The sequence below is a fragment of the Myotis yumanensis genome, unplaced genomic scaffold (genome assembly GCF_028538775.1).
Source record: "Myotis yumanensis isolate MYYU_CA2020_CCGP unplaced genomic scaffold, mMyoYum1.0.hap1 SCAF_11, whole genome shotgun sequence".
NCBI lineage: Eukaryota > Metazoa > Chordata > Mammalia > Chiroptera > Vespertilionidae > Myotis > Myotis yumanensis.
In genome coordinates this window covers 71934663-72075060 of record NW_027223762.1, presented here as the reverse complement: position 1 = coordinate 72075060, position 140398 = coordinate 71934663, and the positions used below count along the sequence as shown (strand labels likewise).

General features: G+C 53.0%; 4 protein-coding genes across 8 annotated transcripts in view; all 4 read right to left on the bottom strand.

The window, feature by feature from the left end:
* ANKRD23 (ankyrin repeat domain 23) overlaps nt 1-4798 on the bottom strand; it is a 6203-nt gene extending 1405 nt beyond the window's left edge. Inside the window, exons 1-9 of one of the 4 annotated variants that reach the window (XM_070429909.1) lie at nt 4752-4798; nt 3531-3686; nt 3232-3360; nt 2446-2565; nt 2076-2174; nt 1893-1991; nt 1680-1778; nt 1266-1364; nt 1-1199 (exon numbers count right to left, since the gene is read on the bottom strand). The exon at nt 1-1199 is cut by the window's left edge and continues 1405 nt beyond it. In XM_070429909.1, the coding sequence (XP_070286010.1) occupies nt 1089-1199; nt 1266-1364; nt 1680-1778; nt 1893-1991; nt 2076-2174; nt 2446-2565; nt 3232-3360; nt 3531-3686; nt 4752-4778 (939 nt within the window). In that variant the 5' untranslated portion in view covers nt 4779-4798 and the 3' untranslated portion in view covers nt 1-1088. The remainder of the gene's footprint in view (nt 1200-1265; nt 1365-1679; nt 1779-1892; nt 1992-2075; nt 2175-2445; nt 2566-3231; nt 3361-3530; nt 3687-4751) is intronic. The other 3 variants (XM_070429911.1, XM_070429910.1, XM_070429912.1) reach the window with 3 other exon arrangements.
* A 1997-nt stretch (nt 4799-6795) lies between these two features.
* ANKRD39 (ankyrin repeat domain 39) lies at nt 6796-21994 on the bottom strand. The gene is made up of 4 exons (XM_070429908.1): nt 21863-21994; nt 18440-18543; nt 17885-18088; nt 6796-9391 (listed from the first exon to the last, which is right to left on the bottom strand). Exons 1-4 carry the CDS (start codon nt 21948-21950, stop codon nt 9248-9250), a joined length of 540 nt encoding a protein of 179 aa, XP_070286009.1. The 5' UTR covers nt 21951-21994; the 3' UTR covers nt 6796-9247.
* Nucleotides 21995-23390: 1396 nt separating this feature from the next.
* SEMA4C (semaphorin 4C) lies at nt 23391-34241 on the bottom strand. 2 transcript variants are annotated; one of them, XM_070428552.1, is made up of 15 exons: nt 34145-34241; nt 32261-32404; nt 30225-30373; nt 29846-29908; nt 27847-27945; nt 27661-27757; nt 27435-27551; nt 27188-27339; nt 26932-27107; nt 26598-26742; nt 26289-26511; nt 26042-26154; nt 25138-25295; nt 24983-25053; nt 23391-24856 (listed from the first exon to the last, which is right to left on the bottom strand). In XM_070428552.1, the coding sequence occupies exons 2-15, from the start codon at nt 32367-32369 to the stop codon at nt 24024-24026; spliced, it is 2505 nt and encodes an 834-aa protein (XP_070284653.1). In that variant the 5' UTR covers nt 32370-32404; nt 34145-34241; the 3' UTR covers nt 23391-24023. The 2 variants fall into 2 exon arrangements, with proteins under 2 accessions (XP_070284653.1, XP_070284654.1); XM_070428553.1 differs by having other exon boundaries at nt 32261-32407; nt 34145-34169.
* A 4226-nt stretch (nt 34242-38467) lies between these two features.
* FAM178B (family with sequence similarity 178 member B) lies at nt 38468-136155 on the bottom strand. The gene is made up of 17 exons (XM_070428551.1): nt 136110-136155; nt 135181-135448; nt 134784-135006; nt 133837-133898; nt 130043-130150; nt 125289-125441; nt 119265-119370; nt 114929-115013; nt 81489-81603; nt 75601-75694; nt 75136-75312; nt 74830-74927; nt 64741-64828; nt 57175-57300; nt 40370-40447; nt 39974-40126; nt 38468-38768 (listed from the first exon to the last, which is right to left on the bottom strand). The coding sequence occupies exons 1-17, from the start codon at nt 136153-136155 to the stop codon at nt 38601-38603; spliced, it is 2148 nt and encodes a 715-aa protein (XP_070284652.1). The 3' UTR covers nt 38468-38600.
* Nucleotides 136156-140398: the final 4243 nt, after the last annotated feature.

Sequence of the window (140398 nt, the reverse complement as noted above, 5' to 3'; positions counted from 1 at the left end):
CTTGGCCTGAGAAGGCCACCAGCTTAGAAGTAACTGCTTGGCACAGTGTCTGCCCAGGTGCCGCACATGTGGGAGGGAGGCCGGCTCTTCACCTTGGAGCTGCCCCTCGGCCTACGGCTCTCGGGTCAGGGCTGAGCTCCTCAAGGCTCACTTCCTGGCACTGAAGACCCAGCCCTGCCAGGAGCACGTCCACACCAGCACAACTGGAAGTGCCAGGGACAGCGGAAGGGGAGGGTCCATTGGGAGAGTGTGTGTGGAGTTGAGCCCTAAACATGCGCTAGCCAGCCTCGGGGGCAGGTGTGCGCCTCTGCTTCCCTTCACGGAGATGCTCAGAACCTTGGTGCCCTGCGGAGGTGGCAGAGGCGACAGCTGCAGGGTACATATAAGAGCTCCAGTGCCAGGGCGGCATTAGCACCTGAGGCAAAGGAGGGTTACGGGCCACCGCCCCAAAAGCTGAGTGGGCCACAAGCAACCCCAGCACCCAGGCGCTTCACCGTCACCAGGAGAGCTACCAGCTGACTCCTGCAGAGCAGCGGGCAGGCCTGACCGCAGCCTTCAGACAGTGGGCGCAGGTTCTCTCAGTACTGGCTCCAGCTCCTCAGTCTTAGGGCTCCTGTGGCAGCCAGGCTGGCACTGGACTTCTGCGGTGGGGCCTCAGACCTGCTGAGCAGCCCCGTCCAGACCCGACACCAGAGCCACTGCAGACACCTGCTGACAGGAGCGGAGTCGCTGAGACCCACCCACAGGCACTGGCCACCCGGCAGGAAACGCCCGTGGGAGGGAGGGGCACGAGCAGTCTCCTCGGAGGCTCCCTGGCACCAGGAAGCCTAGCGCAGCCCTGGGAGCTGGAGGCCTTCCTCGGCTCGTGGCCGTCCCAAGCTCCCAGCTCCACTGTCCCTTGTCTGGGCCCTTGGGGTTCTGCTTCAGCCCTTCCTGGCTCAGGCCCGCAGCGAGCAGCTGCTCATCTACCTGCAGGCCGGGCTCTGAGCTGACACGACTGCCTGCCCTGGAGGCCTGAAGTCAGCACCACAGACACGTGAGGGGCAGGAGAACGGGTGGAATGGTGGCGGAGCGGCGGGCGGCTGTCGTCAGCACCGGCTGCGGGGATGCCCCTGATAGGCCTGCAGGGCCTCCCGGATGGCCCGCTGCCAGTCTCGGGCCAGCTGCACGGGGGTCGCTGAAGCCTGGGAACAAGGTGGCTGGGTCAGTCCTTTCCCCTCAGCGCCCCCACCTGCCTTCCTGGTGCGGGGCCTGCTGGGACTCACCTGGTTCCGCACGCCCAGCTGGGCTCCGTAGAGTAGCAGCATCTTCATGGCTCTGTGGTGGCCGTGCCGCACAGCCTCGTGTAGAGCTGTGTCTCCTTCCTGTCGAGAAGGGGGACATGGGTGCTCTCCCCCACAGGAACGCATCTCCTAGACTCTCAGGGACCCCGCTAGATTGCAACCAGGGGAGCAGTGGGCAGCAGCAGCTCTTACTTGACTCACCCCCCAAATCTGTCCCCAAGGTCCTCTGCTCTCTGACTTCCCAGAGCGCTAGAGCAGCCCCACCTCGGCGCTCCCCTGTTGCTGCTTCTACCCTAAGCCCTCGTTCCACTGTCCCCAGCTTTAATAAACGTATCCTCAAAAAAAAGGGACATCCTCCTCCTGCCCGAGCCGGAGCTGCCCCAAACAAGCGCCTACCTTGTCCTGCGCGTCAATGTGGGCCCCGCACTCGATGAGGTGCTCCAGGCACTCACAGTGCCCTGTGCGCACGGCCACGTGCAGGGGGGTGCTCCAGATCTAAGGGCACGAGGGACAGTGTCACTCCTGAGGGGCAGGCTTCGCCCCCACCCCAGGGCTGTGCTTCCTCCAGGAAGTCAGCTCCCAACAGGCTGCCCTCTGGCGTGCCCTCACCTTGTCCCGTGCGTTGACCTGGGCTCCGTGGTTAAGCAGCTGCTTCAGGATGTCCAGGTGTCCTCCACGGCAGGCCCAGAACACAGGTGTCCTGTCCAGCTGCAAAACAAAAGCGCTGAAGTCTGAGGCACCGCACGCCGGGCCCAGCCTCTGCCGGGAGGGGGAGCCTTCCCCGAGTCTCACCAAGTCACGCGTGTCCACAGCGGCCCCGGCCTCCAACAGCTTGTTCACAAGCTGGCTGTGGCCCTTCAGGCAGGCCCAGTGCAAGGCCCTGCGGTGGAGCTGGCGGTGGAGACGGGAGGGGAAGCTGGGGGAACAGGGCCACCTCTAGAGGTCCCCCCCCACCCCCACCCCCACCCCCATTCCCAGAGTTGGTGCCCTGCAGAGAGAGCTACTTGCTCCTTAATCATGCAAAGAGCCCCTCCCTCCCGGCTCAGGGGGCCCTGGGATTTGTGTCCCATACAGAAAAGCCTGTGGTTCCCCGGGCTGGACTGGAGCAGCCCGACGGCACTCCTGCCGCTGCTGAGCTGCTCCGATTCGCCTCCCTCGCTACCTTGTCGTGGGCATTGGGGTCCCCTCCGTCCGCCAGGTACTTGTCAATCAGGGCCTCCTGGTTCTCAGCCGCTGCCTTCAGGAACGCCTCGAGGTCCACGGGCCCTGGCTGGGCCTGGGGCTGGTAAGTTAGGGCCGAGAGCAAGTCAATCGCACACTGCAGGCTGCAGGGATGCCACCGCTTCACTGGTCACACCAAGTGGTCCCCACAGAGGCACTTGGCTTGTACAAATGACAGGTTTTCAAAAACTTATCTCAGTAGATTCTGGCCAGATAGCTGGTGGGGTGGGGGTTATGGGTTGACTTGTGCCCCCCACCCCCAGTTCATATGTTGGAAGTCCTGTCCCCCAGAACCTCAGATGTGACTTTATCTATAACCGTCACTGCAGCTGTGGTGCAGGCGAAGGCACAGGGCGCAGGTGGGCCCTAAGCCAGTGTAACTGGTGTCCTTACAGAAAGGGGACATTGGGACAGAGCCATGCACAGGGAGAAGGCCATGTGGATCTGAGGCGGACGTCGGGTGATGTGGCCACAAGCAAGGGAACAGCACGATGGCCGCAGCCCCCAGGGGCTCGGGGGGCAGACCCGGCCTCCCCCTGACCTCAGACTCCAGCAGCCCCGGGGCCAGAGCACAGGCAGGGCTCCCACTCAGGCTGTGCAGCTGGGCAGTCGCTGCCACTCAGGCATGGCTGGCAGTGCCCCCTCTTCCCCAAGCCCTCCCGCAGGTGCGGAAGCTCTTCCTCAGAACTCAAGCCTTACCCCCCTCCCCCTCCGACTTCTCACCCACCTTAACCACGGGCTCAGGTGCCCTGGGGGGGACTCTGCGTTTCAATCGCTTTTCTCTTCGTCTCTGAACTAAGTTTTCCAAGTCAGCCAGATTCTCCAGATTAATTCTGGAACTCTTAAATCTCTCAAGCTGGGGCAGAAGACAGAAGACCATGCCAGCCATCAGCCAGGGGGCGGGCTTCTTGTTCTCATCAGGCCTCTCCCGCCGCCCACCGCAGAAACACCAGAGCCCCCGCTGCCAGCACGCTCGCTCTCCAGGCCCTCCCGGCTCTGGGCCTGTCCCCCGCCAGGGCCACCTGCCTCACTCACTCTCCTCCTCTTCTCCTCTTCCAGCCTCTGCCTCTCCTGGGCCACGGCCTCATGGGGTCCCAGCCTCCAGTCTCCTGGCCAGCCTCCAGGATCAGGAATTCCATGTCCACATCCCAACACTTTCCTTCCTTCTCTTTCTCCACTTACCTGTAGGGACAGGGAACGGATGAAGAAGACAATTAGGAGCCGTCCTTAGAGAGCCCAGCTGTGCAGTGGGGGGTCCGACAAGAGCTCACCCTTTTCAAAACTCTCGATGCAGGGTTGCTGCTGGCTCTTACCAACTCCGCCCGCCCTGCCCTGCCCTGCCCTGCCAGCAAGGGCAGGGGACGGGGTGTGACCCCATCTATTTATACTGCTGGGCTTGTGTCCAGGGGAGCTGGAGCACATGACACCTCAGCTTCCCTTGCATTCCTATTAGATCACGCCATACTGCCAGCCGACCCCGAGCTCAGGGCACAGGAGATGCCTTTGGGGGTGGGGGTGGGGGCTTGAATTCCTGGGTTCCAGTCTTTGCTCCTCACAAAGCTGCTTCTTCATCAGTAAAAGGGTGTAGAACTAGCACTCAGCTCAGCTCCGCCCTGCCCGCCTGGCCCACCCCAGGGATCAGGAGCTGGGCGCACCGAGGACCGAGCGTGTAGAGGGGAGAGGCTGGAATGGCAGGACGGCCGGGCCTGGGGCTTCTGGGGCTTCCAGCCACAGGGAACTGTATTCCCTTTCAAAGCAAACACTGGCCACCTAAGACGTCTGGGGCCCGCTGGGCACTGTGGTACCAAAATGTGTCCTAAAGTGCCACTGGCGCTGCCGTTTCTCTCACAGCAAGGGAACCAGAGAGCACCCTCCTCCCTCCGCACTGAGGCAGCCGGCCTCCGGCCGTTTCCAGAGCAGTGGATGTCCACCAGCTGAGCTCAACCAAGACCCGGCTACCGTGGTGTTTTCCAAGACAACCTGCCATTTCCTGTTCCTCTTTAGCCATCACCATCCCTGTCCAGGGCAAAACTCACTCCCCTCTAGGATTTTCACGTCACTGCTTCCCTCTCTTGCTCCCTCACCACCCACAGGAGAACCAGCACACAGACCAGGGAACTGCCCGTTTCGGCTCTGAAAGCCCCATCCTCAGACACAGCAGCAGCTGCTGCCTCCTCATTTTGCTGAGAAGGTCTGGGGGTACCCAGATGACTGGCTGCCCTCCTGCCCCTCTTCCCACGTCCTTACCAACTGCTGCACGCTGAAGACATCCATGGTCCCCCCGCTCTCCAAACCCCCAGTGAGAAGAGCTGAGCTGCCAGCCCTTTTATAGGCGAGCTGTCCCCTGGGGGCAGGCAGGGCGGGGCAGTGGCCTGCACCTGAGCCAGATGACTCTGTGGCTCTGTAATGCCCACCAAAATACCAGGGTAGGCCTGTAGCTGTGCAGGCAGGCAGGGGGAGCTGCTCTGAGCTGAGTCAGGTGCATCCTCAGATACTCACTGCCCTGCACCTGTGCCCCCCCTACACCCACCCCAGAGCAATTCCACATAGACACGTGTCCTAGGGTGCCTGGGCCACTGGCCCGGATTCAGGGGGAAAGAGCTCCCACTTTCCTAAGTCCAGACGCCACTTACAAAAAAGGGTCAAGTGTGAGCCCCACACTGCTGTAGGTCCAGCCGCCTGAGACCCTGAAAGGCCCAGCCCTACTGCCCTTGCGAAAGGCCAGAGTCCTAGAGGACCTGGGAACCTCCATGGCACCAACAGGAAGAAATCAGGCGGCAAGGGGTCTCCCAGTGCCAAGGCTGCCGCCACTCTTGGTGGCTCCCCCCAAGGTGCCCTTACTTCTCCCTCTCCATCAGGGGCCAAGTCCAGCCTGTTGCCAGCACCTCAGCCCTGGGAGACCCAGGCCCCACATGCAGGTCCCTACCAGACGCTCTCCTGGAGTGGGACATGGCTTTCCATGGGGAAGGCGAGACTGACATCGCTTCAGGTCCAAGTACATAACGTTAACCGCTAATCCAGTCGCAAAGCAACCTGTCACCAGCCACAAAATCAAAGTTCCTAATAGTCCCTAAATGCCAGCGTGCCCTTCAACCATCCGGGCAAAAAACTCTGCCTTGACCTTTGAGAGGAAACCTGATAGCCAGTAAATAAGACTCCAGAATGGGAGTAACATGAGCAGAGATGACCAAATGAGAGGGAGGGGGATTTCGGGTCAAGGACAGCCCAGGCACCTCAGGGCTGCCAAGGTCCTACCCATGGCTGGCTGGCTAATTTGTAAGTTCTTGCCAGTTCTGAGACCAAATTTTTAAAAAAATAGTTACATCTTTTTTTAAAAAGTATGTTTTTATTGATTTTACAGAAAGCAAGGGGGAGGGATAGAGAGATAGAAACATCTATGAGAGAGGAATATCATTAATTAGCTGCCTCCTGCACGCCCCCACAGGGGATCGAGCCCGCAACCAGGAATCGAACCCTGACCTCCTGGTTCACGAGTGGATGCTCAACCACTGAGCCACACTGGCTGGGCTGAGACCAGATTTTTAAGAAAATCTGTATGCTTCAGGGTGTTCTGTCAAAGGTGCTTTCTTGTCTTTCCTTATGAGGAGGGAAAGGGTTACCTAGACCTGAGTGAGGGTGGACAGACAAGAAAAAGTTAGACTTGAGCTCGGGGCTGCACTGCCAGCCACCTACTCACACTCCTCTCCCTCGATATTTCCGACGGGTTTCACCTGAAACTCAGCGGAAAACTAGTTTCTTCCACATGAAACTAACTGGCTTATTAAAAAAAAAATTACTCCTTGCCCTAACTGGTTTGGCTCAGTGGATAGAGCATCAGCCTGTGGACTCCAGGGTCCCAGGTTCGATTCCAGTCAAGGGCATGTACCTTGGTTGCAGGCACATACCCCCTGAGTGTGCAGGAGGCAGCTGATCAATGTTTCTCTCTCATCGATTTTTCTAACTCTCTACCCCTCTCCCTTCCTCTCTGTAAAAAACCAATAAAATATATTTTTAAAAAAATTACTCCTTGTAAAAAAATCCACACATAACAAATAAAGCTCAAAAAGCGCCCTTTACTAACCACGTGGCCCTAGGGAACCATGGTCACCTGTTGCTATACTTGCTCTGACTTCATTCCTGCAATTTTGTGTATGTACATACATGTTTCTACAGACATGTTTTCAGAGGCACATACTGTGATTACAACTCAGCATGCTTCCCACATTAGCATACTCCATTCCACTGCACCCAAACGGCATGTGGACCAGAAGGTAACCATTTCCCTATCGGATTGTCTTTTTTTTTTTTTTTAATATTACACCTCAGGCTCAAATGTGTGAATACCTCCGTAAATAGGCGTCTTTGTAGATTGAATATTCTTCTACGTAGCTACAGGGAAACCAAATTATTGGCCCATTTAACAAAATTTTTAAAAACGTTTTTCTTGATTTCAGAGGACAGGAGAGGGAGAGAGCAAAACATAATTGAGAGAATCATTGATCAGTTGCCTCCTGCATGCCCCCTATTGACCCGGAAGTGAACTCTGATCTCCTGCTTCATGGGTCAATGCTCAACCACTGAACCACACTGGCCAGGCTGTTCATTTAAATCAGTGGTTCTCAACCTTCCTAATGCCGCAACCCTTTAATACAGTTCCTCATGTTGTGGTGACCCCCAACCATAAAATTATTTTCGTTGCTACTTCATAACTGTAATTTTGCTACTGTTATGAATCGTAATGCAAATATCTGATATGCAGGATGTATTTTCATTGTTACAAATTGAACATAATGAAAGTATAGTGATTAATCACAAAAACAATATGTAATTATATATGTGTTTTCCCATGGTCTTAGGCGACCCCTGTGAAAGGGTCGTTCGACCCCCAAAGGGGTGGCGACCCACAGGTTGAGAACCGCTGATTTAAAAATTTTTTTAAAAATATATTTTATTGATTTTTTTACAGAGAGGAAGGGAGAGAGACAGAGAGTTAGAAACATTGATGAGAGAGAAACATGGATCAGCCGCCTCCTGCATATCATCCATTGGGGATGTGCCCGCAACCCAGGTACATGCCCTTGACCGGAATCGAACCCGGGACCCTTCAGTCCGCAGGCCAACACTCTATCAACTGAGCCAAACTGGTTTCAGCTGCTGATTTAAATTTTAATAGATATTGCCAAATTGCCATCTATAGTGGCTGTTATCAATCCATGAACAGATGCCAACAAAGTTAAGACAAATGACAGTATGAAAGGAAAAAATATATACAGCCAAAACAGAGTCAATATCCAGAAGCCATAAACAACGCCTATCCTTTATAATAAAAGGCTAATATGCAAATCAACCCAATGGCAGAATGACCGGTCACTATGATGCACACTGACCACCAGGGGGCAGATGCTCAACACAGGAGCTGGGCTCACAGCTGGTGAGCGCAGTGGCAGTGGCAGGAGCCTCTCCCGCCTCTGCAGCAGTCAGACATCCCCCAAGGGCTCCTGGACTGTGAGAGGGTGCAGGCCGGGCTGAGGGACCCCCCACCCCCAAGTGCACTAATTTTGTGCACCAGGCCTCTAGTCCATATATATATATATATATATACACACATATATCTATATCTATGCCCAGCAACTGGAACAGCGGAACAAATGGTGGCTATGACGTGCACTACGGCAGCCAACCGGCCTGATCTGGGCCCCGATCAGGCCTCCCCCCAAGCTGGCCTGGCCCGCAATCGGACAACACTCTGATTGGGGCCGGGGTCAGCCAGCCAACTGCCCATGGCACCTCCCCTCTGCTGGCCTGATGGGCTCATCTGGGCGGGCTGGCCAGACCCCACCTGTGCATGAATTTGTGCACCAGGCCTCTAGTGAGTCAATAAAAACAAATTTTTTAATGAGCAAAGGATGTGGACAGGAAGTTCATAGAAGACAGGTGTCAACCTCACTAGTAATCAACAATTCAAAATAATAGCAACAGCACTTTTAAATCTATCATATTATTGAAATGCATGAAATTATGGTATAAAAACGTGCTGATCAGGTTTTGAGGAAGGGTGTGCTCTAATACACTGCTTGCAACATGTCAGGCACTCTCTCCAGTGCTCCCCATACATTCAAATACCAAATCCCCAGTGCCTGTGAGGCAGGTCCTAAAATCTTCCTCATCTCACAGATGAAGTGACATTTACCAAGATACCTCAGATAGCAAGAAGCTTTTGTTACATATTCTGTAATTTCTTCTAATACTTACTTGCAAAGTTTTGTGTTTTTCAATTTAGGTCTTTTTATTTAAGTTTTTTGTTATTTATTGATTTTAGGAAGAGAGAAACGTTTATTTGTTGTTCTGCTTATTTATGCATTCATTGATTGATTCTTATATGTGCCCTGATGGAGAATTGAACCCACAACCTTGGAGTATCAAACCAACTGAGCTACCTCGCCACGTACAATTTAGGTACTTGAAATTTAATCTGGGCATGGGTGAGGTAAGGATATAACTTTATTTTTTCCAAATGGATAGATGTTTCCACATGAACTAATTTAGAATAGGGTCATCTGTCCAGGCTTAAGCACTTGCAGCCCCCCAAATCTACTCCGTCACTCCAGGGGCCAAAATCAGGCTCTTCCTGGGTCTTCAGGCCTCACTTTCCCACCCTGCAGCATGGATGCTGACCAAAGCTGGGGCTTGGAGACCTAGTCTATGTACCCTTGCACGGCAGCCTGAGACAGAAGGGTGGTGATTCAACTGGCCAGCAGGTCCCGCAGTTCACTGTTGTGGGGCAGCAGGTCACATGCTAGTCGTGCCTTCCGATCTCGGACGGCCTTCAGGGCTGGGCTGTGTTGCAACAGAAGGGAGCAGATATCCACGTGACCATTCTCAGCAGCCTGTGGAGAGAACAGCCTGAATCAAAAGTCACACCTCACTGGGCCCTACTCTTGCACTACTTCTGGGGGTCTCTTGGTCCTCGTGGAAATGGAGACACTGGATGTTTGGGTTGGCTTCGCCTAACTCCTACCCACTCCCACGACAGGCACTCAGATGAGCGGAGTACTCTAGGGCCAGCCTGGCAGTTAGCTTGAGTTTTTGGTTCTCATGGTCTTTGGCTCAGTGGCCATTCTTCCTTGTCCAGGCTGCACAATGAAGACAAGTACAGAACCCTGGGTCTCTAAGTGTCTTTTACAAACATTCTGATCATCCAGAGCAGCTGTGGGCAAACTACAGCCCTCGGGCTGGATCCGGCCCGTTTGAAATGAATAAAACTAAAAAAAAAAAAAGACCGAAAGACCGTACCCTTTTATGTAATGATGTTTACTTTGAATTTATATTAGTTCACACAAACACTCCATCCATGCTTTTGTTCCGGCCCTCCGGTCCAGTTTAAGAACCCATTGTGGCCCTCGAGTCAAAAAGTTTGCCCACCCCTGTTCTAGAGGGTGCTGGGCACCATGAGCACAAGAGACATCGACATGGTCTCTGCCTCCTGGGACTTTCAGATGAGCAGAGGAAAACAGGCCCAGGTCCCCAGCTTTCTCTACTCCTCCTCTGAAACAGATGATCCCAATCTGGATGTTAATTTCTAATTTATTTCCAAAAAATAGCAGTTAAGTGATTTACATAAATTATCTTATTTCACTTCCACAGTACCTATCAGAAGTAGGAACTATCATTATTCCCATTTTATAAACGAAGAAACTGAGGCTTATAAAAGTTAAGTGACTTCCCTAAGGTCACAGAGCTAATGTGGCAGCCTGGGGATTCTAAGCAGGTCTGTCTGACCTCAAAGTTTGAACTCTTAACAACTGTCATACTACTATACTCCCTACTCCTCCCAACAGACCAACTGATGGAATACAGGGACTTTTGAGAGGTATCAAAATTAGTATTAGTAGCAACCATCATCTCAAATTTGAACCCAACTCTTTTTTAGCAGGTCCTTTTGATGAGTATAGTTCCAGGTTCTTAATTCTGTTGCCTCATTTCAGGCAGTGGTATGTTGTGAACAATTGTGAGATGCATTTCAAGTAATTTTTTTTAACAACAACAAAAAGTACCAATGTTCGCAAGTAGTTTATTTTTTTTAAAAAGAAAGTGAGGTCCAAGATGGCGGTGGTTTCAGGGGACACTGAACTCACCCCTCCATGAGCCACTGAAATATATGCCCACATATAGAGAGAGCCATTCCTCCAAGAGACCACTGGGAGCGACTGAGCGCTTCTGCACAATAAATGCCCGAGCGGAACTGCACAGAGAAGGCTGGGGAACCGTGGGAGCCTCCAAGACGGGTGGGAATTCCCTGGGTGCCAGTGAACGCCCCTGCTTATGTTTCCCTCCACCTCCATGGGGCAGGTAGCAGCTCTATCCAGGGGCTCTGACCTCCACGCAAGGTTCCTGCAGTGCTTTTCCAGCCGTACCACCCAGGGCCCATTCCAGCTCTGAACGAAGGGAGAAAACAGGATCAATAGGGCATTACCACACGCAGCTGGCTCCAATGGCCTGCCAAACGACCCAGCACACAGCCACAAGGCCACTTTTTCTTTTTTAATTTATTTTTATTTTTATTGATTTTAGAGAGGAAGGGAGAGGGAGAGAGAGATAGAAACATCAATGATGAGAGAGAATCATTGATCAGCTGCCTCCTGCACGGCCCCCCACTGGGGATCGAACCTGCAACCTTGGGCATGTGTTCTTGACCAGAATAGAACCTGGGACCCTTCAGTCCACAGCCCAACACTCTATCCACTGAGCCAAACCAGCTAAGGTAACACAAGGCCACTTTTTCAAGACTGGAAAAGATAGCTATTTGTCTAGTTATATAAACTAGAATGTCAAACAAAATGAGAAAATGAAGGAATATCTCTCAAGGGAAGGAACAAGAAATATCCCCAGAAAATAATCTTATTGAAACAAAGATAAGTAATTTATCCAATAAAGAATTCAAAGAGCCCTGACCAGTTTGGCTCAGTGGATAGAGCGTTGGCCTGCGGACTGAAGGGTCTCGGGGTACTATTCCAGTCAAGGGCATGTACCTTGGTTGCGGGCACATCCCCAGGAGGGGGTGTGCAGGAGGCAGCTGATCGATGTTTCTCTCTCATTATCAATGTTTCTAACTCTCTATCCCTCTCCTTTCCTCTCTGAAATCAATAAAGATATATTTAAAAAGTTCAAATAAATGGTCATAAGGATGCTCACCAAACTTCAGAGTAAAAAAGGGACTTAGAGAGAACTTCACCAAAGAGTTAGAAAGTATAATAAAGAACCAAGCAGACCTGAAAAATATGACGAGTGAAGTGAAAAAATATAATAGAAGGAATCAGCATCAGATTAGCTTAAACAGAAGAATGGATCAGCAACCTGGAAGCCAGACTAGTGGAAACCAATCAATCAGAACAGCAAAAATAAAAAAAATAAAAAATGAGGATAGTTTAAGGGGCCTCTGGGAAAACACCAAGCACAAAAACATCACATTATAGGGATCCCAGAAGGAGAAAGAAAGGAACACATTTTCCTAACCTGGGAGAGGAAACATATCCAGGTTCAGGAAGCACAAAGAGTTTCAAACAAGATGAATCCAAAGAGACCCACACCAAGACATATTGTAATTAAAAAGGCAGAAGTTCAAGAGTTCAGTGGTGCAGCGGACACTGAACTCACCCCTCCATGAGCACACTGAAATATATGCCCACACTAAAGTTAAGAGGCAATCTTAAGTGCAGCAAGAGGCAAATAAGTTGCATACAAGGGAAAACCTATAAGGATATCCATTGATTTCTCAGCAGAAACTGTACAGGCCAGAAGGGAGCAGTAGGATATATTTAAAGTGCTAAAAGAAAAGAACCTACAACCTAGAATACTTTATTGGGCAAGATTATTATTCAGAATTGAAGGAAAGATAAAGAATTTTCTGGACAAGCAAAAACTTAAGGAGTTCATCATCACTAAAACAGCTTTACAAGAAATGGTAAAGGGTATTCTTTAAGCAGAAAAGAAGAGGCCATAACCAGAAACAAGGAAATATGAGAAAGGAAAATAGCCTACAGGTAAAGGCAAATATTTAATAAACATAGCAAATCAGCCATTTAAAAAGCTACTATTATAGACAAAAGATAAAAGTACCAAACTCAATAAAAACTACAACAAGTAGTTAGGAGACACACAAAACAAAGATTTATTAACAACAACAAAAGAAAACAAACAAACAAAAAATATCTAAAGTATGACCTCAAAAGCCCTAGTTGGTTTGGCTCAGTGAACAGAGTGTCAGCCTGTGGACTGGTTCGATTCTGGTCAAGGGCACGTGCCCGGGTTGCGGGCTCGATCACCAGAAAGGGGTGTGCAGGAGGCAGCCGATCAATGTTTCTCTCTCATCATTGATGTTTCTATCTCTCTCTCCTCTCCCTTTCTCTCTAAAATCAGTTAAAAATTTTTTTTAAATTAAAAATAGATAAATGAAGTGTGACCTCAAAACATAAAGACTGGAGGGAGGCCCTAGCTGGTTTGGCTCACTGGATAGAGCGTCGGACTACGGACTGAAGGGTCCCAGGTTCAATTCCAGTCAAGGGCATGTACGTTGGCTGTGGGCACATCCCCAATAGGGGGTGTGCAGGAGGCAGCTGATAGATGCTTCTCTCTCATTGATGTTTCTAACTCTATCCCTCTCCCTTCCTCTCTGTAAAAAATCAATAAAATATATTTAAAAAAAAAGACTGGAGGGAGGGGGAGCAAAAGTGTAGTCCTTTTAGAATATGAGAACTTACATGCCTAGCAGCTTAAAATAAACAGCTATAAATATAGAATGATATACATAAACCTCATGGTAACCACAAACCAAAAACCTACAAACGATACAGAAAAAAATAGAGAAAGGAACCCAAACAGAAGAATAAAGAAAACCATCAAACCATATGGAAAGAGATAAAGAGAAGAAGAAAGGAATAGAGAGGAACTACAAAAACAACCAAAATAACAACAAACAGCAATAAGTACATACTTATCAATATGACTTTAAGGGCATTAAATGTTCAGTAAATATACAAAGGATGGCTGAATGGATTAAAATCATGCCCTATCTATATGCTGCTTGCAAGAGACTCACTTGAAATTGACAAACACATACAGACTAAAAGTGAAGGGATGGAAGAAGATATTTCATACAAATAGAAATGAAAAGAAAACTGGGGTAGCAATGCTCATATCAGACTAAATAGACTTTAAAACAAAGAATGTAAAAAAAGACAAAGAAGGACATTATATAATTATAAAGGGGCCAATCCAAGAAGAGGATATAACAATCATAAGTATATATACACCCAACATAGGAGCACCTAACTATATAAAGTAATTATTAATGGACATAAAGGGAGAAATCTACAGTAATCCTCCTGTATAATGAAAGGCTACTATGCAAATCGATTGAACGGCAGAACGACCAGTTGCTATGACACGAAGGAGCTGCCCCCTTGTGGTCAATGCACTCCCACAAGGGGAGCACCACTCAGCCAGAAGCAGGGCTCAGTAGGACATCCCCGAGGGCTCCAGGACTGCAAGAGGGCACAGGTTGGGCTGAGGAACGCCCCCCTGAGTGCATGAATTTTGTGCACCAGGCCTCTAGTACAATAGTAGGGGATTTTTAAATATCTATCTATCTATCTATCTATTTTAATCCTCACCCAAGGACATGCTTAGAGAAAGGAACAGAGAGAGACAGAGAGAGAAACATTGATAGGTTGCCTTTCGTATGTGCCCCAACTGAAGACTGAACCTGAAAGCCCAGGTATGTGCCCTGACCGGAAATTGAACTGGCAACCTTTTGGTGCACAGGATGATGCTCAACCAACTGAACCACTCTGGCTAGGCAAAAACTGACAAATTTTTAGCTAAACTCACAGGAAAGAGCCCAAATAAATAACATTAAAAATGAAAGAAGAGACATTACAACTGAATTTGTAATGATTACAAACAAATTTGTAATGATACAAAGCATCATTAAAGGATACTATGAACAATTATATGCCAACAAACTGAACAACCTAGAAGAAATGGATAATTTTCTAGAAGCATATAACCTTCCAAGACTGAACTAGAAAGAAATAGAAAATCTAAACACACTGATCACTAACAATAAAAATGAAAAAACTCCCAACAAACAAAAGTCCAAGATCAGGTGGTTTTACAGAAGAATACTTATCCTTCTTAAATTATTCCAAAGAATAGAAGGAGGAATGCTTCCAAACTCATTCTACAAAGCCAGTATAAACCTAAAACCAAAATGAGACAAAAACATTACACACACAAAAAAAGTTACAGGCCAATATCCTTAATAACATAGATGCAAAAATCCTCAACAAAATATCAGCAAAAAATTTTCAGTAATACATTAAAAAGAGCATACATTATGATCAAGTGGTACTTATTTCTAGGATGCAAGGTTGGTTCAATATCCACAAACCAATGAACTTGATATACAACATAAAAATAAGAATAAAAATCATATGATCATATTAGTAAATGCAGACAAGGCATGTGACAAAAGACAACATCCATTTATGATAAACTCTCAGCAAACTGGGGACAGAGGAAAAATACCTCAATCTAATAAAGGCCAGACATAACAAACCCACAGCTAACATCACACTCAATGATGAAAAGCTGAAAGCTTTTTCTTTAAGATCTGGAACAAGAATGTCCACTTACACCACTTATATTCAACACAGTATTGGAAGTTCTAGTCAAAGCACTCAGACAAGAAAAAGAAATGAAAAGCATCCAAATTGTAGAGGAAAAAGTAAAACTGTCATTATTTGCAGATGACATGACATTATATATGGAGAGCCCTAAGGATTCCACCAAAAACTATTAGAACTAAAGTCAGTAAAGTAGCAGGATACAAAATTAATATTCAAAAATTAGTTGCATTTTTATACACCAATAATAATCAGAAAAAAAGAAAGAAAACAATTGCTTCAAAAAGAATAACATATATAGGAATAAATTTAACCAAGAAGGTAAAAGACTTATACTTGGAAAACTGTAAGACATTGAAGAAAGACATTAAAGAAGATACAAATAAATGGAAGCATACACCATGTTCATGGATAGGAAGTATTAATATTAAAATGTGCATACTAAATAAATAAATAAATATGTATACTACCCAAAGCAATCTAGTTTCAATGCAATTCCTATCAAAATACCAATAGCTTTTTTCTTAGACCTAGAATACATAATCCTAAAATTTAAATGGAATCACAAAAGACCCGAATAGCCACAGCAATCTTGAGAAAGAACTTTATCTCTGTAGACATAACATGTGAAGGCTGCTGCGCCTATGCAAGCACCTGTCAGGTCCCTCTCCAGCAGCTTGCTGTGAATTTATCAACCCTGAGGTCTCTGTTACCAGCGGGGGCAACAGAGTTGGAACACTGATTCCCAGAGGCTTTCTCCTAGAAACAATGATCAATGTGTCTTGTCTTCTATGCATGAGGGGGTGGAATATAGTCTGCGATTAGAGATCCCCTTTGGAGGGACATGTCTCTAGTATGAAACAGTTCAATCATTATGTTGTACACTTGAAACTAATATAACATTGTATATCAACTATAATTAAAACTAATATTTTTCTATACCCGGTTTGGCTCAGTGGATAGAATGTCGGTCCGAGGACTAAAGGGTCCTGGGTTTGATTCCAATCAAGGGCACGTACCTCAGTTGCAGGCTCGATCCCCGGCCCTGGTCGGGAGCATGTACAAGAGGCAACCAATCGATATGTCTCTCTCATATCAATATTTCTCTCTCTGCGTCTCTCCCTAGGAATTAATGGGAAATTATCCTTGGGCGAGGATTAACAAAAAACAACAACAAAAACACCCTAATTTTTTTAAAAAAAGTGAGCACAGCCCAGCTGGAGTGGCTCAGTTGGTTGACTACTGTCCTATGCAGTTTGATTCCTGGTCAGGACACATACCTGGGTTGTGGGTTCAAACCCCGGTTGGGGCACATAGGGAAAGCAACTGATCAATGTTTCTCTCCCTCTACCTCTCTCTCTTTCTCCATTCCTTTCTTTCGGGTAGGAATTAAAAAAAGAAAAAATTGAGCACAGATTTTTAGTGGATAGCAAAAAGTGTTAGTCACAGGTTCTATTGTTAACATAATGCAGACAACTACTTACATTTTTCTTTTTAAAAAAATATTTTTATTGATTTTTTTAGAAAGAGAGGGATTGAGAGAAACACCGATGAGAGAGGAACATCATCAATCGACTGCCTCCTGAACATCCCCTACTGGGGATTGAGCCCGAAACTCAGGCAGGTGTCCTGACCGGGGATTGAACTGGTGACTTCTTGGTTCCTTGGGTCGATGCTCAACCACTGAGCCATACTGACCGGGCTTAAATTTTTCTATCTTAATATTCACAGCCAGAAATGTGTTTCACAAGCTACAATTCAAAAATATTATTGTGCTCCTGGTTGTATAAATAAATAAGTAAAAAAAAAAAAAAAGATAAACTGGAGAGGTAGGCAGGGGCTAACCTCAAGCCTGGTAAACCATATTCAGGACTTTATTTTTTTAAATATATTTTATTGATTTTTTACAGAGAGGAAGGGAGAGGGATAGAGAGTTAGAAACATCGATGAGAGAGAAACATCAATCAGCTGCCTCCTGCACACCCCCTACTGGGGATGTGCCCGCAACCAAGGTACATGCCCTTGACCGGAATCGAACCTGGGACCCTTCAGTCTGCAGGCCGACGCTCTATCCACTGAGCCAAACCGGTCAGGGCCATATTCAGGACTTTAAAAAGCTTGGAAAGAGTCTAAGTTTGGTATGATCCAAACTGCTTTTTAAAACCATCACTCTGGAGGAAAATCAAGTGGGGACAAGACAGAAATAAATGTACACATATCCAATAAACCACTTCTCAAAGACGCATAAGAAGTGGGTAAAAATGTATGCCTTAAGGGAGGGACCTAGAAGAGGGACTAGGGGCCAGGGGTTGAAGGGAAACTCATTTTCACAGTATACCATCTTGTACTCCTCAAACTGTCTACCACATGTAGGTATTTCTAGTCTGAATTGTACAGGGACAGGTGAGTATAGGTGCAAGTTACAGGAAAAAATTATGTAGAAAAGCATTCATGACATATCACTAAAGGAAAGAAAAATTAAATGATACTACATTTAATTCTAATTTACATGCACCGGAAAAATGCTGGAAAATTACACAATAATCCTAAAGTGATGAGAAGTGAGCACTGCAATTACAAATGCTTTTATTTTCTACTTTATGCTTTCCTGTTTTCCCCATGTTTCCTACAGTGAACATGTTCTACACCTTTTATAATGACAAACAACAAGGTTTTGAAGGGTGTGAGGGGGCATACCTTATGTAGACTGGTCATGCCATCATCATCTACCAGCCTGGGGTTGGATCCATGGGAGAGCAGAAGCCGTGCAATCTCCGTGTGCCCACAGTAGCTGGCCCGGTGCAGAGCGGTGGCACCGCCACGTGTCTGGGCGTCACACTTGGCCCCACTTTCCAGCAGGAACTGGCATACTGCGTAGTGTCCATTGCGGCTGGCATAGTGCTGCAGGGCACAGAGACCGAGGTTGGGCAGCAGAACCAGGCAGGCGACGGGGGAAGGGGAGGGGTAAGCCTCGGTCCTAGAGCAGAGGCCTGGCTCCATCAGCTGTGTGACGGGCAACTGCCTTCATGTCTGGCATCAGTTTCCTCAATCATTTCTACCTCACGGGACTGTTATGAAAATGAAATCAAATAACTGATGTAAAGCACACTTATTTAAAAAATCCAGGTCACATGACACGTAAAAGAGAAACCCTGCTGGGAGAGAAGAATGGGAGGGAGGAGACAAGGTAAACCTCAATCCCCCTCAGAGAGCAGGGGTCCCCCAGCTGACCCCAAGCTCCTCCCAGCTCACCAGAGCGGTGTAGCCGGCCAAGTCGGGCTGACTAGGGTCCACTGCCTTCTGGATTAAATACTTCACTCGGCCCAGGTCTCCGTTCAGGGCTGCTGACCAGATTCCTAAGGAAAGACAACCAAAGTACCAAAGTACTGAACGATGCTGACCGAGGACATTTAATATTTCCTTTACCCCTTGACCTCCATTTTTTTCCCATCCATAAAATTGGTAAGAAATGGGTGTTGGGTTAATATTCATTCAACAAATATTAACCAAGCACCTCCTAGGTGCTGGTGCCATAGTAGTGAACCAGACAATGAGCTTGCCTGACCAGAGCAGGGGGTGGGACAGACACAGAAATCCCTTCTCCCCACTTCAAATGTTGAGTAATGTTTAAAATGCTTGATGCCGAACCGGTTTGGCTCAGTGGATAGAGCGTCGGCCTGCGGACTCAAGGGTCCCAGGTTCGATTCCGGTCAAGGGCATGTACCTTGGTTGTGGGCACATCCCCAGTAGGGGGTGAGCAGGAGGCAGCTGATCGATGTTTCTCTCTCATCGATGTTTCTAGCTCTCTATCCCTCTCTCTTCCTCTCTGTAAAAAATCAATAAAATATATTTTTAAAAAAAATAAATAAAATGGTTGAATGCACAAATTCAAAAGCAAGAAAAGAACCTTGCCAGGTGCCAGAACAAGGAGAAAACCGCAGCCAAAGTGGTGAGCAAGCACTGGGTCTGCAGGATTCAGAGTCCGCACAACTAGACACACACCTCAGGGGCTTGGGCTCCAACGCCTGAGCAGGGTCTGGAGCAGAGGGAACTGGAGAAGCTCTGTGCACACAGCCGGGAGGTGGCACATCATGGATGAACTGGGACTGAAAAACCTCTCTTGCCCTGGGTAGCGGCAGGAAGCAAGCCACCATGCCCAGGCCCTTCACTCATTCAACAAATATTCACTGAATACTTACTATGCATCTGGCACTGTTCTGGGTACTAAGGGTCAGCTGAGAATAAAAGACCTCCCCCCAAATGTTGGTCTTATGGAGCTTATATTCTAATTAAAGGAGATATACAAGGAGAAAAAACATACATGAAATAAGTCAGGTGGTGCTAAATGCTATGAGGAAAAGTAAAGCAGAGAAGGGGTATAGGCAGTGGTCAGGGATGACATCTCTGATAAGGTAACATTTGAACAGAAACCTAAAGGAAATGTGAAACAGCATCATCTGAATAGGTGTGCTGAGAAGATAGCAATGCAGAAGAAACTTAAAAAATCAGAGGTCCTGACCTACGCCACTTAGAGGTGTGGGACCTATATCTACCTACATTACCTTAAAGAGCAAACCCCCAAGCTAAGAGTCTCGCATAAAAACAGATCCAGACAAGTGAACCCTATAAGGGCCAGTCAGAGGCAACTTTTTAAAATGACCCTTAAGGTCCAGCTGGCATGGCTCAGTGGTTGAGCATCAAACTATGAGCCAGGTCACGGTTTGATTCCTGGTCAGGGCACATGCCCCCGTTGCAGGCTCCATCCCCAGGAGGGGGCATGTAGAGGGCAGCTGATCAAGGATGTTTTCATCACTGATGTTTCTCTCTCTCTCCTTCTCCCTTCCTCTGAAATCAATAAAAATATATTTAAAAATAATAAAATGACCCATAAGGATGCTTCTATTAGCCTCAAAGCTATGTGTGACAATCTCTTACAAAAGAGGACCCCCTGGCCAGTGTAGCTCAGTGGTTGAGCATGGACCCATGAACCAGGCGGTCTTGGTTAGATTTCCACAGGGAACATGCTAGATCCCCAGGGCATGCAGGAGGCAGCCAATCAAGGATTCTCTCTCATCATTGATGTTTCTCTCTCTCCCTCCCTCTCTCTACAACAGAAAAATAGTGTGAAAATAAAAGAATAATATTTCCAAAGGATTGGGTGGGAGGGGGAAATAACTGTTACCTAGAATTTTATACCAGCTAAGCTACTGTGTGTGTGTGTGTGTGTGTGTGTGTGTGTGTGTGTGAAGCATGCTCATTGAAGAAACTATTAAAGGATATACTTCAGGCCTGGCCTCATGGCTCAGTGACTGAGCATCAACTTATGAACCAGGAGGTCACAGCTCGATTCCTGGTCGGGGCACATGCTCTGGTTGTGAGCTCAATCCCCAGTAAGGGACTTGCAGGAGGCAGCCAATCAATGATTCTCTTTCAACAATGATGTTTCTCTCTTTCTCTCCCTCTCCCTTCCTCTCTGAAATCAATACAAATATTTTTTTTTTAAAAAGAGATATACTTCAGGAAAAATAAAAATGAACCAGAAAGAAAATATGAAAAAAAATCCACACAACAAAGAAGATAAGGATCTTTTCCATGTGTGCAACGTAGATAATGAACAAGCAAACAAAACACAGGCACACCTCGCTTTATTGCACGTCACCTTACTGTGCCCCATGGATGTTGTGTATTTCACAAACTGAAGGCAAGATGTTCCACCCGCAAAAGCATTAGAACTCGCTTTACTGCGGTGCTTACTCCCTTTTGACAGCGGTCTGAGTCCAACCTGCAATACCTCCAAGGTGTGTCTGTGGCGACAGATTGTAAAAACTGCTCTGATGAAAGCAAGGTCATCTCTCAGAACCTGGAGGGCAGCAGCCCACCCGACAGGTGTGGGGAGAGCCGATGGGTCCGCACCTACAGCGCCCGGAGCCCCTCGGCTGTAACGACTCTGTGTCCCAGTGGTTCTCAACCTTCCTAACGCTGCGACCCTTTAATACAGTTCCTCATGTTGTGGTGACCCCAACCATAAAGTTATTTTCGTTGCTACTTCATAACTGTAATTTTGACTGTTATGAATCGTCATGTGAATATCTGATACGCAGGATGTATTTTCATTGTTACAAATTGAACATAATGAAAGCATAGTGATTAATCACAAAAACAATATGCAATTATATATGTGTTTTCCCATGGTCTTAGGCGACCCCTGTGAAAGGGTCGTTGTGACCCACAGGTTGAGAACCGCTGGTAGACGGTGCCAAAGCCCTAAGGCGCGGAGCAGTGGCAGCTGCGACCGGCTGGTTCTCACCACTCGGGACCCGCGGCGGGAGCGGGAGGAAGTGTTCTCCTCGCCCCGCGGAGGGAGTCCGCGGCCCCGGGGACCACCTGGGCCGGCTGGGCGCACAGTGCGGGCGCCGCGGCTCAGAAACGTCAGCTCCGCACAGCGCGGCCGCCTGCCCCGCCGCTGCAGCCCCCGGTGAGCGCCGGTCCCCAGCCGCCCCGCTCCGACACCCGAGCGGCCGGAGTCCCCACGGAGCACGGGCCCCGCTTCCCTCTCGTCCCGGTCGGCGTTTCCAGTGGCCGAGCTCGCGCCAGGCCCCGGAGGGATCTCGACGACCTAGGACGGAGCCCCGGCCCGCCCCCTCGGGCCGCCCCCGGCCCCCGCGGCCGCCTCACCCCTCTCAAAATCCATCTCGTCCAGCGTCTGCCGCGCGCCGGAGCGGGTGCAGCAGGCGCCGTCAGCGCAGGGCCCGGGCGCCGCCATGCCGGCCTCGGCGCCGCCGGCCACCTGGCCAGTCGGCGTCTGCCGCCGCGCGGACCAATCGACCAATCGACCAATCAGGCGCCCGGGCTCTCACACAAGAGCCAATCGGACGGCGGGGCGGGACCCGGGCTGCGCGCCTCGCCCGAGGTAGCCGCAAGGGGGCGCCCCAGGCCCGGTGGAGGCTGGGCGCGGGGCCGGGAGCCGCCCCAGGTCCTTCCCCGCCTCCCGCACCACCCAGGGGCCAGGAAGGAGGCTCGCCGCCGCCGCTGGAAAGGCCTCACGACACTCGCTCCTCACTCCCTCCTGGCCCATTTCTGGAAAACCCGTGGGAGTCAGGAGCCGCTGTAACCCCGCGGGCAGGGACAGGGCCTCGGGTTGGGCGGAACCCCGTCCCAGTGGCGCCCAGTTTGCGGACTCAGCCTTCAGACATCAGAACGTCGTCGCAGGTCCCAGCGGGTCTCCCGCAGCCAGGACCCCGCGCTGCAGCCCGTTCTGGCCACAGCAGCCCCCGCGCGTGCAGGACGCGGCACCCCAGGCCTGTCGGCGGCAGCCTCCGCAGTGCACGCTGGCCGGCCCGGTCCCGCCTCGGGTGCACGAAGCTGCTGCAGCCTGGAGAGCGGAGGCGGAACCGCCTCCTCCCGGGCGGCCCAGCCTCAGCCAGCGCCCGCCCGCGGCCTCCAGTGCGTCCAGGGAGCGGCCCCCCTGCCCTTCCCCGCTTCTGGGAAGTCAGTTCCTCTCCGCTATGACTCCCAGTTCCCTGCTTCTCCCTTGGGCCAGAAGCCAAGGCTGGCTCCGGAGGCCTGGGCCCTGGCCTGGCTCCCAGCCTCACGGCCACGGGGGGGGTGGGGGGGGGGACGGGGACCCTGGAGTCCGGTCGCCCCTCTGGAGGGGCTCAGGCAGGCGGGCCAGGACGATAGGGAGTGGGATGGTCCGGCCTGAGCCCCACAGGGAGCCTTCCCTCTTGGCACTCAGGGTTTAGCCCCAAAATGTGTCATTCCAGCCCTAACCGGTTTGGCTCAGTGGATGGATCATCGGCCTGCGGACTGAAGGGTCCCAGGTTCGATTCCGGTCAGGGGCATGTGCCTTGGTTGCGGGCACATCCCCAGTAGGGGGTTTGCAGGAGGCAGCTGATCCATGTTTCTCTCTCATTGATGTTTCTAACTCTCTATCCCTCTCCCTTCCTCTCTGTAAAATCAATAAAATATATTTTTTAAAAAAATTCTCATTCCAGTCAGCTTCATTTTCTCCATTTTATTTGTCAATATAAAAATACTCAAATATTTACAACAAATAAATACGCGGGGACACAATAAGTTACACTGTTAGGAGCCCTCCTCCAGGTCTGGGAGAGGATATGCCATAGCCACAGCATGCCCACCCTCTCCCCCGCCCCCACACCTCTCCCAGCCCTGTAAGGGGGACAAGTATAAAATACCAGGAACCCCAGGGCCACTGGGAGGCCCGCCCTCCCTTCCCCCAAACACACAGGAGGTTCCACTCCCTCCCCTGAACCCTGAAAACATTCACCACCCTGGAAGCAGGACGAGGCCCACCCCAGAGCCCTGCACTCCCCCAGGGGCACAGCACCCTGCCCAGCCCACCCCCATATGTACATCCCTGCCCCTCCTGGGGACAGTGGGGGTAAGAGAAGCAAAGTGATCGACCCCTTCCCCTTCATAGCTCCAATGACTCACCAGGAGGACCCCAGGCCAAGGGAAGACTCCACAGAAACAGAAGACGGTCACACAAACACACCCACGTGCACACACACACATACACAAACACACCCATATCTCCAACTTCTGTCCTGAAGGTTTGGCTGCTGGGGTCCCGTGTCTGTGATTCACAGCCCCTCACAGAGAGGAGGAAGACGCCGTGTGGCGGCTGGTGCCTTGGTGAGCCACACCAAGTGGCAGTGCCCGTGCTGAGCAGAGCAGGTCCTCATGGGTGAGCAGGTGCTGGGCAGGATCCGTCCCAGTAGAGCAGGTGCCCACGCCATGTCCCTGAGGTAGCTGGTGCCTGTGCAAAAGTAGGAGCCACGGCCCCCAGGCTGCCCCACCGACGTGGGGTCCCTCATACCGAGGACTCCTCGGGATTGGAGTCCGGGAGGGGCTGGCGCTGGTGCAGTTTGCGCCTCATCTCGTCCGCCAGCTCGGGCAAGGGGTGCCCAAGCCCCTCGCTGTGGTCCTCCCCACCTAGCTGTAAGCGCACATAACCGTTGGCATTTGAGTTCCGCCCACCCCCCAGGTGAAGCCGGGTTGGGGATGGCAGGGGGTGGCCAGGGATGCCAGGAGGCGGGGAAGGGGGCCCAGTCCCCGGCTGGCACCGGGCGTGTCCAGGCACAATCTTGAGGGAGCCATCTGAATAGTAGTAGCCAACGGGGTCCCAGAGCTTCTCATCAGTCTCAGGGCCAGGGCGGAAGGGGGGGCTGGTGGGCTCCTTGGGAAGCTCCAGAGGGTACACCAGGGTCCTCTCTGCCGCCTTGGCACCTTTCTCCAGCTCCTCACGCAACCGGCGGCGCAGTGACAAGACGAGCAGCAGCAGCACCAGGCACACGGCCCCCAGGGCCACCACAGCCAGCCACACCAGCCCCAGGTTTTCCAGGGGGGCCCGGGCCTCCAGGGTCAGTGAGGAGCCGGCCACCACAGCAACCAGGTAGCCTTCGGCAGCCAGCCGTGCCCCCTGCTCCTCCGAAAAGCAGTGGTAGGCCCCGGCGTGGCGGGGCTGGGCGGCCATCACGACCAGGGCCTGGAGCCTAGTATCATAGAGGAAGGAGCCAGGCTGTTCCACAGGTAGGTCCCGGCCCCCAAAGGTCCATCGGGCATGGGCCAGGTTGGAAGACAGGCGGCAGGGCAGCACCAGGTCTGTGCCTGCCACCACCGTGATGTTCTTGGGCGTGAGCCTGACTGCAGCGGCCGGGAGAGGAGAGGGAGCAGAGTCAGTGCAGGAAACCCAGGGCCAAAGGGAAGTGCAGACACTCCAGCTCTGGCCCCGGGCCCATCCCGCTGGGAGGGGGACAGAAGGCGGCTCACCTTTCTTACTGCCACGGAAGTTGCAGATGCCCGAGGTGTCGGAGATCGTCACTTGCTGGATCAGCAGGGATCTGGTTGGGAAGAGGGTCCATCAGCATCCCTGCTCCCACCACCTGCCTCTCCTCCTGGTCCCAATAGGAGGAGAGCCCGCTCACCCAGAGCGGCCGCCCACGGCCACACAGCGGCTGGCGTTGACGCTCCAGGCGCAGTAGGGGTCCCGAGCGAGGATGCAGTCGGCACAGGAGCGGTACTTCACGCAGTCAGCCAGTGGTAGCTGAACCAGCTGTGAGCGGGAACCTGCAAACAGCAGCTTCTGCAAGAGAAGCAGTGGGCATAGGAGCGGCACAGCATGGGCACAGCTGGGACTTCTGGGGGCAGCACAGGGCAAAAAGGGGCCAAGAGAAGGGAGAACCAAGGATGGAAATCTAAGGACCAAAGAACGCAGGGAGGGCTTATTACAAACCAGACCCCATCCTAAGCACCTTATAAAGGTGACCTTACTGGAGAGGAACAGTAGCCCCGTGGTGCTGTGTATAATCTCACACACACACACACACACACACACACACACACACACACACGGCTCCAGTGCGGTATAAATAGTGCAGGAAGTATGTTTTCCGCAAGGCCCGGCAGCCCTCACAATAGTACCAGCCGAGCATAAGGAGTTTTCCTGTTTGCATGGTGACTGCTAATCTGTGTTTCTTCAACCAGACTTTCTTTCTACCATCATTCCATGTTCCGGGGAACAATTTGAGCCACAACAGTTGGTAAAAGGGGAGCATGTGAAACCTTAGGTGCGGCAACAGGCCAGAAAAGGGAAAGGTGCCGAGTGCACCTCAGGGAAGGGGGAAGGTATGGGGGTCAGGATTGGGGGGCAACGCAGCCTCACAGGGACCTGGCCATGTACACGGCCTCCGGGGAGCAGGATCCACTAGGACCGACCTGGAGCTCGCCCCCAGCTGAGCGAGGGTGCTGGAGCACCTCCCCTGCCCCGAAAGGGCCAAGCACAGACTAGGGAAGGTGGAGGAAGAGCTGCGGGCGGGGCCTGATGATTACCTTGCTCCGGGACAGGACAAGGCTTTTCACAGGCTCCTGGTCAAACACCTGCAGCTCCTCGATCAGGTGGACCCAGGGCCCCAGGTTGACAGCCTTAAGTAGCCAGCCGTCTCCTGTGAGGGGGTTGGGGAAGGACAGGTGTCAACGAGAGAGCCCAAGGGCCCCGGGGCATCCCCAGATCACCCTATCCAGGCACACAGGCCTTCAGCCAGCCTCTAGCAGCTAGGCCCGCATGCCACGTGCCTACCTGTGGCAATGAACAGCACTGTATAGGAGGCTCCATCAAGCCCCGTGACGCGGTCAGCCACCAGGTGGGTGAAGTTGGTGTCCTTCTTTACGAGCAGGGGCCGGCCCCAGAGGGGCCTCACCTGCTCCTCCAATAGGGGGTGTTTCTTGATGAAGTTGAGGGTGTTGTCGGGCAGCTCCAGAGAACTGGTGTAGCCGTGGTGACGGTGCCAGTTGTTGATGCACTGGAGATTGGGGTCGGGGAGGGCGGTCAGTCAGTGGGAATAGCACGGGGGCTGAGGGCAGTAGCGCACCCTCCAGGGCAACTCACCGAGCCCGGCCGTGGGCTGGGTACTGGGTCGGTGTAGCGGCCCCACCTCTGGGATTGCTCATGGTACTCCTTGTAGGGACCCTCGAACACCCTCTGAATCTCTTCCAACTGGTACTCACAGACTGCTGACAGGTCCACATCACCCCTGTCACAGCAAGGGAGGGACCCCAAGGCTCAGGCTTGGTACCCACGTCCCACTGGGAGCAGATACCCAACATCCTCCTTGGCTTCCAGAAAACTGGCCAGCCGGCCCCGCCCAAAGGCCTGCACCACAAACCACCCCCAACCTGAAGACCTGCTTCTCCCCACCCCCAGTGACTCCCGGCCAGCTCACCATCGTGCCCGGAAAACCGCGAAGAAGGTGGTGTTGTGCCAGGAGGAGCCCTGCAGGGTGTGCAGTGCCTGCAGGTGGCTGAGGTAGAGGTGGCGATTGGGGGCCGAGCACACCAGGTGCGCCTTCAGGAAGGTGGTCCACTTCTTCTGCAGGGTCCGTGCGCCCCCCACGTCTCCCTGGCAGACGACAAGGAGACACTGGCAGTCAGCCCTGCCCGGCTGGCAGGGCTCCCAGCGCTCACCGCCACAGACTGTACCTTGCAGACTCGGGCCACACGGGCCACCACCTGCTCCATGTAGCAGTTGTACTCCAAGGCCCGCTCGCTGAAGAAGAAGTAGACCTTGTCATCGTCCCCAGTCAGGCTCCCCACGCTCTCCGGGACATAGGCAGAGCCGACAAAATGAGGTTCTACGGGAAGGGGAGGAGACTTAGCCAGGCCCTAGTGATGCCTCCCCCCAGAGCTCCCCCAGTGCCCACGCCAGCTCCAGCTCCTAGGGGCTCACCGTTGAGCCAGAAGGCCAGGTACTCTGTCTTCATGGGATGGTGGGGCCCCATGTTACGCAGGATGATGGGCTCTGTGCCCAGGAAGTTGTTGAGTGTGGCCGAGTACAGCTCGCCATCTATGGAGACAGAGGATCAGCCAGACCAGGTGAACATACACGTAGGCCACACAGCCCCGGATGGGAATGAGCCCCGGGGACACCCAGCCTACCGCAGGGGGCCACTCACCCACAAGGAGGCCAGTGTGGCCCTTGGCCGGGTCGTAGGGGCACTTCCCCTTCCCATCCTCAAAGGCTCCACGCTCCAAGGTGAAGGTGACCATGTCCTGAGGCAGGGAAGAGACAGAGAGTGAGGTGCAGAAGGCCCGGCGTTCAGAGCAGCACACGCAGGGCAGAGGGAGGGGGCAGCACTCACGATGTAGGCACACTTGGGCTGGAAGGCGTAGGTGCCACACACATACAGGTGGGACGCGTTGTACGGCTGCAGGAAGCGGATGAAGTTGAAACACTCCGTCTGGGGAGAAAAGTGGATCCAGTTAAAAGAGAAGTGCCTGAGAATGGGGATTCAGTTAAAAGAGGGCCCAAGAATAGGGGGATCCAGTTAAAAGAGGAGGGCCCGAGAATGGGGGGTCCAGTTAAAGGAGGGCCCGAGAATGGGGGTTCCAGTTAAAAGAGGAGGGCCCGAGAATGGGGGATCCAGTTAAAAGTGGAGGGCTGAGAATGGGGGTACAGTTAAAAGAGGGCCCGAGAGAGAATGGGGGTTCCAGTTAAAAGAGGAGGGCCCGAGAATGGGGGATCCAGTTAAAAGAGGGCCCAAGAATGGGGGATCCAGTTAAAAGAGGGCCCGAGAATGGGGGGATCCAGTTAAAAGAGGGCCCAAGAATAGGGGGTTCCAGTTTAAAGAGGGCCCAAGAATAGGGGGATCCAGTTAAAAGAGGGCCCAAGAATAGGGGGTTCCAGTTAAAAGAGGGCCCGAGAATGGGGGATCCAGTTAAAAGAGGGCCCAAGAATAGGGGGATCCAGTTAAAAGAGGAGGGCCCGAGAATGGGGGATCCAGTTAAAAGTGGAGGGCCGAGAATGGGGGTACAGTTAAAAGAGGGCCCGAGAGAGAATGGGGGTTCCAGTTAAAAGAGGAGGGCCCGAGACTGGGGGATCCAGTTAAAAGAGGGCCCGAGAATGGGGGATCCAGTTAAAAGAGGAGGGCCGAGAATGGGGGTACAGTTAAAAGAGGAGGGCCCGAGAATGGGGGGTCCAGTTAAAAGAGGAAGGCCCGAGAATGGGGGGTCCAGTTAAAAGAGGAGGGCCTGAGACTGGGGGATCCAGTTAAAAGTGGAGGGCCGAGAATGGGGGTACAGTTAAAAGAGGGCCCGAGAGAGAATGGGGGTTCCAGTTAAAAGAGGAGGGCCCGAGAATGGGGGTTCCAGTTAAAAGAGGAGGGCCTGAGACTGGGGAATCCAGTTAAAAGTGGAGGGCCGAGAATAGGGGTACAGTTAAAAGAGGGCCCGAGAGAGAATGGGGGTTCCAGTTAAAAGAGGAGGGCCCGAGAATGGGGGATCCAGTTAAAAGAGGGCCCGAGAATGGGGGATCCAGTTAAAAGAGGAGGGCCGAGAATGGGGGTACAGTTAAAAGAGGGCCCAAGAATGGGGGTTCCAGTTAAAAGAGGAGGGCCCGAGACTGGGGGATCCAGTTAAAAGTGGAGGGCCCGAGACTGGGGGATCCAGTTAGAAGTGGAGGGCCGAGAATGGGGGTACAGTTAAAAGAGGGCCCGAGAGAGAATGGGGGTTCCAGTTAAAAGAGGAGGGCCCGAGAATGGGCGATCCAGTTAAAAGAGGGCCCGAGAGAGAATGGGGGTTCCAGTTAAAAGTGGAGGGCCCGAGACTGGGGGATCCAGTTAAAAGTGGAGGGCCGAGAATGGGGGTACAGTTAAAAGAGGGCCCGAGAGAGAATGGGGGTTCCAGTTAAAAGAGGAGGGCCCGAGAATGGGGGATCCAGTTAAAAGAGGAGGGCCCGAGACTGGGGGATCCAGTTAAAAGAAGGCCCGAGAATGGGGGATCCAGTTAAAAGAGGAGGGCCCGAGAATGGGGGATCCAGTTAAAAGAGGAGGGCCGAGAATGGGGGTACAGTTAAAAGAGGAGGGCCCGAGAATGGGGGTTCCAGTTAAAAGAGGAGGGCCCGAGAATGGGGGTTCCAGTTAAAAGTGGAGGGCCCGAGAATGGGGGTTCCAGTTAAAAGTGGAGGGCCGAGAATGGGGGATCCAGTTAAAAGAGGGCCGAGAATGGGGGACACTGGACGGAGTTCAGGACCCAGACCAGGAATGAAAAGGGAGCCCTGGGCAGAGCGTGAGCTGTGAGGCCCAGCCAGGGGGAGGCAGAGGCCCCTGCCCCCAGCTCCCTTGGTCTGTCCCAAGCACCCACCTGGTTGTTCTTCCCTTTCTGGACACACTCGGTCTTCTTCTCCACAGGAGCTGCCCACGAGATCTGGGGACAGGACAGGCACCTCAGCAACGTCACAGATACACTGAGCATGTGCCCAAGCATGGCCTGTGGCAGCCACAGGAACACCAAGTGACAGTACATGGTCCCCAACCCTGGGATCTGACTTCATAGAGGACATAGGCCCCGCATGGCCCCATGGGAGCAGAACCTAATGAGTGCGGCAGACGGCAAGACAACTCGAGCACCCTGCCCACGGTGGCCTTGCAGACCCAGCAAATTCCAAGGGGCAGCCTGACCATGAGCCTCTGGGGTCCTGCCTGTCACGGGCCTGTGTGCCTCCCGCTCCCCCACCTCTCACCACTCCTTGCAGCTCCAGAGCCTCCACGCTGAAGGCAAACAGGGTCTCCCGGGCCCCAACGTACAGGAGCCCGGTCTGCTCGGTCAGGGTCAGCGTCAGAAAGTCCTGGATGCCCGTTTGGGAGAACCGCCGCACCACTGGGGCAAGCTCTGCAGGGACAAGATGGGAGTGAGCAAGGCTGTGGATAGGTGGGCCTTCTTAGGGCTCCAGGCACCCCACCCCCAAAATCAGCCTTCCTCTACACTAGAAATTTTCAACCAGTGTGCCATAAGATTTTTAAAATATGCAATACCTGCCCTAGCCAGTTTGGCTCAGTAGATAGAGCTTGAGCCTGCAGACTAAAGGGTCCCGGGTTCGATTCCGGTGAAGGACACATACCTTCCCCAGTGGGGCTCTGGTTAGGGCTCGTGCAGGAGGCAACCAATCGATGTGTTTCTCTCACATCAATGTTTCTCTCTGTCTTTCCCTCTCTCTTTCACTCTCCCTAAAAATCAATGGAAAAATATCCTCGGGTGAGGATTAACAACAAAAACCATGCCCAACTATTTTAGTCAGGGGCACTGACCACTTTTCCCTTAGATTGTCCAATACAAAAAAATGACAACAGGCAATATAACAGTAGCCATCCCGTATGAATGAATCAAAAATTATATATATATATATATATATATATATATATATATATATATATTTGGTCAGACTGGCCAAAAATACAATACTATCTTTTTGGTGTGCCACAGAATTTTAGTAATTAATTTATGTGTGTCATGAGATGAAAAAGGTTGAAAAATCACTGCTCTATGCAATGGTCTCCTGGGCCTACTTGTCCTTGTTCCCCACATTAGGGCTAGCAACCCCACAAGCAATGCAGCCCAGTGCCCTGAGGGCAATAAAGCGCATTTCCTGAGTTGCTGCCTGGCTGACAGCTCCTGTGGGCCTCCTTGCTTTCCCTGGGAAAAGCCTGGGAGGAGGCACATCTGAGCTGTGAGGAGGAAGGAAGGACATCTCAGCCACAGCTTCCGGCCAGAGGAAGCCATCAGAATTATGGCTCCCACTCTCAGGCCAGCAGCGCCTCTGGCTGCAGAGCTGGGCATTCTCCTTCCCAGCTTCCACAGCTGCCTCTTCCTTCTTTGCTCTGCTGCCCACTGCCCACATCAGAGTCCAGCCAGACCCCGCCCCTGACCCCGCAGGGCAGGGCACACAGAAGTTGTCAGCGCTCCTTGTCTTAGAAACCGCCCCCCCACTCCACTCAGACAAATCCAGGCTGCCCGACATACCAGCACAGCTGGCCCCCGGAACAGGCGGGGATGGCAGGGGAGACCGGAGGCTGGGACCAGAGAGGGTGCTGACGCCTGGGGGGTGGGAGGCCTTGCTGCCACTCACCAGGCAGGGCACCACGGCATCCACATAGTCACAGGACCCCTGTGTCGGCTCCCCAAATAGCTGCTGACCCGTCCTCAGGGTCCCCCTATACCAGCTTAGTCTTTGGAACCAAAGATGGGCCCAGACAGTCAGGTAAGGAAGGGCTTCATTAGCACCTGAGTGCCGCCTGTGGGAGGTGAGCTCACCCCAGGTCCCCAGAGCGCGGGGATGACACAAACACCTGACATCACCCCTTGGTGCAGGTGCGCGCACAGTAAGGGCTGTCAGGGCCGTGGTTCGCCCACACGAGCACGTGCACACACGCCCACCCAGGGCCACCAGGTCGCAGGCCTTGGCTGCACGCTTACGCTGGTTCAGGGTTCTCTGGCTGGACTCTCAGTGAGAGTGGCAACCTCAGAAGGCAGGCACGGGGAGAGGGGTGCAGAATGGGGCCTGCCGTCCTGAGCGTCAGAGGCGGGGGGGCAGCCCAGGTCCTGGGCAGGACCATCAGTTCTAAGTCCCTGGAGTCAAAACTGGGTCACACGCCTTGGCGGGCCTTGACAGCAGAGTGAAGCGGGCACAGTCAAGGGGCAGCCCCTCAGCGTCTTCCCTCAGCAGCCCCTCCTGGCCCCTCTCCCCCAGCCTGTCTGTCTCCTCTGGTTTCAGACACTCACCCCCGGAAGAGACCGTCTTGCGGGGCACCAGGTTCCACCACATCTCAGCCCCAAAGCCCAGGCCCCACAGCCCCACAGCCAGCAGCCAGCCAGCCCAGTGTGGGGCCATGGCACGCGCCGGGCTCTAGCTCCAGGCCAGCTGCCCTGCTGGGGAAAGAAAAGGGTCAGGATCACAGCCGCGCGCACAGACCGGAAGGCACTGCCAGGACGCCGCGCTCAGGCCCCCAGGAGCCCCTCGCCCCTGCCCCAGTCCTAGGAGCAGAGACCCAGTGCCCTCTCATACCTGAGCCCCCCACCTCCGCCTCCAAAGGACCAGGGAGTCTCCCTGAAGGGGTGCGGCCGAGGGGGGGAGGAGGCCCTCCCCCATTCCCTCTCCTCAACAGGAAGTTGTTTAAGAAAATAAAAAGGGCCCCCTCCCCCATACCAGGCCTGACAGATTCGATGATTTTTGAAAGTAACCTCTGGAAGCAAGACTTGACCCTGCAGGGGCTTCAGCCAGCCCAAGCCCTAGTTCTGGGACGTGAACCGAGGCGCGGTGAGGGGGCACGTGGCGGGGGCTGGAGACCCGGGCGGGGGTCCTGCCCAGCCTCTCCCCGCCCCCAGCGCAGACAATGGCGGGCAGAGCCCGAGACCCCGCTCTCCACCGGCAGGGCCGGAGCGGCCGGGGCTGCGGGGCGCCCTTCCCGGGGCCCCTTTGTTGCCCAGGAGGGGAGGCAGGAAGTGGATAGGATGGGCGTGGAGTGACCAGCGCCTCCTCCGTCCCTCGAACAGCCTCCGAGGACACCGGCCCTCGGGCTGGGGGCGGTGGGACAGCAGCCGCGCCCGGGACACGGCGGCGCCCTCCGGCGGGGCGGGGAGGGGCAGGCCCGGGCTGGGGGCGCCCGGGGCTCCCGGGGATCCACGGGTGCCGCGCGGGGCCTGACGAGCGTTCCCACCCGGATCGCGCCCCCAGCCCGGCCGGGCCAACTGCGCTCATTGCCGCCGCTGCAGGCCTGCAAGGCCGGGCACGGAGACACAGAAGCCGGGACGTGTTAACCCCAAAACAAAGGGTCCCCGCCAAGACCCCGTCCCTGTCCCCTCCCCCCCCTGCCCCCCCCCCCCCTCCCCAGCTCGGGGATTTGAATGCAAACAAAGCAGCCGCGCAAGGAGCGTGCCGGAGACCGGCCTGCGGACGCCCCCTGTCGGCCCAGGACCCCGCGCGGGAAGGGCGGGGGACTGGGGACACGCTCACCCTGCGGGGTCCCCAGCACCCCCAGCCTCCCTCTGTCCCTTACCCCAGGCTGGGCCGGACTCCGCGGCGCGCGCGGGTGTGCCCCCACCAGGGAAACGGGGACGGCCTCGAGGTGGGTGCAGGGGCGCGGGGTCCCGGCGGTGGCCCCTCACCCTTGCCCACCACGAACGGCGGCCGATGGGCGAGCGGTCCAGCGGGGACAGGGCCGGCTGAGCTCGGGAGCTGGCTTTCCAGGACACCCCGCCTCCCGGGCGGAACGGGCGGGGGGCCACGGCGGGGAAATCCGATCCCACAACATTGGCCTCGGTCCAAGCCCGCCCCAAACTTTCCATCGGGGGTGGGGGAGCGGGGGCAGCTCGGGGGCCCGGAGAGGATCCCGGCCGCGGACCCGACTGCACGAGGGACCCTCCTCCCAGCCCCGCTCCCGGGCCAGTCCGCGCCCAGGACCCCTGGCTGCAGGCGCTGCTGGCCCCGCTCTAAGCCCCCGCCGGGGGCGCAGGAAGGATCTCGAGAGGACAACGGCCCCCCCACTGCCCTTTCCTGCGCCCCGAGATCCCGGCCTCGCGCGTGAGGCGGCCCCTGCCCGAGAAGGGGGACAAAGCGGCGCCCGGAGCCCCGCGGCTTCGGCCCCGCGCCGCCCTGGCCTCGCTCACCGTCTCCTCGCGGCTGGAGTCCCTGGCGCCGCCCGCACGCTCGGCTCCGACCCCGCCGCCCCGCCCGCGCGCCCCCTCCGCGGCCCCTGCGCCGCCGCCCTCGGTCCCGCTCGGCTCGGCGCCCTGAGCTCGGGCTCCGCGCGCCACCGCGGCGGCCGCCGGCTCTTTCTCTTACGGCCGCCACCCCGCCCCTCCCCTGACGTCAGGCGGGGGCTCGGGGGCGGGCCCCGGAGGCCGGCCCGGGAGGGGCTGCGGCCGCGGACCAGCTTCGCTCCCCGAGGTCCGTCCCCGCGTCCAGCCCCTGCCCTGCCGGCCGCGCGCGGGAGTCGCGGGCGCTCCGTGGCTCCGGACGGGGGGGGGGGGGGGGGGGGGGCGCGGGACGGGCGCCGGGCGCCGGCATTGTCCGGGGAAGCGGACTCACCGGCCTCTCGAAGTGTCTCCCAGGCCCACCGGGGCTACGCGGCCGGGCTCGGGAGGGGCCTCGGGGCGAGTGTGCGAGAGCGGCGCCGGGGAGCGCGGCCCCTCCTCTGGGCCGACCGCCGGCCCTGCAGCCGGACTGCACGGGCCTCCCTGGCCAGGAAGACCCCTGTCTGCGGAGACACTGCCCTGGCTTTTCCTCCACAGGCACGGGGACCCCTCAGCGCCCCTCGCCCAGCTCCCTCTAGCCGGGGGCACAGAGCCACTCCAGGAAGGATTCCTTCTGTGCCTCCGGGGGGCTAACAATTGACAGGAGCCCCGATGTTCAGATGAAAGGGGCTGAAGGTAGCCACGCTGCAGATCTGCCACCTTCAGAACCACCAGTCTCCGCCCACAGCCGCTCCTAGAAGTAACTGGGTGATGATGCCAGCTGGTCCTCCGAACTGGGAGGTGGACAGAGGCCAGCACCCAGAGAGATGCCACCTCCTGGCCAGGAGCAGAGGGCAGAGGCGAAGAGAGGCCCCGAGGCTAGGGTGGTTGCTTTAAGCTGCTACAGCCCTGCAGGGGAGGAATGCTTTCGGGCCCCATCAGCAGATCTGGATTATAAATCAGTCCAGACAGAAGCTTTTGTTCTGGGTTTAAACTTGGCGTCTGAAGAGCAGAGACCAGAAGAGTAGAGGAGATAAGTGGGGAGGCAGCCCAGTTTGGACTCAGTAACTGGGTCTTTGCTGGTGCACATAAAGGCGCCTTCTGCTCTGGCCGAGGCCACATTTCCCATCTCCTTTCCGCCAGAGGAAAGCTGTGTAGCTGTGGAGATGCTGGAGACCGGGAGCAAGCCAGCCGCTAGGACGGGTGGGCAGCAGGCTCTGCCTCAGCGGTCGGAGTGAGAGGCCGTGTGTGACCTCAGTAGGGGGACACTCCTTATCCATTTAAGTGGCGACCTGTATGCAGATCCCCTCACTGTTCTGTGCTGTAGACTCTGCAACCTGCCTCTACATTTTCTTACGCTCCACCCTCAGGGCCACTTCGTAAAAGTGGGCATTGTTTGTCCCACTTTGTAGATACAGTGAGTCTGAGAGAGACCTGCTTGAAGTCACATAGATATAAACAAAGTCAGAATGTTAAATTGGGCCCTGGGACGCCAAATCCATCTTTCCACTAAGTCACATCGGATCCGGGCAACTTTTAGCCCCCAAATGCTCCATTTCCTGCTGTTCTGCCTCCCCTTCCAGCCCCTCCCCCACTGCCACCCACTAGGTGTGAGGGTTACCAGACAGAGACTTGAGCTCCTCCTGCAAGATAGCCCCAGTGGAAAGTTTCAGAAGGTGGTTTGGTTTCATTGGCAGGGACAGTCTTCCGCGTACCCCAAGGCAGGCTTCTGTGTTCCAATAACAGACTCCAGGGAGCCCTTCCCTTCCAAAGGCTCCTCCCCAAAGATAGGGCTGCAGCCCCCACACCCCTTTGCCACCTGCGCCCATTTCCTCTGCGCTCTGTTCACTCCCAGTACTGGCCTTTTCCGGGGCTGAGTGAGCAGGGGATAGTTTCCTGCATGACCATTTGCTCATGATTCATACTTCAAAAAAATGTTTTCATTGATTTTTGAGAAAGAGAGGAAGGGAGAGGGATAGGAAGATAGAAACACCGATGAGAAACCTCATGGATCTGCTGCCTCCTGGGTGCCCTTCAAAAGGGATGGAGCCCATAACCCGGGGCATGTGCCCTGACCAGGTGACCTCTTGGTTCCTAGGTCGCCGATGCTCAACTGCTGAGCTATACCAGCGGGCATGAGTCATACTTTTTAATATAAGCACAATTGGTCTAAAATGAGAATTCCTGGGTCTTAAATTAAGATAAAAATTTTACGACAAAAAACAAACAAAACTACTGTGTATCTATCGACCTCCCTGGGGCCTGTCTGGCATATTCAGTGGAAGTGCCCACCTCAGCCTCAGGCCCTGACACTCCTACTTGCCCCACTAACTCAACTGCTGAGGCCAAGTCAAGGAAAGGCTGGCACTAAATGCCTTCTGAGGTTTGCTCAGATGCACTGGCAGCTGAGGCTGGCCCCACAGGTGGGCCCAGGAGTCACACCTGAAAAGCAAGGCTCCACTCTCCCCCACACGCATCGGTCCTGCGCCAGAGCGGCCTTCACCCCCGCTGTTCTGAGGCAGCTGACTGGAGGAGCCCTGCTTCCCACTGGGGTTCTCTGGTCAACATGCCTGGCTACTTCCCAGGAGCCTGGAGCTGCTGTGAACCCAAGGGGAAATGAGAAAGCCTGGGTCAGCCACCCTTCAGGGATCTTCCCGAGGCCTGGGGACTGAGGTCAGTGGGGACAGCGGAAAAGGACTTCCTCTCTACTTCCTCCTGGAGGAGAGTTATCAAAGCCACCCACCTGGGAAGCCTTTCCCTTCCCAGCCCCTCCCTGCCACCATCACCCAAAGGAAGCAGGAAAACATCCGTCACCACAGCCCCGGATGCTGCTCTCAGGGGCCTCAGGATGCCCCTCCCTTCCCCAGGGCGCCATCTGGAAAGGGCAGGGGTGCCAGGACCAGCACCTGTGAATTCCTGGCCGAGAGCAGGCTGAGTCTCCAACCGGCCCCAGACTAGTTTGAGATCAGGTCTGCTCCAGGACAGTTCCAGAGAGGGCCCATTACAGGTCCCAGGGGATGGCGTCTGCCCTTGGGTGACCTCAAACTGCACACCTCCGCTCAGGTTACAGCTAGGCCCCCGGAGCGACTGAGTCGCCACCAACACCTCCTTTCCTTGGTGTCCATTTCTCTCCGGGGGATGAGTGTTTGGGGCAGTGCGAGAACCAGAGCCGGCGGCGGCGAAGGACAGCGCCATCCCTTTCTAAGAGCCACAGAGAGAGATCTGGAAACTCCCCAGGTCTCCCTGCTCTCTCTCTGCCCTTGGCAGTGAAACAAAGAAGGGAAATTACAAAGGTGACTTCCAGGTTTCCAGAGTGAACTGAATGGCTGCAGATGAACTGCCAGGATGTACAGTGCTAGAAGTGGGCAGCCCTGAGGGAGGGTGCAGGCGGCCTGCCCTTTTTTTGCAGTATCGCAGGCCTACCTGGGGCCTCAGTAGTGCCCTGGCCAAGGGGGCCTGCGATGCAGCCAGGAACAGAAACCAGAACTCTCGGTCCAGCCACCTGGGCAGCCAAGTCCCCTGGCAGAGGATTTCTTCCACCTCTCACTTGGCAGAGGCGTCGAGGCAGGGAGGCGTCCGGCACGGTACCCAGCCTCTGAATTATAGATGCCCCCGGCTCCCAGCACTCTGGCGCCCAGGGAGGGAGGCCCAGGAAGTGATGGGGTGCTGCGGCTTTGCCAATCGAGCTACTTGCCCTGAAAGTCCTTTATTTTGGGGGAGCCTCTCTCCTAGTTAGCCCACCTTCCCCTGACCTCTGTGCCTTGAAAGGACAAAGGAGAGGGACCAAGTCTAGGCACCCGCCATGGTGATGCTCCACTGGCAGACACTAGGGCTGAACTGAGGAGTGTGCACAGGCAAGTTGGCAGGGGTGTCCTTTGTTACTCCCCTTCTACTTCTGTGGCCCCTGCAAATCTCCATCCCAACCCCCAGAGAGTCAGGAGAGGCCAGAGACTAGAAATGGATGCTCAGGGTTGGAGGAGTGGGCGGAGGGAGGAAATGGACACCCGGGGTCTCCTGGGAAGGCCCCATGAGATGCTGGGGGTACGGAAAACCCACTCATTTCTCAAGGGGAGTAGGTCTAAGACATTCAGCATCCTGTTAGGGATCAGCACCCACAAAACTCACCTCCGGCAGCAAGGCCGGAGCCCAGTCACATGGCTGTCCGAGGTGAGTATTCAGCAAACCGGACGCTGGCCCAGACCTCAGGACAGGGGCTGCAGGAAACCATCTGAACCACTGATGTGAAACTCGGCTTTAGTGTGCACAAAGCAACCTCACATTCGTGAGAGAGAAAGGGGGTGGGAGGACAAGGAGGACATGCTGGGCAGGGAAGGAGAGCGGGAGGGGGGTGCGGCAGGCAGCGAGAGGCAGGGTCCCTTGCCACTGGGAGTCAGGGCATGGAGGAGGCAGGCTCTTGCTTCATCAGATGGTCCTCCTCTGGCCCCCATTCTTTGCTTCCTTTAGTTCCATGGGTCCTGTTCACTCCCTGGCAGAGCGCAGCCCTGGGCCACCCCGGCCCTGCTCCTTTAGATGTCTTCCCGGGGCTGAAGCACTGGGCCTGCGGCAAGGTGAGAAAGGGTGTGGTTGCCCAGGGCCCTGATGCTCCCTGATTCTCCAGTGTCCATGCACCATCCAGCACAGCCTCCCTGTGCCAGTTGCTGAGTGACGGGACTCCTGGGGCTCAGCCCAGGCAGGGCGCAGGGCGCAGGGCAGCAGGCCATGGGCCACACCTCTGCCTGGTCCCCTCCACCCCCTCACTGCTGGCTGCTCGCAGCCCCAGGGCAGTGTGAGAGGTGGGCCTGCCTCCTGGCGTGGCCAGGCCACAAATCACTTTTCCTTCTTTTCATGACAAACAGATTCCCACCGAAAGACTAGTGTGATCCAGTTCCTTGGGGACTGAGGGTGAGGTTAACTTGCCAGCTTTCCCAGGGACTTGCGAAATCTGAGACCTAAGCCACAGCCTATGGCGACATGTCAGTCCCATGTCAGAGGTTACAGGGGAAGGACACGCGGAGAGAAGGCAGAGGAAAGGCTGCTCATCTCCACCAAGGGCTGGGGGCCCCGAAGGGAAGTGCCCCTAAGCCAGCCGGCGCTGCTCCTCGAGGGATGGAGGCCAGAGGGAGGATGCCAGGGCAGGGCCGCAGGCGTGGGTGCCAGGCTGGCCCGGCGCCTCGGTTCTGACATTTACACGCTGCCTGCCTGTGGGACGGGGCAAGCTAGTTAACCTCTCAGTGACCGGGTTGCCTTCTCTGTGAAATGGGGGCATAGTAACACCCGCCTCCCTCTGGGGCTGTGCGGACTCGTGTAGAAATAAGTATTAGCTGTGAACAGCATCACCTCAGTGTGAGAAAGGGAGGTGTGGAGGTTGATGCTCCAGAGGTGGAGGGAGGGCCTGGCAGCTGTGTGGTCCTGGCAGAGCAGGCCAGCTTCAGCCTGCAGGGCGGGCAGGCAGAGGGGGGACAGCTGGCGCCTTTGGTGCCCGGGTTTCCCCTCTCTGGGCAAAGTTCCTCTGCATTTGCTCAGTAGAGGCTTCTCTGTACCCCACGCCACACACCCACACTGGGATCTCACTCTTGATAAGAATGCTGAAGGCCTCCAGGCCCTCCCTTCCCCCACAATGCCCGCTCCAGCCTTTTCCAGCCCGAAGCTTAGCAGCTGCAGTGGGGGTGGACACGGTGGGGGGGGGGGGGGCGTGCTCTGGCTCTGGTCAGCTGCCTGACCACTTCCCTCCCCTCCCAGGTCCGGAGGCTAGAGGGGCACCACCTGGGGCCGGCAGTGGGTCAGCAGCTCCTGCCAGCGGATGTGGGTCTGGGTAGCCAGGTCCTTGAGCGTGGTCCGGTGCATGGCCTGGGGGCTCTCCCGGATATGGGTGCTGATGTGACGGTCCAACTGCATACACAATAGCCGCAGCTCTTCCTGCAGAGGCACCGTGGAGGGGCAGCCGGAGAAGGAAAGAGGAGAGGGACAGGGCAAGTGCTGGGGCACATGTCAGTAACTCTTGAGAAGGCCCCATGGGATGCTGGGAGAAGGCAGAGGCCTGCTCCACGCCCCCCCCCCCACCCCCCAACTGCTGCTGCTTCTTAGCCCCTCTTTGCAGTTCCTGAGAGCAGGGTGGGCTCCGCCCCAGCTGTCTGTAGCCCAGCCTCTTGGGAGACTCACCCGCTGGTCTGGAGTAATGTCTTGGCAGCTGACCACCACCCCAGCGAGTGTCAGGAGGCTGTGGCACAGGTAGCAGACCTGGAGAGAGCACAGGAGACGGGCCTCCCTGAGTCCCTCACCCCAGTCCTCCTTCCAGGCCCTGCAGGGTGAGGGCTGGGCTTCCAGCCAGTTTCCTGGGAGGCGTCTTTAAGGAGCCCAGGGCCCCACTCACAGGGCTCTCTCTTCCTTCAGAAAAGGAAGAAACCCTTCCCTCCAGAGCCCATGCTGCCCCAGCCCTGTCCGGGGCTCCAGTGGAGAGAGCGCCGCTAGGGAGGGGCTGTCCACTCTGACCTCTGCCCTGCTCCTCAAGGTGCCACTTACATCTATGGGCGCTGTCACTGGGGGCCACTCTCCTCAATTGGTGGGGCGTGGCCCATGGGTGCCCAGCTCACCCCTGGGTGGAACACCACTTGCACAGACAGATGTGCAGCCCAGCCAGACATTCAGACCTGCAGACATGAGGAGGCAGGCGAAGAGGCGGAGGCAGAGTGGTGGCTGTGGGTGCGCATCTGCACGCCTTACCCACCAACGCATACGCTTGCTCTTGCCCTAGAGACTGAGGGGTGCCATTTGGTCAGAACGGTGTGATCCCAGGGCCCTGGACTCTGTGGGTGCTCACTCATCTGCTGTGCAGAGAAAAGGAGGTACTGGGAGCATCCTAAAGATCGGCGAGGCCCTGCTGTGGAGACGGTCTGCTCCTGGCACTCTGAGGTTCTGTCTGTGGACACCCCCACCTCGGACTCCTATGTCTGAGACAGGGAGGGTGGCAGGAAATGACCCTGACCTGCCCGTACCTGAGGCTGAGCTGGAGGGAGAGGCAGCTCCAGAAGGGGCTGGAGCTCAGAACCAGCCCAAGGCTCCCCCTGCCGTCACTTCCCCCTAGAGCACCAAGTGGTACCCAGAAATGGGGCAGCCTTTTTGCACAGACCAGAAGCCTCCTTAGGGCAGAAGCTAGAACCACTTTCGAGGGCACCAGACTTGGCCCTGTGGAATAGTCTTCTTGAATTCAAATGCCACAGTGCAAAGGCCTGACGGAGACCACCTGCCCCTCCCCCAGCAGCACCTGCCCTGCGCAGACCCAGCCTGTTCTTCAACAGGCAGCGAGGCCCCCAGGGGGCCTGACCGGAAGGCAGGCTGGCAGGCACAGAGATGCAGCTAGGGGGACGAGGGGGACGCAGTGTGGCTGGGGGTCACGCCTGGCCTCTCTGAGCCAGCTCCGACTGCAGGGTCCTGCAGCTGCCAGTCCCCCAGCAGGCCAGCTCACCAGGGAGCTAACTTGCCAGCAACCCCCTGCTCCCCGGGGGCTCCCTGTCCCCAGACTGACCGTGCCCTTTGGAGGGAGGGCCACAGCATTGGAGCCCCTCTGACCTCTGCAGTCCGCCAAGCGGCTCACCACCACCCCTCCCCCACCCCGGACATAAAACAGGCGCAGGCCTGTGTGCCCACTGCACTCGGACTGAGACACAGCCACCAACCTTAGACATCAGAGAAGAACGATACTGCAGGAAGGCAATCATTTGGCCACAGACCCTGAATTTCAGCCTCCCCAGCGCACAAAAGGAGAAGGGTCCTTCTAAAAGCCTGGGGGTGGTGTGCAGCTCAGAGGTTCAAGGAGGAAGTGACTCAGCTACAACAGGCTTCTAAGGAACAGTAGGATCGCGGTGAGGTTACTATGTGGGGCCGGGTGGGCTGATTACAGTACCTGGGGCTGATTCAGGGAAACAGAGGCTGGAAGCTGGCTGGGGTGGAGCGGGGCTGGTGGCAGGGTCTGGGCAGTGGGCAATGGAGAGGAGGGAGGCTGGCTGAGTCACTCCAGGACTCTCTGGTATGCACATTGTTTTGAGCTAAAGGCAACTTTAGCCTCAGGCTCAAGAGAAACTTCGGCCCCTCCTTTTAACTACCTGGAAAATTTGAATTAGGCCAGTGATCGGCAAACTCATTAGTCAACAGAGCCAAATATCAACAGTACAACGATTGAAATTTCCTTTGAGAGCCAAATTTTTTAAACTTAAACTATATAGGTAGGTACATAGTTAATAACTTAATTAGGGTACTCCTAAGGCTTAGGAAGAGCCACACTCAAGGGGCCAAAGAGCCGCATGTGCCTCGAGAGCCGCAGTTTGCCGACCATGGAATTAAGGGCCTTGCCGAATTTGACCTATAGAAAGGTCAAAAGAGCCCTTACCGGTTTGTTCTCAGTGGATAGAACATCATCCTGCGGACTCAAGGGTGTGCAGGAGGCAGCTGATCGATGTTTCTCTCTCAACGATGTTTCTAACTCTCTCTCTATCCCTCTCCCTTCCTCTCTGTAAAAAAATCAATAAAATATATTAAAAAAAATTTTTTTTAAAAAAGAAAGGTCAAAAGAGATGGGGCAAATACCTATTTGCTGAATGCCTGTGCTTCTTACCATCCACCCTGCCATGACCCTTGGAAGGCCCCAAGGACATGACCTTCTCCCAGCTCAGAAGGTCCTACATACCTCAGCCCCCTTCTGTCCCAGAACCTGGCCCATATGTGGGACTCGGATTCTCTCATGTGCCGGCGGGGTTCCTGTACATATGTATGTGTTACATGTTATTTTCTCTTGTTAATCTGGCTCGGGTCTCTGATAATCAGGCCAGCCAGATGAGACTTGAGGGTGGAGGGAAGTCTGCTCCTCCCTGACGTGGGGGTGGGGGACAGATGGACACCCGGAGAAGCGGGCACAGAACCGCGGAGGTGGGAACATCAGTGGCAATGCGGCTCTGAGAGAAAGGGTTAATAGGACATCCTCCTCATTTTTTTTTCCTTTTTAAGATTATTTCTCTACAATGTGTATACTTTACTCATATGATCAAAGTACAATGAAAGTTTTAAAAAATTAATTATAAACAAGACAGTGCTGATTAGAACTAAGCCTGGCTGGGTTTGGGATGAGTGTGACCTTGGAAAGGAGCGGAGCCCACTGCATTGGCTCAGTGGTTGAGCATCGACCTAGGAACTAGGAGGTCCTGGTCAGGGCACATGCCTGGGTTATGTACAGGAGGCAGCCAGTCAATGATTCTCATCATGGATGTTTCTCTCTCTCTCTCCTCCCTTCCTCTTTGAAATCAATAAAAAAAAAAATTTTTTTTTAAAGCAGCAGCAGCTGAGCCCTGGGGAGCTAGGGCCAGGGTGAGACGCTAAAGACAACATTCAGAGGCTGAGGGCTGACGAAGGGCCCTAGCTGCAGGGTGGGTGTGAGAGCCAGGGAGGGGCCGGGCAAAGAGGGAGAGAAAGGGGTTAGTTCTCATCCCTTTCACTTAGTTGTCCCTTAGCCCTGAGCTGGGGAAGGGGCCCTAGCTGCAGGGTGGGTGTGAGAGCCAGGGAGGGGCCGGGCAAAGAGGGAGAGAAAGGGGTTAGTTCTCATCCCTTTCACTTAGTTGTCCCTTAGCCCTGAGCTGGGGACAGGGGCTCTTCCCTCTGCCCGCATGCTCAGTGGAGGCCTGTGCTGTGCACAGCAAGCCTGGGGCTAGAAGGGACCTTCCGCCAGCCTGAATGGGTCCCTGGGGCCAGGCACCCTGCAGAACTCATCTTCCTAGGAGACAGTGTGGTGGGCTGGGCCCAGGATCTGAGGAATGCCCTGGGGGAAATCTATGAGGAGGAATTTATTGAGGAAAAAAGGACTACTTGTATGCAAATTAGACAACTTTGTTCTTTTGCTCTTTCCCATGATTCAGCTGGAGGAAAATCCCCTGAAAGAGTTTTGGGGGGTGGGAGTGTAACAGCAAGAAGGAAATGGTAGCTCTGAAGAAAAGCCCCACTAACCACATTTTATTTTATAAGCCCATTTTCCAAAGCTGGGGTGGGGGGTGGGGAATGGCTCCTACCCAGAAGAGGGGTTGGTGCATTTCTCCTTGCATTCGAGGGTGATGCCTGGAATCGGGGTTCAGTGACGGGGGCCCTTTAAGGAAGACCTTGACCCCACTTAAGGGGATAAGGTGCTGAACCGAGGGTCCTTACAAGTTTGATTAAATTTAATTTTGAGTCCTAGCGCTAGAAATCATTTTTCTCTCTCTCTCTCTATATATATATACCCCTCAGAGACCTAGCCTTTTCTCCAATAATCCGCAGCCCCCGAGGCAGCAGAAGACAGTGCCTGGGCCCTGACAAGGCTCAGACCTCTACAGGTTAAAGATAACATCTTCGCCCTAACCGGTTTGGCTCAGTGGACAGAGCATCAGCCTGCTGACTGAAGGATCCCAGGTTCGATTCCGGTCAAGGGCATGAACCTTGGTTGCGGGCACATCCCCAGTAGGGGGTGTGCAGGAGGCAGCTGATTGATGTTTCTCTCTCATCGATATTTCTACTCTCTATCCCTCTCCCTTCCTCTCTGTAAAAAATCAATAAAACATAATTTTTTTTAAAAAAGATAACATCTTCACCCAAATTATGTTTTAGCTCCTTAACCCTAAAATAAAGACCCCCTTGGCTACTTTCCATAAAATAAGATAGTGGGATGCTGTAGCAGATGTCAGCGGTCCTCGGACCTGAAGCAATGATTTACCTGACCCATCAGCAATCAGCTCCCAGCACAACCCACATCCCTAAGCCAGGGTCCTGTGATTTTGCCCTACAACCCACACACCATTGGGCTGTTAGAGCTCCCTCTTTCCTGATTGGGCAATTCACTATGAAACTATTTTTCCTTTTGTGGGGGTCCAGAACGAGTTACCCCAAGATGTGCTCTCGTGGTATGCAGACTATTTGGAGCTAAAGGCAACTTTAGCCGCAGGCTGAGGAGCAACTTCTGCCTCCCACCTGTAACTGCCTAGAAGAATTTGAGCTAGAGGCCTTGCCCACTTCAGCAATAATCCTTTCAACCCACCTAGACAGCAGGGCAAACTTTTAGTAAACATCTGCTCTTTTTTTTTTTTTTTGTTAATCGTCACCTGAGAATATTTTTTCCCGTGATTTTTACAGAGAGTAGAAGGGAGGCGGGGGCGGGGGATCCAACCTGCAACCCAGGTACGTGCCCTTGACCAGGCATCAAACTTGTGACCCTTCAGTACTTGGGCCAACGCTCTAGCCGCTGACCACACCAGTCAGGGCACATCTGCTCTTATCATCCTGCAATGAGCCTGTGAAGCTTCCACAGTAGATTATATACCTCTGTTCCCTTCTGTCTCGGAACCTCGCCGACATGTGGGGTTCCCATACACATGTGTTAAATTTGGTTAATTTCTCTTGCTAACCTGTCTCAAGTCTATTTGATTATTAGACCAGCCAGAAGTTGTGCACCTTGAGGGTAGAGGAAAGTTCGCCCACGCCCACTTCCTGCTCCTGCATTTCTTTGGCCAGTGCACCCAGGCAGGACTCAAACACTGGGATCCCCGAAACAGTTCCCCCTGTGGTCAGCATCTTGATGGCTAGTCTGTACAGCAGTGCTTTTGGGAAAAAGGCTTCGTTATGTACACAGGACACGCCCAGACCACGTACCCCCGACCTGCAGTCTCAGCACTGAGAGGTAAGAGCACCGGTGACGTTTCCCAGAAAAGCAGACGTCAGTGGACACTGGGCTCTGGCTCAGAGGAGGCCGGACAGGAGTCTCCATCCTCCGACAGTCCCCCTGTGGCGGGGGGACCAGAGGCGGCCCGAGCGCCAGCCAGCCGTGGTGAGAGCCAGCACGCCCAGGAGGACACAAAGCAGACAGCCAGGTGTGAGCGCTGTTTCCTGCTCCAGTCGCTGTGACCAGTTCCTGAACTTAGCAAGCCCATTCCTGTCCCAGCTGGCACCAGGCTCGGGACTCTGATTTCTTTCAAGACACAGGAAAGGGGGAGGCTGGGCAGAGGCACCCGCTGCTGTTCGCCACCAAAGCCCCCCCCGCCGCTCCCATTTCCTGCACAGCTGGGAGTGCGTGGTGGCCCAGGCCCCTCCAGGTCCCTAAGGTGTGGGGCGGGGTTAAAGCGAGGCAGGAGGTGGTGAGGGGCTATACTTGTCCAGTCTTCAGGAACTTGTCTGAAATATGGGCCCTCACCTTTCAGGCTGCCCAGCCCCCCCCTCCCTGCCTCCCCAACCCCGGCCTCCCCCCACACACACTGGGTGTGAGTGAGTTGGAGGCTGGGAAGCCCCCATGGGAAACGGGCCCGGGAAACCTCAGACAACAACTGGGGAGAGGCAGAGTCTGAGGGCGCGGAACGGGACGTGCCTGAACCCCATGCGGACAAGACGGGACCGTCCCCTGCTGACGCCGCTGCCGCTGCCGCTGCCGCTGGCAAGGCCTGCAGCTTTCGCTTCCTGGGTCTTTCCCAGAGCCAGGCGGACTTTTCTGAGAAGTGCCTTGCAGGATGCCTCCTTCCTGGCTCTGGAGCCTTAAAGGGCCCACCCGGCCCCTGGGGAAGGATGACAAGGGTAAGAGATAGAAGACAGTGTGCTGGGCCTGTCACCCACCAAGGGGGAGTTCTGACCCCAGGAACCAGGGCCAAGACTCCCTCTGCAGCCTTGCATCACAGAGGAGAGGGGAAAGGGTGGCCGTTTCCCAGGAACTCCCTCCTTCACAAAATTCCCCTCCAGCCGTGCCAAGGAAGCGGGCTGTGGCCAGGAGCATTTGTGCTAAAAAGGGGCAGAGAGGAGGAGGGAGAGGATCTCCCAGGAAGCCACTGGCTCTGCCCAGAACACTATGGTTTCTCCCACCTCAGGTCATGACAGGAATCCAGACTTAACAAACAAGGCAAGTCTTCACCCCAGCCCTTCTCAAGGCAGCCAGGCTGGAGGGGATGGCAGACCTGCCCCTGGCAGGAGGATCCTGTGGGAGCTGCTCCCGCCAGGCCCCAGGCAGCTGCTGTGGGGCGGGGTGGGGGGAGCTAAGGCTGACCCAGGAACAACTGCTGGGGAGGACCAAGATGGACCCACGGGACGTGCCCCCTGGGGCCCACGGGTCCAGGCTCTTGCTCAAAAAGCCCCGAATGCCTATGGGTGTCAGGGCTTCTGCCTGGGACCCCGGGACCCGAGAGCAGCCTCCTCCGGCTTCGCCCTCCGGCTCACTGGCTCTGGGTGGTAGCTGCGCTGGGGGACCTGCATCAGCCACCACCTGGCTGGGCTGCTCTCAGCCTGACCAGAGGGCCTGCGGTGCAGCCCAGCCACAGCGAGGACTCCAGGAGAGGACTCTGCCCCAGGCCCGGCACTGTCCTGTGTGGTCCTCTCGGGGTTTGTTCCATGGGAGACGGTCAGACTCACCCACAGGTGCTGGAGGTCAACGCTAGAGCTAATCTGGCCTGGGCAAGACTGACGCTGCCCTGGTCTATTCCCGTGGCACATTTCAGACCCAAGGCCAGAGCTGGGTCCTAGAGAATTTTTATTTTCCTTCTTTCTGTTCTTCAAAATGAAATTTAAACCTATAGCTCCACTTCCCAGTGCCCTGAGAGGGGGGCGGGGCCTCAGATGTGGACACTGAGCTTGGAGAGGTCCCCTGACTGTGTCACCACCTCCAGTGAAGGTTAGATCTGAGCAGATGTCTGTGCTTCTGCCTTAAGCTGGACAAGCTCTGAGTGTGTGTGTGTGTGTGTGTGTGTGTGTGCGCGTGCGTGTGCACGCAAATGCGACGTGCACCCTTATGGTCCCCCTTCAGAGAGAACAAGGCCCTACTGCTGGCACAGCAAGGGCCCAAGGGCCTGCTGGAGGCTGGATAGGGAGAGGCCCAGAGCCCGAGCCCCCAGGGCATGGTCTAGGTCCTCCACCACAGGCGGGATATGACAACAATAATTAGTGATGAGTAATCCTGACGCAGGGCTACTTGTGGGCCCCAGGCCAAGGGCCTCAGCCCACGAGAAAGCCTCGCGGCTCGTCCGGCTGGTGTGTCCACAAAAACAAGACGAGAGGGGATGCATTTTCCAGGGGGACCTCGTCTGGACCTGTCATCTCGCTAGCATCTCGAGGACACTATCTCTTCCTGACCCCCACAGCCACCACAGCCATGTGCCTGCTCAAGGTCACACCCTGACCTTGGCTTGGACCGTCATGACAGCAGCAAGCAGAGGAAAGCAGAGTTTGGAAATGACTCCGACCAGGACAAGTCCTCGGCCATAAGTCCTAGAGAGAAGGAAATGACGAGGACATTGGACTGATCACCAGGAAATGAGAAGAGATGGTGACACACCTCTTCCCAGGCCAGGGTCCCTGCAGGCACAGGGCAGAGAGGCCAGAGACGTCATAGCAGGGCCTGCCACACTCACCTCTTAATGAAAGTGCCTGTTCGGAGGTGGGGGTGGGTTTGAGCCCAGAGATGAGGCACTTGAGGGTGATGGGAGACAAGCTGTAGCATCTGGACAGGAGTAGGACTGGGCTCAGCTGTAGGACGGCGCCTACAGAGTGCTCCGAGGCCCTGGAACCTGGAGGCTGCTGGAGGCCGGCTTGTGTCCGTCCACCACCTCAGACCTGAGGACTGAGCTCACTTAGGAGAGACAGGATTTTCTTAGCTCTATCTTGCCTCAGGTCTAGGCCCTGGGCGGCCCTGGCCTCGGCTCTTGGTACTGGAGGCCAGGGCGGAACTGGAGGCCAGGGCACAGTATGGTGCAGGGTGGGGGAGAGATGGAGTTGGGACGAAAGCAGGAAGGCTGAGGGCTTCTTCCTGGGGACCAGCTGTAGGGAGGTTATCTGAGCGTCTGACCCACTGCTCATATGCCCGCGGGAGGAAGGGCTGTAGGCAAAGCCTTGCTAGAGCCCTTCCACCCAGCCCACCCTTCCCTTCCAGCTTCCTGCTGGCCCTGAGGGCTGGGGAGATGACAGACAGGGGTTGGCTGGCTCTTCCTGCTTCTCCAGCCAGAACTAGGGACCCTGACCCCAGAGGGATGTGGACCGGAAACCCAGCTCTGCATCTGCCCAAGAGGGACTAGGTTCTCCATGCACAATTCAAGAGTCCACGCATCAGTACTTGGGCGCCATGCTGAGGAGCCCGAGAGCAGCGGGCATGGCCCGAGCAATCTCAGGGGCTTGGAGAGGCCACCCAGTGCAGTGCCTCTTCCGGAGCAATGGCTCCCTCCCTTCTCTTTCCCACTCGCTGATCTGGCTCCTGGCAGGCACAGCCCTCCTCCTGCCTCCCAAGGATAATAACGTAGGACCACTGCCCATGGCTGAAGACCAGGAGGAAGCCATGGATGTCTAAGGTTTCCAGGTGCCCAGATTCTGTCCCTTCCTTTGTCACTGTCCCAGCCTCCTGTTCCCTACACCCAGGCCATGTTGCTCCAAGATAGTGACTTTAGCCCTGACTCTAGGGGAGACATGGCCCAGGCTGGCCGATTCCTGTGCACCTGGCTCTGTGATTGGTTTAGAGATGAGCACATGACCTTTTTGCCAAGCCACTGAGACTAAACTCTGGGACTCTGGTTAGGAGGCTGGGACAAGCCTTTCTTTCTCCCTGGCTGGGGCTCATGAGGGCAGGGTGAGAGTGTGGAGGGTCCAGCCCCAGGGGGAGAGCCTGCTGGGAGGCAGAGCCTCGAGATTCGGGGAGCAGCGCTGAGGCCTCACGACACTGCTCAGCCCTGTCCCAGCTGGAGGGGCTCTCCAGACCTGCCAGGGTGTGTTTGAGTTTCTGTCACTACAAAGTCCTGGCAAAGACAGGGAGAAGGGACAGGAAAGGCAGTGAGCAGAGAGCTGGTGAGAAGCACAGTCTGCCTGGCAACTGCTCCTGCAGACAGAGCAGTGGGTGGGGCCTCACCCCCTGCCAGGCCCCTCAGCTGTGTGGTGCTGCTGAGCCTACGCTGCTTAGACGTAGCACTTAGAAGGCACTGCTCTTGCCCTGGCCGGTGTGGCCCAGTTGCTTGGAGCATCGTCCTGGCACCAAAAGGTGGTGGGTTTGACTCCTGATCAGGGCACGTGCCTGGGTTTCTGCTTTGATCCCTGGTTGGAGTGTGTGGGGGAGGCAACCAATTAACGCTTCTCTCACATCGATGTTTCTTTCTCCCTCTCTCCCTTTCCATTCTTCTCTCTCTAAAATCAGTAGAGACATGTTTATTTGTTTGTTTTTACTATACTGATTTCAGAGGAAGGGAGAGGGAGAGAGAGGAGAGAATCACTGATTGGCTGCCTCCTGCATGCCCCCTAATGGGGATCAAGCCCGAAACCTGGGCATGTGCCCTTGACTGGCATCCAAACCAGGACCCTTCAGTCCGGGACCCTTCTATCCACTGAGCCACACCAGCCAGGGTGAGACATTTATTTTTTAAAAAGGCACTGCTCCTCCACCTCCTGGCTCAGGCCCCGGCAGGTGGGCTGGGCACAGGGGATGGGAAGGGTCCCTTGGGCCCTTGCTGTGCCCAGCAGAAGGGGCTTGTTCCCTCTGAAGAGGGATCCACTGGGGATGCAGTTGAGACAGACTCAACAGTGACGCCGTTTAGGTGAGCGAATAGCCTGTGGGACCACAGAATCCAGGACAGGGGACAGGCCGGCACAGCCAGGAGGAGCAAGAGCAGGAGCAAAGCCTCAGGCCTGAGAAGGGGGTTCTGGGAAGGACAGCACTGCCTGGAATCAAGTGGTGTGATGTGACCCTGGAGGGAAGCGCATGGATGAAGGGCCAGCTGAGGAGCAGGGATGGCAGGGCTGGGGTTGACGGACGGGCACTGAGGGTCGTATTTTCCTGAGCAGCAACAGGAGGAAGATGATCACAGAGTCGCCCAGGAGGACTTGCAGGATAAAGAGGCTGGGAAGGTGTTAGGTCAGAACAGAGAAGTCACAAGCACGGGGCAAGGACTGTGCCAGGGCCCCTGGGCCTGGGGTGGGTGGGCAGAGAGCAGGCTTGAATGCCAGCTGCCTAGAGAAGCCCGCCTGCCGCCCGCCGAGCTCTGCCCCTTCAAGCTCTGCTCACACACCTGACAGAGCGGGCCTGGGCCCGAGCCGTGTGGCTTCGGATGCTCAGGAGGCCACTCTGTAGAGGCTCGGCGGCCACTGAGGCGCGTGAAGTGCGCGAGTGCCCTTTAGGGTCAGCTTTCCAAAGGCCAGCTCTGACGCTGACTTTCAAAGATGTCTGAGGCTCCTCACTGCGGAGGAAGTAAGAACGCACCAACGACCAGCCAGGGAAGGGACTCCCAACTCCCCAACATCTGCTTCCTGTTCCTCGTGCCCAGTCAGTTCTCTTCCCTGCTAACCATGGCTCTCCCTAAGGCAGGGGGAGGGGCAGCAAGACAGGGAGTCCCGTGCAAGGAGAAGGCAGAGGGTATAGGAAGAGGGAGAGGCTCCAGTGCACCCGTCCTTCTGGGTGACAGGCACCAGGCCTGTGCTCAGCAGCCCCAGGGAACACGGTCCCATGCTGCAGGGAGCGGCAGGAGAGTGTGGGCAGGCACACAGTCGCCAGGGGCCTGCCCCCTCCCTGGCCTTCCCAGAACCGCCCAAGCCGACCCCAGTCACTTCAGGTGCTCTTGGCAGCAGGCCAGACACAGGGACAGGCCTGCAGCCATCACAGCAGCAGAAGCAAAAGCAGTAAAACTTGTTTGTCGGCTCTATTACCACAAAGATATATGCACCACAAAGATATACAGGAGAGGTGCACAACACACAGACGCAGGCGCACAGACGCGGGCACATCCAGGCCAACGCCCTCTGCGGTGGGCATGTGGGAATCCCAGGGGTAAGAGCACTCAAAGGATGTGAGGCCCGAAGCGTGGTCCAGCCTGGAGCACACCCGCCTCCAACAATCAATTCTTCACCAGCACTTCTCCCATGTAGGCACGCCCAGCACAGGGCTGACCGCAGGCCGTAGGCATGGCGAGGAAGCTGGCAGGAGCCACCTGTGGCCGGCCAGGCTCATCCGGTGTGTGGTCTCTTGCAGCTAGTCCACCAGGGATAGGGCCCATCACGTGTGCAGAACCTCAGTGTCTGTCCCACAAGGACATCATCTGGCTGTGAGGAGGATGAGGCCAGAGGCTGATGAGGAGATAGGACGGGCTCCTGGCGCCTTGGCGCAGCCCCCCCTCCCCGGACTTCCCCTTTGTGGACCTTCCTTTTCTTTCACAGTGAGAGGCAGTCTACTTCCTCAAAGCTCCCAAATGTAACCAAACTGGGGAGAACTCCCTGCACCATAGAGACCCTGCAGGGAAGGGCGGGAGACAGGGCACAGCAGACGCGGAGGTTCAGCAAGGCCAGTATCAACAACCTCAGTAAAAGGGAGGCTGAGACCCTGAGATCGGCCAGGATACAACCAGACAAAAGCTGCCCAAACACGCTGCGGACAAGAAAGGGGCCACGTGCTAAACCTGCTGGCTCAGGGGAGGCCAACGTAGCGGCCTTACACACTCACGGGACCTAAAGTCATCACGTAGATGGTTTGATCATCAAAATTCCTAACTGAAAGCAGGTCACGTCCGAGGCCCGCAGCTTGCGTGACAAAGTCAGTCTTTACCTAAGTGAGCCTGCCTACTATCTTTTTGCATCAATAAGATAACATGCCTTTGAAATGTCAGAGTAATCTTCTTTCAGAGCCCTCACAACCCAGAGTGAACTGTCATTGTTATCTTAACCCCCGCATACCATCTTTGTGCAGTAAATGTTCACCGTCCTGTACCCACAATGTAAAAGAAGTACCTGTCAGTGGCTGAGCGTCGACCTAGGAACCAGGAGGTCATGGTTCGGTTCCTGATCAGGGCACTTGCCGGGTTGTGGGCTTGATCCCCACTAGGGGAAGTGCAGGAGGCAGCCAATCAATGAGTCTCTCTCATCATTGCTGTTTCTACCTCTCTCTCCCTCTCCCTTTCTCTCCGAAATCAATAAAAATATCTAAAAAAAGAAGTGTGTCTGTTTTCCTTTATCCAATGTCAGAGATCCCCCCCCCCCCCACATTGCTCTCTCCTGCCTCCCTAATCTACCAATGGGTTTCATGTAACCCCTTTACATCTCCTCCTTCGACTCTAATGTATAAAAGAAGCTGCAAAAATGCCATTTCAGGAGCATTTTTCAACCAAATTCATTAAAAATTGCCCTAACCGGTTTGGCTCAGTGGATAGAGCGTCGGCCTGGGGACTGAAGGGTCCCAGGTTTGATTCCGGTCAAGGGCATGTACCTTGGTTGCAGGCACATCCCCAGTAGGCGGTGTGCAGGAGACAGCTGATCGACGTTTCTCTCTTATCGATGTTTCTGGCTCTCTATCCCTCTCCCTTCCTCTCTGTAAAAAAATCAATAAAAATATATATTTTTAAAAATTATCTACAGGTTTGGACATTTCTTACATCGACAATGGTTTACATGAGTCAACAATAGAACAAAAAAGCTCTGGATCCCTGGCTCTGGTTGGAAGGCTGAGCGGATAGCTTCCTGGAGACAGTGGCTGCGTGAGTGCAGTTACCTGCGTCTGTCTGCCAGGGGCTGGAGCAGCCTCCCACGGAGCCCAGGGGCCTGTCTCTCACAGAACTGGTGTCCTTGGATCAGAGAGGGGCACCTGGAGGCCAACTTTTGGAGTCCACTCCTGCATGAAGACATCCTCTCCCCCTCTCAGACCCCAAACCTCACTCTGACCTCTGTCTGTCCTCCTCTGGCAGAGCCCCTCTCAGGGCCTACACCAGCCACGCAAGGGAAGGGAAACGTCCCTCTTCTGGCTGGTGGAAGGATTTGAAAGACATACAGAAGGTAAGAGGAGAAAACCAAATCTTTTTAAAATTGGTTTTAGAGAGAGGAAGGGCTAGGGAGAGAGAGAGAAACATCGATTAGCTACCTCCTACATGCACCCGACCAGGGATCAAGCCAGCAGCCTGGGCATGTGCTCTGACAGGGAACTGAACCAGCAACCTTTCACCAACCGAGCCACACCAGCCAGGGCGAAAATCAAACCTTAATATTTGTGCAAGGGAATTCACATAAACATAAAAATTACACACACTACAAATGACATATATCCCTCAGTAAGGCAAACTGAGGTGTGTATGTCCTTTTGGACTAAGGAGGGGGAGGTAGGCAATTCACAGGTGGTTGAGAACGATCAAACGTTCGGTAAATACATTCTTGCCTGCCCCCCACAACAGTCTGTGCAGGGGGGGACCTCGGAATCGGATGTTCTTGGACCCCGCCTAGCTGCCACACTTCATTCCTAAGTGAGAAGGTTCCCTGTTCTGAAGCAGGTTTTTCTCTCTGAATCTCTAGCAGGAAAGGGGGAGCTAACAAACTCTTCCTGAATTTTTGGACTTTAATTGTTTTCTGTTCAAAATAGTCTGACCCACACACCACAAGGGGCTGGGCAACCGTTTCTGTTGCTCAGGGGATGACGCCCAGCCAGCTGAGCCACAGCAGCCAGGGCTGGGCAACCATTTCTTTATCCAAAAGCACTTGAAAATGCTGCAAGTATTCTAATCGCCCGTCAGGAAGCAGGGCTCCTCTACTCCACAAGCTCTGTGTGAGCTGCCAGGACACAGCAGCGCTCCACCCTCCCACGGAGGGCTGCTAGCAGCAGTCTGTCTCCTTGATGGCACTCAGTGGTTAGCGTTCCCAGGCAGGAACCTCACTGGCTTAGAATTACCCACCATGTTCTCCGATTGGCTCTCTCACAAGCAGGTGACCCTTGTGAAGCCCAGTATCTGACAGGCTACAGGCCCCTGCAGCTCTAAGACACCAGGACTTTAGAGGCCAGGGGGCCACATGCAGAGACTGGTCAGAGGTCAAGAGGGCGTACAGAGTGAGCAGGTCTCAGGCCCTCCAGAATGAGGGGTGGGGGAGGGGGAGTTCAGAGAGGAAGAGGAATTGAAGTTGCTTCATTCATTCACTCATCTGGCGCTAAGCATACCACATGATGCTGGGAGACACAGGCCGTGCCCAGCTAAGGACAAGTAAAGGGACAACTGCAAAGCCACCAGATCAGGGAGGACAGAAAAGTCATGCCCTGGGCAGCAGAGAGCGCCTCTCCCAGTCGGGGAGCCTCACCGGGAGAGGAGGCTGTGCCAAGGCCCCAGGCAGAGAGAGGAGGTGGGAAAGCGGGTGTGGAGCCTGGCGGAGTGTCTATCTGAAGGCTGGGGAGGGCTGTGACCACGCAGTTTCTCCAGGGCAGGAAATCACCCAGACAGGAGTGAGCAGGTCTGAGGGAGGGGGCCCAAGGGCTGGGAAAGGGCCTGTCGCCTTTCAACCTCACTCTGGCCTTGGTTTCCCTGCGCACCTCAAGGAGAAAGAAGGCCAGGCCTTTGAGCTCTGGGATAAAAGCGCAGCCGGCCCAGACCACCACTCCTGTAAAACAGGGCGGGTGACGCCTCCACTCTTTTCGGCTGGTGAGTAGCCTGTTCATCTTTGAAGATGAAACGTGCTGGGGCCTAACGAGGAGTCAGCCGGCCTGGGAGTGGGGCTGGGCTGCTGGAGCCGTCAGCGGCCCCACCGGCCCCACCATGGCCTCCAGGTCAGAGCAGAGCCCGCCCAGGGGTCGGGACACTTCGCCTTTCTGTCTCCGCTTGCCTCCTGCCAGCCTGGCTGCTTTCTCCCCTCCCCTGCCCTGGGCCACCTCCCTCTCAGGCAGGACCAAGGCCAGGGGGCTCATGCCTCCCTCTGCAAAGGCATCAAGAGCCCCCTGTGCCCCTCTGCTGCCCTGGCCAGCACACGCTGCACTTCTGCCCTGGGCTCGGGCCACTCCATGTTTCCAGGCCAAACTGGTCATGTCCTATATGGCCACTGGCCAGGGGGACGCTCCACAACTCCTGCATATGTGGGAGAACCGTCCTCAAAATAAAGGGTACCCCGCCCACTGGGTGAGGTCACGGGAGTAGCCCCAAGGCGCCTGAAGGTCGCACTCTCCACATGGTGGACAGACAGCCCCTCCCTTACCTCTCCCCACTCCCCTCCTCCGCCCTGTTTCTTCCTTCTCCAGCCCAGGCCTGAGGCCTCTCACCACTGCCCTGCTCAGACAGACAGCCCTGGGCTGACCCCACAACAGTCCACTTGCCTCCGAGCCAGCGCCCAGGTGTCAGGAAGTAGCTGGCACCGGAGAAGGGACACGTGGGCGCTCCCACGCTCCGCGAGGCCGCGCCTGGCAGGGCACCAACGTCAGGTGGAGCTGGAAGACAACCTTCCTCCACTCCCCAGAGGAGAGCGTGCGGGCTCCTGCTCTTCCTAATGATCGGTTTGTGTTCACCAAGTAATTAATTCGTTTATCTGATTCGCAGGATAATGCCCAAAGGTTAGACTTCTGACTGCCAGCCCCCAGGAGCCGTTGGGATCACCCTTCCTAAACTAGGAGGGCGCCTGTCTGCACTCCGCACCCGGAGGCCCCGGGCGAGCTCGCTGAGATCACGGCTCCCAGGACCCAGGTCTGGGATGCAGTCTGAAGCCCCACACCACCCTGCTGGCGCTCACCCAGGGGCCACGGCCTCACTTCTCTGAACCCACACCTGCCGCTCCCGCCAGAGTGTGGCTTCAGGGAACCGGGGCAGCATCTGGAGGGGCAACGGGACGACTCGGGCTCAACGACAACCACGCAGAGTGGGGACAGGCAGGTTAACCGGGTGCTGCCCTCGGAGAACAGGGGGCCGGATTGTCTGGACACCCCCTGGCTTCTCCTTCGTGTCCCTTCCCACTCCTCCCTCAGCAGCAGGCTGCCTGCGTCCTCTCTGACTGGCGCTGTGGGACTAACGGGCCCGTGGCCTCCACCAGGCCGGGCGCCCCGTAGCAGAAGCAGAGTGGTCTGTGCCTGTGCCCGCAGCGCCCAGCGTGGGGCCTGGCAGGGCCCAGACTGAGTCTCCACTCAACAGGGAGGCAGCTGCAGGTCTCCTTCCCCTCAGGGCCCCCAGGTGAAGGCGAGGGCCTGCCCCCCCACCCCGCTGGTTGGCCGTGGGGGCGGACAGCGTGGGGCTCACCTTGTAGTCTCGCTTAGCACTGGCTGTGGGCTGCTGCTCCTGGCGGGGTGGCGAGGCCTCGGAGTCCAGGTGCTGCCCGAGGGCTGCCGGCCTCATGAGGCGCAGGAGCCGGCTGAGCGCTACCAGCTGCGGGGGAGAGAGGCCGTCGTCACGGGCGGCTCCTGCCCTGGCTGCCTCGCTGGCATTGGTGGCTGAGAGTGTGGATTCTGGAGCCAGACTGCCAACTTCCAGAACCTGGGTCCACCTCTCGCTCTCGCTCTGTACAGTGGAGGTGCGTACACACCTTCCTGAGAAGGAGGACACACAGTCACCCAGGCCTGGCACAGGGCGAGCCCCTCGGCGGAGTGACCAGGGAAGAAGAGTTCCGGGGGTTGGAGGCCGCCCACTCGCCTGCAGTCAGCAGACACTCATGGGTTAGAACAGTGGTTCTCAACCTTCTGGCCCTTTAAAAACAGTTCCTCATGTTGTGACCCAACCATAAAATTATTTTTGTTACTACTTCATAACTGTAATGTTGCTACTGTTATGAATCGTAATGTAAATATCTGATATGCAGGATGGTCTTAGGCGACCCCTGTGAAAGGGTCGTTCAACCCCAGGTTGAGAACCGCTGGTTTAGAAGCATGGCCAGCAGAGAGGGTCTCCTCTGCCTCCAGGGAGGCCCCCTGGCTGAGCTACTCTGGCCCACTCGCCCGCGTCCCTCTCTTTCCATTTAACGTGTCCCTGTGGGGCCTGAGCAAGGGCTCGGGGAAGGGGAGAAGCTGCATGCCCCCCCCCTCACTGGGAACAATGGTCCACGCCATCACCATGCTGCCTGCTGTTCCATCCTCTCCCCCCATTTTCCTCCCAGAGAATTTTAAAGCAAATCTAAACACTGTATTATTTTACCCACAAAGAGCTTCTAACAGAAAAGGATAAGGATCCCTCCCAATATAATCATAATACCATTTTCTTGCCCAATAAAATCACCAAGAATGAATTCCTTTTATGATCTAACACCTGTGCTCAGTTTTCTACGAGTCCCAAATATGTTCTCCTGTAGTTGTTTTGTTGGAATGGGGATTCCCCACACAGTCCACAACTTGCATTGGGTTGAAACGTCACTTAATCTGCTAGCTACCCCCCGCCCCAACTGACCACCCTCTCTGAACAAATGGGCCAGTGTTCCCCACCCTCTGGACCGTGGTCCACATGAGTCCAGGTGTCTGTGGCAAGCGATCCTTCCCGCCAGCCCCTGCACCTGGTGCGGGCAGCCTCAGCTGGGCCCCAGCCAGGACCGCCCAGCTGCCCCAGAGCTAACGGTGGCAGGGCAGGCGGGCAGGCAGGCTCCGACCGTCCCTCTGAGGCCACGTGCTGCCTGGAAACGTGGTGGTGCAGAACTAGGGAGCAGCGTGGGGGTGGGGGAGGTTCACGGAGGCACCATCTCTTCAGATGTAGCAGGTGCAGGGCGGCCGAAAGGGGAAGGGCTTGAGCCCTGAGCCCGACCCTTGCTTGAGCCCAGCCTGCCCAGCACACCTGGCTTCCTCCCTCTGACACCCTCAGCCACCTGCTCAGCACCCCAGCAGCTGTGGGCTTAGCCCAAAAGAGCAGCTGGGGTGAGGGCGAGGAGTCAGGCCCGAGGAAGCCAGAGCTCTGGGCTTAGTGTCAGATCCATCAGGAGGGCAGAGAGGAGGCAGGGAGAGAGGGAGGGAGGGAAGGTGCTGGGTGAAGAGAGACACCACACCCAGTGTGCCTCTTGCTCGGTCCCTGCAAGTCTGGGGAGAGGTGCCAAAACAGCGCTGCCTGCTCAGGACTCAAGCTGTGTGAGCACAGGGGCGCACAGGGGCCCTCTGCAGCCCTCCCCCCAGTGGACCCTCCCAGCCAGCGAGCCTCGGGCAGGGCAGAGGAACACATGCAGGGCTCCCCAGTTTCCCCTCACTCTACCCCGCCACCCCACTCAGCACAGCGAGCCTCCACCTTCTGGTTGCTTATCCCCTTGTGGTTCCAGCTCAGCCAGCCCATCTCTCTCCAGGATAAGGACTTGTTTGGCTGCATGGGTCCCAGCTGGGCCAGCGCATCTCCCCACCTGGCCCCCGTTTCTGGGAGCCGGCTCCGTAAACACTCAGCCCTGGAGGGCCGACACCTCTAGGCCAGAAGCAAATGATCCCAGGAAGGCAGCGCTCCACTGGCCTCAACAGGCTGCGGGCAGAGGAGGCGGGCCAGTTCCAGTGCGGGCACTGCCACAAAGCCCATCGCTCCTGGCTCAGCCAGACCGCTGCTCCTCTTGCCCAGAGGAGAAGGCCAGGATCTCACCTGTTTGCGATGCCCCAGTGGCCCCTGCTGCTTCCGGGAGCCTGTGCCGAGTGGTCCTTCTGACAAGACACTGCACAACTGCCCTCCCCTCCTTCCAGCCCAGCTCCAGGCCCACCTAGCTGGCGAGGCCCGCCCAGCTCACTGCAACCTGCATCCTCCTGCCCTCACCACTCCATTTGCCGATCCTGACTCTGCCCTACCTTATTTCCATGGAATTTATTACCTGCCAACATGCTGTGCAATTTACTTTTTATTATTATCTGTTCCCCCTCCCTTACTAGAATGTAAGCCCCATGAGGGCACTCTGTCCCAGAGTCTAGCACAGTGCCTGGCACATGGTACGTGTTTAACCCATATCATTAAGTGAATAGCTGGGCAGTGCCTCTGCTAGTTCCCCTCGTAGATGCAAAGCTCATCCCCCTTGATGTCAGCAGTTTGAAGCCCATGTTTTTCAAACTCCAAACTGGAAGACATGACTTGTGTGGCAAGAGGTGGCCTGCGACAAGACACTAACTCCGACTTCCCTCCACAGCCTGTTCCACCCGGGCTGCCTGTCTCGGTCAAGTGCCTCTCCACCTGCCAGATGTACAGCCTTGGAGCCCTGCTTGCCTCCTTCTCTCACATCCCAGGTCCCACTGGCTGTCCTTGGGGAATATACCTAGAATCTGACCACTTCTCACAACCTATGGCACCACCGCCCCAGGCCGAACTGCCAGCTCTTACCATGGTTACTGCCATCACCTCTCTTCGCCCCACCCCCAATAGTCAATTTCAAGATTGGAAACATTTTATAAACCAACTAGAGGCCTGTTGCACAAAGAGATTCATGCAATAGGCCTTCCTTTCCCCTGGCTGCTGGCACTGGTTTGCCTCTGGCACCTGGGGCCCAGGCCTTCGCTCTGGCCGAGTTCCGGCCACAGCCGGCCCCAGAAACATCAGGCTTCGCTCCACCGCTTGGAGCCTACGTATGCAAATTAACTGCCATCTTTGTTGGCAATTAATTTGCATATCTCGCTGATTAGCCAATGGGAGGCATAGCGAAGATACGGTCAATGACCACATTTGTCTATTATTAGATAGGATTATGTTTTTCCTCTTCCTTCCAATGGATCTCCACTTGGGCCTGGAGGTGCCCGGGGCTTGAGTCCCCACTTACTTCTCTGACTCCACTCCTGCTCCACCCTCAGCCCTCTGCTCCAGCCACACTGGCCTCTGGTTTTCCTCCAACCTAAGAGGCTTTAGCCTGCCCGAGTGCCTTTGCACTCGCTGTTTCTTCTTCCCCCAAAACCTGTTCTATTCCCTCAGGTCTGTGCTCAAATGTCCCTGTTTCTCGGCTCCATCTTTCTCCACAGCATGAACACAACCTGGCACGCCAGGGCTCGGTACTTCTTCCCTGGTCCCCATGTCCGTCTTGCCCTGAACCATGAGTTTCCTGAGGGAGGGACTGAGTTTGCTCAGGGATGTATCTGCAGTGACCTGAGAGTGTCTGGAGCATACTGATGCCTGAGGCCGAAACCCCGCTGCTTCTGGGATAGTCCAGGGAGTCACAGGAACCCCAGGAGGCAGCCGGACCCTGAGGCTCTCCTGGAAAATGCACGCTTTGGAGTTGTTGCATGCTGACCATCTACAAAAGTCCTGATCCTCACATTCAGTTATCCAGCACCTGCTCCTGCTCCCAGGGCCGCAGCCTGCAGCCTGAGACAGGGAGCCAAGCAGTGCAGGCAGCAGACACTTCTGCCAGCAGCGCCTGAGGACCTCTGCCCAGCACTCGTCCCAGACCCTCCCCTACACCAGTGCTCAGCCCTTGTACCCCATTCCTAGAGAATCAGTTGATAGGTTAATCAAGCACTTGTGCATTAAGAAGGACAAGGAAGGGATGGCCTGCTCCTCTGACCTGCCACTCAGGACTAAAGCTCAAGGGACCAGCAGGCACCTGCCACCGGAAGTGGCAGGTGCGATCCAGGCTGTTACCACAGTGTGAGCCAAGGAGGGGCTGAGAAGCGCAGGTGGCTCATGCGGGTCAAGGGCAGGACTCTGGAGCCAGGGCCTTGCTGCTGAGTGACCCTGAGAAGTGCCCTAACTGCACCTGCCTTGTTTCCCCATCTGTGCAAGATGGGTGATAAACAGTCCTTACACCTGGGGCTGCTGTGAGGAAGAGTAAGCTTGAGATGGCCCCTGGGACACGATCCAGTTGGGAGGTGATGGGTGAAAAGGAAGACGTGTCGGTGCACAGAGCTGTGTGTGGAGGCGCTGAGCTGGCCCGCGAGGCGGCTGAGAGGAATAGGCTGCCCTGGCAGGCTGCGCAGAGGAGAAGTTGGGAGGGGGGCGTGTGGGCTGAGCATGGGCAGCTGTGGGCTGCAATGGCCCTTTGAAGGTGTTTCATGAGGATCCGTCTGACAAGCCAGACTGGAAAGGGGAGTGCCTGCAGCCGACACCAGGGAGGAGGCCGTGGCAGCGGGGCTGGCGCAGAGATGGGGAAACACACGGAGGCCGTGGGCAGGCCCGAGCCGGTCCTGCCTCCCCCAGCCACCAGGCGTCTGGCACGGCCTTGCACAGCTGTACTGCCCGCTGCAGACTCCTCTTGCAGCACAAGCACGAACCAGCCTCCGGGGTTGGCTCAGGACACCGCTAGGAGCCTGTTCACTGCCTCTGCCCGCTGCTCACACCCTCTCCTGTGGGCGGCTCCCCTGCAGAGCCCCCAGGCCTCCCACCGCACTCCCCTCACGCACAGGCTCTTGTCAATAAAATCCAAGCAAAACAGCACTGGCTGATGTGGATCAGTGGTTAGAGTGTCGGCTGGACTGAAGGGCTGAGGGTTCAATTCTGGTAAAGGGCACGTACCTCAGTTGCAGGCATGATCCTCAGCCCTGGTCAGGGCATGTGCGGGAGGCAACCAAACTAAATGTTTCTCTCACATCAATATTTCTCTTTTTCTGTCTCTCCCTCTCCCTTCTCTCCCTCCCACTCTCTCTAAATACCAATGGGAAAATGTCCATTAACAACAACAGAAAGCAAAACAAAATCCCAAACCTTGAACTGATGCTAACACTGGAGTCACCTCTGACTTCCCAGTCACTGCCAAATGCTACGGGCGGCTACCCCTACCAGCCCCCACTGTCCGCAGCCAGTCCTGCCCTCCTTGACCTTGGTGCTGGCCTCGCTGCACTCTGCTGACACTGCTGTTCTCTGTGGGGCTCGGTGACCTCTCTGGAGCCCTCTCTGGAGCCCTCTGGGATCACTCAGCCTCGCCCCCACCGTTCCTGCTGCATCTCTGCCCGCACTGCCCCTACCACCTGGCATCTCCCACAACACTGTCTGGCCCTCTGTTCTTCACAGAGATGTCCTGTCATCAGCTGTCACTTCTGTGAAGTGACCCCTGTTCAGGCGACTCCCTCACCCAACCTCCCAAGGTCTTTGTCTGGAGAATGTTCCCCTGCACATGTACCAGCAACTCACTGCCACAAGTGTACTCCCGCAGTGTGCACCCGCAGTATACACCTGCAGTATACACCCAGTATGCACCCGCAGTATACACCCGCAGTATACACCCACAGTGTGCACATGCAGTATACACCCGCAGTATGCACCCACAGTGTGCACATGCAGTATACACCCGCAGTATACACCCACAGTGTGCACATGCAGTATACACCCGCAGTATGCACCCGCAGTATACACCCAGTATACACTCACAGTATACACCCGCAGTATACACCTGCAATGTGCACCGCAGTGTATATCGAGCTCCTTTGTGGCCAGCACTGTGCTAGGTGCCAAAGGGCAGCAGGAAGCAGGAGCCATTTGGTCTCTGCACTCAAGGAGCTGCTGGTGTGTGTGTGTGTGTGTGTGTGTACAGACCATGAACAAACAAACAAGAAAATATCAGGAGGTGAACCCCAGGAGTAATTGAAAGACAGGGTGACGGTGCCTGGGTACTTGGGTTGGGTGGTCAGGGAAGACCTCTTCAGCTGGAATCGGAATGACCAGAAGCTCCAGCTGCACTGAGTCCTAGGGGAGGAGCTTCTAAGGCAAAGGGGACAGCTAAGGCAAAAGCCAGCAGGGCCTGCTCTGACAAGCCAACCCTGGTCACCTTGCTGAGCTCTGTCCCTGCCTCGGCAGACTCAGCACACCGTCTGCCCGCCCTGAATCTGCTGGAACATTCTCTCAGCACTCTGGGTAAGGGGTTGCACCTCCAGTGGCCAGGCCTGTCCTGCCTGTCTCCGGGGCTGAGCTGGAGGGTTGGGCTGTACCCAGCACTTCTGGGTTTGAAGGGGGGTGGGGGGGGGCGGGGCACGACTCTTAGGAGGGTGAGCACATTTTCAACCTCCCTGGCATACAGCCTGGCTGGCTGGGACCCAGGCTGCCCCGGGGCCCTCAGGGATGTTCTCTGAGCTGCGAGGAGGTTGTAGTCAGAGCTTTTTGGAGAGCAGAGGACCAGGAAAGAAAACAAGACTCCTCCCACTGCCCTCAGGATGCCTGGCGCTGGCACAGAGGTCACTGAAAGGGAGCAGTTTCAGTTGAGTAGCATTTGTTTTCCACGTATAAAAAGTGATGTAACAGCCCTGGCTGGTGTGTGCAGGAGGCAGCTGATTGGTGTTTTGCTTGCTCTCTCCCTCTCCGTTCCTCTCTCTCTCTAAAACAGTGGTTCTCAACCTTGGCTGCACATTAGAATCACCTGGGAATCTTTTTAAAATCCTCATTGGAGGATGAGGCCCAGAAATCAGGATTTTAAAAAGATTCCCAGGTGATTCTAATGTGCAGCCAAGGTTGAGAACCACTGCTCTAAAAAAATCAAATATATATATGCACTTTCTTTTTTCAAAAAATGGTATCACCAGGGGCTGCAGGAGGAGAGGATGGAGGAGTTAGTGTTTTACAGGTGGTTTCTGTTTGGGAAGATGAAAGTTCTGGAGATGGCTGGTGGGGACAGCCTCACAACTCCGTGAACTTACTTAAGGCCACTGAACTGGACACTTTAAAATGGCTAAAAATAGTAAAGTTTATGTCATCTAAACTTTACCACAATTTTAACAAAAGATAATACACACTCCCTGCTCCCCACTCTATCCTCAGAGCCTAGCACACAGCAAGCATATACAAGCAACTGTCCAACGCAGGGATATGGGTAAAAATTCAAACCGCCTGGCTCTCCCGGTCGGAAGCACCTAACCTTTGGGAAAAGCATGGGGACGAGCAGGCCAAGGGGAGAGCTGTTCACTCGCCCACAAGCTTCCCAGGCCCCAGCAGACACACCTGGCAGAGGCGCAGACTCACCTGGGCCTCCTCTTTCCAGAGCAGGGCTGCCTCCTGCTGGCCCAGCATCCGGGCAATGACCACGAGGCTGAGCTGGCGTCGAAGCTGCCTGTGAGAGAGGAGGGAGGGGACCAGAGTGCACAGTCAGAGAGGAGGGGTTGACATCCCGGGGGGACGGGGAGGACACCCACCACAGAGAGACGAACAAGGGAGAGCCGCTCTGTCTGGAGTATGTGGGCTTTCTCATTTATTTATTTTAGAAGTAATCAGCCACGCATGATGGGAAAGTTAAAAAATAAGCAAACAGAACATTTAAAGCAACTGGTAATTTCAGGGGCTAGCACAGTGTTTTTCTTCTCAGTTTGTTTTCTCGCTCCGTGCTTACACTTATCTGTGGACACAGAGATAGGGCATGACCCATCCCTTTGCACAGGCCCTGCCTGTTCCTACCTTTCAGCCCGTGCAGGGTCGGAGAAGGTGGACCCCCTGACTTTCCTCGGGTGAACCCCTCCCCCAGCCCAAACCTGGGCTCCCAGGGTGGGCGAGTGGGCCGGGCCTGGCCCCGCACAGTCCCCGTGAGCGAGCCACTGGGCGGTGCGTGCGTCTTGGCCGGACCTGACTGCTGAGTGCGTGCCTTCCCAGCAGGGCCACTTATTTGGCAGAAGTGATCCCACAGCGGCTGGTGGCCATCTGCCTCCCTGTGGGCGCGCCTGAAGGATGAAGCAGACCGGATGGAGAGCGAGCCCTGGCAGCAGCCAGAGCGGCTGTGCCTGAAGCCTCCGGCCCCAGGACCGTGCGCTCGCTAGCAGTTGGTTGGTTGTGTGAGCCAACGAAGTTGCGTTTGCTCGAGTCATTTTGAGCTGGCTTCTGAGTCTAGCACCACAGGGCCATGACTCACTCGTGATGGGGCTGCCATCTCCTCTCTTTACGAGTGAAGACCTCTGATGTGAATTTGAGATGCTAATCGTTGGGCTCTGATTTCCAGAGTCCTTGAGGGCTGGAGTGAGCCAAAGAGAAGAGAGGAGGGGAGTGGAGACCAGAGGGGGGAGGGGTGATGGGAAGGGGTCCAGGGCCCCTGCTCCACTCCTGCCACAGCCTCCACCAGGAGGTTACGGTCTTCCATGCACCCCCACACCTGTTGCCCCCCTCGGAGCAGATGGCAGCCCCTTGCACGCACTTTGATGTGGCCGCAGCCCCTACTTCCTGCGGAAAGCCGCCACCAGGGGAGGCGAGGAGAGTCCTGAGCTGGAGGAGAGTTGGGCTGGAACTGCTCCTCAGAGGAGAACGGCCCTCCAGTGACTGCACTGTGGAGGGACCACACCGTGGACTCAGCAACTAAAGGAGGGAGGGGACGTGGGAGCAGCAGGCTGAGGGCAGCACTCAGAAATGACGCTGCCCTAGGGAAGGACTTGGGGGAGCAGGACTGAGCCTCCTGCACCCTCCACCCCATGCCCAAGGCTGCCCAGGCTCCCATGGTGCTGGGACTGTGGGGCTGGACAAGCTGGCATCTGAACCAGGGGCCTCGTTTATTTTCTTCACTAGCACTTAGTCAAGAAAGTCAGAGGAATCAACAAAGCGAGGCTCTTGATTAAACAAAGAAAAAAGGCAGCGGCCGGCGGTACCACTCCCACCAGGATGAGCATGAGGAGGAGGGAAGGCCCAGCGCCAGGAGGGTGTGGGCGGAGGGGCTCGCACACAGCTGGTGGGAACGCACCCTGGGGCCCCCACTCAGTAAACTGGATGATCTACGGAAGCCGCCCACATGCCCACCTCGTGGCCCCACAGTGCTCGTCCCGGGCACCACGCACGGAATGAGGAAGGCAGAAGTGCGGCCGCACGGGGTGGGTGAAAGATCCTACAACCAACCCTGCACGGATGACCATAGACCGCCTGCCAGCTCACCCAGCAGCATTCACGCCCCCCTCAGTGCCGTGTGCAGAGGCCAGACACAAAGGAATAGCCCTGGCGGGCAGCTCGGGCAGAGCCGCGTGCAGATGTGCCAGTTCGATCCTGGTCAGGGCACGTATAAGAATCAAACAACCAACACGTGAATAAGAGGAACAACAAATCAATGTTTCTCTTTCCCCCTTCCTCTCTCTAAACATTGATCAATAAAAAATTAAAAATAATGTATGTATGATTTCACTTCTAGAAAGAACAAAGTACGGGCAAGTACCAGCTGTTGGAGTGGGGATACTGGTGACACATGGTGGGGCAGGTTCTACTCACATTTCATTTCTTTTCTTTATAAAATATTTTTATTGATTTCAGAGAGGAAGGGAGAGGGAGAAAGAGATAAAAACATCAATGATGAGAGAGAATCCTTGATTGGCTGCCTCCTGCACGCCCCACACTGGGGATCGAGCTCACAACCCAGGCATGTGCCCTGACTGGGAATCAAATTGTGACCTCTGGGTTCATAGGTCAATGCTCAACCACTGAGCCACACTGGCCAGGCATGGCTCATTTCGTGATCTGGGTGCAGGTTCCACAGGCTCGACTTGTGGAAATCCGCTGAGCCATACACTGACAGTCTGTGTTCTGTTCTGTTCATATGTTACAGTACAATCAAATAATTACTTAAAGAAGGAATCCAGCTGGGGGAGGAGATAGGATTGCCAGATTTGGCCAATAAAAATATAGGATGCCCAGTTATTTTTGAATTTCTTATAGATAAACAAAGAATGTTTTAGCATACGTTTCTACCATGCCATATTTGCATGATATCTGGCAACCCTGGGAAGGTCTGGCCACTCCCATCCATTCTTGACGGGGAAGATGTGACATTAACCAGCAAGAGGTCGTCTGACCCTGTCTCCTGTCAGCCTTGACCTTCTCCGCAGAGGGCTGTGGATTCCCACCTCACCTCCCGAGTCCTGAGTGGACTGCACCAGCACACAACACAGGAGCCCTCATCCTGGGTCTCCTGCACTTCTGAGTACCCCTCATCCTGAGTTCCTACACCGCGTCCCCCTCAGCCCCACCCTTCAGCCCTCCCTGGGCCCTGGCCCATCACACACCCTGCGTGGCTTCCCTTCACAGTGAGCCAGGACCTGCTCTGCAGCTGCTCAGAGCCCCAGCAGCTGGCGGGGAACACAGTGGGAGGTAAATGGCCCCTCTGAGCTGCTGCGCAGAGCGAACGTGCAGCCAGAGTCAGAAGTCCTGCATCTGGGCATCAGTGATCCAAGCCAGGACTGCGAGGCTCCTTGGCACAGTGGGCAGGCGGGGAGGGCCCCTGGGTGGGGGCGGGCAGTGAAGCAGCCGGGGTGGGTCCAGAAGGGAAGAGGCGGTGGGTGGGTCAGGACAGGGCAGCTGTCCAGAAAGGAAGAAAGGCCCAGAAAAAGCACTGAGGGGGTGAATGGATACAAAAACCCACATCTGAGAGCGATGCTCCGCCTTGCCGCCTGCCTTCTACCCTGACGGCTCTCCCAGCCTTTTAAACACAGTTCCCTGCGCTCTCAGCTCCCACAGGGAGAGGGGACAGGACCACTTTCTAGTTTTAGACGGAGAAGTCACTCTGCAGAGGAGGAAAAGCAAGGATGCACCCTAAACACCCCCCACCCCCACCCCGCTGCAGGGGGCAGGCAGAGGGCCGGGCAGCAGAGATCGGCTCCTCCCCCCTGGAACTCGCACCAGGCGGACAAAGGAGGACGCAAAAGCCACTGGAGCGGGCCCAGCCACTGTCATATAAGGCAAGGCTCCAGCCCAGGCTCAGCAGGCCCGCCTCGCCCTGCCCCCGCCACTCCCGGGGCCTCCCGAAGACCAGGACACTGGAGTAGCGCTCAGAGGAGCCCCAAGTGCTGGGGGATTTGGAAATGATTTTTTCAAACACTCAGCAGAGCTGGACGTGGAATGCACCCCCTCAGCTCCTTCAGGGACAGCTCAGCCAGCACCCTGCAGAGAAGGCAGGATGGCCACCAGGCAATGCGGGTCCCCAGGTACCCGTCTTCCCTCCTCCAGGAGCCAGGCCCTGCAAGGCTGAACTACCCTAAAAGGCCATCAGGCATCTGGCCAAAGGTGTGAGCCGCCTTTTCCATGTCTCTAGGGCGGCTCAGGAAGCAGCAGCAGCAGCAGTGGCCTGTTCCGAGTGGAAATGCCTCCCAATACCCTGCCTCAGGGTGCCTGCCCGGCTCACCTCTCACCCACCTGCCCCAGGCCCTTCATGTGGCCTCCCTCCTGCGCACGAGCAGGCACTGCCCAGGCAGAAAGAGCCAGGGCCTAGGCCAGTGATGGTGAACCTATGACAAACGTGTCAGAGGTGACACGAGAACTCATTTTTTTGGTTGATTTTTCTTTGTTAAATGGCATTTAAATATATAAAATAAATATCAAAAATATAAGTCTTTGTTTTACTATGGTTGCAAATATCCAAAAATTTCTATATGTGACACGGCACCAGAGTTAAGTTAGAGTTTTTCAAAATGCTGACACGCCGAGCTCAAAAGGTTCGCCATCACTGGCCTAGGCTCAGAGCTGAGGACCACCTCCTCCGTGGTCTGCGGGCATCCACACACAGGCTGCGGCACCCCTGACTGTGGGCACACAGAGGGGACAGGAAGAGACGGCGGGCGGGGTACAGACAGCCACAGGCCCGTTCGTGAACCGCCGTGCGGCGGCATCTCGAAGGATCCACCCTCTTCAACCGAGATGAAACCCAGGAGCGCTGCCGCTCTCCGCTGTGCCCGAGCGAGCTCTGCAGGTCCCGTTCTGTGCACGTCCAGCCTCGAAGACCCACCTGCGGGCGGGAGCAGGAGCGGGAGCGGGAGGGTCTCTCTGCAGGGGGAGCCGGTGGAGGCTGTGGGCTCCTGGGGAGCAGGCGCAGTCTCTCCTGGGATGTGTTGGTGGCCACACAGGCGGCCCCGTAAGGAGCACTGCAGGGGGGGGGGGGTTTCTGCGGGGGTCCTTCCTGATGCGCATAACTAAGTGGAAAGGTTACTGCTCTTTAGCAAATAAATAAAGCTCATATGGACAATCGCAAGACAACGTCCTCCCTTCCTTCCTCTCTGTTTTGGTATAACCTTAGGCTTAGAAAACACCTAAACATCACCTTCTACCATCTGCCTGGCCATCCATTCCAGCAGCCCTCACAGGCTGGAGGGAGGTGCAGTGCTTCCACCAGCTTCTCCCCTCGCAACTCTGGGCGGGGTCCTCCCAGGGCATCGTGGCAGGGTAGGCGCTCGGGGCAGAGGCCCCATGATGCTGAGCAGTAACGGATTGAGCCCAAAGGTTTTTGCACACATCTCGCTGTCAAATCCCACTTCCTACATCTTGCTCTTAATTGTGCAGCAGGGTGGGGTCTCTTTTCTACCCAGCCCATCACTATGGTGTGTTGAGATCTTCTGTTTCTTTGTTATGGGGTGGGGCCACAACATTAGTAACAAAGAAACAGAATTTCTGGAGGATAAGGCCCAGAAATCAGGATTTTAAAAAGATTCCCAGGTGATTCTAATGTGCAGCCAACGTTGAGAACCACTGCACCAGAGGCTGTGGCAGGAGGTTTCTGGGAGGAAGAGACACCTTGCTCGGAGCCTTGTCTTGAGAGTGAGGAAATGTTTACCAGACAAAGGGACGGAGAGGGGAAGAGGCTTCTCTAAGAAAAGAGGGCACCCTGGCTTCGGGGCTCAGTTGGTTGTAGCCATGTCCCGATGTCTTGGGGTTGTGGGTTTGATCCCAGTCGGGCACATACAAGAATCAACCAATGAATGTATAGGTAGGTGGAGCAGCAAATCGGTGTTCCTCTCTCTCTCTCTCCCCCTTCCTCTCTCAAATCAATTTTAAAAAATTTTCTTAAAAAGAAGAGGGAACAGATGTCAAAAAGCTTAGAGACAGATGCTCATGGTTTTGGTGGCCATGGCTGGAGCATGGCAGCAGGAGGAGGGGAGAAGGTAGAATTGGGAAAGAGGCCCAGAGGCCCTCCTATGTGAGGCGAGGCTGTTCATTCTGAGGACCGGAGCCTGGAGGGTTGTAGGCACAGGAGTGACACGGCTGGATGTGTGTGAAGGTCACACTGCTGGACAGCGGGGGTGGGGGGTGGGGGGTGGGGGGAGTTGGTCGGCGGGACAGAGCCTGGTAGGAGACAGCTCTGATTCCCTGGCGGAAGCCCCGGGCTGGTAGTGCGAGCTGGAACGGTGGCAGCCACGGTAGGATGACAAGGAGGGATGCCTATTCCCCAGCGTGGGATGGGAAGCCTGGCGGGACAAAAGGCACCCCGCACTGCCAGGCTTCAGGTGGTGGGCAGGTGCTATGCCACCAAGGGGCCATGGGCAAGCGGGGGGGGGGGGGGGGGGAGCCCTCCTTGGCAGGTGGAGACTTCTGCTTCACGCATGCGCACTGGGAATGCCTGCCGCACAGGGGAGTCTGGCCGAAGGCATTGCCTTGGCAGCCCTGCATGTAGTTGGAGCCGAAGCCGTGATGTGGATGGGATGGGTCTCAGGTCCGGACACCCCTGGAGGGGAGTGAAGGCAGCAGGCTTGGGCCAAGGGGATCCAGGCTGTGATGCATTCATGGCAAAGCTGACCCCACAAGGAGCTCTGGGCTGGCGAGGTCCTTCAGAGACACCCGGAGTGGGGCCTTTGTATCCCATCACTGGGCTGCCCCCGAGGGAGGGGCCCAGCCTTGGAGAAGGTGACCAGCTTCCACAGAGACAACCCGGGGTGGGCTGGGGAGGCAACAAGACTCCGGCAGCTGGGTAGGGGCGTCGAGTTCCCCAATGGACAGACACCACAGCGTCCGGCCCAGAAGGTGCCCTGAGATGGCGCCGATGCAGAGAAGAGGGCCTGGGAGAATCCTGATGCACAGCAGGCTGGAGGAGGGGCACAGGGAGGGAGGGAAGCGGGGCAGGACAGAAGGTGCCCCGCACTCCCCGTGGGAGAAGGAAGGAGGAGAGGTGAGGGAGGCCAGGTCTAGCGGATGGGTGCACTCCCCGTGGGCTGAGCTTGTTCCTCGCTCAAACCCCGTCGAACCGGGGAAGAGGACGGATGAGACACTGTTCATGAGAAGGAGCCACCAGGTCCCTGGTGACAGCAGCTGAGGAGAGGCTGGTGCCACGAGGTATGTCTCGTCCACTTCTGGCTCATAAGTCACTCCAACCGCCTCCCTACACACTCCTGAAAGCGAGCCAGCCTCTGCGGCCTCTCCCCTCCCTCTCCCGCTTCGTGGCTGCGTTTCCTTTGCTGTCTACCTCCCAGCTCCAGCCATGACCCCTTGACCTCCAACATGACCTTCACCTTTGTTTCTTATTCCTCCAAATGTTGGACCCTTCTGAAACATTGAGGGCATTTTTATACGTTGGCTGCCTCCTTCTAGAACATTCTGAATGTCTTCCCAGGTGAGAACCCCCTACAGCACTCTGAGCTCTGAAGAATCAGCACGTGTCCAGGTTCAAACAAGGAGCAAGAGGAAGTGGGATGGAAGTTTGGAGAAGCAGCAGGAGGTGGAGGGACGGGGGTGGAGACAGACTGTTCTAAGGTAGGAGACTCACGAGGGCTACGATTTGCTGAGGAGGAAAAAACCAGCAGAGAATAAAAGCTAAAGGTGGAGGAGTAAGTCTGCTTCATCAGCCAGCTCCCCTCGGAGCTCAGAATCGCTGCTTCAGGCAGAAAGGGACTGTGCTGAGAGGACACTGGGGGCCTGGAATTCAAGGGAAGGTGCAAAACTGGGCTTGAAAACCAGTCAGGAGCCATCGGCCATGGCAGCAGTGAGCAGGCAAGTCATGCAGAGGAAGAGCAGGCGGCTGCTTCGGGGCTCCCTGCCACAGGAGCATCTGCCTGGTGTGCCCGTGAGCCCCTAGGAGGTGACAAAGCTCTGTGTAGAGGGAGCACAATGAGGGATGCCCAGCATCTAGGAACAACTGGCTCTTCCCTTAAAAAGAAAAAGAGCCAACACCGGACTGTATCTCCGTCACAGAGGCAGAGACAAGAAGAGGCAAATTCTGGCCCGCAGGTAGTCATCCAATATTCAGGAGACCGACCAGGTTACTCCATCACTGGTCCAGGCGGAGGACCCCTGCAGGGAGCTGCGCTCTAAGGGGCCGGGGGAGAGAACACACGAACAAATGCCAGGAGCGTGGGGTATTTGGTAAGTCAAGAAGGGAAGGAAGACATTCAGGTCTGGAGGCACTGCGGAGGGAGCCGACTTGGAGAGGATGGTCAGCTGAGGCCTCTGTGAGGAGGCGACATTTGGCAAAGATCACAGTGATGCAAATGTGTGAGTCTCCTGCCAATGTGGGGGAGGGGAGTGTGCTGGAAAGAGGGGACATCAAGATGCAAGTCCCTGTGTGCCCCAGGGACAGCGAGGGGCAGAGCAGCGGCAGGGGCCACATCTCAATGTGCCTTACAGGCCATCTTGGAATGAACGTCCCTCCCAGCATGATACGAAGCCTTGGGGGAGTCTTAGACAGGGAAATGACTCACCTTTTTTGTGGTGGTTCTTTCACTGCTAAATGTCCTGTGCGTGAGACTATTACGTTAAAAAACACACGCACAGGAAGCAAGGCCTTAACTTTCTGAGATACCTACTGAACTAGAACGATCTGACGTCTGAGATCTGTTTCCCGATGATCCGGGGCAGGAAAGGTGGGGAGAGCAGGTAAGGGTGGAAGGAATCACCAAGGCCATAGTGAATGTCTGTTGAGATGGAACATGGATGTGTGGAGCCCATTACACCAGTCTCTCTACTTCTGTATATGTTCAAAATGTCCTGGAGCAAAACTAAACAATCATTAAATAGCTTGGCCAGTGTGACGTTCAGTGGTTGAGTGTCGACCTATGAACCAGGAGGTCACAGCTCAATTCCCGGTCAGGGCACGTGCCCAGTTGTGGACTCCATCCCTGGTAGGGGGCGCCTGCAGGAGGTAGCAAATCAATGAGTCTCTCATCATTGATGTTTCTATTTCTCTCTTCCTCTCTGAAATCAATATAAATATATTAAAAAAGAAATATCTGAATAAGTGTGCAAAGTTTGTATACATGGAAAGTCACTGGATGGGTATCCAGAGTTAGGGGCCTGATCATGCGTCCATCCACAAGGGAACACTGCAGCTGTGGAAGAGAAGGCCTTCCTCATGAGTGTGCACATGCATGTGTACACGTATGTGTATATGTACAGTATATGTGTATGTGTGTACAGCCCAGTTCTTTCAAATACCGAGCAAAAACGTCCCTTTCAAGGCTGTAGGGAGGCCTCCTCTCCTTCAACCAGTCAGAGGAAAGAGACTGAGCCCCCGTCTCAGGACTGGAGCTGGGCTCAGGCTGGTCAAACCCCGCTAGGCCCAAGGGACATGAGGCTGAATTAAAGCTCCAAGCTCCTCCACAAGCCACCCTGGGGACGGAGCTACAGGGGGCTGGCCCAGTGGGGGTGCCTTGAAGGCTGGAGGTTCTCCTGAGGTGGACCCAGGCCAGGCCAGCTTTTAAGGGTGGGCAGGGGTGTCATTCTAGGTGGGAGGAGCTGCAAGTGGACCAGCCAGGAGAGCAGAGGAGCTGGGGAGTGGCCTGCTCAGAGAAGGGCAATACACCCTGAGACTGGGCTAGCGTGGGAGAAGGAAGGAGGAGAGGCGAGGGAGGCCAGGTCTAGAGGATGGGTGCACTCCCCGTGGGCTGAGCTTGTTCCTCGCTCAACAGTGTGGGGCGCTGTTCTAGTGCAGGATGTGGCGTGACCAGGGAAGGGACCTGCTCCTGGAGGGCCGCAGCCACAAACAAGGAAACACAGGAAGATCACTTGGGGCAGAGACCAACGCAGCGCAGACATAACAAACGATAAACCGAGAGTATGAGAGGGGGATGGGAGGGGGCAGAGGTCAGGGGACCTCATGCAGGGAGGTCTAATGACAAGAAGGAACCTTCACCAACAGGGGAAGGAGGGTGGGGACACCACAGTCACCAGCTAACTGTGCGAGACAATTGCTCTGCTAATAAAACCATGGTAAGGAAATGTGCTTTTTCCGTTTGTAATGAACTCATTAGTGAGTGCTGTTTTTAGTCCTTTCCCCGGGACTTTAGAGACCGCTGAGGGTGGGAGGTTTGCTGAGACTGGTGGGGATGGCTCTGGGTCCCCACACCCCACCTGCAGGGGCTGGCTGAGTGTCAGAGGGAGGAGGCCAGGAGGTGCACCCACCTGCTGCGGGAGGTCACATCTGGGAAGAACTGCACGACCGCCAGCAGGTTGTGGTGGTGATCCGACACGGAGCTCAGGGCGCGGCACAGCTGCCGGAGCTGTGGGGACAGCCAGCACCGTGGTGAGCGAGGGAGGGGCCGCTTCCACCTGACTCTCACCAGCCCACTCGGAGGGTCAGGGACAGGAGGGATGGTTCCTGGCATCCCCATGACCTCATGACCTCTGAGCTTGCCACCCCCTCTGGGCATGTGAAGGGCACCTGAGGGCCCTCTAGGGGAGGGGGCTAGCTGGCCCAGGGCTCCGTACCTTCCCTGGCCACTCCTGGATGCTCTGGAGGAGCAGGAGCAGCAGCTGCTGCAGGTCGGCGTTGGGCAGCAGGCGCAACCGCACGTCCAGGCCGGCTCTGCACAGCAGCTCCATCAGGTCCAAGAGGTCTCCATCCGTGGTGGCCTCAGGCTGCGCTTGGGCACACAGTGTCAGGAACTGGAGAACAGAGAGAACAGTGGGGACCGTCCTGGGAGACAGGGCAGGCAGGAGGGGTCGCACTGTGAGCCCCTCGCCATGTTGAGTGGGAGCGAGATAAGCAGGGAGGTGAGTGCAGACCCTGCGGTCCTCAGGTGGCAGCGTGGAGGGTGTGAGTGTCCCGTGCGTCAGTGCTGGCAGCCCATGCAGTGCCTGCAGTGGTGCCGAGCCCGTGGGTGCAGGGGGCACTCCGGGAGCTGGCCTGTGGAACGGGCCTGGATGAGGCACAGGGACAGCCACTTGACTCACCTTATAGATGTAGCTCAGGCTGATGTCCAAGGCGGTCTCCTGGCGGGTGTCCTGCTGCTCATGCCAGCTCGGGCTGGCCTCACTTGCAAGCACTCTAAGGCAAGACAGAGACAAAGGGAAGGAAACGGGAATAGGCACCAGGGAGAACTGAGGTGGAGGGAGGCCCGCACTCGCTCAAGGACACAGAGCCCAGGGGACATCCACTCAGCCCGGACCCCGCGTGCTGGTCGCTACTACTGTGTAACAAATGACCCCAAATGCAAAGGCTGAAGAACGTTTATTATCTCACAGTTCCTGAGGGTCGGGGATGCAGAAGCAACTCAGCTCGGTGGTTTGGGCTCAGGTCTCTCAGGAGGTTGTCCCCAAGACGCTGGGGGATGGGCTGCTGTCCTCTCAGGCCTGGCTGGGCAGGCGGAGCTCCCAAGCTCACTCGCACGGTCAGCAGGCCTGGTTCCTCGCGGCTCCCGGGCTCCTCCACAGGCAGCCTGCTTCCTGAAGGCCCGAGAGTGAGTGACTCGAGAGGAGAATGCCTGGGACGGAGGCTGCAGCCTTTCACACCTGGCCGGCACTGACACCCAGCCTGCGGACACCAGCCCAGCCTGACGGCTCCACTCCTGCCAGGCCTCCAGCTGCAGGTTCCCGGGACGTAGGAAGCAGAAAGCCATGCGCCATTGCCCCCACAGCCGTCCTCAAAGGCGACACCTCTGTCCATCCAGGCGTGGAGACATGCACTCTGAAAGCACGGAGCTGCAGCCTCCAAAGTCAGTAAGGTAGGTGACAATCAGAGCAAGAGCCCAGCACGGAACCTGTCCCCCGAGGGAGGGAGCAGGCCTGGTGGAGCCCAGGTGCAGTCAGAGGCCAGGGTCATAGCAAAACCCATTCAAGACCAGTCCCACTCAGGGCGGCAGGATGCCCCCAGGAGCAGGGCCACCGCCCTCTGCACGAGCTTCTTTGCAGGACGCCCCTGCTCAGCGATTCTCTCTGGGGCCAAGTGCGTATTGTTGATGTCAGGTAAGCGAGGTGAGTGTATGACACTGTGTCTCATCCACGTTCCCACTCGTGTGGAGCAGCCTGCAGGCCTGCTAGCAGTGGCTCTCGCTGACGAAGACGCAGATGACAGTGCTGCCGACCACAGGCCTTGCTCCCGGCACGCTCCGGGGAGGCCTCTGCTCCTCCTTACGGGGCACTGGTGCTGCTTCTCAGGCAAGAAAGAGACCCAGTCTAGGCACTAGGGAAGTCGGTGCCCACAACCCCGCTGGGGCGTGGGCGAGGGCTGGGTCCGCCTTTGATTAGGGCCAGGCAGGGGAGGCCGGCATTTACACCTGGACAACAGGGCTGTCGGTCCGAGGGGAGCTGCAGCTGGAGCAGCCTGAACTCACAGGTGGGCAAGCATGGGGGGTTTCAGATTTCCCAAAGGGGGCATCAGAGTGGGCTTGATGCCTCCGTGGAGAGCAGTGGCCTTCCAGACAGCCTGGTGCCCAGGGAGGTGGAGTGCAGGACCTGGGATCTGGTGACACCAAGGGAGGCGAAGCTGTGACAGTGAGAGGGACAGTCTCCCAGTGAGAGGGACAGTCTCCCAGTGAGAGGGACGGTCTCCCAGTGAGAGGGACGGTCTCCCCCAGTGAGAGGGACGGCCTCCCAGTGAGAGGGACGGTCTCCCCCAGTGAGAGGGACGGTCTCCCCCAGTGAGAGGGACGGTCTCCCCCAGTGAGAGGGACGGTCTCCCCCAGTGAGAGGACGGTCTCCCCCAGTGAGAGGGACAGTCTCCCAGTGAGAGGGACGGTCTCCCCCAGTGAGAGGGACAGTCTCCCAGTGAGAGGGACGGTCTCCCCCAGTGAGAGGGACGGTCTCCCCCAGTGAGAGGGACAGTCTCCCAGTGAGAGGGACGGTCTCCCCCAGTGAGAGGGACAGTCTCCCAGTGAGAGTGAGAGGGACAGTCTCCCCCAGTGAGAGGCCAGCCTCCTGGAAGCGCTCCACACTCCGCCTCCCTGTGCGCCTCTCCTGGGGAGGAGGCTGTAGAACGGGGTCCTCCCCTCCCTTCTGAGGAGCCACTGGACTGAAACATGGCGTCTGTGACTGCTATGCTGGGAGGCACCATCAGCTGGTCCCGGACCTCCACGCGGCTCCCGCAGGCGGCCACGGAGCACAGGGATTGAGGGCCTAGCCCCCTCCCCTCCTGCACTCAGCAGGTTAAGAGGGAGCCACTTGAGTCCATGAGTGAAGCAGCCTCATCTGTGCTGCGTGTCCCTCGGGGGCGAGGTCAGGGCTCACCACCCCATAAGCAGCACCGGGAGCTGGAGTCTGGGTCACCATGACCCACTGAGTAATCTTTCTTTTTGGGGGCAGAATTAGAAATGTATCAGGTCTTCTGGAAAACCAGCCCTGTTTTGTTTCTCCCAAGGGTTGAAAAAGTAAGTTACTATCTGTACTGCAGCGCTGCGACCTCAGCGGGAGGAGGGTAAGAAGAGTGGGCACCGCCCCCCACAACCCAGAGCTGCTCTGAGGGGAAGAGGGCCCCTGACCAGTGGGGTGCCCTTTCAGTGGACCGTCATCTGCTCACTGTTCCTTTCCGAGGGCCACATGGGGGGCTCCCAGCCCTGGGCATGGCCGCGGGCCTGCTGGCCGAGAGGCAGGCCTGTATCCGAGCAGGACTTTCGGCTTTGTCATTGGACGAGGCCCTGGAGGACCAGCCGTGGTCCCTGCGGCCCTGCCCTCTCCCCCGAGGTGAGACTCCGGAGCCCGTGGCATAGCCTCTCAGAGGAAGCAGAGCTTTCGTTCAGCACCCACACTGGTCCCTCCTCCCCCGCTCTCCCACCCTAACACCCTCGTGGTCTCTCCGCGTGTCGCTGGCAGAGGGGCGACTCTTTGCAACGGGCAGACAGCAGACCGTCGCACGTGTCCATTGCAGAAGGGCCGTGTCTTTCTGAAAGGACATCTCGAGGCTCTCTGGGAGATGGTGACAGTTTAAGGAAATCTGAGATTAAGAACAGATGGTGGGAGACCTGAATTTCTCATAGCAGCGGGAAAGGCAGCCAAGCCGTGGGCCGCGCAGACGCTCAGCCCTGTGTCCAGCCTTGGCCATCACGAGGCCCTGTGGGTGCCCTGCAGGAGACCCAGCGCATCTGCTCCGCCCGAGATGGGCATCCCGGAAGCCGACAGAGGAGAGATGTCCCTGTTGTGGCCCCAGCTGGCACAGGGCGGGCCTGCTCTGAGTCTGGTCAGGAACAAGATGAGGAGGGTGGTGGGAGGAGGCAGCCGGCCCTGCAGTGCTCTTGTGACCCGTGTATCCACGAAGGATGCCACACCCCTGCTGGAGGAGATGCTGGAACCTGCTTCCTGAACCCCCGACATGTCATCTTCCCACCCATGACCACCAGCGCTTCCCCAAGCACAGCAGCCAGCAAGCCCCCCATGCAACACCTGGCCATCTTCGCCACCGCCCCCCACGTGGGTCACAGGAGGCGTCCAGGACCTGTCTGCTCCTCTGCAGGAGTCTGTGTCCAGGCAGATACACCTCCTCAGGTCTCATCTGGCAGGCGGTTCTACCGGCTCTTACAGCGCTGTGACAGGGAGTCCCCCGTGGCCACTGCCTGTTCCTTGGGGCCAGCTCTAAATGCTCTTGGGAAACGGTGTCAACCGCAAGCCCAGGGTGTGGGCCCAGGGAAAGAGGCTGGGCTGTCACCACGGCTCTGGTGGTGCCTGGGCCTGGTCTGAGGACCACTTGGCTCTGCCTGTCTCCTGCACAGGCTGACTGCACCTGGTAAGGCCGAAGTCTGTGTGCTGGGTCTGTTTACAGGTATCTGAGGGGGACACATTTAAAGGGCCACAGTTCCAGGCCCACCCGCCTGCCTCCTGCAGCCTCCAAGCACAGTGGTTTATCCTGAAGCATCTGTGGCAGGAAGCCACGGAAGGGAGGAGAGGGCAGTGGCTCTGCGAACGTAGAGTGATGAGTGCTTATGTCTCCAGCCAGGCTCTCTGAGCCCCACAGCACCCCCACTTCCAATGCTCATTCTCTGAGTGTCATTCCCTCCTGACTCACCCTAGGGGGTGGTGTGATGGCAGCTCTGGGCTGGGAAGAGGCTGATCGCTCCAGCTAGAGCTCAGGGGAGTGGGGGCGGAGCTGCAGGCGGGCACACGCAGGGCAGTCACAGCAAGCCAGTGTGGTTTGGTTGGCAGATGATTACTAGTCGCCGTTGTGGAAGAAATTCTTTAGAGAGCGTGGGCCTTCTCCGCAGATGGACATCGGTCCCAGCACCTTCTGGGACCAGAGAGTCTGCGGGAGGGGGCTCCCATGTAACCGCCCGCTCAGGGTTCTATATACTTTGTTGTATCTCAAACCAACTTCTGAAAGAATTATCCAGAAAGAGGTTAGAGGGGCCATAACCTGTAGAACAAGCTCATAGCGTGTACGGCTTCCACAGCCCAGGTCTCCTCACTGTCCATCCAACTGATGGGTACTGTATGGCTTCGTTCCTAGAGGGCAGGGACCATGCTCATGCAAATTAGCATCACCCAGCCCAGTGCACAAAGGGCACACCCGCACACAAATGGAGCATCGTGGACGTCACCGAGCAACAGTGCCCTGCTGGCCACGAGGGTGGGAGCCACGCGGAGGCCTGCAGATGGACTGAAGAGACTGGGGCATGTTTTGGGAGAGGCGGGGCAGTGAGGGCTCTGCATCAGGAAGGAGCAGAAGAGATGCCAACCAAAGCAGCAAGACGCATGGGCCTAGTTCTTTCTGTGCCGCCAGGTCTGGGAGCCTGGCAGTTCATGCATTAGGTTCTCGGATACTCGTGTGGGGTTATCGTTTAGTTCCCTCAGACTCGGCTTCCCTGAGCTTAGGAACTTTTAAAAAAATGTATTTTTATTGATTTCAGACAGGAGAGGAGAGGGAGAGAGAAACATCAATGATGAGAGAGAATCACCGATTGGCTGCCTCCTGCACACGCCACACTGGGGATCAAGCCCACAACCCGGGCATGTGTCCTGACCGGGAATCAAACTGTGACCTCCTGGTTCATAGGTTGATGCTCAACCACTGATGCTCAACTTTTTATATAAAAAGTCAGAAGAAATCTTTCTTTTTCTAGCTTATAAATGCTCACTGAGCTGAGGATTGTGGCGAGCCTGCACGGCCATGGCATACTCAGCTCTACGTTGGGTGCCACTTATGCCACACCAGCACGGCCAAGGGTGAACCTGAGTGGGGGCGGTGAAGGATTTAGAAAAGACAGACAAGAGAATAAAAGCTGGGTCTCAGTGGGACGCTGTCCTCTCTGATGGAGAGCTAGTGACAGCGCCTACAAGCCAAATCTTTATTTTATAGCCAGATTCCACGAGGCAAAGTAAAGGCGTGGTCAAGATGTTTACAACATTCTCATGGGTTTCGATCCTACTCAATTACATGCACCTGAACTCTATCATGCCCACATCACTCAGGCACATGGGGCCACGTGTTCGGACCATAGTTTCAAGCTTACAACTACAGCTGTTGGCTGTAATTGTGCTGGGAGGGCTCTGCCCTCCAGGCTGGGACTTGCACGTGGCAATGAGAGGACTGTGCCTTCTCATTAGTCCAAGGCTTGAACCTGTCCAAACACTGTAGCCGCTCTCCACAGAGGATCATTCCACAAATAATGAAATTGATAGCTTTGTGCAATGAATGGCTAGTTGTGTTACATTTATAGAACAGTATATACTTTAAATTAATATTTCCCAGCATGAATATATTTTTAGAAGAACCCTTCTTTGTAGGGGTACTACTTTGTTTTGTTTCTTAATGTTAGTACTGAGGAAAAACCTGGTCCTACTCAACGGATACATTTTGATGAGTCTGAACTGAGTCCCCAACCTGGTGAGGGAGGACGTGGGGAAGGGGCTGCACTCACCTCCTGCCATGCGGAGAGGGCCCCTGCGGGCACAGAGCAGGGCTGTGGGTGCCCAGGCTGCAGACCACCTCCATGACCTCTTGCGTTGAGGGGCACCACATGCGCACATCCTCATCTGTCAGGCCAGAGGGAGGCAAGGGTTAGAGCAGGCGGAGGAAGACAGGACACACACCTCCTGCAGGGGGGTGGGGGCGGCTGGAGAGACCAGCCTGGCCGGAGGGGACCAGCTTCTGCACCCTGCGGCACAGGCACCCCCTGCAGAAATACGCACCCGTGGTTCTCAGACACTCACTGGGGCTCTGAGAACCTGGACCTTCATTCTCTGACCTTCAAGCCATGGCCGCCTACCATCTCTGGCAGGCAGCCCGCAGGGCACTAAGCTGCTCAGAATGGAGCCAGACGGCGAGCCCTGACCCAGAGGCCTCAAAACGGCAGAAAACGCTCTTCTCAGCGCCCCTGCTCTGCCACACAGGGCCCTGGCCCTGGCCGCCGGGTTTCCCAGGCCCCCATCCCTGCCGGTGTCTTCTCAGCAAGCACGGGCTGTGAGCACCATCTTCTCTTGACCAGTTTACAAAACACGAGTGGTAATCTGGCCCCATCCACAAAGGGGAAACCTTACATGCTCAGTGTTAGACTCCCAGGGCAAGGACGATGGGCCAGATACAGAGGGTCACCAGGCAGAAAGCCCCGATGCCTAGCAAAGGGCAAACTGGAAAAGAAGACCCTCACCCCAGGGTGACCTGTCCTCCCCTAGCATATCATTCACTGGTCATGCGTTCTGGACCCGGATCTTTCATATCGCTGGTCAGGCAGTTTGGACCCCTGACCTTTTCCTCCCTAAAGATAACATCTAGGCCTCAGCTGTATTTTATTTTTTAAATATATTTTTATTGATTTCAGAGAGGAAGGGAGAGGGAGAGATAGAAATAACAATGAGAATCACTGATGGGCTGCCTCCTGCACGCCCTCTACTGGGGACAAAGCCTGCAACCCGGGCATGTGCCCTTGACCGGAATCGAACCTGGGACCTTCAGTCCTTAGACCGACGCTCTATCCACTGAGCCAACCAGCCAGGGCTCAGTTGTATTTTAGCTCCAAGCCTAGAAAAGCAGCAAGGCACTCAGGACACTGAGCCCCTCAGAGCTGAGCCAGATGCGAGCCCTGCCCCAGAGGCCTCAAAACCACAGAAAACGCCCGTCTCAGCGCTGTGGCTGCCTCAGGACCAGCTGCAGTGACTAATGACCCCGGCCCTGGCACTGACCCATCAGTGGAGACCACGACCCTGAAAGAGCACAGCTGGAAAGCTGATGGACATTCTATGAGATACTCCGTGAGACCTCCCTGAGACAAATACACTCAGGACAAAGGACCCAGCATGTGCTCTCCCTCCAAGGAGCACGCCCGTGCCCTTCCTCCACAGGCACGAGTCCCCCAGCCTCTAAGGGGCCCCACAAGACTTGCAACCAGGGGAGCAATGGGCAGTGGCAGCTTGTCCCAGGCTTACCCCCTAACCTGTCTCCAAGGCCCCCTTTTCTCTGTGCAGTCCTTCCCTTTGGATAGTCCACCCCCCATCCCCTTCCCTTAAATAAATTCAATTTTCTTTCATGACCGTCTGAGATGGCTATTTTTCCTGATTCTAACCTTTCACTCAGGGCTTTTGCTTTTGTCAGACTATTTAAGGACATTTTCAGAAACAGGAGAACAGAAAAATAAAAACAAGGCCAAGCATGTTTCCTAAAGATGAAATGCTACAACGTCCTCTCTGCACATGACATGCCCCCATGCCCATCAAGACACAGTGGAGGAAGAGGAAGGAAGGAAGGAAGGAAGGAAGGAAGGAAGGCCATCCTAAACCAATCTGACGAAGTAGTGCACGGCTAAGAGGACAACTGACAACAAGTCACAAAATAAGCCGGCAGTGTCAGAACACAAATGCAGAATTGGACAATGAATGAGGTGTCGGATCAGGAACCTGGAAGAGGGCCCTAGCCGATTTGGCTCAGTGGGTAGAGCATGGTCCTGTGGACCAAAGGGTCCCGGGTTTGATTCCAGTCAAGGACACATACCTCGGTTGCAAGCTCCTCGGTCAGGGCTCGTGCAGGAGGCAACCAATCGGTGTGTTTCTCTCAATCAATATTTCTCTCTGTCTTTCCCTCTCTCTTCCACTCTCCCTAAAAATCAATGGAGAAATATCCTCGGGTGAGGATTAACAAAAAAAAAAAAAGAAAAGAAAAGAAAAGAAAGAAAGAACCTGGAGGCAGGGCTGGGGCATGAGCAGGTATGCGCCAATCTTGCCGTCAGAGGGTGGATGTGCTCTCCTGAGGGACACCTCCCTGCGCCCATGTGCGGGAACTGCCGGTGCTAAGGCTATAAAGGGGACCCTGTGAGAACTTGACCTCAGGGAGCCCGCAGTCTAGGAGGGAGAGGAGCCAGGTGGACTTATGAATACAGGAGCATGTTCACGTAGAAAACAAAGCAGGTGAAAAGTATGGCACCTGCTCAGAGGAGCAGAATCAACTGTCCAGAGAAAGGAGGGCAAGGAACAGCACAGGCAACAGGAAAGGAAGCACACCGCTTGCAAAGCCACAGAAATGACAAAGACAGAGGAGCATGTCCAGAGACCAAGGCAAGTCACCAAGTGGCCTAAACTCATTGCGGAGCTGGCTACAGAGCTAGCAGCCAGCGGAGGGGCGGGCAGGGGGTCTGAGCCCCATCCAAGGACGTGGCTTTGGCCGCATCGGGTGTCTCTCTCTTCGGAAATGTATATGGGTCCAGGCTCACCCAACAAGTAATTAGACTCCCGGAGGAGGAAAAACTTTCCTTGTTTGTTTTTTCCCTCTCAGGCAGCTTAACAAGAGAGCGTAATGATAGCCCTTGTCCGCTTCACAACCAGCTGGGAAGAATGAAGTCTGCAAAACACAATGCGACTCCGCTGGAGAGAGAGCTGTTTACCGGGCCCTTGGGGACGTGCTCGTACGTGCACGCATGTGTGGGAGGCGATGAACTTTCCAGGGAGGGGAAGGCGCGTATGGAAAGAGAATCAAGCTAGGGCGAGGCCCTGGGAGGCCCAGCTGGGCCAGAACATCCTGCCAGGGTGTCAGACCCAAAGGGTGCTGTGTGGGGCCTACACCCTTCCCACTGAGGCCCGCACAGGTGCTCTGGTGCTGGGGCGGGGGAGACATCAGCCTCAAGCCTGGAGCCTGGCATTGTCCAGTAGTGACCCAAGCACGGGTGTCAGAAGCAGTTTCAGAGAACGGGTGCTGGGCTGCCTGGGGATAAATGTCATCACAGCTCCGGAAGTTGGCTAAGTGACAAAAGGCACCAGAGAGCCCATAATTAACGCTGCCTGTAAGTAGGCCATGCGCTCAGCTTTTCCTGAGCAGCGTGTCCCGGGTGAGGGTTTTTTGGAGAGCTGGCACAGAAGAAAACCCAGGCATGGAGCTACCAGCTCCATCTCCCTCAGTCTCCACGCCCACAGCAGTCATCCGAGGCGATCTCCGGGCCGGCCGTGTCTTCCTCCAGTGCCAACAGCTCGCACAGCTGGCTCTGTTTAGAGGTTGAGGGTCTGGAGGTGTCCCTGTTGGTGGCTCTCCTGGGATGGAACGGATGCGTCGAAGGCAGGCAGGGCAAGAAAAGCATCAGGCCTAAACCAGTGACTTTTCCATCTGCGCCTCATAGCAGTGGCTTCACATAACCCCACTTTGTCCAGGCCCTGTGTGCGTGGGACGGGGAACCACAGAGCCCAGGACCCGGTGGAGGGCTCCACTGCCTCAGCCTTCCTGGGGGCTGCTCCCAAACGCCATCGCTGCCAATCATCAGACCAAGCCCCAATCCAGAGTGTGGGGTTCTCCACATGGAGGGGAGGCTTAAAACCCATCCTGCCTGCCCTCCCAACTCTAATTCCTTAGCTTTCCTCAGCACTTTCCTAGTCAAATTTAAACTCATTTCAACATCACTGATTCAGCCTTTGTCATTTAAAGTCTTATTCACTCTGCCCTGACCGGTTTGGCTCAGTGGATAGAGCGTCGGTCTGCAGACTGAGGGTCCCAGGTTCGATTCCGGTCAAGGGCATGTGCCTTGGTTGCGGGCACATCCCCAGTGGGGGGTATGCGGGAGGCAGCTGATTGATGTTTCTCTCTCATCAATGTTTCTAACTCTCTGTCCCTTTCCCTTCCTCTCTGTAAAAAATCAATAAAATATATTTTAAAAAAAAAGTCTTATTCACTCAACAAACAGTAAGTCAACACTGAATGCTGGGGTCCAGCGATATAGGAGAGACAGACACACGTGCATGTGCATGTGCGTGTATGTATGTGTGTGTGACCTGGTCTCTTGGAACTGATGAGTGGGTAGGGAAATAGTGCATGTGACAAGTAAATACATAAATATATAAATGATGGCAGGTAGGCGGCTGGCCTGGGAGAAAGGTGGCCAGGGTGACAGCGATGTCACAGACAGAAGAAAGAGCCACAGGGACCTGAGGCCAGAGTGCAGCTCCTCCCAGCAGAGCCCGGGTGCTGAGGTGCAAGGCCCGGGGTGGAGCCTGCTGCCCTCCAGATGCTGGGGTGTGCAAGACTGTGTGTGGAGGCCTGCTGCCCTGCACACGTTGGGGGTGCGAGGCCCAGGGTGGGGGCCTGCTGCCTTGCAGACTGGGGCAAGGACGCAGGGCAAAGGAGCAGGCTAGTCATGTGGGGAGGGAGTGATGTTACCAAAGGGATCCATTATGCCTATCAAGTCCATATTTTAAAAAAGCACTCATTTCATGGCACAACTACAGGGTGAGGCCCCATGCACGGGGGGTGGGGAGGTGTGTGTGTCTCCCATCAGCAGCCTTAATGGGGTGCTGGTTCCTAAAGGAAGCACGGTGCCCACCCATCGTTGGGGAGAGCCGTGTTTTCCCAACACTCACGGTGCCTCTCACAGGAGAAAGCTGGCGCCTAGCAGGACTTTGACAAGCCATGATCCACTCCATTCTTGGCCTCTCACCACCGCTGGCTCCTTCTCCAGACCTGCTCTACCCACCTTCTTCCAGAACCTTCTTTTTGCTTGACGCTGTGCAACCGCCCATGGGCCTCTTCACTCTCCTTTTCTCCCCACTCCCTGAGACCAGGCCCCCACTTTGGTGCCACCACAGCCGCTCTGCCTGCCTTGTGTAGCCCAGCCTGCACGCAGCCCCATCTGCAGCCCTCCACCCACCCACCACACACAGCCTCTGTCAGCCCTGGCCTGTCTATTCGTGGGGCCGAGGGTGTGCACAGGGTAGGTGATGCCGTCCTCACGCCACCTCTCCTCTGCCTCTGTAACTCACACTACCGCCTGGTGTCACCTAACACAGTGGAGCACTCCAGGCCCTGCTGTGTGGGACAGACCTGCATTGTGCCAAACCACTGAACCACTCGTATCAGCTAGAATTAGGTTCAGGTGCAAATAACAGAGACCACAGACAAAACAAAGAACCTGCCTGGCTTTAAATAAGCTAGATTTTAATTCTCTTTGATAAAAAGGAAGCCTGGAGGCGAGCGGGCTGCAGGGACCTGACTGACCTATAGGGCCTGGGTGCCCACCTCCTGCTGTGCCATTCTCAGCATGTGCCTCTCCTCAGGCCGCCTCGTGGTCCAAGATGGCTGCGAGAGGCCCGGCTATCACATCCCAGGCCCAGGCGCCCAGGCAACCACTTCCTCACTTCGCCACCTCAGTGTGCATGCTTGGGTTGTTGTTAAGGATGCAGGGCCCCTCAGGGTGACCTGGGAAGGCGGTGGGGGATCACCATCCCAAGTTTAGAAAGCAAGAGTTTGAGAGGAATTTAGACACAAGCAAAGGGCTCCCCAGTGAGTCCCCAAATGCATGGGCCACCATGTTCTCTTTCATTTTGATTTCTGAACCTGAGACATTGGAAAATTCCAAATTTCTGGAATAAAAGGAGACAGAAGACACCGAACACAGGCAAGGACTTGGTGCAACAGGCATTTCATTCATTGCTGGGGGGAATGCCAAACGGTACAGCCACTTTCGAACACAGTCTGGCAGTTTCTTACAAAACCAACCATATGAGCCAACAATTGTGCTCCTTGGTATTTTCCCCAAATGAGAAAACGCCTGCCCACACAAAAAGCTGCACATGAATGTTTACAGCAACTTTATTCATAACTGTCAAAACGTGGGAGCAACCAAGATGTCCTCAGTAGGTGATGGATGAACAGTGGTTCACACAGACAGTGGAGCGTTCGTGGCCGATGAAACAAAGAAACAAGCTATCAGGCCATTAACAGACATGGGAAGCCTCTGGCGCATATTATTAGTGAAAAAGCCTCTGAAAGGCTAAGAGTATGAGTCCAACTGCATGACACCTGGAAAAGGCAACCACAGAGACAGGACAGAGCAGTGGTTGCAGGGCCCGGGGTGTGGGAGGAGGAGTGGCAGGTGGGGCACGGGGTTCTTAGGGCAGTGAAACTGTTCTGTGTGAGACTCCAATGGCGAGAGATGTCATCACATTTATTAAAACCCACAGAACATACAACACAAAGAGTGAACTCTAATCTAAAGAACGAGCTTCAGTTAGTAACCTTTTATGTATGGCTCATCAATCCTAATAGAGATACCACACTAATGCGAGATGTGACTAACAGGAGAAACTGTGTGTGTGTGTGTGTGTGTGTGTGTGTGTGTGTGTGTGAGAGAGAGAGAGAGAGAGAGAGAGAGAGAGGAAGAGGGAGAGAAAATGGGAACTCTCTGTACTTTCCCACTTATTTTTCTGAAACACTAAAACTGCTCTGAAATTTAACAATAACAACAACAAAGAATTTTTTTAAAAAGAAAAGAAACAGAATCTGCACACCCAGCACCGGGCAGCGGCCCGGCCTCTCAGACAGGCGCGTGTGGGGACCGCGTGTGCTCTGCTCTGGACAAGGACACAGCGGGAGCACGCGGTGGGTCCCAGTCCGTCTGCACATTTGGAGTCACTTTGGGTGCAGCTTCAGAAATGGCTCCATCTGTGTCCCACCAGTGACTGCCGTTAAGTAGTCTGGGGTGTGGCTGGGGCTTTGGAATTTTTGAAAATTCCCAAGTGGTTCTGATGCACAGCCAAACTGGGAATGCTGAGCTAAGGAAAGCGCGGCCCCCGGGCTCCCTCCTGCCCTCCTGTCCTGCTCCTGCAGCTCCTGTGGTGGAAACGGGTGGGTGGGGTGAGGTGGGGGAATGAAGGGAAGGCAGTGGCCCAGGGGTTCAAAGGCCCTGCTGTTTTCTGGAATCGCCCAGGAGGTCTCAGAATGCCCAGGCCAGGCTGCCCTCCAGAGCCACCTCATGGGCAGGGCTTGGGCCTCCTGCTTTGTGAGGCTCAGCAACAGCCAAACGCTGCAGGGGCTGAGGGCCAGACAGCATGTCCGGGGCTTGGCTGCACAGACAGCTCCATAGCCCACTGACCGATGGGGTTCAGAGGAGCTGGTGGGAAAGGATGCTGAGATCCACTGTGGACAATGCACCTGCTGCCTGAGACTCATCCTCTCCTTCCATGGGCACTACCTGATCCTCCTGTGTACCCGGCTCATGCAGCTGCATGAACTCCAAAGAAGGTTAAACAAAAGCAAGCAAAGAGTGGCCCCTGTGCTCAGGAGCTCACAGCCTGGGAGAGAATATGAATCAAAGAACTCACCATGAACTATGACCAGAGCCACAAAGGGTGGAAAAGGAGTGTGAGAGTAAGAGAAGGGGGACAAGACACGGGATACAGGGCAGAGTGCCACAGAGGTGAGCCAGAGGAGGAGATGACTTTGAGAAGGCAAATGCAGGCAGCTGTGGGGAGGAGCAGGTGTGCAGTCAGGCAGGGGACTGGCACGTGCAAAGGCCCTGTGGCAGGAAGGAAGATGGGAGGAAAAGAAGGCCTGCAAGGCTGGAGCACTGAGACCAAGAGAGAATATGAAAAAGTGAGCCGGACCAGGGTTGGGTCAGGCATGCAGGAGACTATGTACTTTCCCATTTCATTTTTCTGAAAAAAAGCGTCACCCAAAAAGTGTGCAGCTCGGGCTTCCCAGCCCTGATTATCTGCAAAATGGGAAAATAGTTCCATCTACTATTGGACTGTCCTGGCGACTAAATGAGATAGGCAAAGCCCTGGGCTCAGTGCCTGGCACAGCTCTCTAGAAACGTTAGCTATTATTTTCAATGAAACGACCTTTATTATCACAACTGACAAAGTTACATTTAAAAAATGAGGATCAGCCGAAACCGGTTTGGCTCAGTGGATAGAGCGTCGGCCTGCGGACTGAAAGGTCCCGGGTTCGATTCCGGTCAAGGGCATGTACCTGGGTTGCAGGCACATCCCCAGTAGGAGATGTGCAGGAGGCAGCTGATCGATGTTTCTCTCTCATCGATGTTTCTAACTCTCTATCTCTCTCCCTTCCTCTCTGTAAAAAATCAATAAAATATATTTAAAAAAAAAATGAGGATCAATTATGAAGTCGAATTACTGTTATCCTTGCTTTGCAACTGGAGACTTTAAAGGGGTCGAGCCAAGCCAAGGACGACTCCAGGAGAGCTGCGGGATGGGCTCTCCTGGTGGTCCCCTGTGCTTTCCTGCCCGTCTGCGTCTACACAACCTGCTCGCAGTACCAGTGTGGGGTTAACAGAGCAGCTGGCAGACCTGGGTCCCAGCCACCTCTAGTGAAGGGGACCCACACGTGTCCGCTGCTGCTGCTACTGCTACTGCCACTGCCATGGGAGATGTGGCCCACTAACAAAGCGTGGGGCTGGGGGAGCTGTGTCCGCTAGGAGCTCCAGGAGGCCCTGGATGGACTGCGTCCTGCCACACAGCACCCGCGGAGGCTGTCCTGCCCATGAGAGGCGGACCAGGTGAGGTGTGGAGCTCCTAACGAGACAGCGAAGGGCAGAAAGTGTCCACCAGATGTGTAGACAAAAGGATTTCTGATGCTTAAAAGCCCTCTGAGAAAACAAAAAGAAAAACCCAACCCAACTATCTGGGACAGAAATGGCAAAAGCAGACCTATAGACATTAAGAAAAAGGACAGGCAGTACCTACAGTTCCTTTGGTTTACTTAGTGACATCTCATTCATAAAAAAAAGACGTTTGTTCTGAAAACAGCTGTCATGTTTTGAGTGCCCACTGTGCACCAGGTGCTTCCCATCTGTCATTGCTGCCGACACTGGGACAGTCCCGAGGGCTCGGAGCTGGCCACCTGGTGACTACACCCAGTCTGACTGCTGAGCACCACCTTGTCTGACGCTACCCTGTATGCCACGGGGTCCCCCAAAGGGGTGACTGCTGTCTCTACTCCACACACCACATCCTATGCTCTATCACCATTCACGCATCCCGTGTCCCCAAGATCCGTCTCTGCTCAAAATTTCCAACGAGTCAGCCTAAGTTCCAATCAAAGAATGCTGGTGCTGGTCTCCAAACTTTCTGATGTGCAGGTCCACCATTAAAAATCTCAATTTATATCTCCAACAATTACACATTTGTAAACTATGTCAATGTACCATGATGCTTACATATGTCCATTATATAACTTAGAAAACATGAAAAAGATGAGTTACTATGAGCTAAGTTTCCACCTCAAGAAACTGGGGGGAAAAAGAGCAAATCAAACTCTAAACAAGCAGAAGGAAGGAAATAATAAAGGTGAGAGCAGAAGTCAGAATACAGAAACACCGTAAGGGAAATTAATGAAGCCCAAAGCTGGTTCTTTCAGAAGATCGACAAAATTGATAAACCTGTAATGTGACTGATCAGAAAAATAAAGAGAAACTCCAAAATCGGAATGAGAAAATGACCACCATCACTGGCCCAAAAGATGTTAAAAGGATAATAAGGGAATATTATGAAAAATCTATACCAACAAACTCGACAACTTAGATGCAAGGAACACAAACTAGATGTAGGTAACATAAACAGCCACATAGCTATTATAAAAATCAGATTTGTAGTTAAAAATCTTCCCACAAAGAAAACTTAAAGCCCAGATGGGAGGTGAAAAAAAAATGGTGGAAGTATAGACGGACGTGTTCCGTGCCTTGTCCCGGAGCTGTTAGGGTGAGCAGCTGAAGCGGGTAACATACAGCCCGAATAAGCAGAGGACATTCAGCTGAGAGACAGTTTGCAGCCAGGAAAGGCAGAGGAATCCTGCAGAAAGCGGATTGAAAGTTGGAGACTGCGGCTGAAATCTCTTCCAGAGCGCCGGCTCAGCTGCGGAGACCACGCCATCTTGAGTGGCTGTTTTTTGGAAACGTATACTGTACACCCAAAGACCTGGCATCCAGAGATTGGCTGCTAACCCGGAGACACCGGATCTGGGACAGCGTGACTACGTGGAGTCCTGCTTCTCACGGAAAGACCCAAGCAACAGCAGCCTCCTGATCACCACACCCCCGTCTGAGGATCAGCAGCTGCGTGTGAAGCCTCCCCCCACCAGCCAGAAGAGACACCACAGCTGTGAACAGCACCCACCAGAGGAGCTGCTGCCAACTGAGGAGCAACCACAGTTTGAGGAGCCACTGCCACCCAGAGAGCAGCCACTAAACGACTCAACATCTAGATATGTCGGTGAGATCAAACATGGGTAGACAAAGAAACCCCCAAAGGAAAGAAAATGCGGACTCGCCAGAAAAGCAGCTAAGTGATACAGAGGCATGCAACATGACAGAAAAAGAATTCAGATTAAGGGTCCTAGACTGCATAAACCGGTTGGAGGAAAAAATCAACAACTTATGCAAGAAGCAAGAAGAAACAGATGCAAAAATCAATACCTTATGTAAGAATCTAAAAGAAATGGATGAAAAAATCAGTAACTTAGGTAAGAACGAAGAAGAAATGAAGAGCGATATAGCTGCAATAAAAAACACCATTGAAAGTTTCAACAGTAGACTAGGAGAAGCGAAGGATCGAATTAGTGAATTAGAAGACAAGGAAGCAAAACACACCCAAACTGTACTGCAATTGGAGAAAAAAATTAAAAGACAGGAGGAGAGCCTAAGGGAGCTTTGGGACAACATGAAACGAAACAACATACGAATAATAGGGGTGCCAGAACAACAGAAAGAGGAACAAACATTAGAAAACCTATTTGAAGAAATAATATCTGAAAACTTCCCTGAGGTAGGGAAGAAAAAAGTCACACAAGCACAGAGAGTCCCAAACAAGGTGAACCCGAAAAGACCCACACCAAGACACATCATAATTACCATGGCAAATGTTCAGGACAAAGAGAGAATCTTAAAGGCTGCAAGAGAGAGACAGAAAGTTACATATAAGGGATCTCCCATTACATTATCAAATGATTTCTCAACAGAAACACATCAGGCCAGAAAAGAATGGATGGAAATTTACAAAGTGATGCAAAGCAAAGGACTAAATCCAAGAATACTCTATCCAGCAAGGCTATCATTCAAAATTGAAGGGGAAATAAGAAGCTTCACAGACAAAAAAAGGCTAAGGGAGTTTATCACCACTAAGCCAGCAATGCAAGAAATGCTAAAGGGACTGGTGTAAAAAGAAGAAATAAAAAGCTCAGAAAGAAAACAGCCACAAAAAATAGAAATGGCTACAAACAAGTACCTTTCAGTAATAACTTTAAACGTAAATGGACTAAATGGTCCAATCAAAAGACATCGAGTGGCTGAATGGATAAAAAAATATGACCCATATATTTGCTGTCTACAAGAGACCCACCTCAGAAAAAGGGACTCACACAGACTGAAAGTGAAGGGATGGAAAAATATCTTTCAGGCAAATGGAAATGAAAAAAAGGCTGGGGGTAGCAATACTTATATCAGACAAAATAGACCTCAAAGTGAAGGCCATAACAAGAGATAAGGGAGGCCACTTCATAATACTAAAGCGATCAATACAACAAGAGGATATAACCCTGATAAACATATATGCACCCAATGCAGGAGCACCCAAATACATAGAAAACTCCTGGAAGATATCAAGGGAGAGATCGACAACAATACAATCATAGTAGGGGACTTTAACACACCACTGACATCATTGGATAAATCCTCTAGACAAACAATCAGCAAAGAAACAGCAATCCTAAATGACTCACTAGATCAGATGGACTTAATGGACATCTTCACAACACTTCACCCCAAAGCAACGGAATATACATTCTACTCAAGTGCTCATAGGACATATTCAAAAATAGACCACATATTGGGTCACAAACAAAGTCTCCCCAAATTCAAGAAGACTGAAATCATACCAAGCATCTTCTCAGACCACGATGGCATAATATTAGAAATAAACTACAATAAAAACAACCCAAAATACTCAAACACTTGGAATCTGAATAGCATGTTATTAAATATTGATTGGGTTACCAATGAGATCAAAGAAGAAATTAAAAACATCCTGGAAACTAATGACAATGAAAACACAACAATCCAAAACCTATGGCACACAATGAAAGCAGTCCTGAGAGGGAAGTTTATAGGTCTATAGGCCTATCTCAAAAAACAAGAAAAAATGGTAGTAAATCATCTAACTCTACATCTCAAAGAATTAGAAAGAGAGCAACAAGAAAAGCCCAGAGTGAGCAGAAGGAAGGAGATAATAAAGATTAGAGCAGAAATAAATGACATCGAGACCAAAAAAACAGAAAATCAATGAAACCAAGAGCTGGTTCTTTGAAAGGATAAATAAGATTGATGAACCTCTAGCCAGGCTCACAAAGAAGCAAAGAGAGAGGACCCAAATAAACAAGATCAGAAATGATAGAGGCAAAATAACAACAGACCCCACAGAAATACAAATGATTGTTAAAAAATACTATGGACAACTCTACTCCAACAAACTAGACAACCTGGAGGAAATGGACATATTCCTAGAAAAATACAATATTCCAAAACTTAATCAGGAAGAATCTAAAAATCTCAACAGGCCAATAACTATGGAAGAAATTGAAGCAGTCATCAAAAAGCTTCCAGCAAACAAAAGCCCAGGACCAGATGGCTTCACAGGGGAGTTTTACCAAACATTCAAGGAAGAACTAAAACCTATCCTCCTCAGACTACTACAAAAAATTCAAGAGGAAGGAACACTTCCAAGCTCATTCTATGAAGCCAGCATCACCCTAATACCAAAACCAGGTAAAGACAACACAATGAAAGAGAATTACAGGCCAATATCCCTCATGAACATAGATGCCAAAATCCTCAACAAAATCTTAGCAAATCGGATCCAGCAGTACATCAGAAAGATCATAGACCATGACCAAGTAGGATTTATCCCAGGGATGCAAGGATGGTACAATATCCGCAAATCAATAAACGTGATACATCACATAAACAAATTGAAAGAAAAAAACCACATGGTCAGGAGAAACCAAGATGGTGGCATAGGTAAACACCGGAGTTTGCTGCCTCGAACAACCACTTCAAAAATACAACTAAAAGACGGAACGGACATCACCCAGAACCACAGGAAGGCTGGCTGAGGAGAGACTCTTCAACTAGAAGGAAAAACAACAGCATTACGAGGCTTAGAGGAGGCGCAGTGTGGAAAATTTAAAGGTACGGTGGTGCGGCAGTGCGCGGCAAAGCGGGCCGGTGGCTGAGGGCGCGGTTGTTGTTTTCAATCAGGAGTGAGTCTCAGACTCTGGGCTACAGATCCGGACGAGTCTCTAGGGACCCTGACTCAAATGGGAGAAGCGGGACTGTCTGGCTACGGTCCCTCCGAGGTTTGCAGCGGTTGCGGGGACAGAGAGGCAGAGCCCCTGGAGACTGACTGAGAGCAGCCATAGCTGCTCCCTCCCCCCGCCCTGTTGAGCCCGCCCCGCCCAAGCCCTGCGCAGAGCCATTTGCCAATTGCCTCAGGCAAAGGCTGGACTAGCGCCTCCCCAGAGGACTGAAGTTTTCCACACAGCTGATTCCTACAGCCAGTCGGCCTGGTGGTCAAATCCCTCTAGTGTTAACTACAACAATTAAGGCTTGGCTAGAACAAGACTGCGCACAAAGACCACTAGGGGGTGCACCAAGAAAGCATAAAAGATGCGGAGACAAAAAAACATGACAGAAATGGAGGATATGGAGCTAAAAATCACAATTTTGAGGGCTTGCTATAAACTTGAGCAGAGCCTCACGAAAACTAATGAGACCCTCGATGCTACGATAAAGAAATTAGAAAGTAAGCATACACGGACTGAAATAAAGAATATTATACCCAATAGCAGACCAGAGGAGCACAAGAATCAAACCAAAGATTCGACAAAAAATACCCAACTGGAAAAGCAAAATGAAAAAAGAATCCGAAAGTGTGAAGATAGTGTAAGGAGCCTCTGGGACAGTTTCAAGTGGAATAATATCAGAATTATTGGGGTGCCAGAAGATGAGAGACAGCAAGATATTGAAAACCTATTTGAAGAAATAATGGCAGAGAACTTCCCCCACCTGGTGAAAGAAATGGACTTACAGGTCCAAGAAGCGCAGAGAACCCCAAACAAAAGGAATCCAAAGAGGACCACACCAAGACACATCATAATTAAAATGCCAAGAGCAAAAGACAAAGAGAGAATCTTAAAAGCAGCAAGAGAAAGAGACTCAATTACCTACAAGGGAATACCCATACGACTGTCAGCTGATTTCTCAACAGAAACTTTGCAGGCCAGAAGGGAATGGCAAGAAATATTCAAAGTGCTGAATACCAAGAACCTACAACCAAGATTACTTTATCCAGCAAAGCTATCATTCAGAATTGAAGGTCAGATAAAGAGCTTCACAGACAAGGAAAAGCTAAAGGAGTTCATCACCACTAAACCAGTATTATACGAAATACTGAAAGGTATCCTTTAAGAAGAGGAAGAAGAAAAAGGTAAAGATACAAATTGTGAACAACAAACATGCATCTATCAACAAGTGAATCTAAGAATCAAGTGAATAAATAATCTGATACAGAATGAACTGGTGATTATAATGAATCAGGGACATAGAAAGGGAATGGACTGACTATTCTTGGGGGGGAAAGGGGAATGGGAGATTCGGGAAGAGACTGGACAAAAATCGTGCACCTATGGATGAGGACAGTGGGTGGGGAGTGAGGGCGGAGGGTGGGGTGGGAACTGGAAGAAGGGGAGTTATGGGGGGGGGGAAGAGGAACAAATGTAATCTGAACAATAAAAATTTAATAAAGGAAAAAAAAACACCACATGGTCATATCAATTGATGCAGAAAAAGCGTCTGACAAAATTCAACACCCATTTTTGATAAAAACTCTCAGCAAGGTGGGAATAGAAGGATCATACCTCAACATAATAAAATCCATATATGACAAACCCACAGCCAACATCATACTCAATGGACAAAAACTAACACCATTTCCCCTAAGAACAGGAACAAGACAGGGATGCCCACTCTCACCACTCCTGTTCAACATAGTACTGGAAGTATTAGCCATTGCAATTAGACAAGAAGAAGAAATAAAAGGCATCCAAATTGGAAGAGAAGTAAAACTGTCCTTATTTGCAGATGACATATTATACATAAAAACCCTAAAGTCTCCATCAAAAAACTATTAGACTTAATAAAAGAATTTGGCAATGTGGCAGGATACAAAATTAACGCCAAGAAATCTATGGCATTTCTATACACCAATAGTGAACTTTCAGAAAGAGAGACTAAAAAAACAATCCCATTTACCATCGCACCAAAAAAATTAAGCTACCTAGGAATAAACTTAACTAAAGAGGTAAAAGACCTCTACTCAGAAAACTACAGGACGTTGAAAAAGAGATAGAGGAAGACATAAACAGATGGAAGAACATACCATGTTCTTGGGATTGGTAGAATCAACATCATTAAAATGTCCATACTACCCAAAGCAATCTATAAATTCAACGCACTTCCCATTAAAATACCAACAGCATATTTCACAGAGCTAGAACGAGCTCTCCAAAACTTCATCTGGAATAAAAAAGACCCCGAATAGCTGCAGCGATCCTGAGAAAGAACAAAGTAGGTGGGATCTCAATACCAGATATCAAGCTGTATTACAAAGCCACTGCTCTCAAAACTGCCTGGTACTGGCACAAGAACAGACATATGGATCAATGGAATAGAATAGAGAGCCCAGAAATTGGCCCGAACCAATATGCTCAATTAATATTTGACAAAGGAGGCAAGAACATACAATGGAGTCAAGATAGTCTCTTCAATAAATGGTGATGGGAAAATTGGACAGATACATGCAGGAAAATGAAACTAGACCACCAACTTACACCATAGGGAACTCATACAACTCAACAAAAGGAAGATAAACAATCCAATCAAAAAATGGACAAAGGATCTAAATAGACACCTTTCAAAAGAGGACATTCAGAAAGCCAAGAGACATATGAAAACATGCTCAAAGTCACTAATCATCCGAGAGATGCAAATCAAAACAACAATGAGGTACCATCTCACACCTGTCAGAATGGCCATCATCAACAAATCAACAAACAACAAGTGCTGGAGAGGATGTGGAGAAAAAGGAGCACTCGTGCACTGCTGGTGGGAATGCAGACTGGTGCAGCCACTATGGAAGACAGTATGGAGTTTCCTCAAAAAACTAAAAATGGAACTCCCATTTGACCCTGTGATCCCACTTCTAGGAATATATCCCAAGAAACCAGAAACACCAATCAGAAAGGATATATGCACCCATATGTTCATAGCAGCACAATTCACCATAGCTAAGATCTGGAAACAGCCTAAGTGCCCATCAGTAGATGAATGGATTAGAAAACTGTGGTACATCTACACGATGGAATACTATGCTGCTGTAAAAAAGAAGGAACTCTTATCATTTGCAACAGCATGGATGGAACTGGAGAGCATTATGCTAAGTGAAATAAGCCAGTCAATGAAGGAAAAATACCACATGATCTCACACATTCATGGATAATAGAAACCATTATAAACTTTTGAACAATAATAGATACAGAGGCAGAGCTGCCTCAAACAGATTGTCAAACTGCAGCGGGAAGGCCGGGGAGGGTTGGGAGGCAGGAGGGAGGGGGGTAAGAGATCAACCGAAGGACTTGTATGTATGCATATAAGCATAACCAATGGACATAAGACACTGGGGGTAGGGGAGGCCAGGGGATTGTCAAGAGCGGGGGGGGGGGGGGGGGAAGGACACATATGTAATACCCTTTGTAATACTTTAAGCAATAAAAAAATTTAAAAAAATTTCAGGGGGAAAAGTCAATCATAAAGACTTTATTTATTTATTTATTTAAAGAATATTTTTATTGATTTTTTTTTTTTTTTTAGAGAGAGAGAAAGGGAGAGAGAGAGAGAGAGAGAGAGAGAAACATTGATTGGCTGCCTCCTGCATGCCCCCTAACAGGAATTGAGGCTGCAACCAGGCATGTGCCCTGACTGGGAATCCAACAGGCAATGTTTTGGTGCACGAGACAACACCCAACTAACTGAGCCTCACTGGCCAGGGCAATCATAAAGGATTCATAAAAAATCTATTTCATTTAAATGTCAGATTGAGGAATAAAGCTTTATGGCAGTTTTCAATAAATGTACTTAACCCAACAAATGTGTTTTATTGGGAAATTTTGTAAAAGCTACCAAGATACAGTAAAACAAATTAAGAATGTGGAATGCTATGTCCCTTTTAGGAAAAATTTTGAGGCTTATACTAGTACTAGGAGCCCAGCGGGCCATTCGAAATCGCGAGGCGCCGCCCACTCCCTCTCTGGCCCTTGAAGCAGCCACAGCTGCTGCTGATCAGGAGGGAGATAACTACAGACTAATATCCTCATGAACATAATGGAAGGGTTCTTAACAAAAATTTAGCAAATTGAGTCGCTGAAGCGCCCTCAACCTGCCAGTCACCCCTTTGCTCCACTTTCCCGTCTGGGCTTTACGCATGCGCGACTCCCTCCACGCGCCTGAAGGACAGTCGGCGCATGCGCGGCCTCCCGTGGCTCCCTCCAGCGCGTACCCAGTGCAGTGGGGGTACGTGGAGCGCCCGGGCTTCGCACAGCCCTCCCCCTCCTCCTCCTCGCTCCCCCCAGCTTTGCCCCGGTTTCCCCGGGCCCAGGGCATTCTGAAGGCAGGGCAGGGCGCCCGCGGCCCGGAGCGTGGAGACTCGTGACTACACGTGGGCGCACACTTTGAGGCTTTGCGCGCGGTTGAAACGCCGGCCACGGGCGAACACTTTGAGGCTTTCCGCGCGGTTGAAACGCCGGCCACCGGGCTGGGCCGCGCCTCCGCTAGGTGACTTCCGGCCCTACGGGCAGGTAAGGCGGAAATGCCCGCCGCCAGGCGAGGCACCTGCTGAGCCTCGCGCGGGCGGCCCGCTCGAAATTTGAATCGGAGGAGTCCCCGCCCTTGGCTCTGCCCGAGCCGCGGTCCGCGGGCCCAGCGGGAGCGCGCCCCGGGTTAACTTAATTAGCCCCTGTCCCTTCCGCTCTGCAGCTTCGCTTTTCCCGCCGGCCCAGCCTGGGGCCCTCGGGCGGATCGCACCAAGCGGCGGCCCCTGGCAGTGGACGGACAGGCTTCCTCCCCTTCCCTGGCCTAGGAACTTCTGTTAAAACCTAGCAAGAAAGTGGAACTGATGGCCTATGAATAATAACAGCGAAATCAGCAATAGCTTCATGGATTTTATTTGGCTGTTATCTCAGCGTAAATAGGATAGGTGTTTTCCATTGCAGATAGTATTTCTTTGTAACTAGCCATAATGTCCTAAGACTTCTTTAACTTGAATGGTAAATTTCCCTGGACAAGACCCAGGTGTAATTTCTTACAAAAGAGCTAAGTTTTTTTCCTTTTTTAAAAATTTTGTTTGTCAATTAGCTTACATTCAATATTATTTTGTATTAGCTTCAGGTGTACAGCATAGTATTTTATGATCAGCAAAGAAAGGTTTTTTTGTTTTCTATTCTGAGTATTATTTTTTTAATTTAAATTCTTTATTGTTGAAAGTGTTGCATTTTTAAAAATTGTCTGTGGGGAGCCTATATAGGGTTAAGCCTCGGACTGACCTGTTGGCAAAGTCACAAACAAGTCTTCTTCCGAGTCTTAAACAACCCAATCCGAAAGGTGGCCACTGATTTACACGTGCTGTCATTTAAAAAATAAAAATGGGGGAATTTACCGGAAGCCGGTCCACCCTTGCTGCTTGACACAGTCGCTGCAGGGAAGAAACATCTGCACAGCTTATGTTTCAAGAGACCTGGCGGCTATAGCATATGTTTGCTCCCCCTCTTAGCACTATGTGTTTTAAACAGGACCACCTCCCCAAGAAAAGTTGTTTCCCCAGGTGGGGATTTTTTCCCTGGAATTAGGGATTAAACAGGACTAAGGAAGGGAATAAATCCGTAAAACCCCTTAACTAAGTGCCAGGCAGGTAGTTAATCACTTTAACTACAAACAATCATGCTTAAGCTACAAAATCTTTACTTAGGATAATCTCCTTCAGTTACTTCCTTGTAGCTTGATAGAACAATAGAGTAACCTTGGAATGGAGATAAGAAACGCCCTAACCTTTGGAATAGAATGGATAGGATTAAAATCAACTGGTATAAATACAGATGTAACAGGACAATAAAGAGAGAACCTGGCTATGCTGATCAACTGAAAAAAAAAAAAAAATTTAGCAAATTGAATCCAACAATACATAGAAAGTTAATACATCACAACCAAGTAGGACTGACTCCAGAATGCAAGGATGAATGAATCAACATTCAAAAATCAATGTAAGGGAGAAACCAAGATGGCGGCATAGGTAAACACTGGAGTTTGCTGCCTCACACAACCACTTCAAAAATACAACTAAAAGATAAAACGGACATCATCCAGAACCACAGGAAGGCTGGCTGAGTAGAAATTCTACAGCTAGAAGGAAAGAGAAAAGCACACTGAGACTCGGAGGAGGTGTGGAAGTAAAGTGCAGAGGTACGGAGGCACACGCGGAAAGGGCTGGCAACTGAGGACGCAGCTGTCGTTTTCAATCGGAGCAAGTCTCAAGCTCCAGACTGCTCTGAACTCCAATTCCGGGCGTGTCTCTGGGGACCCAGACTCATATGGGGAGAAACTGGACTGTCTGGCATTGGGCGGAACTCAAGGGTGGCTTTCTCTCAGAAGTGCTTCTGGCGATTACCAGGACACTGAGACCCGGGGCCTGTTAGGGTAGGACTGAGGATCAGCCATAGCTGTTTGCTCTGCCCTGCTGATCCCTTGAGACCCCATCCCACCAAAGTTGTGCACAGAGGCTTTTGCATATGAAAGGCCTGGCCCTTTGCAATCTGAAAATTACCTAACAAACTGTAGCTGGGTCAGAGAGACCCAGAACTTCCAAAAGAAGGCCCAAGACCCCACAGAAGCTTGCATTGCTTCACAGCTGGGCCTCATCTGGGCACCTCCAAACCCCAAACAAAGAAGAGGAATCTGCAGATCTCTCCGTAGCTCCTGCTGGGTAGCCTCAGGCAGAGGCTGAATTAGCACCTCCTTAGAGATCCAAGAGCCAGTGTACCCAGTGGTCAGAGTGGGACCACCAAGATTACAACTCCTCAGATCCATAAGGGACACACTCAGGGGGCAGACTCAGTGAGCACCAAAGCCCCACTGAAGCAAGTCTTGCCCCTGAGGGTGTTTCCAGCACAGAAGTTCTCCCACTGTAGACACAGCTGATTCTCACAGCCAATTGGCCTGGAGGTCAATTCCTCCCAGTGATACCTACAACAATCAAGGCTAACTACAAGACTGTGCACAAAGCTCACAAAGGGGTGCACCAAGAGTGTCTACCTCAGGTAATTGGGGAGGCTGAGCCACTGGGCCCTATAGGACACCTAGCACAGAAGCCACTCTATCAACACAGGGAAGCAGCCAAAATGTGGAGACAAAGAAACAGGTCACAAATGACAGAAATGGAGGAAAGCAAACTACTGGATATAGAGTTCAAAACCACACTTTTAAGGTTTTTCAAGAATTTTCTAGAAACCGCCGATAAATTTAGTAAGACCCTCAAGAAATCTAGTGAGACCCTTGAGGATATGAAAAAGGACCAACTAGAAATTAAGCATACACTGACTGAAATAAAGAATATTATACAGACTCCCAACAGCAGACTAGAGGATCGCAAGAATCAAGTCAAAGATTTGAAATATGGAGAAGCAAAAATCACCCAACCAGAAAAACAAAAAGAAAAAAGAGTCCAAAAATATGAAGATAGTGTAAGGAGCCTTGGGACAACTTCAAGCGTACCAACATCCAAATTATGGGGGTGCCAGAAGAAGAGAGCAAGATATTGAAAACCTATTTGAAGAAATAATGACAGAAAACTTCCCCTATCTCGGGAAAGAAATAGACTTCCAAGTCCAGGAAGCACAGAGAACCCCAAACAAAAGGAATCCAAAGAGGACCACACCAAGACACATCATAATTAAAATGCCAAGAGCAAAAGACAAAGAGAGAATCTTAAAAGCAGTAAGAGAAAAACAGTCAGTTACCTACAAGGGAGTACCCATACGACTGTCAGCTGATTTCTCAACAGAAACTTTGCAGGCCAGAAGGGAGTGGCAAGAAATATTCAAAGTGATGAATAGCAAGAACCTGAAGCAGGGGGTCCCTCGGCGGTGAGGACGACGGAGCCCCAAAGCGCTACGGCGTCTGCATGCACGACTCCGGAGACCAGGTTCAGTGATACAGATCCGTTTTATTGTGGAACTACAGGGGTATATATAGCATGAGGGGACCGATCAGAGGAAGACACGTTGCTATAGGCGACCAATCGCTGAAAGGCTGGCGTTGCTACTTCCTGGTGTGCCAAGGAAGCATGTCCTGGTGGAGTGTGCTCACACCATTGCATCAGCCGCAGCGCTGAGACATACTTCCCGAGCTCTATGTACAAGAACCTACAACCTAGATTACTTTACCCAGCAAAGCTATCATGTAGAATTGAAGGTCAGATAAAGAACTTCACAGATAAGAAAAAGCTAAAGGAGAAAAAGCTAAAGCTAAAAGAAAAAGCTAAAGCTACAACCTAGATTACTTTACCCAGCAAAGCTATCATGTAGAGTTGAAGGTCAGATAAAGAGCTTCACAGATAAGAAAAAGCTAAAGGAGTTCATCACCACCAAACCAGTATTATATGAAATGCTGAAAGGTATCCTTTAAGAAGAGGAAGAAGAAGAAAAAGGTAAAGATACAAATTAGGAACAACAAATACATATTTATCAACAAGTGAATCTAAAATTCAAGTGAATAAATAATCTGATGAACAGAATAAACTGGTGAATATAATAGAATCAGGGGCATAGAAAGGGAGTGGACTGACTATTCTCAGAGGGGAAAGGGGTGTGGGGGGTGTGGGAAGAGACTGGACAAAAATCGTACACCTATGGATGGGACATTGGGGTAAGGGCAGAGGGTGGGGTGGGAACCGGGTGGAAGGGAGCTATGGGGGGGGGAAAAAGAAGAACAACTATAATAATCTGAACAATAAAGATTTAATTAAAAAACAAAAACAAAAACAAAAAAAAGCCAATTGCAATGCAAAAATAAAAATCAATGTAATTCACCACATTGAGAGACTAAATAAGAAAAACCATATAAACATCTTAAAATCCAAAGTCTTTAAAAATATCCAAAGAATGTACTGGCCAGTCATTTTACTTTATTATACTCTCCCCTCCTACACAAATACTACAGAAGCTGCTAGAGAATGGAATGGGTAGGTGAGAATGAACAACATTGTCCTGGAAGCTAATTCCTGGCAAAAATTCTCAGCAAAGTAGGAGTTTATTAAGATTGTAGTTCAGAAGGTCAACATACAGAAATCAATTGTATATCAGTATACTGGCAAGGAACAATCCAAAAATAAAATTTTAAAAAATTCCATTTACAAGACCTTCTAAAAGAATAAAATGCTCAGGAATAAATTTAGCAAAAGAAATGCAAGGCTTGTACACTGAAATGCTGAAAGAAACTAAAGAAAACTAAACACATCCTGTGTTCATGAACTGGAAGACAATATTGCTAAGATGTCAATTTGTCCCAAATTGATCTATTGGTTCAGTACAATCCCAATAAAAACTCAAGGAGGATTTTTTTTTGGTAGAAAAAAACAAGTTCATTCTAAAATTTATAAAGGACCTAGAAGAGCTAAAACAACTTTCAAAAAGAAAAACAAAGTTGAAGGACTTAAACTACCGGATTTCCACACGTATAAAGCTACAGTAATAAAGATAGTGCAGGTAAACTTAGACATATAAAACAATGAAACAGAATAGAGTCCAAAAATAGACCCACACATATATGATCAATTAATTCTGACAAAGGTGCCAGGGTAGTTCAATGCAGAAAGGATAACCTTTCAACAAGTGGTGCTGGACCAACTGGACAGCCATCTGTAAAGCAATTAATCTTACTTTATACCATAAATAAAAATTAACTCCAAATGGATCACTGACCTAAATGTAAGGCTAATTATAAGCTATAAATTTATTTTAATTATAAAAATTGTAACTTAGAAAAATTGTAGAAGAAAACAGGAAAAAAATCTCAGTGACCCAGATTTCACAAATATGACAATAAAAACAGAAATTACACAACATGAATAAACTGTACTTCATTAAAATAAAAAAATATGTTCTCCAAAAGACACTATCATCTAAATGAAAAGGAAAGCCACATATTGGGAGAGAATACTTGCAAAACTTCTATCTTGCAAAGAACTGTAACTAGAATATATAAAGAACCCTCACAACTCAATAAGAAGATAACCCAACCCAGTAAGAAAATGGACACTTCACCAAAGATGGCAAATGAGGTCACACAAACATTATCCGTCTTTAGGGAAATGTGAAGTAAAATGCCAGTGGGCTACCACCACATGCCTATTAAGAGAGTGATGGGAAGGACGTGGGGCGCTGGAACGCCCCTCCATTGCCTGTGGGAAGTGGTATGACCACTTTGGAAAACAGTTTGGAAATGTCTTAAAAACACAAACATATATCTCCCACATGGCCCAGCCTGTCCACTCTTAGACAGGTACCCCAAGGGGAAAGAAACAGGTGTCAGTGCATAAGCATGTTCACAACAGCGTTATTTCAATAGGTTCCAAACAGAAACAACCAAAATGCCTATGAACAAGTGACTGGATAAACAAATCATGGTAAATCTCCACACTGGAATACCACTCAGCTATAAGAAGGAATAAACTATCGGTGCACAACAACATGGATGAATTTCAAAATAATGATGCTGAGGTAAAAAGCCAGACAAGAAAAAGAGAACCTACTGCCTGATTCCATTTATACAAAATTCTAGAAAATGCAAACTAATCTGTAGTGACAGAAAGCAGGTCAGTGGTTTCCTACAGACAAAAGGGGAGGAATTACAAAAGGCACAAGAACACTTTGGGAGTGATGGACATGTTTATTATCATGACTGTGGTGAGTTTTATTGTGTACAGGTTAACATATGTCAATTAAAACTCAATAAAACTTTTTTTAAATGTGCTAAAATGTAAATATATACATTAATGTTTTCTTTTTGTAGCCTGGTGGCTCATGCCACCTCCAGGACTCCTCACTCTGCAGGCTCCTGGACAGCCAAGGAGAGAAGTGGAAACTCCTAGAAGAGTAACTCTCCACTGGAGGTCATTTCGTTTTTAAAAAATATATTTTTATTGATTTCAGAGAGGAAGGGAGAGGGAGAAAGAGAGAGAAACATCAATGATTATGTTCCTGCACACCCCACACTAGGGATCGAGCCCACAATCCGGGCATATGCCCTGACTGAGAATCGAACCGTGACCTCCAGGTTCACAGGTGGATGCTCAACCACTGAGCCACGCTGGCCGGGCTCTGGACGTAATTTCAGATGACTGCTCAAGTGGCAAAAGATACATGGTGTAAGTAAATCTGTAAGTATGAATACTTACATTATGTGGCGTGTGCATTCACTTTGTTCCTGGAAGTAATCACAAGGGATTGCTAATAATGAGTACTGGGGAGAGGAAGTAGCTATCGGGAGCAAGTCCAGAGGGAACTTTCACTTTGCACCTTTCTCTAGCATTTAAATTTTCTGCACTTGGTACATGGAATACTTTAAAAATAACAACAGCCCAGCTGGTGTGGCTCTGCATATGAGCATAAACCCAGGCACCAAGAGGTTGCCAATTTGATTCCTGGTCAGGGCACATGCCCAGGTTGTGGGCTCGATCCCTAGAGGGGGGTGTGTAGGAGGCAGCTGACAGATGTTGATGTTTCTCTCTCATCGATGTCTCTACCTCTCTTTTCCTCTTCCTTCCTCTCTTTCTAAAATCAATAAAATACATATTTAAAAAATAACAAAGGTTACCTGGCTAGTGTGATTATGGTCATTTTTTTGTTTGTTTTATTCTTTTTCCATGAAGCGGCCTTATAAATATCATCTGCGAGGTGGTAAGGAGGAAGGGAGAGGAGGAGGAAGGAGAATGAAAGCAGGCAACGACAGAAAAGAAAATTACCCACAAAACAGGGGCATGTCAAAGACACTCCCAAAGCCCCAGGGAGCTCTGGGAATAAAGGGAAAAGTATGGTGACCAAATGAGGAAGAACAAAGTGCCCGAAGACACTACTGGTGAAAACAAAACTAATCTGTTTTGAGAGCTGAATTTCTCGCCCACTTAAAAAATATCCAAAGAATGTACTGGCCAGGATCATTGTATTTTATTATACTCTCCCCTCCCACACAAATACTGTAGGAGGGTAGGTAAGAATGAGCAACATTGTCCTGGACGCTAACGGGAGAGAACCTACACGTTTTATGCCTCTTCTGATGTGTTCTGACCTTGCTGACGGAGCTCCCTTCTCCGGGCATTGCTGCCTACTCAGGATGATGGGCAGGTTTACTGGCCAGTCCTACATTGTTAAAGAAACACGAGGTCATATCTTTCAAGCAATTAATTATACAAGAATATGTTTGTTTTCAAAACCAAATTCTGCCATAAAAAAAAGAAACTATTAGAACTAATAAATGAGTTCAGCGAGGTTGCAGGATATAAGGTCAAGATACAAAAATGTGGTGTATTTCTACACTCTAGCAAGGAACAATCTGAAAAGAAAAAGAAGAAAACAATTCCATTTATAATAGCCTCAAAAAGGTTTTACAATACTTAGGAATAGATTTAACAAGAGAAGTATAAGACTTGTACACTGAAAACTACAAGATGTTGTTGAAAGAAATTAAAGATATCCCAATATCCCATGTTCATGGATTGGAAGACTCAATATTATTTTGTTGTTGTTAATCCTCACCCAAGGATATTTTTCCATTGATTTTTTTTTTTTTAAGAAAGAGTGGAAGGGAAGGGGAGAGACAGAGAGAGGGAAACATCGATGTGAGAGAGAGACATTGACCGGGACCAGGATCAAGCCTGTGTGCCCTTGATGGGACACGAACCCGGGACCCCCTACTGAGGCAAACTGGCTAGGACAAGAGTGAATATTATTAAGATTGTCAATAATACCCAAAGTTATTTACAGATTCAACACAATCACTATCAAAACCCCAGCTTTTATTTTTGTAGAAGTTCACAAGCCAATTCTAAAATTCATACAGAAATACAAGGGGTCCAGAGTAGACAAAACACTTTTGAAAAGGGAATGTTGGAGGACTCACACTTCCCAATTTCAAAATTTAATACAAGCTACAGTAATCAAGAATTTGGGGTATTAGCATAAGAACAGATGTATAAATCAATGTAACAGAGTGGAGAGTCCAGACATAAACTCACACAGCTATGGTCAATTGATTTTTAACAAGGTGCCAAGACAACTCAATGGGCAATGAACAGTTTTTTCAACAAATGGTGCTGGGACAAATGGATTTCCACATGCAAAACAATAAAGCTGGACTCCCTATCTCACCCCATATATAAAAATCAACTCGAAATGGATCAAAGCCCTAAATGTAAAAGCTAAAACTATAAAACTCTTAGAAGAGCACAGTTGGTTAGAGTGTCATCCCAATACCCTAGGTTTGATCCCCAGTCAGGGCACACACAAGAATCAACCAATGAATGCATAGAAAAATGGAACAACAAATCGACGTTTCTCTTTTTCTCTCTTCCCCTCCGTCCCTTCCTCTCTCTCTCCAAAATCAATTTCAAAAGAAAAAAACCTGTGAAGAAAACATAAGGGAAAATCTTTATGACCTTGGACTAGGTAATGGTATCTTGTTTCACACCAAAAGCACAGGCAACAATAGAAAAAAAACACACAGATAAATTAGATTTTATCATAATTAAAAACTTTTGTGCATCAAGGACACTATCAAGAGAGTGAAAAGATAACCCACAGAATAGAAGAAAATATTTGCAAATTACATATGCTGTAATAATCTAGTATCTAGAGTATATAGAGAACTCCCACAAGTCAACAAAAGGAGACAAAAAAAACCCAACCAAAATATGGGCCAAACATTTGAATAGATGTTTCCCCAAAGACGATATACAGACGGCCACTAAATACATGAACAGATGCTCGACATCCTTAGCCATTACAGAAATGCAAATCTAAACCACGATGAAAGACCACTTCACACCCACTAGTCAGGCTACTATACTGAGGTGGACAATAACAAACGCTGGTGGGGATGTAAAGAAAGCGGAACCTTCAAACACTGTCGGTGGGAATGTAAGATGATGTCACCACTTCTGAAATAGTTTGGCAGTCCTTCAAAAAAGTTAAACATAGAATTACCATTATGACCTAGAAATTCTACTCTTAAGTATATATCCCCATAAACACTTGTGTGCAAATGTTTATAGTAGCATTATTCGCAATAGCCAAAAAGTAGAAACAACCCAAGTGTCCATCAACTAATGGATAAAATGTGGTACATCCATACAACGAATACTATTTGGCTATAAAAAGGAATAAAATACTGACAAACACTACAACACGTATGGACCTTGAAAACATTATGCCGAGTAAAGTAAGCCAGACAAAAGATTATCTACTTTTTTGTTGTTGTTGATTAGATGCCACATATGAGTGAGATCATGTGATACTTGTCTTTCTCTGACTGGCTTATTTTGCTTAGCATAATACTCTCCAGGTCCCTCCATGCTGTCTCAAAGGGTAAGAGATCCTTTTTTTTTTTTTTTACTGCTGCATAGTATTCCATGTATAAAAGTACTGATGAACAAAATAGATCCAGAGATATAGAAGCATGGAACAGACTGTGGAATCCCAGAGGGAAGGCAAAGGAGGGTGGGTGGGTGGGAAGAGATCAACCAAAGACGTTGTATGCATATAAGCATAACCCATGGACACAGACGATAGGGTGGTGAAGGCCTGGGGGGCAGGGAAGGGTGGCTAGAAGAGGTCAATAGAGGGGGAAGGGGGACATATGTAATATTTTCAACCATAAAAATAAAAAAGAAGGTCACCTACTGTGTGATTCCATTTATGTGAAATGTCCAGAATAAGCAAATCACCGAGACAGACGCAGACCGGGGTTGCCAGGACCTGGGAGAGTGGGGACTGAGAGTGAGTGACCGCTGATTGGGCATGAAGCTTCTTGTGAGGGTGAGGAAAATGCTCTGGGATTAGACAGTGGTGACGGTTGAACAACTCTGGATCACACGCTTTAACAGGGTGACCTATATGGTATGTGGATTATATCTAAATAGCAACAGTTCTGTCTTGGTCTTACCAAAGAGTAAGCTTCACCCTGTCTGTAACGACCCCACTGTCCTCTTGAGACCTGCCCCCCGCCCCCCCGCATGTTCAGCCTCATCTCCTGTACCCCCTGTTCTTTGTTCTGCGGCTCCCTGCTTCCCTGTACCTCTTGGCACCTGAATCCTCTCCCCGGGGGTGCAGACCAGGGGAGCTATATTCCATCTGCAGTTGAAAAGAGTCTGCAGATGGATTCGCAGCGGGAGTTTTTGCTTTCCTTTTTTTCAATCCTCACCCGAGGATATTTTTTCCATTGATCTTTAGAGAGAGAGAGAGAGTAGAGGGAGAGGGAGGGAGATTGGAGGGGGGCGGAGGAGGGGGGAGGAGAGACAGAAACATCAATGTGAGAGAGACACATCAACTGGTTGCCTCTAGCAGGGGCCAGGGATTGGAACTGCAACTGAGATAGAGGTACGTGCCCTTCACCAGCAATCGAACTCGTGAGCCTTCAGTCCTCAGGCTGACACTCTAACTATGCAGCCAACCCGGCCAGGGCAGTTTTTACTTTTGTTTTCTAACTGAATTAGTTACCCTGAGATTTCACATAAACATCCACATTCTGGCCATGGCCGCTGGCTGCCGATACAAGAGCCACGCTTCTCTTCTTCCCTGGGAGAAGCTGGGTTTTGTTCGGGCTTCTGCTAGGAAAAGCTGGTCCATCCAGTGGAAGAACAGTGACATCCCCCTGCCCTTTGCAGGGACTGGCCTAGGGTGGCTCCTGGAGCAGTCAGAACTCTTAGACCGGGACTGGCTGCTTGAGCAGAAAACCGTTTGATCATATGCCAGAGCCAACTGACCACAAAGCTGATGTAGCTTAAGGCCCGGGCCCTCCCCTGCGTGCCCCGAACGCTCTAGGTTAGGTAAGGAATGTTCTGGAAAACATCCTAAAAAGATGGAGGAGAAAGAACCTCCCAAGGTCCAGCATTTTGTTCCATGAGTTCATTACTCATTCTAAGTAAAAGTTCACTTTCATACTTAATTTTCCATGTAATGAATTAGATAATACGGATGTTTGAATCACAGATAAGAATTTTAAAGTAGCTATCATAACTATGCTCAAGGAGGTCAATGAAATATGCTCACGTTAAATGAACAAATAAGAAATCCCAGTGAAGAGGAAGAAGAGTAGAAGAAGAGGAAGAGGAAGAAGAGGAAGAAGGAAGAAGGAAGAATAAGGAAGAAGAATAAGGAAGAATAAGAATAAGAATAAGAATAAGAATAAGAATAAGGAGAAGAAGAAAGAAGGAGAAGAAGAATAAGGAGAAGGAGGAGGAGGGGGAGGAGGAGGGGGAGGAGGAGGAGCTGGAGAAGGAGAAGGAGAAGGAGAAGAAGAAGGAAGAAGGAAGAAGAAGAAGAAGGAAGAAGAAGAAGAAGAACTAAATGGAAATTCCAAAACTAAAAATTCAAATATTTGGAAGGAGGCTGCAAACGTGAGTGTCTGGAGTTCTACCTTGAAGGAGTAGGATTCATGGAGCTGAAATTTTTCAGACATAGCCAGGGGTTCAAAGGGCACTGACAGCCAGGAAGCCCGTGACACAGTTCTGTTCAGTGAAACAAAATGCAAAGAATGCCCTGCCTTGCCCACTGCTGCCTCATAAAACATGGTGACGCTGGAGCTATGACAGCCACTCTGCAACCCCGCGGGAGCCGCGAGGCACCCGGGCTGAGCCAGAGCTCTGACACTCAGATGTGCTGGACAGAGCCCGCAACCCCGCCTCTGGAATGTCTGTTACGTGAGATAATAAACCTCTCTGACGTGGGTATTTGTTATAGGCAAAGTCCATCCTAACCAACACACAGCTTGTCTTGAACATGGAGAGAGACCTGGCAGCCCTGGACCTGACAGCCCTTTAGAGAGAGCTCGGTCCCCAGAGGCAACTGAGCTTGCAAGCCCGGCCCTACCATCTTTCGAGATGGATCACCGGCCCCTAGTCTACAAATCGAGCCCCAACTCCTGCCCCCACCAACTCCATCATTGCAAGTACACCGGGTTGCCCTGCCCTCTCTTCCGTCTCTTACTGCAGCTGCGCAGCCATCCCGCCCATGGGCCAGCAGCCTCCTGAGGGCAGGAATCTGCCTCCTCATTCCCGACTCTCCCTCTGCCCCACCATGGAGCGAGCTGCTAGAATACAGGACGCCTCAGCGCATGTCTGCTGAATGAATGAATACACACCCCCTGCATGAAGAACGTCAGGGTGCAGGGTGTCCCGTCCTCCAAGCTCAGCCAGGAGCTCTAAACGGTTACATGTGCTTCTCAGTCAGGACAATCCTTCCCGCCACACCCAGTACAATGCTCCAAGGACCCTGCTGCCAGTCCTCAGCCCCTCACCTGGAGGACACCTGCACACCGTCAGCTCCGCAAGAGGCCAGGCAGCCTTGCCCTCCCCTGGCCGGGGGAGCATGGTGGGGTAAGACTCCCCAGCGGGTCTGGGAAGGGCTGCCCATAACCACGAGCTCGAGGAAAGGGAAGAAATATCCCCAGTTTACAAAGAGAAAGGTCAGGCAGCTTGACGACTCACACACCAATCACAGATCCCAATGGGAGGGGGCCCCTGGTTCTTCCCTGAGGGCTGTGACCCACGGATGAAAGGACACTCAGAGCACCTCAACTTGTAGACAAATCCAAGGCACGTGATTCTGTTTGCAGCGACCCTGGGTCTGATGGATCTCGCAAATGCTTCCTGAACTGGCGGCCGACTTTCAGCTCCAGCTTTTGGGAGTCTCTCCCGGCACTGGCTCTAGGCTCCGGACTTGGCTGTTTTGTTTTGTCTCTTTGTTATGGTACAAAGCACAGAACATGGGATGGGGATGGTGACCGCACAGCAGTGAGGGGGTTAGGAGGGCAAAATCTATGCTTCTCCCAAACTTCTCGTCTTCCCAGACAGACACTGTGCCTATCAAACACGAACTCCCCACCCCTCCTCCCGTTCCCTGGCAACCACCTTCTACTTTCTGTCCCTATAATTTTGATGACTTTAGGGACCTCATATAAAAGGAGTCAGCTAGCAGTTGTCCTTTTGATTCTGGCTTATTTCACTCAGCATGATGTCCTCCGGGCTCATCTGTGCTGTAGCCTGTCCGTTTCCTCCCTTTTCAAGCTGAATAACGCTCCATCGCATGTGTCTACACACGATTACCCAGTCACTCACCAGCGGGTTCTTGGGTTGCTCCCCCCTTTTGGCTGTTGTGAGTAATGCTGCTGTGAGCCTGCGCGTGAGGACATCTGTTCAAGTCCCTGCTGACAGTTCTTGTGTGGACCTGGCCTTTGACTTTCTCTGAATCCGTGAAAACTGCACCTTGGGCCTGGAATTCTAGGCCAGTCTATTCCAATGGTGATGGTGGGGGTGAGGGGCAGGGGAGGACAACAGCCCCAGATGGGCTCCCAACTGGTGCATGAGAAATGCTCTGGAGTGGAGGGAGCAGAGCTAAGCCACGTGGGAGCTCAGGAGAAGACCCTGGCCCTCCTGATGGAGGGCGAATCAAGGACAATGTGGCAAGAAGCAGAGAAGAGTGGGACGGCCTCGGCCTCTCCCCTCTCTGGGAGGAGACATACCACTGCCTGGAGGAGAGGAGCAGGACAAGGGAGGCCTCTGTTCCCCAAAGGGCAGGCATGCCGCAGAGGTGGCCCCAGGGGCTCCAGAAAGGGCAGCCGGGCGCAGGGGCAGAGGTTATGAAAAGGGAGAGGATGCGGAGACTGGCGCTATTCAGAAACCCTCAGAGGGGCCCTAGGCAGGGGCAGGGGTCTGGATGCTCTAATTTGACAGCTGGCCCCCAGCTCAGCCAACTCCTGAAACAGGAAGGCACAAAAGCCGAGGGTCAAAGTGCTGGTGGGTGTGAATGGTATATCGTGGTCTCTGACCTTGGCCTTCTGAGCTATGCCGTCAGTGTTTCAGCGGGAGGTGGGCAGACTCCGGCAGGGAGCAAAGGCAGAGTCTGGACTCCTGTTTGTCCCTCTCACTGTCTGCCTACTGTAAGCAACTTTCAATTGGTACATGATTTTTTTTTTTTTTTTTTTGGTGCCAAAGTGTCTGGGTTCAGGTAGAAACGGTGACAGCCCGGGAAGCGTGCAGCCACCGGAGGGAAACCCAATTGCGTCTGTGAACTCAGAATTTCGGAAGTGTAAGAGTGACTTACGTGCATCCCTTCACTGGCTCCGGCCCTGATTAGTCCAACCCCAGGAGCTTCCCTGACCTGATGTAATTCAGAAAGAACTGTTCCCTTAAATCCAGAGAACTGGCCTTCTAGACTGTTCTGGGAGTCTGGGAGGTCAGCCTGGACTTGGCCACAGTGACATTCCCCTGAGGCCAGATCCAGGTGCCATGGAGCCTGTCAGCTCAGCTTTCTACAACTGTTGACGCCAGAGCCAAAGATGGCCCCATGTCTCCACAGCCTGGTGACGCAGCGTCCCCCCAGCATCCCCTTCCCCCAGCACCTCCCTCGCATGCCGGTGCCAGGAGACTGGGAGCTGTGAAAGGTGACCGCCTAGCCGAAACCGGTTTGGCTCGGTGGATAGAGCGTCGGCCTGCGGACTGAAAGGTCCCAGGTTCGATTCCAGTCAAGGGCATGTACCTGGGTTGCAGGCACATCCCCAGTGGGAGATGTGCAGGAGGCAGCTGATCGATGTTTCTCTCATCAATGTTTCTAACTCTCTATCTCTCTCCCTTCCTCTCTGTAAAAAATCAATAAAAATATATTAAAAAAAAAAAAAAAAAAGGTGACCGCCAGCTCAGGGCAGCAGCCTCCACCCCACACCCTGGTACTGACCAGACTGACGACAGAGACCATCCACGCTGAGATCCCACAGGAGGCCAAAGGCGCCCGAAGAAATTTCTGGAGGCCATGTCAGCAGCTGGGAGGAGAAACCACAGGTTGCCGGTCACTCCTATGAGTTACAGCACAGCATGCACCTTTACTGCTCCGTCAAGTAAGTCCATTCAGTCCTCACGAGTGCATGCGGGACACGAACATCGTCATTATTGCCATTTTACAGAGGAGGAAATCATGCTCAGACGCTCAAGCAGCTTCCCAGGGTCACCCAGCTAGTAAGGGCAAAGCCAGGATGCAACCCGGTCTATGTGACTTGAAACCTCCTACTCTGTCCACCTCCCTGTGCGGGAGTCTTGTCCTGCCCCTCACTCCCCGTGGTCACGGCTGGGCCCCTCCAGGCAGGAGCCAGTGCAGGAAAGAGAAAGAGCTTGAAAGTCAGCTGGACAATGACAGGCCGGCCCCTCTTTGTGATCCCCCACCACTTCCAGGTCGGTGCCTTCACTTCCCTCATCTGAGATGGCCGGCTCTGGGAGGCCCCGGCACTCAGTGCAGATCCTCCAACAACCTGGGCTGGGGAGGGGGCGGCAGGTCTCCCACTTGACTCAAACTCCCTGGGATCCTTACTTGAAGGCTCCTCGACTCTGAGGGTTGAAGGGACCAGAATTCTGCTACCCTGAAGCTGCCCTTTCTGGCATATTGGTTTTAAGCTGTTTGTTAAAAGGCAAAAGACTCAGAAAGAACCTCCGAACCCCCCCCCCCCCCCCCCCCCCCCGCTCCCCTTTCCTGCCCAAGAGACTCAGACAGAGAAAGCTGCTCCAGGAAGGAGACCTTTGGACAGTGATGGCGAACCTATGACACGTGTGTCAGAGGTGACACACGAACTCATTTTTTTGGTTGATTTTTCTTTGTTAAATGGCATTTAAATATATAAAATAAATATCAAAAATATAAGTCTTTGTTTTACTATGGTTGCAAATATCAAAAAATTTCTATATGTGACACGGCACCAGAGTTAAGTTAGGGTTTTTCAAAATGCTGACATGCCGAGCTCAAAAGGTTCGCCATCACTGCCTTAGGATGTCGCCTCAGCCTGAAGTGAATGACATGTGGTGAACAAGAGGCCCAGCAGGGCCTGTGAGCTACACACTGTCTATGAACCACGGTCTCTGGGTGGTCCAGCAAGAGCTGTCCTGCCAGGTGCGATTTGCTCTTCCTCGACTACCTGTGAGTCAGCCATTCTCACTTCTGGAATCTAATTCCCATTCCCTCTTGTCTCCTTTGCCCGAAAATGTCTTCTATACCCAATGCTGCCTCACTGTCTTTGGAATTCCATGCCTATGTGAATTCCATGCCAGGCACATGCATTAAACTTTGTTTTTCTCTGTTAACCTGTCTCTGTTCATTTATTAGCCCAGCCAGAAGAACTTGGAAGGTGTGAGGAAAAGTATTAATATTTTTTAGCCCCGCAGGCTCACAGTTGGGCTGAGTGGCATGGACAGCACCCTCCCGACAGTGCCATCTGGCCTGAGGACACACAGAGCCAGCCATGCTGCCCACGCACCGTCCTCCCGAGTGCTGAGAAAAGGACGCTGTGGTGGGCGCCCTGGGCACAGCCCCTTTCAGGACAAGGTCCCACCCCCAGGGCTCAGTGCCGTTGCTGCCTGAGGGCCCTGAGCCAGTCCCTCTGGACATTAACCTTGGCTGAAGGGAGTGCCTCACCCAAGGTCACACCCCTCTCCAAGTGCAGCCTTTGTCTGCTAACTGGCCTAGGCTGGGGTCCAAAGGCCTGCGCCCCTTGCCTCCATGGGGACAACTCTAAAGGTCCCCCCAGTCCCAGAAGCCCCTGCAGGACTGGCTGTGACCTCTCTTGCATTTGCTTTGACTCCGCCCAGGCCTTCTCTTCTCCCTCCCAGGGTAGCTGCTGAGAGTGACGCACACCCCCACCCTCTTCCCAGAAATATGCTGGGAAATCACGTCTCAGAGCCAGCTTCCTGGGATCTGACCTAAGAAACCAGAACTCTGCCTCCTCCTCCTCTTATAATTTCTCATAACTTCTTTTTTCATAGCTGGACATCTGATTGTTTCCCAACAAGAATATAAATTCAGAGCAATGATACCTGCTTTTGTCCACGTCCCCAGCAAGGCTCACTTGGCAGGTATACCCTAGGGTGCTAGTAACAAGTTCACATAATTCATGAGCACCGAGGCCAAAGTCTATTCACCCAGTGCCCACCTGAAGCCCCTGGGACGGATCCGGGGGTGGCAGCAGGACCTTGTCCCATGGGACCTGAGGATATCCTTTCCAAAGAAACAGTCGAATGAGCAGGTTGGGGAGGTCTGCCCTGCTCACCCACACGACTCTGAGTCTGCCGCAGGTGTGCCCAGGAGCCTTGGGCAGCCCAGAGACCCTGCTCACCCAGCTGCCTTTGATAGGATGGAGTGGGGTTGAGGGTGTCACTTAACCCTTCTTAGTCCAATCAGACTCTCCTATCTGAGAATGTACTTGACCATGGAGTCTGCAGAGTAGAGAAAAGCCAAGATCTTTCCTAGGATCCCAAACCTTCTTCATCCTCGTTTCTGCTCCTCCTGACAACCCCACAAACGACCCCTGTACCTTTCTAAGACTCTCCTCAGCAGCTTCAGGGAGCCCCAGGGATTTCTGCCTCTTACAGTCAGAGTCCCCATAATAGGAAGGCTCAGAAGTATGCTGAGCACAGGGCCACATTCTGGGCAGGCACCCGAGACGCCAGTCCCCAAACCCTTCCATCCCTACAGCTCAGTATAGCAGGTCCTTAGTCGATGTCTATGAATGAATGGATGGTGCTACTGTGGGGAAAGTGCAAGAAAGCCCAAACCTCAGAAGTGAAATGGCAGAGTCCCTGTGAAGGCCTGCAGTGTGACCACATGACAGCCACATGGCCACTTGTCTCCTTCCTGAAGATGGAGAACTGGAGCCTCTTGCTAACACTCCTTCCAGAAGGTGCCAGGCCCTGGCAGAGCCATGGGGGACCATCCAAACAAGGCAGGTCACAGGACTTCATTTAACCTCCACCTGGGACTCTCAGCCCCTGTTCACAGACTACAAAACTGAGGCCTAGGCTGACACTAGCTAACCTGCCCAAGGTCACACAGCAGGAAGCGGCAGAGGAGGAACTGCAGCAGTCTGTCTGGCCTCAGGGCTGGCGCCTCTGCTCTATGGCTCCCCTGGGGTGACAGAGGTGGGAGAAGAGACTGGGCAGGGGTAGCTCACTCCTCCCAGGCCTTACGGACAGGGAAGGCCGTCCACACCGTGCCAGGGTCACACAAGGACCCTCTGTGGGCGACGTCTCAGACGGGCCCTTTGTGCCTCCCAATGCCCGATTGTGTGTTTTGTCATATACTGTGCACGCAGCACAGAGATGCTGCACTGACTGGGAGCAGAGAAGAAAGGCCACACTGTTCCCTGTCACTGGCCCACCATTCCCACTGGCCTGGGGGAGGGACAAGGGCAACAGCCACACACAATAGCCCCAGGCACCAAGGGTGCCTCTTCCCTCTGGGAGAGGGAGGGGCGCTGGGAGGAGAGAGCTGGAGGGCTCTTTCTGGAAGGCAGCCAGGCAGCAAGACGACTTCCTTGACCAATCGCCCTGCATGCTGCTCTCATGTACAGCTGGGATCCAGGCTCCAACGCGCAGGAATGAGACCAGGTGGAACTTCTGACCTGCCCTCCCGGACAGGGACGGTTCTGTCCTGGGTAGGTGCCAAGGCTGACCGCGTTCAGATCTCGGCAGCTGGTGCCTGGGCTGTCCCTGCTGGCTCTCACCTTATTCCTCAGGCCCAGGGGCAACCAGCAGGGCAGAAAAGGTCAGGCGCAGCTGCTCTAGGCTTCCCCAGCTGACTACAACCCACAGAAGAGGCAGACGCTCAACACCTGAGCAGCCCCAGCTTGAAATTCACAGGGCCCCCACACTTGCAGGGTGCTCCAGGCCATGGCGGGCCCTGAGCCAGGCCCTGAGACTTGGAGTAGAGATGAGCTGGGACTCGGGAGGCACCTGTGGAGTAGCAGGGACAGAACCACAGAGAGGACTTCGGGGGCACAGACAGCACCCTGCGAGGCACATGCTCTGGGCGACAGACCACAGGCCGGTCCCAGCATCTTCCCAATGATGCCATCACAGGCATTCCTCCTCTTGCCTCAGCTGGAACAAACCCAGAAGCGGCCCAGACCAGAGGAGGAAAAGGCATGCTCCCGCCCCTTCCCTTCCCGTCCTCCTTCCCCCCTCCCTTCCCCGTGGCTCTGCCGGGCTGCAGGCCGGAATGCTCCCGCCACCTGGTGGCAGGCCTGGGTCCTCACCTGGAACAGCCACCGGAGCAGGGGCACAGGGCAGCCGGGCTGGTGCAGGTAGAGGTTGCTCAGGAGGCCACTTCGCAGGAAGGAGAGCTGCTGGGCCAGCGGGGAGCTGAGGGGCAGAGGAGCGGAACCAGGTTAGGGGGCTCCGGCTGGCGGCCGGCAGCCTGGCAGCCTTCCTTCACACCTATCTCAGTAAAACAGGGTGGGGGATTCTCGAGTTTCAGCCTCACCAGGGTGCTAGAATCATGTCAGTCATCACTATGGACAAACACGTTTGTAGAGCCCAGGATGCAAGCAGCTGGGAGGGCAAAACTGCTCTCATCAGAATCACTTGTTCCCCGTGAGCACATCTCACAGTGCTTTAAATACGCTGTCCTTCCCACTGGACAGAGGGGGACTGTGGGGTTCACAGGCTGACTGGGGGATCCGAGGCAGCTCAGGGGAGAATCCGGAGTCACAGCCTCAGCCTGGGGCCCCACCGTTGGGGGCAGAGTTACCACAGGGCCCACGTGGGCCAGCGTCCGGACTCCGATTACAGGGCGCTTTTCTGCCTGGGCTGTTTTTCCGAAACAAAGGGGACACCTGAGAAGATGGGGAAATAATAGAAAGGGGCTGGAGGCAGGGAAATTCTGGGAAGCAAATCACAAACAAGGGTGCCGCCGAGGACCCCAGAAACCATGTAAGCAGCAGCGACCCAAGTCCAGGGGACTGGCACCCAGGCACCACCTGCCTGTGGCCCGAACCCGAGCCCCACTCAGGACAGCGTCCTAACAGGAGCCTTCAAATCCCACTGCCACATGGAGAGGAGCCCGAGCTCACCGGCCTGCTGGCCACCCTGTGACCAGGAGCTGAAACGCTCCAGGTGGCTCTAGGCCAGCCGAAGGCAAACTACAGCCCGCGGGCCGGATCCGGTCCGTTTGAAATGAATAAAACTAAAAAAAAAAAAAAAGACCGTACCCTTTTATGTAATGATGTTTACTTTGAATTTATATTAGTTCACACAAACACTCCATCCATGCTTTTGTTCCGGCCCTCCGGTCAAGTTTAAGAACCCATTGTGGCCCTCGAGTCAAAAAGTTTGCCCACCCCTGCTCTAGGCCCTCGGAGAAGGAGCTCCGGAAGCCACTTTGCAGGGTCGCTGGCTTCATCCCTGGGGGGCTGGGGCGGGGGAGCCTGTCCTGCCGCTGCATTGGTGAGCACCCTTTGCTCTCAGGATAGTCCTAAAGGCAGTTAATATGAATTCCAGGAGATGGGAATGTAACTTCCCCGTTTGTTCTTGCTTTGATGGCCAGGCCCACGCCAAGATTTTGGACAGCATTTAAAATCCTGACTCCAGATAGAAAGTCCTCGGCCAGCCCACCCTCTCCTTTTTACAAAGGACATATTTTATTCTGTGAGGCACAGAATGCTCCAGAACAAAGGTTCTCCTCCAAGCCAAGATGCTGTCTCCTTGAGTATGTCCAGGCAATTTACAAATTGTTTATATTTTCCAAGTCATTTAAGTTCAGAGGAGAAAGCAGCTTTCCCCCTGTGTTTGTGAAGTTGACGGCTCTAAAATAGACCTTTATTTGTTCATGAAACATGTGTGTGCCCCGGGGCTGCTGGGGCACCGCTGGCTCCATGCACTTGGTCACATGGACACTTTCATGGACTGACCCCATGATGCCCGCGTGGTTCCAGCACAGAACCCCGGATGCAGACAATACCCAGGCAAACGATGTCTGGAGGACCTCACAGACCAGCAGGACTTGACCAGGGGCCACGTGGCAAGGAGGCTGGTGCTCCAGGGACTCTTGGGAGACTGTGGCATTCTGTTGGGGCAGTGGTCGGCAAACTGCAGCTCGGCAAACCGAGGCTCGCGAGCCACATGTGGCTCTTTGGCCCCTTGAGTGTGGCTCTTCCACAAAATACCGGCTCTTCCACAAAATACCGACTTCTGCACATGGGCCACAAAGTTTCAATCGCACTGTACACGCATGCCCACACGTGGTGTTTTGTGGAAGAGCCACACTCAAGGAACCAAAGAGCCGCATGTGGCTCGCGAGCCACGGTTTGCCAACCACGGTGGAATGATCAGGCTGCCTCTGGGCTCACAGCTGCCGAGTTAGGGTTAGTCTGTAAGACGAGCAGCAATACGTGGCAGAAAGGGTGGCCCAGGGCGCCCGGAGCGAGTGGCTTTAGGAACTCTGCCCAGGGCTAGGCCACAAGTGCTGCTTCACCCCACGAATTCACGGGCTGCCCCTGCAGCGGAAGGGACAGGTGAGACACGAGTGACCTCCAGCTTAGTGGAAGGGCAGGAGGGCCTCACTGCACAGGGCCCCGATGGGAGCAGGAGAGCCTGCAGCAGTACCTGGGAGGAAAGGGGAGGGGCGGGGGGGGGGGGAGGGGTGTGCTTGAGCGCTCAAACATGTGGGTCACAGACTCTGTGGTTGTTAGATTTACAAAAACCCTTGCCACGTCTACAAATCAAGAACTCGGACTCGGGGTGGCTAAGCCAACGCTACGGTCAGCAGTTATGCTGACAATGAGCCGGGAGGAGGGAGCCTTGGTCACAGCAGATGCCGCATGGCCTGGCTGAACACAAAGCCACACTGTCCACCCTGGGGTCCCAGTAGGGAGGTTCTCGCCAGGACAAGGAGCAGCCAGTCAAAAAACTGCTGATCCCCAACCCCGTGGCGAGTTCGGAGGGCCCGGGAGCTGAGGGAAGGAAAGGGGAATCAGCCCCAAAGGAGAACTGCACAAAACAAGGGGACAGCACCAAAGGGCCGGCGTGGACCCACGTGGGTGCTGGGCAGACCTCCAGCCTCTGCGTGGACGTCCATGCCTGATAGTGCCTCGCCAACAGTCCTCCAGCCTTCCCTCCCCCCACCTCCCGGCAGCAGTCCCAGAGGGCAGTCTCTCCGTGCCTTGGGAATCCCACGCTGGTGGAGGCATAAACACAGTGTAGCTATTTATACAGTATCAGTTTCTGCGTCCTTGCCAAGTTACTCAAATGAAAGTTTAACGGCCTCCTCGGAGAACAGAAAGGAATAGTGCTCAGAGCCTTCATCGCTGCTGCTCTTCTTTCTGGCTTTCCCTTTGTCAAAGCTAAGCAGCATCACCAGGTCAGAGCAGGGACCCCAGCGACAGCCCTGCCTGTGGGCTCTGTATTTTCAGGGACAGTTGCAGCCAGTGGGTGGCTCAGTCCTGCCCACTCTAACTACTGGATTATTTCACAGGCTTCAACCCCAGCATGCCCGGAAGAGGAGGCCTGGCAAAGCGAGGGCTGGGCCTCAGAGATCCGGTGCCCACGCAGCAGAGCCCTCGCAGCTCGGACCTGCCCGTTCTCCTGTTAAAGTATTCACGGAGCGAAGCCCTGGCCTGTGCACCAGGCGCCCCACCTGCAGGACACCCCCACGCACACTGCGGGGCCAGGGGAGCACCCTGAATAATTCAGTGGGCAGCCCCCACCTTCCCTGGAGCTGCCTCCTGGCCGGGAGTGGGCACATCCTGAAGCTTCCACTCAGGGCATCGGATTTCCTGTTGAACTGCTGTCCAGGGAGGAGGAAAAAGTTCAGCCTGGCACCAGCTCTGTCATGAAGGCCTGTGCCCTTGGTCCCAGGGAACTGCACTGAGGCCACACATCCAACTGGGTGATGAGCAGAGGGATGGCCGGGCCACCTCCGGTGCCACAGCTGCGGGCTCGGACCCCTGTGCAGGCCCAGTCCTGGGGACGTGCCGGCTGCGGCGCTCGGCTACCCATTTGCTCTGCCGTCTGAGACAAACAGCTTGCTTACTCGGTGCCAGGGTTTCCCATGGTGAACAGTGGGGAGAAAGATAATCCTTTTCACGGACGGGCAAGAAGCGACTCTATTTCTGGAAGTGATTTTTATGGAGGCATTCACTTTTCCCCCCTCAATGATAAAAACGTTCACTACAGAAAGTCTGGAAAACACAGGAGTATAAGGAGGACAGTTACAATGACCTGTAATCACAGTGTTAGCTGTCTGTACGGCAGGAAATGGAAACACTGCTTTTTTGAGATCAAGTGATCTTTTATTCTTCCTCCATTTTCGTGTTTCCGGCTGAACACAACGGGATAATTATTAAAAGACCAGTATCCCCCACTCTTGTGTCTGAACTTGAAGTCCTTGGCAAAAACAGGAACTAAAAGATGGCCCCGAGGCTAAATGGTGACCTTCAGGAAGCAGCCCTTACCCATGCGGAGCAGGGCCCAGACCAAACGCCCTCACTTTGGGATTTGCTGGCTGGCAAGGCCGCACTGTCGTTAGCACGCCTCAGGCAGGAGGGCCTGCATTCCTCCCTCCAAGGGAGCCGGCCAGCCACCTGGCCCCATTTGGCAGGGCCGCTCAGATCCAGGTCACTGCTCCATGGGCCAGCTCATCTGTCCAACACTTCCTGCGGGCCGTTGAGCCCGGGGCAGAAGTCCTGCTGTTGGCACAAACCGTGAGGCTGCTCAGGAAGCTGCTTTCCTCTCTCCTGTCCTCCCCACCCCACTCCTGCCCGGCCTGTTCGCTATCCCCTCCTTTCTCCAGCTCCACTATCTTTCCTCCTCTCCCTTCATTCCTTTCCCCCCTTTTCATCACCTCTTTATTAGATACATTTTCAATTTGGTAAAGTGAACCTTCATCAATATTCATATGCTCAGGCCAAACCACCTCACATCACAGCCAGGGGTATACTCCAGACCTCCAGACAGACACTGTGTGTGTTAGCACATTCTCCACACGCTGTTATAACAGGGAAGGAGGACACAGCCTGCGCGCCACGCAACGAGGACGGCACCAGTGCAGTGCAGCATCCTTCCCGAGCAGCGTCTGCTGTCTGCCCACGTGCGGTGTCTGCGTCCTGATGTGAACAACATGTAGAAGACATCTATAAGACAATCAAGGAAAGCTCAACATTGACTGATAATAGGAAGCTACTGGGTTTTTTTAGGTGCAATAACGGCATTGATGTAATGTCTAAAGATAGAATCCTGCTTTTAGAGACACAAATTGAAGTGCATACAGATTAAGTTATGTGTGTCGGATTTGCCTAAAGACAACCCGGGGGGACAATGCTAGTTAGGGGCAGGAGTAGAGATGGAACAAGATGGGCTTTAAGCTGATAATTGTTGAAGTTGATGCCGGCACATGAGGCATATTATACTGCTCTCTTTACTGTTAGGTATGTTTGAAACTTTCCATGCAACTCAGTTTTAAAAGAAACACATCAAAATGTTATCTATTATTTAAAAAAGTAGATTTAGAATTAATGAAACAGACACGAGGAAGCCCCAAACAGCTGGAAAAGAGAACAAGATTCCTGGGTTCAAGTCCTAATGTGGCCGAAGGGGCCACAGAGGCAGCCTGACCTTGTGAGCTGGTGGGCCAGCTGCCTCCGTGCCAGCTCCCGGCGGCCTGCACTGCACGCAGGGATGCTGCGCACTGAGTCCTGCGGCTCTTTTTCTTCCGTGTATGAACTCACAACTGCAAGTGTTGCATGTTACTGTCATGAAGGGTTTTTTTAAGCCTTAAAAAGCAACGTAGTCAGTGCTTATGTGATAACGATCATGAACTTCCTTCCCAGGGAAGAGGAACAAGCTGTCCTGACATTACACACAGCGTGCTCCGCCCGGACACACTCCCAGCGTCAGAGCACACAGCCTGACGCAGGGCCCCAGGGAGTGGCTGGCGGTGCGGCGCATGCTCTGGAAACTGCTAGCTGGCCCAGAAAGCGGCTCCAGTGTTGGTGGAGACATAACTCCGAAGGCATGTAAGATGACTGTGATTAAAGTCGTTTGATGAAGCTCAGGTGTGAGGGAAAAAGGCAATATGAGTACATAAATACACAGGCTAATATTTACTGAAATGTAAGATTTTAAAAAAATTAAATATTGTGAGACACTGTGGCTATTTCGTCTACATCTCTAAAAGTCGACACATCCAAATGGGCCAAAACACAGCTTTGGATTTCCTCCTTTGGGGTGGTCCTCATCAGGGGGCTCCATGAGGAGGGGCCTGGTCATGCCGCGCAGACACTTACCTGAAGAACTGCCTTTCCAGGTGGTTACGGGGCTCCAGGTGCGAACAGTCCAGGTCACAAGGCAGGGGGTGATGCCTGGGTAGAAAGACGGCCTCTCCTGGATGGACTGAGGGGATGACCTGCAGGGACATGGAGAACCTCTCCACCAGCGTCCTGGCAAAGCAAGGGTGGGAGAGCCGGTCAGCAGGCACACCTGGTCTGCAGCTGGGGCCTGGGGAGCTGGGGGGAGGGGAGGTGGGTGAACTGAACCAGGGGGACAGCGCCACCTGCTGATGGAGAAGAACCCCTGAGATGTAGACTAAGACAGCAGTCGCCAACCTTTTGGACCTCACGAACCCCCAGTGGTCCGTGGACCACCAGTTGGCGACCGCTGGACTAAGGGGCCCTCTCCTTTCACTCTGTCATACACCTGACCCCTCTGTGGGCCTCAGTCCAAGAGCTAGAGGCTATGGTGACAACCCCAGAGTGCCCACCATGTGCAGTGCCAGGTGCTGGAGGATGGATCAGTGCCCCTGCACTTCCCAGTGCCCTCCAGCAGGTGGACAGGCCAGAGCCCAGGCTGGGTCAGCCAGGGTCAGGGAGGGCATCCTCGCCATGAAGGAGCCCAGGCTCTTCCTCAGGGCAGCGGTCCTCAAGCTCCGTGATCAGGAGGACTCCCCGGGAAGCTGGTAAAATGCAGATGCCCAGGCCCCACCTTCCCTGTGAGTCTGACTGAGTAGATCAGAGAGTAGGGAGAAGAAGAAGGGATACAATCAAACTATGTGGGGAGGGTACACACTGTCAGTACCGTCACTGCATGAAGAGGGAATGGGGAAAGGGAGGCAGTGGGATGATTCCTGGGAATGAGGTGGCTGCACCACAATGCAGGTGGAAGAGCAAGCTGCAGAACGGGAAGTGTGTGTGTGCACATGTGTGCGTGTGTAGGTATACACACACTCATGAATGCATGCAGCACCCCCCCACACACACACACTCCAGTATCTGGCACATGCAACTATGAGCTAGGGTCAGCCCTGGGCAGCAGGATTTGGGGAAAAGGAGGCATTTCCTGTTTACTTCATACAACAGTAACAGCAACAAATTAAAGCAGCTACGGAACTGCATGCCCTCCCTCACCAGAGGACTGCCCCTACCCAGATCCCAGCTGGGCTGAGACTGTGAACTCGGAGAGGGTAGCACTTGGGGCTCCCGTTAGGATGTGGTCCATAGCAGCGCGCACTGGAAGTGGAGAGCGAGGTGGTTGCCCTCTGCTGGCCAGGTGAACTCTCTCACTTCATGCCAAGTGCCCCACTGTCAGGGCATGACCAGAATTGCAGGTTGCCCTGAGGGTGAAGCAGCACAAAGGGGTGACCTCACGCTGGGAGATTCTGACTCTGTGGCCTCTGGAAGCAGCCTGGGAAAACTGCCACACAGATGGTAAAACAATTTTCTGTTTTACTCATTTCTTTGCCATTTGAGATTAATTTCTTCACTGTTTGAATATCCAAAGTTGCTTTTGTAATTTAAAAAATGTACAAATTATTCAAAGCCTGCAAGAAGTAGGCTTACCTATAAAAAAGTCTCACCTTGTCCCCAAACCACTGTTCAAAGGGGTTTTTGTGATATTAACTATAACGTCTGTCTGTCATTCAGAGTTCCGAGATGACCCTCACACATCTAATCGAGGGCTTCCTGTACAGCCCAGAACTGAGGATAAAGGATGCTGTTGTGGTTTAATGTCCTCCCTCCCCCACCCCAGCACACACACAAGGTCTTTCAACTTGAGGAAATAGAGAATGTGGATGTCGTCCATTCAAACACTAGCCAGTCCTTTGCGTGCGAGCAGATGATCTGCTCAGGATGCTCAGGGTCCCTTCTGAGGGCAACTGTGGTTATATGAGTCACAGGCGACTTGTCTGCCAGACGAGATTGGGCCCCCGCCTCAGCTCACCCCTCCAGACCTACGCTCCTCCATGCGCCATACCCGACTCAGGGAGGGAAGACGCTGCTGGCTTTGTGTATCAGGGAGTCATTTTCTTTGAAGCAGAGAGTTGAACTGTCCCATCAACATGATCCCACATCAAAACCACCACCTCAAAGTGGCTATTGTCAACTGGCTTTCTCAAAGTCCAGCTTGAAAATGTCACGTGCCCAGAAAAGTATCAGCGATTTCCAAGCCTGAAACCCCTCCTGTCTTAAACCGGTTGCCCAGATAACTCCCTTCCTGCTAGGATTTAAAAATATCCAAGCGTGGCTTCTGTAATCCTGAGTGCACGTGGCAGGAAGGCAGAGCTAGAGTAATTATTCCTGCTGCAGAGATATTTAAAAGGCTCAATTCCAAGGCTATCTGTCCAGCGAGTGGGGAACTGGAAACCAAATCCAGAGGCCCCAACATAGAGGAGCAGTGCTCTCATCACCTGTGCCGCCATCAAGGTCTCCACCCCCGAGGTTCCACTGTTTCCACACTCAGCACACGTGCCCGCACTTGGAGGCGCTGTGACGCGCACAGCCCCTTCCCTTGGGGTCCCTGGGCAGCGCGTGAGCAGTGCTCAGCCCATCTGGCACTTGGCTCTGCAGTGAGCACTGGCACCGGGCAGGGGGTGCCGCCTGCCCCGTTCTGCAGTGAGACTTTCAGGCAGCACAGCCACTCACATGTTGTCTGCAGGCCCTTCAGCCACACAGCAGAGCTGAGTCCTTAGACAGACTGCATGGCCCGCAGATCCTGAGATATTTACCGTTTACAGACTTCCCAGTAAGTGTGCTGAGCCCTGATCTAATCCTGAGGCAACTGGTTACCAAGAAAATTGCAGAAAAAAGCAAACAGTCCACCAAGGTGTCGTTCATAACAATCTCTGGTCAACAATCATATTGGGGTCACAAACGTGGAGGCCGTGAGGAAGTCCGTGTGCTTTCACTCAACATCCTCAGCAAGTGGGTGCTGAACGCACACTCAGCCTATCACTGCAAATCAACAGCGGATAACAGCACTCAGACTTAGGAAAGAGCAAAGCCTGCCCTGGCCAGTGTGGCTCCATGGTTAGAGTGTCGGCCTGTGCACCAGTCAGGAACCTGTACCTGGGTTGCAGGTTCGATCCGTAGGCCCAGTTGGGGTGCCTCAGCCACCTCATTCCCAGGAATCATCCCACTGACTCCCTTTCCCCATTCCCTCTTCATGAGTGACGGTACTGACAGTGTGTACCCTCCCCACATAGTTGGATTGTATCCCCTCTTCAATGTGTCTTTCTTTTCCCCTACCTTCCCCACTCTCTTAAAAATCCGTGGAAAAAACATCCTCAGGTGAGGACTGACAAAAAAGAAAAGGCAAAGCCTGGACTGCCACAGTCGGAGTGTGCTGATCAACTTGTGCTGTTACATGGCTGAAGTGGCTCCCCTTGGGCAGCGGGAGGAAGGGAGGAAGGGAGGGAGGGAGGGAAGGAGGGAGGGAGGGAGGGAAAGACAGATGGATCTATCCTGACTGCCCTTCCCCCTTCAGCTACTGCCCATTTTTCTCTTGGTTCTGCTTCTGTTCTCCTAGGAACCTATTCCAGTCAGGTTTGCCCAAAGCTACCCACCAAAGTTGTTCTTGTCAAGGTCAGCATGGCCTCTATGTTGGGCCTTGGGCCCCTGTCTCTTCTCTCTATATACTGGCTCCCAAGTCATCTCACCCAGTTTTGTGGCTTTAAATGTCATTTGTATATAGAAACTCCCAAGTTTGCCTTTCCAGACATGGCATTCTAGCCACCTCCTTGATCCTGCCTCTGGATCCCCCAAATGAACTCTCAATCCCACCCCACCCTACCCCATAACCCCTAGTCTTACCCCAGACAACTCCCTTCTGCTTGCTCAGGCCAAACCCTTCTGGCCCCTTTGATTAATACCACCCCCCCCCTCGTCTCCCCTTGACACTACTCATCTCTTCCAGGGCTCTGCATAAAAGTCATCTGCTGGGGGCGGGGGGCGGGGGGGCTTTCCTGACCCATCCCAAACCTCCCAACAGTCCCAATGCTCCTCCCCAGTTTATCCTTTCTCATTAGCGCCTGTCATGTGGCTTCACCCAGCTGGTTCACTGTCTCCCTGTCCTAAAAGCAAGTGATATGAGGGCAGAGATGTCTGCCTGGCTTCGTTCCCGCGGCATCCCGAGTCTGTTAGTGCCTGGCGCCGGTCAGGCGCGAGGTTTATTTTTTATGTTGGATGGATGAATGGACGGAAGGATGGACAGACACACGATGAACACATAGCAGGGTACCCTGAAGGTGGGTTCAGCTGTGGTCCTTGGGCATCTCTGAGACTGGCACAGATGAGTCCCTGGCATGACCGCATGGAGAGAAGCCACCTTCTTTTCCCAGTGGGGACCGGGGACAGTGCCATGTGGCTGCATGCTCCCCTTCAGAGGCAGTTCCCATTCAGGCTGCAGTTTTGTGCAGTTATTGTCCCAAGAGTAGGTTCCATAAATGTGGGCAGACAAGTGGGGCCGAGCAGGCCATGTTTTGGATCTGTGTCCTCAAAGGCCCACACTAGACCCTGACACACAGCTGGTGAATAAATATTTCTCAGTGAATGTGGTTTAAGGGAAGGAGGCAACCTGAGAACTCATAACCTGAGATCTCAACCTGAGATCACTGGCTGAAATTGTTCAAAATCCAGTGTGGCGGACTAAATCCTTTGCGTGAAGAGATGGGTGAAGGGATCCTTCCCCCCATATCCTCCCCACCTCTGCCTGCTCCCCCTCATACCCTTCCCAGTGCCCCCCTGTGCCCCTGGATGCCCACCGCCACCTGTGCTCGGGTGTGAGAGGCACGGCCTCCTCATGGAGATCCAAGGAGTCATGATCAGCAGGGTGTTGCAGGAGCAGCTCCCCCCGCTCCTGCTCCAGGGCCTGTTCCCTGCAGGGAGATGAGAGCCAACAGGTCAGTGCTGTTCCTGAGGGTCATCCAGCTGTCACTGGGCTGCAGGGACCCCTAGGAGGGGCCGGGCAGCCAAAATGCCTGACTCAAAAACTTCTATCTTGGTGGTATAAGGACACATGTAATAACTTAATCAATAAAAAAATTAAAAACAAAACAAAAAACTTTCATCTTGACGCTCTCCCTCCAGGGAGCATGTGCCATCCACTCTCCCCTCTCCTTCCCCCACAGGCATGTACCCCCTAATCTCTAAGAGACCTCATGAGACTTGCAACCAGGGGAGCAGTGGGCAGCTCTTCCCGGGCTCACCCCCTGGACCTGCCTCCAAGGCCCCCGCTTCTCTGACTTCCCAGTGAGCCCGGCAGCCCAGCCTAGGCTCCCCTGTGGCTTCTTCTATGCCCTTCTTTGTTTCACCCTCCTAAGTATATTTTTGCTTCAGTCAATGCATTCTTGCTTGCTTTTCTGCAAAAAAAAAAAAAAAAAACACACACACAAAAAACCCCCAAACAAAAAACAACAACAAAAACACACCAAAAACCCCCAAAACTTCTCTCTTTATGGGGGGCGGAGCTGCGTTGCACTGACTGAATCATCTCTGAATGTGCAGAGAGGAGCAGACAGGCCTGAAAGGAGATGATTTCTGCCCTGGCCTGTGTGGCTTAGTTAGCTGGAGCATTGTCCCATAGACCAAAGTGTCACAGGTTTGATTCCCATTCTGGGCACATACTCAGGTTGTGGGTTCAATCCCCAGTCAAGGGGCATGCAGGAAACAGTCGGGCAACCTTCCTCTCGCTCTAAAATCAATAAAAGCATGTCCTCCAGTGACGGTTAAAAACAATTATAAAAGAAGACGTGTGGCACTACACACTTAAAGTGTGCTTTTATTTATTTTTAATTTTTAATATATTTTTATTGATTTCAGAGAGGAAGGAAGAGGGAGACAGAATCATTGATGGGCTGCCTCCTGCAAGCCCCCCAATGCGGATCGAGCCCACAACCCAGGCATGTGCCCCGACCAGGAATGGAACCTCGACCTCCTGGTTCCTAGGTTGATGCTCAAGCACCGAGCCATGCCGGCTGGGTTAAAGTGTGCTCTTATTAGTGGACCTTATTTTGGCATCTGCTCACTTTTTAGCACACCACGCCTGTGCCCAGCCCTTTTGCTCCTGCTGGGGCCCAGCCACACTGGCCAGGAGAAGCCCCGTGCTCACGGCTGCCGCTTCGCCTTCTCTCCACCTCAAAGGGCAGGCAGCTACAGATCCTGCTCATCCCTGACTCCCTCACCCTGTGCCTCAGCCGCAGAGGCCTGGAGCCCACGTTTCTCCCACCGGCCCCTGAGCACTTTATAGTCAAACCTCAATTCTCAAAGGTTCCCAACCAAGTTGTTCACAGAAAAAAATGTCTTGGTTGTTGACCCAAACTTCAGTTTTTGACCTAACAACCCTTCAAGCTGATGCCTCAGTCTGACAAAAAGCATCTCTCAGGCCACAAACAAAGGAGAGAATGCTTTTGTTGCTGGCAAAATGGAGATTAGCACAGTTTTAAAACCTAAAGAGGCCATCAAGAGTGCTGATGTTGCTAAGGGTGTAAAAGTGCTCACAAAACAATCACAGGCAATTGAAAAGGTAGAAAATCTTGTTGATTTAGATAAACAAAAAGCAGTTAGCCTGTGGTAGCATTTCCGAGGCAATGATATATGAAAAATTCATTTAAGGCTAGTAGGGGGTGGTTCAATAAATTTAAGAAAAGAAGTGTTTATTTGTAGGTTAAACAGTATATTGGATGTGCACTGTATATAAGAAAGGTTAAAACGGGGAATCATTTGAGGTCTGGAATGGATTAATTCAATTTACAGTATTTTTTGTTTTGCTTTGTTAATCCTCACCCTGAAGATATTTTTCCTTTTTTTTTTTTTTTAAGAGAGAGTGGAAGAGAGGGAGGGAGGGAGGGGGAGAAGGGGAGAGAGAAAAAGAGAGAGAGCGAGTGAACAAGAGAAACAGCAATATGAGAGAGAACATCGGTTGCTTGTCTCCCACACGAGCCCTGATGGAGGCCAGGGATCAAACCTACAACCCAAGTACGTGCCCTTGATCAGGAATCGAACCCAATTTCCTTAGGTGCTTGGGCTGGGCTCTAACCACCGATCAACATCAGTCAGGGCTCAATTTACATATTCCTAATGGGGAAAATGATTCGGTTTTTGAACAAATCACTTCTCGAACAGCCTTCCAGAACAAATTAAGTTAGAGAACTGAGGTTCCCCTGTACTTCCCTTTTCAACTGGCCCCTACCACAGGCCCTGCTGCCAACCATTATCTTGCCTGAGCCCCTACTCCCTCACCTGCTCCAGCCTTCTCTGTCCTCATGCTGTCCTTGTCCCTAGGGCTGTTGAGGGAGTCCTGACTCCCCAGCCCTTGCCATGCCCCTCCCAGGGCTTGCCCTGGCTCTGCCCATAGGTTCTAGTTCTGCGATTTGTACCTCCAGCCTGGCCACTGTCTTGAGTGCAGATCCCCCTGGCTAGCCACTCACTGGATGATGTCTGGCTGAATGTACTCATGCCCGTTGGACGCCACAGGTCCAGTTCTGAATCCCTCTTTCCCACAAAGGCGCCCATCTCATCACCAGTCGCCCTACTTCCTCTCACCCTTCCCATCCATCCTCCATGATGCATCCGGAGTGCTCTTTCTCAAACATGTGGGCAACCGCATCACTACCTGCCTAGGCCTCCCCGGTGACTGTCTGGTGTTCGTGAGGCCCCTCATGACCCAGCTGCCGCTCACAGCGTGGCTGCATCTCCACTTGGCACCAAGAATCCCAGTCCTGGCCACCTATATGTGTGGTCACCTCCGCTGCCCTCCCAGGTCTTCTAACCCTCTGAGGTTCAAGGACAAGGACACCTCTGAAGAGCCATTCCTGATCTCCAGGTGCCACTCTTCCAGGCCCCTCCACAGCAGCTGATGGCACAGGGAACATAGAATCATGGTGTTAATTACCAGGTGGGCAGGGGCTGCCTCTGTATACCCGGCGCCTGGTCAGTGCAGAGCGAGAACCTCCCAGTGCAAAAGAGTCAGTGTCTCCACCACCACCCCCGCCTCCCTGAGGGACACCACTTGGGCCTTAGAAGTAAGTTTTTGGTGAGATAAGGCTCACTGTAACCCAGGGAGATGGCACACGTGAACCGGATGACGTGCTATGGGAAAATGAGCAAAGCGTGCGTCAGGGTTGGTGCAGAGCAGGCAGTGGGAAGTGATGCCTCTCTGGGAGGCAGGAGGCAGGAGGCAGGCTGCACACCCATCAGAACCAGCACCTTCTCTGCCTCTAACACATGAGAGGGAACTGAGAGACCAGCTCCCCCGCTTCTCCACACTGGCAGGAACTGGGCCCAAGAGTCAGGATGGGAAGAGGAGCCGGACGTGGGCTCTGTAATGGGCAGGGGGTGGGGCGTTCTGGGGCTCTCTGCTTGGACATGGCCTCCTCTGACCTGGCTGCTGTTCTCCATGTTCGTTATTCATTCAGCACACAGGGCGCTCAGGGGGCTCACTGTGCCGGAGGTGGGCTGCTTTAGCCTGGGAGGCATTTGATCTGAGTCAGAGGATGAGCCCTGTGAAGGTACTGCCAAGCCCATGGAAATGAACAGCCCGTGATGGACCCCTTCTTGCACTCACCTCTTCTCCTGCAGCAAGTAATCTAAGCTGTTGACGTAGCTTCCTGAGCCCTCAAAGGTGAGCTGGAGAACGGGACATGGGAATGGGGGAGAGAAAGACAAAGTAGAGGGAAACACAATAAAATTTAATCTAAAGTACGCCCTTTATCTTGTTTACTTTTCTGAACAGGCAATCCATTCACCTGACTAAAAAATAAAAAACATGAGGGCATACAGTAAAATGCCCTACCCACAGGCGTGCTTGCAGAGCATTTCTGTGCACAGGTAAGCAAACAGACCGTCACAGAGCCCTCTCAGCACGGAGGGAAGCACACTGAGGCCCCCTGCACTCACCCTGTGCACTTAACAGTATGTCTTGAGGGTCATTCCACATCTATATTACAGAGGTAACTTAAGAAATACCCTCAGGGGACCCCGATGTGTGGCTGGAACCGAATTCATCAGTTCCCCCGTGGTGGGCATTTCAGTGACTGGCAATCTTGGACTATCATAGACAACTGAATCTCTGTTCTTAGAACACATTTCCTTACGTGTCCCCTCGGTCTACCTAGCAACAGGAGTTTGCTCCCCTGGTGAAGTTCATCACAGAAGTGTCCATTCAGGACTCCAGATCCACGGGACCACAGCCAGCCCAGCCTCTGTGCCTGACTAGCCCTGCCCCGGCTCCAAAGTCTTTCCTCTGCAGCCACATCCCAACCACGGCTGTGAAAGCTGCAAAGGTCCCACTGCCAAGCCACCCTCAGCAAGAGCTAGGAGTGGGAATAAAGGGAGGGCACCTAGCCTTTGGAGCCCAAGGACGAGGGGGACTAGGGCTGAGGAGGGGTGGTGCAAAGGAGGTGGTCAAAGGACAGCTGGGGTACGGCCAAGGAACGGCCAAAAGAAGTGCCTGGGGGTGACAGAGGCAGGGTGACCAGAGAGGGGCAGTGAGGAGAGGAGGCCACTGCTTACCCTGGTGCCGGTCCCCGCAGCAGCCTGCTGGCTGGGGCCTGCTGCGCTCCAGAGCTGCTGCTCCTGTGAGGCCAGGTCCTCCATGGGGCCCGAGTCCTGGGGTTCTTGCTCTGGCTCCATAGGCACAGAGCAGGCCAGTCTCCTCGGGCCCTCAGGCTCCACCGCGCCCACCCACCTGCCAGCTTTCGGTGCCCAGGGAGTCAGGAACGTGACATACGGTGGCCTCCAGTGGGTGGGGACCGTGTCCCCCGTGGCCCTCGGGGTCAGAAACGTGACATGCGGTGGGCTCCAGTGGGTGGAGACCACGTCCCCTATGGTCCTCGGGGTCAGGAATGTGACATGCGGTGGGCTCCAGTCAGTGGGGACCACGTCCCCTGTGGCCCTCGGGGTCAGGAACGTGACATGTGGTGGGCTCCAGTCAGTGGGGACCACGTCCCCCGTGGCCCTCGGGGTCAGGAATGTGACCTGTGGTGGGCTCCAGTCAGTGGGGAACATGTCTCCTGTGGCCTGCATCTTGGGCTTCTTCGACAACTTGGGAGTTGGAGCTGAGTTGGGACTGCAGAAGCGCTGGGTCGGCCGGCAGATCCCCTGGTGTAGGGGATGGTCGAAGCCACTGTGCTTCAGGTTGGGCAGAAGAATGGGGATTGCGGCAGCTGCCTGGACCCCTGTGGACAGGATGAGTAGTCAATATCCCACCTGACTACCACCATCCCGCCATGCTGGGTGAGGAGAGGAGGCAACTCTGGATTGCAAGATGCAAGGGGGGCCCTGGCCGGTGTGGTTCAGTTGGTTGAGCATTACCCTGTGCACCAGGTTGCCAATTTGATTCCTGGTTGGGCCATATGCGGGTTGTGGGCTTGATCCGGTGTGCAGAAGGCAGCGATAGATGTTTGTCTCTCTCTCTCTCTCTCTCTCTCTCTCTCTCTCTCTCTCTCTCCCTCCCTCCCTCCCTCTCACTCTAAAATCAGTAAATATATATATATATTTTTTTTTTTTAAAATATATTTTATTGATTTTTTACAGAGAGGAAGGGACAGAGAGAGAGAGAGTTAGAAACATCGATGAGAGAGAAACATCGATCAGCTGCCTCCTGCACATCTCCTACTGGGGATGTGCGCGCAACCCAGGTACATGCCCTTGACCGGAATCGAACCTGGGACCTTTCAGTCCGCAGGCCGACGCTCTATCCACTGAGCCAAACCGGTTTCGGCAGTAAAAATATATTTTAAAAAATGATGCAAGGAGAAACCTCAGCCATGAGTTTTCCATTCCCTTGTGGCCCCAAACCTCAGGAGAGCTCTACCTCTGCAGGTGAGAGACACCTACCTTCAGTCTGAGGAAGGGCTAGCACAGTCTTCTGGGACCTGGCCATCTGAAAGCTTCTGGGAGTTCTGTCCTGGAAGGAACCGCTGGTCAGGGGAGGTGAGGGGAACCTCCAGAAGAAAGCTGATGTTCTGGGACCCTAGGTTCCCAGAAAGGAGGGCCCAGCCTATTGGTACACAGGAGAGCATCCCTCTCCAGCTCACCCAGGGACTAAGCACATGCACCGCAAAGATCAAGTTGCTGAGTTGATGGGGGCTCAATCTGACCTCTCTTTTCAAGGATGTGATGGGCAAGCCTAAGGACATCAGCTTTTTAAATACTTGCAAAAAATGAAAACTGTTATTGCTCAGCAGGAAAATCGTGTTCTGAGATGACATCCTGAGCACCTTGCTTTGATGTCACCCCTGTCCAGCTCTTTACCCACAAGGGGTGGGGCATGGCTGTCCCAGAACCAGCACAGGCCTGGTACTCAGTAGGGCTCAGTGCATGAATGATTTAATGGATTGAATGAACGTATGAATGAATGAGTGAGTGAATGATTTAAACAGACCCCAGGTCTGGTCCAACAAGCCTCCTCCAGTATTAGGGGCTGCCTGTCCCCAGCTAAGATGGACCATGCCATTTACACAGACGTCTCTCATCACATCAAACCCAGGCTCAGGTAAACGAAAATGCAGGTGAAAGGCTAATACCCGAACAAGCTTAACCCTTTGCGTGCCAACCAATATCCTAGGAACTATGCTAAAATTGCCAACGCATTTTTGCTGATTTTACAGCAGTTTAGGAAAAAAATTATGAATCGCAAGTAAATGGAGTTACATATTCAAAAACTTAAGGAAGCCTTTACTACATTGACATATTTAGCAATATCATCATCACTAATAAAAGCAGACTTAGAACTGGACGCCATTTCGAAGCTTTGATAGCACTCCCGGAACTTTTAGCGAAAGACAGGAGGAGCGCGATTGCGCTTCCTAGCACTCTAGGGGTGAAGAGCCTAATGGTCAAAGGAATCAACAGTTCACAGCAAAACAAACACTAAATCAATAAGGGTTCAAACTCAACAATATTGCACTAAATTGAAATCAATATGACTATGAAGTATTATTCAATAATAATTAATCAGAAAATTAAAAATTTATAATAAATGTTGACATGCATGGCTGTTAGTTAACACTATAAGATGGATTATTCTTTTTAGAGGACAATCTATCAATATAAAAATAACTGTAAAAATGTCCATATCTGAGAGTAGGGAACCCCCCAAATCTGTCCCTTCACAAAAGCAAGTAAGCTGGCAATAACTGTCAGAACCAACATATACACAACTTCAGAATATAATAAAAAACTAACTGCAACCAGGGGAATGCTTAATGAAAAAAGGAGGTTATTTTCTGGTCGAAAAACCAAGATGGCGGCATAGGTAAACACCGGAGTTTGCTGCCTTGAACAACCACTTCAAAAATACAACTAAAAGACGCACTGGACATCACCCAGAACCACAGGAAGGCTGGCTGAGGAGAGACTCTTCAACTAGAAGGAAAGACAACAGCATACCGAGGCTCAGAGGAGGCGCAGTGTGGAAAATACAAAGGTGCGGAGGTGCGCGTGAGGAGCGGACTGGTGGCTGAGGACACGGTTGTCGTTTTCAATCAGGAGGGAGTCTCAGACTCTGAGCTCCAGATCCAGGCGAGTCTCTAGGGACTCAGACTCAGGCGGGAGAAGCGTGACTGACTGGCATCCCTCGGAACGTGAGGGCAGCTTTCTCTCCGAGGTTTGCAGCGGTTGCTGGGGTTCTGAGAAGCAGAGCCTCTGGGAACGGGACTGAGAGCGGCCATAACTGCTCCCTCCACCTGCCCTGTTGATCCCGTGTGACCCGCCCCGCCCAAGCCCTGCGCAGAACCATTTGCCGGATAGCCTCAGGCAAAGGCTAGATTAGCACATCTCCAGAGGACAGAAGTTTGCCCAAGGCAGACACAGCTGATTCTCACAGCCAGTCGGCTTGGAGGTCAAATCCCTCTAGTATTAACTACAACAATCAAGGTTTAACTACAACAAGACTGTGCACAAAGACCACTAGGGGGTGCACCAAGAAAGCATACAAAATGCGGAGACAAAGAAACAGGACAAAACTATCAAGGGAGGATATTGAGTTCAGAACCACACTTTTAAGGTCTCTCAAGAACTGTCTAGAAGCCGCCGATAAACTTATTGAGATCTACAAGAAATCTAATGAGACCCTCGATGCTGTGATAAAGAACCAACTAGAAATTAAGCATACACTGACTGAAATAAAGAATAATATACAGGGATCCAACAGCAGACCAGAGGAGTGCAAGAATCAAGTCAAAGACTTGAAATGCGAAGAAGCAAAAAACACCCAACCAGAAAAGCAAAATGAAAAAAGAACCCGAAAATACGAAGATAGTGTAAGGAGCCTCTGGGACAGCTTCAAACGTACCAACATCAGAATTTTAGGGGTACCAGAAGATGTGAGAGAGCAAGATATTGAAAACCTATTTGAAGAAATAATGACAGAAAACTTCCCCCACCTGGTGAAAGAAATAGACTTACAGGTCCAGGAAGCGCGGAGAACCCCAAACAAAAGGAATCCAAAGAGGACCACACCAAGACACATCATAATTAAAATGCCAAGAGCAAAAGACAAAGAGAGAATCTTAAAAGCAGCAAGAGAAAGAAACTCAGTTACCTACAAAGGAATACCCATACGACTGTCAGCGGATTTCTCAACAGAAACTTTGCAGGCTAGAAGGGAGTGGCAAGAAATATTCAAAGTGATGAATGCCAAGAACCTACAACCAAGATTACTTTATCCAGCAAAGCTATCATTCAGAATTGAAGGTCAGATAAAGAGCTTCACAGATAAGGCCAGGACCGGTTTGGCTCAGTGGATAGAGCGTCGGCCTGCGGACTGAAAGGTCCCGGGTTCGATTCCGGTCAAGGGCATGTACCTGGGTTGCGGGCACATCCCCCGAGGGAGATGTGCAGGAGGCAGCTGGTCGATGTTTCTCTCCCATCGATGTTTCTAACTATCTATCTCTCTCCCTTCCTCTCTGTAAAAAAAAAATCAATAAAATATATTAAAAAAAAAAAAAAAAAAAGCTTCACAGATAAGGAAAAGCTAAAGGAGTTCATCACCACCAAACCAGTATTATATGAAATACTGAAAGGTATCCTTTAAGAAGAGGAAGAAGAAGAAAAAGGTAAAGATATAAATTATGAACAACAAATATGCAAATATCAACAAATGAATCTAAGAATCAAGTGAATAAATAATCTGAGGAACAGAATGAACTGTTGATTATAATAGAATCAGGGACATAGAAAGGGAATGGACTGACTATTCTTGAGGGGGGGGAAGGGGTGTGGGAGATTCGGGAAGGGACTGGACAAAAATCGTGCACCTATGGGTGAGGACAGTGGGCGGGGAGTAAGGGCAGAGGGTGGGGTGGGAGCTGGAAGGAGGGGAGTTATAGGGGGGAAAAAAAGAGGAACAAATGTAATAACCTGAACAATAAAGATTTAATTTTAAAAAAAAGGAGCTGCTGCCAAAACCGGTTTGGCTCAGTGGATAGAGCGTCGGCCTGCGGACTGAAAGGTCCCAGGTTCGATTCCGGTCAAGGGCATGTACCTGGGTTGTGGGCACATCCCCCGTGGGAGATGTGCAGGAGGCAGCTGATCGATGTTTCTCTCTCATCGGTGTTTCTAGCTCTCTATCTCTCTCCTTTCCTCTCTGTGAAAAATCAATAAAATATATTTAAAAAAAAAAAAAAGGAGCTGCTAAATTTCAGAAAGATTACAATCTGGCTTTTGAAGGTACCCACTGATCATCCCAGCTCAGAGGCAGATCGGGAACTGTGTTCCTGGGGAAGATACAAACATTCTTAAAGAATTGTTGGTGTGTGCTTTGACCTGTCTAGTGCCTCAATGATGGATCAGTTCATGGCCTTGACTTTTTTTTACCCCCCTCAGAACTTTCTCAGGGGTGGAGTGGCCTCCTGGCCAGCAGTTGTCAAAAGTGTTTAAAGACAGATCTACTAGCTTCAGCCAGCTGGGGAAAGAGATAATAGACGGGACAAGCATCAGAGAGACTGAACAGCCTGAAAAGGAAGAGGCTGAGAGGAAGGAGGAATAAAGATTTTGAAAGGCTCCCACAAAAGCCAGAGACGAGAAGGCCGCATGTGTGCCCAGGACTGACGCATGCTCAGGAAAGACCTGAGAAGACCACCAGCTTCCCTCTGGCTGATGGTCAGGCTCCACATAATCAAGAA

Excerpts from the sequence above, each read along its gene's own strand:
- ANKRD39 (XM_070429908.1), bottom strand. The coding sequence starts at position 21,950 with ATGGCGGCGCCCGGGCCCTGCGCTGACGGCGCCTGCTGCACCCGCTCC. Across the intron at positions 18,544-21,862 it reads CGAGATGGATTTTGAGAGGG|GAATCTGGTCAGCAGCCCTG; the intron begins GTGAGGCGGCCG and ends GTCTTTCCTTAG. Across the intron at positions 9,392-17,884 it reads GCATGACCAGTCTACATAAG|GCTGCTGAGAATGGTCACGT; the intron begins GTATGCCCCCTC and ends TTCTCTCCACAG.
- SEMA4C (XM_070428552.1), bottom strand. The coding sequence starts at position 32,369 with ATGGCCCCACACTGGGCTGGCTGGCTGCTGGCTGTGGGGCTGTGGGGC. Across the intron at positions 27,108-27,187 it reads GTGTGGCCCGAGTCTGCAAG|GGAGACGTGGGGGGCGCACG; the intron begins GTACAGTCTGTG and ends GTCGTCTGCCAG. Across the intron at positions 25,054-25,137 it reads GCCGTGGGCGGCCGCTCTGG|ATCCCTGCTGATCCAGCAAG; the intron begins GTGAGCGGGCTC and ends CTTCCCAACCAG.
- FAM178B (XM_070428551.1), bottom strand. The coding sequence starts at position 136,155 with ATGGCCAGGTCCCAGAAGACTGTGCTAGCCCTTCCTCAGACTGAAG. Across the intron at positions 75,695-81,488 it reads CCCTCTCCGCATGGCAGGAG|AGTGCTTGCAAGTGAGGCCA; the intron begins GTGAGTGCAGCC and ends GTCTTGCCTTAG. Across the intron at positions 75,313-75,600 it reads GCCTGAGCTACATCTATAAG|TTCCTGACACTGTGTGCCCA; the intron begins GTGAGTCAAGTG and ends TCTGTTCTCCAG.